General features: G+C 38.6%; 7 protein-coding genes across 8 annotated transcripts in view; 4 read left to right on the forward strand and 3 right to left on the reverse strand.

The window, feature by feature from the left end:
- Positions 1 to 3,360: 3,360 nt before the first annotated feature.
- On the reverse strand, positions 3,361 to 43,344 carry rph3aa (rabphilin 3A homolog (mouse), a). Of its 2 annotated transcripts, none has more exons than XM_046862065.1 (16): positions 43,221 to 43,344; positions 26,946 to 27,080; positions 23,572 to 23,701; positions 22,416 to 22,499; positions 16,262 to 16,436; positions 15,660 to 15,830; positions 15,360 to 15,473; positions 15,118 to 15,197; positions 9,846 to 9,920; positions 9,166 to 9,275; positions 7,549 to 7,675; positions 7,392 to 7,448; positions 6,371 to 6,522; positions 5,954 to 6,035; positions 5,666 to 5,762; positions 3,361 to 3,903 (listed from the first exon to the last, which is right to left on the reverse strand). In XM_046862065.1, exons 2-16 carry the CDS (start codon positions 27,050 to 27,052, stop codon positions 3,770 to 3,772), a joined length of 1,695 nt encoding a protein of 564 aa, XP_046718021.1. In that variant the 5' UTR covers positions 27,053 to 27,080; positions 43,221 to 43,344; the 3' UTR covers positions 3,361 to 3,769. The 2 variants fall into 2 exon arrangements, with proteins under 2 accessions (XP_046718021.1, XP_046718019.1); XM_046862063.1 differs by having other exon boundaries at positions 15,660 to 15,833.
- Positions 43,345 to 52,059: 8,715 nt separating this feature from the next.
- ptpn11a (protein tyrosine phosphatase non-receptor type 11a) lies at positions 52,060 to 68,032 on the reverse strand. The gene is made up of 16 exons (XM_046861606.1): positions 67,742 to 68,032; positions 66,806 to 66,928; positions 63,031 to 63,225; positions 62,709 to 62,901; positions 62,498 to 62,617; positions 61,570 to 61,683; positions 61,351 to 61,447; positions 61,152 to 61,231; positions 60,769 to 60,927; positions 59,317 to 59,448; positions 58,853 to 59,007; positions 58,552 to 58,619; positions 58,278 to 58,429; positions 58,010 to 58,122; positions 55,936 to 56,033; positions 52,060 to 54,216 (listed from the first exon to the last, which is right to left on the reverse strand). The coding sequence occupies exons 1-15, from the start codon at positions 67,753 to 67,755 to the stop codon at positions 55,964 to 55,966; spliced, it is 1,785 nt and encodes a 594-aa protein (XP_046717562.1). The 5' UTR covers positions 67,756 to 68,032; the 3' UTR covers positions 52,060 to 54,216; positions 55,936 to 55,963.
- Positions 68,033 to 69,362: 1,330 nt separating this feature from the next.
- tmed2 (transmembrane p24 trafficking protein 2) lies at positions 69,363 to 73,899 on the forward strand. Its single transcript, XM_046862000.1, has 4 exons — positions 69,363 to 69,736; positions 70,067 to 70,259; positions 72,217 to 72,324; positions 72,936 to 73,899. The coding sequence occupies exons 1-4, from the start codon at positions 69,557 to 69,559 to the stop codon at positions 73,058 to 73,060; spliced, it is 606 nt and encodes a 201-aa protein (XP_046717956.1). The 5' UTR covers positions 69,363 to 69,556; the 3' UTR covers positions 73,061 to 73,899.
- A 736-nt stretch (positions 73,900 to 74,635) lies between these two features.
- ddx55 (DEAD (Asp-Glu-Ala-Asp) box polypeptide 55) lies at positions 74,636 to 85,982 on the forward strand. Its single transcript, XM_046860352.1, has 14 exons — positions 74,636 to 74,788; positions 74,878 to 74,928; positions 75,016 to 75,102; positions 76,787 to 76,878; positions 76,961 to 77,023; positions 77,170 to 77,319; positions 77,415 to 77,604; positions 78,147 to 78,229; positions 78,335 to 78,466; positions 78,675 to 78,767; positions 82,428 to 82,542; positions 82,952 to 83,120; positions 83,775 to 84,067; positions 85,074 to 85,982. The coding sequence occupies exons 1-14, from the start codon at positions 74,681 to 74,683 to the stop codon at positions 85,254 to 85,256; spliced, it is 1,809 nt and encodes a 602-aa protein (XP_046716308.1). The 5' UTR covers positions 74,636 to 74,680; the 3' UTR covers positions 85,257 to 85,982.
- Positions 85,983 to 88,836: 2,854 nt separating this feature from the next.
- naa25 (N-alpha-acetyltransferase 25, NatB auxiliary subunit) lies at positions 88,837 to 109,894 on the forward strand. The gene is made up of 24 exons (XM_046861556.1): positions 88,837 to 88,988; positions 92,733 to 92,818; positions 93,988 to 94,126; positions 96,585 to 96,703; positions 96,887 to 96,961; positions 97,037 to 97,144; positions 97,235 to 97,313; positions 97,413 to 97,524; positions 99,333 to 99,422; positions 99,740 to 99,912; positions 100,641 to 100,753; positions 100,944 to 101,151; positions 101,756 to 101,845; positions 104,318 to 104,498; positions 104,591 to 104,690; positions 104,778 to 104,929; positions 105,374 to 105,499; positions 105,669 to 105,912; positions 108,359 to 108,488; positions 108,623 to 108,688; positions 108,769 to 108,866; positions 108,967 to 109,077; positions 109,173 to 109,319; positions 109,442 to 109,894. Exons 1-24 carry the CDS (start codon positions 88,931 to 88,933, stop codon positions 109,562 to 109,564), a joined length of 2,928 nt encoding a protein of 975 aa, XP_046717512.1. The 5' UTR covers positions 88,837 to 88,930; the 3' UTR covers positions 109,565 to 109,894.
- Positions 109,895 to 126,007: 16,113 nt separating this feature from the next.
- LOC124393539 (E3 ubiquitin/ISG15 ligase TRIM25-like) lies at positions 126,008 to 129,735 on the forward strand. The gene is made up of 6 exons (XM_046861440.1): positions 126,008 to 126,376; positions 127,689 to 127,784; positions 127,970 to 128,050; positions 128,350 to 128,509; positions 128,817 to 128,867; positions 129,018 to 129,735. The coding sequence occupies exons 1-6, from the start codon at positions 126,008 to 126,010 to the stop codon at positions 129,599 to 129,601; spliced, it is 1,341 nt and encodes a 446-aa protein (XP_046717396.1). The 3' UTR covers positions 129,602 to 129,735.
- An 8,496-nt stretch (positions 129,736 to 138,231) lies between these two features.
- Positions 138,232 to 144,179, reverse strand: part of LOC124393910 (BRCA1 associated protein) — an 11,434-nt gene continuing 5,486 nt past the window's right edge. The window contains exons 6-12 of the mRNA XM_046861963.1: positions 142,647 to 142,795; positions 141,731 to 141,806; positions 141,322 to 141,460; positions 141,111 to 141,220; positions 140,927 to 141,016; positions 140,722 to 140,825; positions 138,232 to 139,469 (exon numbers count right to left, since the gene is read on the reverse strand). Of these exons, the coding sequence (XP_046717919.1) occupies positions 139,106 to 139,469; positions 140,722 to 140,825; positions 140,927 to 141,016; positions 141,111 to 141,220; positions 141,322 to 141,460; positions 141,731 to 141,806; positions 142,647 to 142,795 (1,032 nt within the window). The 3' untranslated portion in view covers positions 138,232 to 139,105. The remainder of the gene's footprint in view (positions 139,470 to 140,721; positions 140,826 to 140,926; positions 141,017 to 141,110; positions 141,221 to 141,321; positions 141,461 to 141,730; positions 141,807 to 142,646; positions 142,796 to 144,179) is intronic.

Genomic DNA, 144,179 nt, shown 5'->3' on the forward strand with positions numbered 1-144,179 from the left:
CTGGATATGGACTATAAAGATAAGATGAAAGAAGCCAGGTGCATTTAGAGAATGCTGCAGAGTTTACATAGCAATGCAAAGTTCATGTTGGTTCCACTTGCGTGTCTGGCTGCACTGACTGGTCAAAACCTCACCTGATTTCACATGAACATTTCTGTCCTATCACCACCAAAGGCATGTTAATGATTAGCTGTGCATCCTTGCAAACACCCGTTGAGCAAATCAGAATCTAATGACTATGAAAGGGTTAAATCCATCTCTGTAAAAAAAAGGTCATTTGATTATTCTGTTGGGAAAACAGAGGGTTATTAGCAGAGCCACTATTTCACTGAGGCATTTTCAAAAAGCTAAGAACCCTCAAACCTCCAGGGTTACATTGTGTATGCATTTATGATGACAGCAGGTTAGTTTGTGCCAATTCTACTTTTTTATTTTTTTATAGTTTTTTGTTTTAAAGTGACACGTAAATGTGTTTTTTTGTGTAGTTTAACCATACAAAGCCTGGGAAAACACAAAGTTTTCCTAGTTTTTTTTTTTTTTTATACAATTTTTTTACATTTAATTTTGTGGGGTTTTTTTGCTTTTAGGACTTATTATGTTGAAAGTATGAAGCTTCTCCCCGACTGCTCCTTTCAGTGTTTTTAAGGTGTAGGGTCTGGACAGCTTCATATTTGAAACCCCTGCCAAGCTAAATAATGAGGCAATAACACATTCTGCTTTGTCAACAATGCTTTATGCCACTCAAGTTGATCATAATGACATGTCAAGGTCCTGTAGTGCTTAATAATAAATCAGACATCCTGAGCTGGGCTGCAGACAATAAACCTCAGATCACAAAGAGAAAAAATTACAAGACCACAATTGCATGCTCTGCATTCTTTTTACATAATATGGAAGTACTGTGTGGATGTGCATGCTGTGGTGTTATCAATGTTCATTGTTGTCCCTAAGGTCAGGCTTTCTGAACACTTTCCTGATAAAATATTCACTGGACTCACTAGCATGATTTCCCATGTCAATAAACGTGTATATACGTAACTTTTTTTTTTCTTTATAGTACATGTAATTGTATGCCATATGTTTACATGTTACATTATAATGTATAGCTAATTTGAGTTTCCACTTGGCTTCATTTAAATGCACACATTGATTTTTGTGTGAATATATACAGTGGTGTGAAAAAGTGTTTTCATTAGTGAAAAGAAAATACAAATTAGCACAACATGCAGTTTTTAAATGAAGGCTTTTATTATTGACGGAAAACAAAATCCAAAACTACATGGTCCTGTGTGAAAAAGTGTTTGCCCCCTTGTTAAAACTGTGGTTTGTCACACCTTAGTTTAATTTCTCTAGCCACACCCAGGCCTGATTACTGCCACATCTGTTCGCATTTAAGAAATCTCTTAAATAGGACCTGCCTGACAAAGTAAAGTAGACCAAAAGATCCTCAAAAGCTAGACATCATGCCGAGATCCAAAGAAATTCAGAAACAAATGAGAAAGAAGGTAATTGAGATCCATCAATGTGTGTCCCCCATTATGTCTGCCGTAAAAGTAACACCGCATTTCAGAAAAAGAACATCATACCAACAGTAAAATATGGTGGTGGTAGTGTGATTTGGTCTACTATACTTTGTCATTCAGGTCCTTGATTGCGGTCTTGATTGCGAACAGGTGTGGCAGGAATCAGGCCTGGGTGTGGCGAGAGAAAGTGAACTCAGGTGTGATAAACCACAGTTTTAACAGGGGGGCAAACACTTTTTCACAAAGGGACATGTAGTTTTGGATTTTGTTTTCACTCAATGATAAAAACCTTCATTTAAAAACTGCATGTTGTGTTCAAATGTGTTATCTTTTACTAATAATTAAATTAGCTGATCTGAAACATTAAAGTGTGACAAACATGCAAAAGAATAAAAAAATCAGGAAGGGGGCAAACACTTTTTCAAACCACTGTATGTGTAAAAAAAAAAATCATAATATAATAAATCATCCTACTGACAGTGGGCATCTCAGAGACGTCTTTCTCCTCCACAATGGAAAATGAGATTATGTCACACGCTGTCAAACTCGTCACTTGACCTTTGTGCCAGATCTTCTGAGACGGCTGAAGGTGAAGTCAGAATCACCACAGTGCAAACACAACACCTTGCTATTGCAAAAGGCTTGTCTCTACCAATTTACAACATTTCATCACTCTTTATTAGTCCATGTATTATTAATGACTTTATTGGCTACAGTAGGATAATACAAGTGTATACACTGGGGAAAAATAACACTGAATATATACCAAATATTTTTTAGTATCAGTTGCAACATAACATGGGCAAACATATATAAGAAACTGTCCATGCACAAATAACATTTTCTCAATAAACAAGCATTTAGTCTGTATATATAAACACACCGTCCACTTTATTTGGAACTCCTGTATACCTGCACATTCATGCAGTTATGTGTGACTATTCCAGAAACTGATTCCCTGTGAAGCACAGTCTCTAGAGTATATGAATAATGCATGGAAATAGAGAAACAAGAAATGAGCAACGGTTATATGTGTGGAAACATCTTTTTGTTAATGGAGGTCAGTGGACAATGGTCAGATTGGGTGGAACTTCCAGAGAATCTAAGATAATTTACATAAGCAATCTTTACGACTGTGGTGAGAAGAATAGCTTCTCAGAACACAGAACACATCAAACCTTGAGGTGAATCGGCTACAGTCACATAAGGTTCCACTCGTGTAAGCCAAGAAGAGGAATATAGTACTATACTAATCATGGGCACATATTAACACATAATGGACTGTTTGAGTCTGGAAAAAGACCACGCTATTGACTAGTTTGCCTCAAATCCTGTTCTTGGCTGACAGGAGTGGAACATGATCTGCTATTTTAGTTCATCCAATTTAAGGTTTCATTTTTTTGTGCTGTTGAGATGCTTTTCTGCTCAGCCCAGTTGTAAACAGTACCTATTTGAGTTACATCCTTTATGACAGGTCAAAGGAGGTCTGCAGAAATATTTACATTAATCCATCTGGTGCAAACACTGATGCCACGGTAAAAGTCACAAACATCAGACTTTTTTCTTCATTCTGATGTTTGATGTTAACATTACCTGAAGCTCTTGGCCTTTCCTTGCATTGCACTACTGCCACATGATTGACTAATTAGAAAACTGCATAAACATGCAGATGTTCCAAATATAATAAACGATGAGTATATATTCTTCAATGTATTTTTTTATGCATCTGAACAATTTAAAAAAAAAAAAAAGTTTTATATATATATATATATATATATATATATATATATATATATATATATATATATATATATATATATATGTGTGTGTGTGTGTGTGTGTGTGTATCACTTACTGTGCAGGATGTTTTAATAATTTTATTAGAGCCGTCATTAAGTAATATTAAAGACAAAATTGTTTAGGGGAAGATGCTCAAAATTCAAAAATACTGTAATCACATCACATTTAAAGTCACATTAACTTCCTCGGTATCTAACAGAACACGATTTTTTTCTCACTATCTGTTGCAATAGTCGATTAGATTCAATGCAGTTAGACGTTTAAAGATTATCTAAACCACTAATTACATAATAGCTCATTGTAAGAGCATGAAGCAAGAAGTGCACTATTAGACATGAAGTCAGGCTAATTAGCACAGTAGGAGCAGTTTTAAGAGAGTGAAGAAAGGAACAGTGGAAGACAGAATCACAAAGTGAGATCTAATAGGGTATGGAGATCGCTATATTTCAGTCATCAGCCTCAATGTTGTTTTGATTGAACAGCACATGCCAGCGTTCGATCTTCTTATCTTTGTTCTTTAGGCACTCGTACCAATGCTTCAGGCATTCTCCTTTGGCAGTGATACCAAGCTGGCAGCCTCCTGTGTTTCAGACAACATACATTTTATAAAGAGGAATCCATGATAAACTGAAAAGCAATCATTCATGCAGATAAAACATGTAAGATATATTTATTGAACTGAAAAAACGTTTCTTATGTTGATTTGATGCTGCCGGTTCTCATACGGAAAAAAAAAGTGTGGATTTGCATTCAAAGTATGTGAGAGAATTAAAGGCATTTATCTCTTAGGCAACTCATCGCAGTTCACTGTGATTTATACACGTCAACATGATTCACTAAGCTTGATGTTATAGTCTGCATTGTATTTTGAACAAATACAAAACAAGAAAGATTTATGCATTCTAATCTTGTTAGACCACAGGACTTTGCTTTCAATCACACTGTTTAATAATTAAAGGATGATATACTTTTTAACCATTTACAGATACATTTGATGTTGTGGAATGTCATTGAAACCATTTATTTCATGTTGTCATTTGTTTTCTCACAACTGTTCTATTTATTTCTCTCTTTGGCTTCTAAAGTAAATAATAAAAGACTCTCCTGTGTCAGAAAATGTTTATAACTATTTTATCTTATTAACTATTATCTTTTAACTATTTACTGTAACAATCCCATATCAACATGCAGACATTTTAATTTTTATTTGTCTTGGGTGTCTGCAATGCATAAACTGCTATTATTAAAATTATTGTATTGAAAAGAGCTGGAACTTCTGTCAGAGCTGCCATTACATAAAATTAATATTAATATAAACATTCTGATTAAACACAATTAAACATTGACACACAGTGGTACTTAATGTAAAAAAAAACTGTCCAACCAGATATTTTCTGACAAATCTGGGAAGTTATGAAAGATTAGTTTGAACTGATGTAACAAGATGAAGATGAGAAATCTTTTATTTTATTCTTTTTTATTAGTGGTATTTTTTCAATTGAAAATGAGCTGGGAAATTCTGGGTAGATGGTTTTAATAATTCATTACCAAGCAAAAAGTATTATTGAGCATTGTTATATTATATAGTTGTATTGTTTGCCATTCATTTATATTGAAATATTGGATCATTTTTCTAATTACATAAATTACCAAGTAGAATTGTTTTGTCTGATTTGTTTGATTGGGTTCACTTTTAGATTGAAAGTATGTAAAAACCTGCTTTAAGTATAAAAAATTTGAAAGGTTTCACAAGAACCACTGTAGCTGTGCCATGTTTTAAATACTGGACAGTGGAAGGAAAATAGGAAAAAAGCTTGAAAACATGTAATTTCATGAAAATACTCTTAATATACTTTCAAAATCTTTTAAGATCTCAAAATACTCTTAAAATCGAATCCTCACAATTTAGTAAAAAAGTGTACTATAAGCACTTTAAAAGGAAACTGTAATGAAGAGGTTTAATTGTACTGCATTGTCCAGTAAGGTGAAGCGTGCACAACGGCTCCCATATTTTTCTGAGCTAATGATTACATTTTTAATAGGGACATGAATTTCTTTCCATATTCATCAAGGTCACGGCCTTCATTATCATGACTTTGGCCTGTGGATTATTTCATGCATATTCCAATACATGCTTTTTTTCCCCAGCAATTTAAGTGTACGACATAAAAATAATAGGAAACTGTAGTGTATTACAAGAAGAAAAAGAAGAAGACAAATGATTATTATAACTATTATTATTATCCACCTTAGTAATAATAATATTAATTATATTATTATAAATATTTTTATTATTATTATTATTATTATTGCTATTATTATTTGTAATAATGTCACCATACCTATGAAATCATTGGCTTTTCCCATGTCATAATCCCAGACGGTAATATCCAAAGTCTTCTTTGCTAGTTCACTGTGTTTGATCTCATATCTGAATTCCTGCAATAATAAACAAAAGAAAAAGCCGGGTGTGAAACGTATTAGTGGCAGAACCCATTTTGTATGTTGTGAAAGCACCTTCTTTGTTTTAAACTGGCAGAGCTTGTAAATGTGCTCTCAAGGTGTTATGTCAATGGTGCTTATTAATAAAACAGAAGGGTTTTAGTGAGACAGACAGCACAAAAGCAAACCTCATTAAATTCAGGGTTGAGGGTCTTCTTCTTGATCTGTGTTTTATTCTTGGCCTTCTTCCCCATGTCGGGTTTCAGGGAACTGCAAAGCAGCATGAAGACAATAGACACGACAATGTGCAGTTATGAGCTACACTGGAGCCTAATTATCTCTAAAGAAAGTATACTCTATTAAATAAACAGGAGCGTGTGTAGCAATGAATGTCACTTAGCATGACCTCATTTGCATAAGGATAGATAATTGTAAGGGTTTATCCTGTTTGGAAAAGGTCAAAATTGCATGATGTGTATGTTTATATCTATTGTACCTCATGAAAGTCTCCATGATGAGATGATGAGAACAAGATAGGAGTTTGATATTGAGGCTTTAAAGGTTGAAGGTGTTTACAGTGCTATCATTTTTTTTTTAATACCCACATCTTGACATAAGGGTCAGAGTAGCCGTTGGCATCCATGGGAGCCAGATGAGCACAGCGGACAATTCCCACAATGAGATGACTTTGCTGGGTGTTGTAGGTAAGAGACACCAAAATTCGTCCTCTCTCCTCTGCATCGTCACCCTCATTTATCTGCACGATATAGCAAAGAACACCAAGCACAGGTTTTGACTGCAACCATTTATATTAATTTCACATAACCCATCAACATTAATTGTATCGCTAGCTGATTCTGAAAATGCAAACGTTAAACTCACAGTCCCTGAACACAATGTTTTTCTCCAAATCCATGCCCCCTTCACTTAAACTGATGATCTGTTCTGATATTTGATCTGATGAGCCAAAGTTTTACTTTAATTAATGTTAATTTGAATTCATGGATGTTCCTTTATCTTCAGAAAAAAATATATAATGGCCAAACAGTGTATAGTTACATATGAATAGTCAAAAAAAAAATTTTTTTAAGTATGATTTTCAAAAAACTGTTATTTCTGATCCACAAATTTGATTGGTCAAGCGGTGTTCCTATCTCATCTGGGTCAACCACATTCAATTCCACTTCCCAGTTTGAAATGGTTACTATAGTAGTGTTAGTGACATCATCTGTGACATGGCAAACGATTACATTTCAGGAATATAACATATATATATATATATATAATATAAATATATAATATGCTTATCGGTGCCAATAATAAAAAAAAAAAACTTTACTAAGAATGTAAAAATCAGTTAACTATCCAGTAAGCCGATGAACTATAAAGTGAGTGTGCTGTTGACCATAAATGCTGGCCATATTTTGTCCGAAATGAAATATTAATTTGTTGTTTAACAGTTGTACTTAAAGCGACATCTCACTCATCGCACACAACCGCACAGTTACGGTGAACATCAGCGTATATTCAGTTTAATTGCACTCTTGTTCATGTGATATTGTTCAAATTACTCATATTCCTGTGCATAAATATTCCTTTTATATCTGTTATGTACAGTTTATTTACCTCCTCTTCATACAATGCCATACCACGTACTGCCCCTCCAGCAGCTGTTCGCTTCACCTACATGTGGGAGGGCCAAAAGCAGACTGTGAAATCCAAGATCACGCATCACGAGCGTATCTGTAATCTAATAACATCAGTCGGTGATATTGCATCTTACCGGAATAACTCTCTCCAAGCACACATTGAAGTTCTTCTTCTGGTTCGCCTTGAGCTTCTTCAGCACAACACGCGTTTCCCCAATGAACTCGTTATGTCCAAACTTGTCTTCATCGCTCACAGAGAATCTGACAATGAACAACGTGGATGCCGACCCTTAGCATTCTTACAAATGTCATGCCTTTAATTAAGCAGTTAATTAAACTCTCTAAACAGTACACATCGATTAGTATCTTTGTTCCTTGTATTTGCAAATGAAATTTACTCAAATAACAAATAAATACGCAATCAGATTCCCTCAACCACACAGCATTTAATAAAGAATCTGATATCTCTAAAACATCAGCTTTATTGTCATAACTGTATAGAGAATGATATTGAGTCTTGCCTTACACTTTATTACTAACTAAAACATAGCAGGGTTGTTACCAGCTTCTTTCCCGTGGCTGTTTCTGCACTGAACAGCTGATATGGTGTTAACAATCACCACTGCACTGTCACTTTTTTCTGTGTTTTGCACTATTTTTCACCACTTTAAAATCATGCATCCTTGCACCACCCAAAAACTTATTAATCATTACACTTCTGTATATCCATCCATATTTATTCTGTTTATTCTGTTCTGTTATATATATATAACATATGTACATATATGTATATACATATGTATATATGTACAGCTATATTTACATTTACATTTACATTTGCGGCATTTAGCAGACGCCCTTATCCAGAGCGACGTACAAACGTGCTTTAAATCTCTAGTAATGAAAGTAGCTATATCTGTCATACCACTTCATACTGTATCATACTTATATAAAAACCACACTATATATACCCTTATTCAGTTATATGTACATATTACTACACCTTCTGTATAACCTCATACCCTTATTTATTACACTGCCACTTGTAAATAAGCTATCTATTGCGTTCTGGTTAGATGCTAACTGCATTTCATTGGCTCTGTACATGTACCCTGCACAATGACAATAAAGTTGAATCGAATCGAATCTAATCTAATCTAATCTAATCTAATCTAATCTATAAAAAAAATTTTGTTTAACAATCTAACAATGGAAAGAGATATTTGAAAAATAATTATCACAGATGAAATATTTAAACCTCTTAGAGCAGAGACCTCCTCTGATCAACTGGCATTATCTGACCACTCTTGAGAAATTGTACAAACATGACACTTCAAACCAGCTTTATGTATTAAATGCGATGGAAAAGCGCTTGCTGATAATTAACATACAAAGCTAATATTCCTATCAACTGTTCAATCTTCTTTTTTAATCTTTGGTGCATTTAAAGACAAGATTACTTTCAATGAAGCCCTTTGGCTGCCCAGCTGAAACTTTCAAACTTTGAAAACTGACCTATTTGAAGCAATAATGAGAACAAAGCATTTCAAGTCCTTGACATATTTCTGGATTAAACAAGTTTTTTTTTTTTTTTTACCCCGATTTGCTTATTATATCTGCACAGGGCCTTTGCAATTTGATTAAACAGCATTAATGATTATATCATCCTGCTCTCTTTCTTTAACAATTAACCTTGTCTTTTACATTTGGTATAGAACAAAGTCCTAAATATAACACAATTATAACATTACCTGAGGGTTTTTCTCTGCATGTCCTCATTGGTGATGCCGTGGTAGACCAGCGTCTCATTCCAAGCTGGATTCAACGTGTTGCGTAGAGTCTTTGTGCGTAGCTTGCTAGACTAAGAAAAATAAACACTTTTTCAATTTTATACAAATTAACACGACAGGCACGATATTTATAATTCAGTCACTTTTTTATTCAGATTCATGAAAACGGAGTCCTGAATGTGCCATGCATAACAAGTGTTCCTAGATGCACACTGCTTTAAAACTAGAGGTTTTCATATATGTGGAAATTCAGGATGAAACCACGATGAGTAAAGAAAGTAGGGCTGTGTTAATAAAATCATATATTATTTAAGTCTGTGAGGGTCTTCAGTGTTCTGACACCATTTTTGCTCAATTAAACCCTTTCTAGTGCTAATGTCAAATAACATGCTGAAAAAAACATTATCTGAATAGCTAACTACACACACGGCATAAAATAAACTTTTCGTTTGTACAATTTTATTAGATTATAGAAGATACCTAAAGTTTTTGTTATAGATTTAGGAGATAAAAATGTGGAGCAATTTGGAATCAATAATATTTATGATATAATATAATGATATAATAACAATAGGATTATACAAAAATAATGTAATATTTGCTGATCAGTCCTGTATAGTCCTGCATGCCAAAATGTTTACCTTGCTGGCACCTGGAAGCAAATGCAGTTTGACATATGGGTCAGCAAGGCCATTGGAGTCCATTGACTTGAGACCCTGAACCAAAGAGACAGGAATAAAATAATAATAAACAAATTTCACAAAATATTTCAAAGTATTTCTAAAATTTACATGGATTTTGAAATTTCTTAATATTTGTATGTCCCTTTTTTCGCGGTAATGACAGTACTCATGCACAAGTTTGTGCAAATCCATATAATCCATTTTAGATAAAAACTGCCAGAGTTTTGTATGAACACTTACTCCAAGAGGTGGTATTGGGCATAGAAAAAAATCTGAACTTTAGTACAAAGCAGATAAAAAAAAAAAAAACAGTATCATAAATTTGATCACATTTAAATATGAACCTAGAAATAGTGGAAAATCTTCAATATTAAATTTAATTCCTAAACCTATTCTTTAGTAAATTTCCAATTTTATATGAAATAAAATACAGATCGATAGATATTATATCTATACTGTGCAAAGGTCATAGGCCACCATTAGATTTGTTGCTTCAGCAATTGTATAATAACTATATGTAACTATAATTACTTCTCAGTCTCTTTAGTAGATTACAAACAGAAAATACAGGAAATTTGTATGCAGTGTTAAAAAAAACAGATACAAATCAAATCATTCTATTAGCTAAAGTGACAAGAAATAATAGCAATAAGGGCAGGAACCTGGCACTTGTAAACCTAACTGAAATGGAACCCTAATCAATGTCATTGCGAACACCTGTCATGTGAAATAAATAAAAAATCAGCTGTAAAAAAGGTCTATTATATCAGGTTATGAGACCAACGTTTAATCATATCATTCCATTCAAAATGCTCTTTCAACAGCAAGGCAAGTCTTACAGAGAAATCAACAAACAAACCAAAAGATGTCGTTTCCAAGCAGTTTGACCGAATCAGGAGAGATCAAGGATTGAAAAAAGACTTGAAGGCCAAGAAAGCGCTTAAATTCCAATGAGAAGTTTCTCAGAGTTTCTCCTTTGAGAAACCGAAATAAGACCAGCAGGGACTTGGCTTAGCATATAGCAGCTCATCTGGCTGCCAAGCTGACCCTTCTGCAGTCTGAAGAAGCTTGATCAGGATTAGTCTTTGTGGAAGTGTAGCCACCTTCACTATTTTAGAAGGGGAGCAGGGTGAAAATGCTCAAATATGCTAAAGCTCACAAAGATTGGAATGAAGATCAGTGAAAAGGAGGATTATGGAGTAATGAAACAAAGTTTGAGTTTTTTGATCCAATCATCTATATATTTTATCAACATGTAAGAAGAAGAGACGGAAGTTTGAGTGCTTGCAGCATTCAACCAACATGGTGGTCTGAATTGGTTTGGTGCTGAATTTATGATTGATGTGTTATTAACATTGTCCAAGTTGATGAGTTGGAAAGTACAGACATGTTGTAATAGATCATTTCATTTCTTCTGGAAAGCACCCAATTGAGAATGGTTATATTATTTTTTCAGGACGATAAAAAACCCTAGCACACAGCTAATAAAGTGAAATAATTTGGAGTAAAAAAGTAATATTATACAAGCAGTATGGATCTCACCTGAAGATCTAGAGAAAGAAATAACAAAACTGAAATCTAATGAAGAACTCTGGTAGGTGCTATAAGAAGCCTTCGGGACAGTCTCCCCAAAAGAGGTCAAGATGTGGTCTAAGTGGTCGGGTTACGCTAAATATTTGGAAATTGTGGTTTTTTTTTAAATTTTGTGCACACATTTGCCGTATTTTTGTTTGTAATATAATAAAGAGAATAAAAAATAAATATGGATGACTTTTAAAAATTTGGTCAGACAACAAAGACAGTGATGGCCTTTTGAATAGTACTATACACACACACACACACACACACACACACACACACACACACACACACACACACACACATATAAATATATACACAGTATCTAACAAAAGTAAATACACCCCTCACATTTCACCATTTTAGTAAATCTTCTCAATGGGCAAGACTATAGAAATGAAACTTGGATATATTTTAGAGTAGTCAATGTGCAGCTTGTATAACAGTTTAGATTTACTGTCCTCTAAAAATGACTCAACATGCAGCTATTATTGTCAAAATAGCCGACAACAAAAGTGAGTACACCTTAAGCGGTACGTTGTGTAACCATGCAAAGCCACAAGTCCTATTCATTATGTTCTTGTTTTTGTCTGTTTGACAGAACCATACAAATTTGTGTATCTTGTATTAGAGCAGTTAAAATTTAATGCTTTAAGTAAAATTCTCTAATACTGACCACTGAATGTTCAACAAGAATCTCTGAGGAGAATTAGAATTGTTGCTTTCCACAAAGATGATCAGGGCTATAAGAAGATCAGTAACACCCTAAAACTGAGTTACAGTACAGTGGCCAGGGTCATACAAAGGTTTTCCAAGACAGGTTCCACTCGGAACAGACCTCTGAAGGGTCGATCAAAGAAATTGTGTTGTCGTGCTGTGTGTCAGGTGCAGGATCTGGCTTCAAAAAACAGACAAATGAGTGCTCAGACCAGATAACAATGATGCTCTTACAAAATATTGACACAGTTTTGACATGTTCACATGATGTACTCACTTTTGTTGCCAGCTTTTTTGACAATAATGGCTGTATGTTAAGTTATTTTTGCAGCACTACTTTTAAATATATCCAAGATTTAGTTCTATAGTATTGCCTCTTGATAGGATTTACTAAAATGGTTGTGGAAATGTGAGGGGTGTACGCATATATTTACGGGGGAATTATTTAGTCATTTAGTTAATTTTCATCATAGGTACACTTCAACTATGAGAGACAAATTCAGAAAAAAAAATCCCAAAAATCACATTGTCTGATTTTTAAAGAATTTATTTGCAAATTATGGTGGAAAATAAGTATTTGGTCACCTACAAAAATAGCAAGTTTTCTGGCTCCCACAGACCTGTAAATTCTTCTTTAAGAGGCTCCTCTGTCCTCCACTTGTTACCTGTATTAATGGCACCTGTTTAAATTTGTTATCAGTATAGAAGACACTTGTCCACAACCTCAAACAGTCAGACTCCAAACTCCACTATGGCCAAGACCAAAGAGCTGTCAAAGGACACCAGAAACAAAATTGTAGACCTGCACCAGGCTGGGAAGACTGAATCTGCAATAAGTAAACAGCTTGGTGTGAAGAAATCAACTGTGGGAGCAATTATTAGAAAATGGAAGACATACAAGACCACTGATAATCTCCCTCGATCTGGGGCTCTATGCAAGATCTCACCCCGTGAGGTCAAATTGAGCAAAAATCCCAGGAACCACACGGGGGGACCTAGTGAATGACCTGCAGAGAGCTTGGACCAAAGTAACAAAGGCTATCATCAGTAACATACTACGCCGCCAGGGACTCAAATCCTGCAGTGCCAGACGTGTCCCCCTGCTTAAGCCAGTACATGTCCGGGCCCGTCTGAAGTGTGCTAGAGAGCATTTGGATGATCCAGAAGAGGATTGGGAGAATGTCACATGGTCAGATGATATCTAAATACAGTGAGAAAAATAAGTATTTGAACACCCTGCTATTTTGCAAGTTCTCCCACTTAGAAATCATGAAGGGGTCTGAAATTGTCATCGCATGTCCACTGTGAGAGACATAATCTAAAAAGAAAATCCAGAAATCACAATGTATGATTTTTTAACTATTTATTTGTAAGATACACCTGCAAATAAGTATTTGAACACCTGAGAAAGTCAATGTTAATATTTGGTACAGTAGCCTTTGTTTGCAATTACAGAGGTCAAACATTTCCTGTAGTTTTTCACCAGGTTTGCACACACTGCAGGAGGGATTTTGGCCCACTCTTCCACACAGATCTTCTCTAGATCAGTCAGGTTTCTGGCGTGTCACTGAGAAACACAGAGTTTGAGCTCCCTCCAAAGATTCCCTATTGGGTTTAGGTCTGGAGACTGGCTAGGCCATGCCAGAACCTTGATATGCTTCTTACAGAGCCACTCCTTGGTTATCCTGGCTGTGTGCTTCGGGTCATTGTCATGTTGGAAGACCCAGCCTCGACCCATCTTCAATGCTCTAACTGAGGGAAGGAGGTTGTTCCCCAAAATCTCGCAATACATGGCCCCGGTCATCCTCTCCTTAATACAGTGCAGTTGCCCTGTCCCATGTGCAGAAAAACACCCCAAAGTATGACGCTACCACCCCCATGCTTCACAGTAGGGATGGTGTTCTTGGGATGGTACTCATCATTCTTCTTCCTCCAAACACGTTTAGTGGAATTATGACCAAAAATTCTATTTTGGGCTCATCTGACCACATGACTTTCTCCCATGACTCCTCTGGATCATCCAAATGGTCATTGGCAAACTTAAGACGTTCCTGGACATGTGCTGGTTTAAGCAGGGGAACCTTCCGTGCCATGCATGATTTCAAACCATGACATCTTAGTGTATTACCAACAGTAACCTTGGAAACGGTGGTCCCAGCTCTTTTCAGGTCATTGACCAGCTCCTCCCGTGTAGTTCTGGGCTGATTTCTCACCTTCCTTAGGATCATTGAGACCCCACGAGGTGAGATCTTGCATGGAGCCCCAATCCGAGGGAGATTGACAGTCATGTTTAGCTTTTTCCATTTTCTAATGATTCCTCCAACAGTGGACCTTTTTTCACCAAGCTGCTTGGCAATTTCCCCGTAGCCCTTTCCAGCCTTGTGGAGATGTACAATTTTGTCTCTAGTGTCTTTGGACAGCTCTTTGGTCTTGGCCATGTTAGTAGTTGGACTCTTACTGATTGTATGGGGTGGACAGGTGTCTTTATGCAGCTAACGACCTCAAACAGGTGCATCTAATTCAGGATAATAAATGTAGTAGAGGTGGACATTTTGAAGGCAGACTAACAGGTCTTTGAGGGTCAGAATTCTAGCTGATAGACAGGTGTTCAAATACTTATTTGCAGCTGTATCATACAAATAAATAGTTTAAAAATCATTTGATCATATGATTTCTGGATAATTTATATTTTTTTTAGATTATGTCTCTCACAGTGGACATGCACCTACGATGACAATTTCAGACCCCTCCATGATTTCTAAGTGGGAGAACTTGCAAAATAGCAGGGTGTTCCTCACTTTATATATATATATATATATATATATATATATATATATATATATATATATATATATATATATATAAATGAAATGGACCTCGGAAGAGCTTCTTACTGAACGCAATTTTGGCCTACTCACAGATGGAAATACGATACCTTAGCTCTGATGATATTGCAGTGTAGAGTGTTGTTTTCTTCCTCGTAGAGCAGACTAAACTCTAACATCCCCAGTGTGGCTGAGAGAGGGCAAAAAATAGCAGTGAATAGCAGAGGAAATTGAACCTGAAAACAAATTCCAACTACAAACTAAAGCTATTGGCCTGCAAATCTAGATGAAGGCAAATCACTATATAGTTACAGAGTTTCACAGTTGTGAAGGAGGTGTATTGGAGACTTACTGGCATCATCAGAGTCATAATCGTCTACCTCCTCGACTGTAGCTGGAGTGTTAATGCTATTTGCAACTAGAGGCTGCATAGAAGGTATTGTCCTACTGTCCATCTGAGTGACTCCTTTCTCAAAGACAGTTGAAAAAAACATGTTGTTTGAGCTGTGATTTAGCCATCATGTGTAATATAGTTTAGTCCAAGCAGAACTCAAACCTACAGTTCTGACTCAATAAAGCATAGAGAAGATGAGGAATTATCAAAACTGCTCTAAAATGCGAATTACAGTCACCATTCAGCTCTTTTTTTTACCTCTCTGAATAAGTGAGCTCGGGTAAGATGGCTGCAAAGGACTGGCACTCTTGACAGATTCTTCTTTTTTCCATGCTGTCAGATTAGACTGTCTCACCACACCCGATTGAGTTTGAATTTGACTGATCTGAGCACTGACAGGCAGCTTGTCTTGCTCAGGAGGCTTCATTTCTGCTGAGTTGAAACAATCAGGAGAGTGATATTACAATTCTTAGCTTCTTATATTCTTTAACACATTTCAGACTCAATTAAAATCTCATGGCAAATAACTGACTTGAAATCTGCTGCTTTTTTGACAATAAGCAGAATGTACATATGTCGGATGTCGGATTAATGTACTTACATGGCTTCTTGCTATAGAAAATACATATTCAGATATCTGTGAAATGTATTAGTAGTATTTTATTGTTTGACCTATATTTAGACATTACAGTAGCCTGTAAGTTAACCTATTATACACAAATAACCTGTTGATCCAGAATTATGTTCCTTGAGCCTGTAACTTTTTTAATTTCCTATTATTTTCACTGGAGTTTGTTAAGAGTTTATAGTCTGCACTGTTACACAATGAAAAAAATTCCATTAGCGTTTGAACGTCTAACCTCCATTCTGTGTCTGGACATATGAAGGCGCAGTTGTGCACTGTTGGAATGATGGTACAGTTGGAGCAGGTGTGTCAACAGTGCTGAACTGTTTGGGCTTTGCAATAGGTAAAGGTGCAGGCAAGGTCTGCTGTGGCATCCCTTTGAAGAACCAGGCACCAGACTGCTTTAACATCTTGAAAGAAATATAGAGTAAAATTACATATGCATAAGCTTGCAATCCCCCAAACTTGCACACGGATGACTAGCAGACAGCAGTTGTCAAGAAAAGATAGTTATCACTGCAATAGAGCTTGTTTACAAGAAAGAAGATGTAGAGTGAGATTTTATCAATTATTTCTATGTGTAATTTTTTAACTATTCAACTGAACATCCTTAATGAGAATATAACATTTATATTACTATAACCCATGATTTTTCCATAGAAACTTCTGTCTTTAAGATGCTTGACATACTTTGTGGAGATAAAAAAGGTTTAATACTACTAATTAATTATTAGTGCCATATGTTTGTATTTAATACCAGTCCCAGAAAGCACTGCATTATATTTTAAGAGGATTTAATATAAGGGGAGAATGGCAAAAGCAGTCAGCCGGTGACACTGGATTAAAATTGTGCACCTCACTTGGGTAGATGTTTCACAAGAAATCTGATGTTATGCCTGAAGTCTGAATAACATTGTGCACAATACAACCCTCAGTATGGATTTTCAAATAAAATTGGTTAAATGCTGCTAAAATCAGGACCCATTTGGCCAGGGATTTACCTGTTTTACCTGCATCCACATCAAACCTTTAATGATAAGCCTGGACACCTATGGCATAGGTGGAGTAGGATTTTGAAAAAGCCTGGATTCAAAAGAGATTCCCAGTGCCTGGTGCCTAAACCAGCATAGAGAATATCAAATGCGCTCTTGAAATGCACAATGCACCACTCTGGGAACAAATTCACCCTCAAAGACTCATAATGCAGTGCATTGTTTGTTTTGAAATATGCATTGAGAAAGATCACGAACCTTGTTTTCAAATACACTGTCAGTTAAATCTGTTTGTTTTTAGATAAATACATATGAAAAATTTCAAAATGTAACCTAGAAATGATGTTGTTTTAATGAAAGAAACTTTAGGCAGTTTAGATATGATCTAAATTATATCAGTTTAATAAGTCCCACAAAGATTTTCACTCCCATATTAAATTCTTGTTAGATGTTAGATTTATATTCAAATAAGGTTCAAGAGCATGCTATCTGTAAGTATATTTACCTGATGTAATGTGATGCAAAATTGTTTGCAAAAATAATAGTGGTGGCTGTTTATCCTCGTGGTCTCCATGTACACAATTTAGGGAAGAGTAGAGTGTAAGAAACCATATCAAACATAAGTATGAATTTGGGCAGATTGCAATTTGCCACAGCATTAAAAAAAAACCCAGAAGTAAACAGGAATATAAACATAAGTTTAAATTACTGAATATTCCAGGCAACTGCCATGCCTTTGATTTATTTGCAAATGAGAGTGCACTAGATTAGAGGCAAATGAAATACCGGTGGGTCTGCGTGATGATATTGTATTATGGGATGAGGTCTGCGTGCTGCTCTGTGACAGCAGTGATTCATCAAAGGCATGAATCATCTCATTATGGTAAAAAAAAAACTCCTAAAGTCAGAGGTGCTGAACCTGTCAGCCAGAAAAAGACATCCGTATACATGCACCACTTTCTTTTTTGACATGTTAAACAAATAAAACAAGTGAATCCCCTTGAAAAAGCCAGTGATGCTTAAACTGAAGGTTACTTAAATCTTTGGATAATGTATTTAAAATAAATAAGATCTATATTCTAAATACATATGTAAATAGTACACACTTTATTTGTATTTGTTTGTTTGATTGTTTGTTTAGAAAGCTTTTTAGAATTGTTTTCAGGCCACTTGGCTGAGTCTTTCATCCTGACTGGACATGAGTGAACGGTCGCATCCGAACATCACGTGATTTATAGCAAATAACACGAGATGCCTCATGATATGTTTAAAGTGTTTGTGTATACACTGGTTAACTGCAATAGTAAAAACATCCTGTAGACAATAGTACTTGAGGCCACTTCAGAAACATTGTTGTGTTTAACCCAAACAGATACAGTGGCATTGCCTTATACTTTAATACGTAGAGTCTTGCTGACATACCCATACACATTTTTGTTGTATATTTGTATTAAATAATGCTGGAGAATGTATAAAATTCAATTGTAAATCTCATGAGTTGACATTAGAAGGTTTATGAGCCTTTTATGAGCCAGAAGCAGCCTTAGTTATAATTAAACTATCAAGATTTGTTCCTCTTTACCTTGCAAGTGTGTTTTTAGTAAGAGCACATATATGACACGAAGAAAATATACACTATATGGACAACCATATTGGGACACCTGATTTGTGCAGCCATATGTGGTTCTTCCTCAGATTGTTAGCACAAAGTCGGAGGCATACACTTGTACAGGATGTCTTTGGAGACAGCAGCATTATATTTTCTCTGCACTTATTAGAGGACCCAAACCTTTACCAGCATTACTATGCTCCTATGCACAAAGCCAGCTCCAGGTAGATATGGTTTACATATATATATGCATGTGTGTGTGTGTGTGTGTGTGTGTGTGTGTGTGTGTGTGTGTGTGTGTGTGTGTGTGTGTGTATGTGTGTGTGTGTGTGTGTGTGTGTGTGTATAAGTGCTCCTTTTAAACTTTTATTTGAGTAAAAGTACAAAAGTATTTGCTTTTAAATGTATAAACCCGATTCCAAAAAAGTTGGGACACTACAAATTGTGAATAAAAAAGGAATGCAATAATTTACAAATCTTATAAACTTATATTTTATTCACAATAGAATATAGATAACATATCAAATGTTGAAAGTGAGACATTTTGAGATGTTATGCCAAATATTGGCTCATATTGGATTTCATGAGAGCTACACATTCCTAAAAAGTTGGGACAGGTAGCAATAAGAGGCCGGAAAAGTTCAATGTACATATAAGTAATAGCTGGAAGACCAATTTGCAACTTATTAGGTCAATTGGCAACATGACTGGGTAAAAAAAGAGCCTCTGAGCGTGGCAGTGTCTCTCAGAAGTCAAGATGGGCAGAGGATCACCAATTCCACCAATGCTGCGGCGAAAAATAGCAATAACAGAAAGTAGTTTCTCAGAGAAAAATTGCAAAGAGTTTGAAGTTATTATCATCATCAGTGCATAATATCATCCAAAGATTCCGAGAATCTGGAACAAATTTTAAGTTCTTTTTGGAAAACTGGGACGCCATGTCATCCGGACTAAAGAGGATAAGGACAATCGAAGTTGTTATCAGCGCTCAGTTCATAAGCCTGCATCTCTGATGGTATGGGGTTGCATGAGTGCGTGTCGCATGGGCAGCTTACACACCTGGAAAGGCACCATCAATGCTGAAAGGTATATCCAAGTTCTAGAACAACATATGCTCTCATCCAGACGTCGTCTCTTTCAAAGAAGACCTTGCATTTTCCAACATGACAATGCCAGACCACATACTGCATCAATTACAACATCATGGCTGCGTAGAAGAAGGATCCGGGTACTGAAATGGCCAGCCTGCAGTCCAGATCTTTCACCCATAGAAAACATTTGGCGCATCATAAAGAGGAAGATGCGACAAAGAAGACCTAAGACATTTGAGCAACTAGAAACCTGTATTAGACATGAAGGGGGCAGCATTCCTATTCCTAAACTTAAGCAACTTGTCTCCTCAGTCCCCAGACGTTTGCAGACTGTTATAAAAAAAAAGAAGAGGGGAGGCCACACAGTGGTAAACATGGCCTTTTCCCAACTTTTTTGAGATGTGTTGATGCCATGACATTTAAAATCAACTTATTTCCCTTAAAATAATATATTTTCTCAGTTTAAACATTTGATATGTCATCTATGTTGTATTCTGAATTAAATATTGAAATTTGTAACTTCCACATCATTGCATTCCTTTTTTATTCACAATTTGTACAGTGTCCCAACTTTTTTGGAATCGCGTTTGTACTTAAGTATTCAAAGTACTATGATTTATTATGGCTATAATGTTCCAATTATGATTTTTATCACAGGACTATTTGCTTAACCCAGCCATTAGGGAGGCACAAGCCAATCCACTTTTAGTGCCGATCCCAAGCCCGGGTAAATGGGGAGGGTTGTTAGGGAGGGCGTTAGGAAGGGCATCCAGCGTAAAACATGTGCCAAATCAAATATGCGGATCACAAATGAGAATTTCATACCGGATCGGTCGAGGCCCGGGTTAACAACGACTGCCACAGGTATCGTTAGCCAACAGGGTACCGGTGGAAATTGGGCTACTGTTGGCCGAAGGAGGAGAAGGAGAGGAGGAAGACGTCTACAGAGACAGCAGGGAAAGGAGCAGTGCAGGAGAGTGGAGGTTCGGGTTGGTACTTTAAATGTTGGTACTATGACTGGTAAAGGGAGAGAGATAGCTGATATGATGGAGAGGAGAAAGGTAAATATGTTGTGTGTTCAGGACACCAAGTGGAAAGGGAGTAAGGCCAGGAACATTGGAGGTGGGTTTAAACTGTTCTATCATGGTGTGGATGGAAAGAGAAATGGTGTAAGGGTGATACTGAAGGAAGAGAGAGTGTCCGATAGGATGATTCGTTGGGATTGACGAGGATGGACAAGATTAGAAATTAGTTTATTAAAGGGACAGCACATGTAGGATGTTTTGGTGGCAAGGTGAGGGAGGAGAGATTAAGATGGTTTGGACATGTGCAGAGGAGGGACATGAATTATATTGGTAGAAGAATGCTGAGGATGGAGCCACCAGGTAGGAGAAAAAGGCCAAGGAGGAGGTTCATGGATGTGGTGAGGGAAGACATGCAGGTAGTTGGTGTGAAAGAGGCAGATGTAGAGGACAGGGTGGTATGGAGACAGACGAAGAAGGCCACAGGTGTTTTGGCAAGTTAAGAGTCAGCAGCTTCTTCCATCATTTATTCCTCTTAAAATGTTCTGTTTGCTGTTAGGCTGATGCTGAACTGTATGTTCCTGCTAGTTAGATACCACCAAGCATCAATCAATACAAGTTCAAAACAGAGCATGTGCTCTACCCTGATTGGTGGCTTGATGTGTGTTTGACCAGTTTTTTCCACTCATAAATAAAAAGGAACGACATTTCGCAAAATGTAGTTAAGAAAAAAAAAATATATATTTGACTTTTAAAATTAGTGAAGTTAAAGTAAATGTGTCCTCAAATGAAAATACTTCAGTAAAGTACATATATGTGAGAAAGCTATTTAAGTAAAGTAACAAATTACTGTGTTACTGTCCATCACTGTACAAAGCATTTAATTCAATTCAAGGTAATAACAGACAGACATTCATGTGAAATTCCAGAAATTCCAAAATAAATTCAGAGATTCTGCATGCCAGCTCATAATCACAATTCATTTTCCTTCTGTCTCTCAAAATAAAGTAAAATATTATACCAACAAAATTTTGACAGAACTTTTACAAATATCTTCGTTATCGTTGCTCTATTGCCACTTGAAGCTGTTTGTGTTCTGTTGTGGATGATCTTACACAGCTACCATAAAAATGTACATTTAAAAAATATTTAAAAAATCTCTAGTCTTACCATCTTCTCAGTGAATAATCTTACCTGGACACTGTAGACTTGCTGCTGTAATCAATAAGACATAAAGCCTTGTGCACACTCACACTAACAGTGCTGATGGCCTGTTTTTACAGATGGAAGAAGAAGAATGATTTAAAATCCCACTATCTGTTATCAACCAGAAGGACTGGTTCCCTTTTTATTCCAGTGCCTTTCAAGGTATTCATGTTGTCTCTGGGAGTTGTTCCTTGACAGTGTTGCCTCTGGCTTGCTCATTAGGAAACTAAATCTACATTCGGATTGCTGTAAAGCTCCTTTGTGTCAACTATTAAAAGCACCACACACACATAAATGTATTTAATAGCTGTGTATGCAACACTTGAATGTAAAATTGTTATAAAAGCCCAAAACGGGTCAAAGGCATCTGCACTAAAATTTCTTTATACACATTGTATGAAGTGTTGAAAACAGAGGGCATACTGTATTGAAAACAGGACTTTATGAAATGTATATTATTATTTCTGACCTCCTTGTGTTCACTGCATATCTTGCACAGCCATACAGAGCAGGAGCGACTGTTACTGCGAATACCACACTTGGTGCACATGTGCTGTGGAGAGCGAGAAAAAAAAAACACACTTAAAAGTACACACATATTTGGTCTCAAGAGACTGTGCAGGTGCAAATGCATTCACAGAGGGCAAATAGCTTCAGCTTTTCCACATTTCCACAACATGAGACATCACTTAGATGGGATTTAGAGCTGATAAAGGATAATGCCTAGACTTTTAATGTGATGTGTACAGCAGCTACATCATAATGTTTGTTTAGTAGCATGCTATTATAGAGTACTGCAAGTACTGCTTTTTTAATACAATCACAGTTAAAAAGAAAATACTTATTGGATATTATTATTTTTATTTTTTTATATTGTTTGCTATTACAGTGCATAATAAACTATCCACCTTGTATATTAAACCATTGCACTGCAAAGCAATCATTTCAGAGCTTAACAAAGTAATGATGTACCATTTACCTGTAATACTTGGCGTAATACAAATATGCAGTTGATGAGGATGATTAGAATTGCCTCATATACAGTATTTGAGCATTTTATTCTTGGAAATAAGTACATGAATATTGAAATACCATATGTAGGTAGGTATATGTAACAAATATATAAGGTTACAACCTGGAACTGAAATGAAATTCATTGGAATTGTGTGTATTGTGATTGCATATGTATTCACCCTCTTTACCCCTATTAGTTCTAGCACAAACAATTGATTTTATTATGAATAAAGATGGAAGTAAATAGTGTCTTTAGACTAACAGGTACAAATACACATTCTTCTTTTTCTTCTTCTACATCTTATTATTATTATCAGTAATGTTCTTGGTGATTTTGTCTTATTTTATTTTATTTCCACTACTATTACATACAAGCATTACATATTTACTTATTTATGTCTGAGTAAATATTTTACTATAGCGCTGTGAAATGTTTTCTCATATGTTATTATACCAGAGAGCACATGTAAAAGTACATATTAACCTGTGAATAGTAGGTAGCTACCACACATTTGTAAAATCTTGCACCTATTATTAGAAATAGTGTATTTGAGACGAACCAATAATATACCAAAAAGATTTTACTGTAGCTATATGCTCTTCTTCTATACCTTCTTGCAGTCATCACACATGACTGTGCTGACCCCCATCACGCCAAACTGCTGGCCACAGAGCAGGCATTGCGAATAGCCATCACCACAAGCCATGTTCTTTATCGTGTCCAGCCGATTGACCAAACGCCTGCAGTACAGAACAGGGTTAAGCTCATTAATCAGCCCTTTAACTCCTCCTTAAACTCTTAACCACTCCTGCTTTAATTCTGCTGATCGGAAGGAATCGAAAAAGTCGCTTTTGCAAATTAAGTGTTGAGGTCAGGAGATTGGGAGAAATGCATCAGCAGATCAAACAGAGCCAGAAGGCTAAGCAAAAAGATTGATACAAAGCTGTAGTATAAACATTCACTATTAATGGCTTGCAGTGCAGTCCACCTCTTCCTGACTCACAGCGATTGTAATGGAGACAAAATGCAGTAACATCCTGAAACGCTGAGATAGATCTGCTTTTGCTGAATCATTCTCAATCACTTAAGAAAAAAACATTTTAATAAATCCATATTTCTCTCTAGATATTTCCCACTATCCATTTAGATCTGGTAGAACTGGAAATTTTGCTTTATTTATCTGCAATGGAATAAACATCATTTTGCATTATCCATCCAGAGGTTCATGTTTGTGCAAAGAGATTTAAAATAGAGGTGTGCACATCCCAGTGCTATTTACTTCATCCACTTTAATCTACTCCTGAAGAATTCTGACCAATCCAGCCCATTCCTGAAGGAATTCTGACCACCTCATCCACTCCAACAGAAAGTTTTAGCAATCCCACCTGAAATTGACTGAAAGATGAAAAATTTGTGTCTTCTTCTTCTTTCGGCAACAGCGGATCATCCGTCTCTATACCACCCTGTCCACTACATCTGCCTTTTTCAAATTAACTACCTGCATGTTTTCCCTCAACACATCCATAAACCTCCTCCTCGACCTTCCTCTTTTCCTTATTCCTGGCGGCTCCATCTTCAGCATTATTCTACCATGTCTCTCCTCTGCACATGTCCAAACCATCTAAATCGGGCCCCCTCAACTTGTCTACAAAACGTCCTACATACGCTGTCCCTCCTATAAACTCGTTTCTAATCCTGTCCTTCCTCGTCACTCACAACAAAAACCTCAACATCTTCAGCTCTGCCACCTGCAGCTCCACCTCCTGTCTTTTACTCAATTTCACTGTCTCTAAACCATACAACATCGCAGGTCTCACCACAGTCCTAAAAATTTTCCTTTCACTCTTGATGAATCCCTTCTATCACAAATCACTCCTGTCACTATTCTCCATCCACTCCTGCCTGCACTTTTTTCTTCACTTCTTTAACACAATCTCCATTATTTGCATTGTTTACCACAGGTACTTAAACTTCTCCACCTTCACCACCTCTTCTCCCTGCAACCGCACCACTCCACCGCCATTTCTCTCCTACTGCCTTTCATTCCCCTTCTCTTCAGCGTGAACCTCCACCTTACCAAACTCTTCTCAACATACTCCCTACTCTTACCACAAATTACAATATCATCCGCAAACATCATATTGCATGGAGACTCCTGTCTGACCTTGTTCGTCAACCTGTAAATCATCACTGCAAACAAGAAAGGGGTCAGAGCCGATCCTTGATATAGTCCTACCTACACCTTGAAGCAATCTGTCGGTCCTACTGCACACTTCACTGTTGTCACACTGTCTTCATACATGTCCTGCACAACCCTCACATACTTCTCTGACACATCTGACTTCCTCAAACAATACCACAACTCCTCTCTCGACACCCTGTCGTGCGTTTTTTCTAGATCCACAAATACACAATGCAACTTCTTCTAACCTTCCCTATCAACAGTCTCTTGTGTCCGTAGTGCTCTTCATCCGCATGAAAACATAGTGTTGCTCACAGATGGTCACCTCTTCTCTCAGCCTGGATTCCACTACTCTTTCCCATAACTTAATGGCATGACTGATCAACTTCAGTCTGCACATCTCCCTTATTCTTAAAGATCGGTACCAGCACACTCCTTCCAGAATCTTGTTAAACAATCTTGTTAAAAACTATACTGCCATCTCTCCAAAACATCTCCACACTTCTCTTGTTATGTCATCTAGGCCAACCGATTTTCCACTCTTCATCCTATTAATCGCTGCTCTCACTTCCTCCTTACTAATCCTATCCACTTCCTACTTCACCATCTCCACACCAACCAACCTTCTCTCTCTATCATTTTCCTCATTCATCAGCTGCTCAAAATACTCTCTCCATCTTCTCAACACACTTTCCTCACTGGTCAACACATTTTCATCTGCATCCTTTATTTCTCTAACTTGCAGCACATCCTTCCCAGCTTAGTCCCTCTGCCTGGCCAATCGGTGCAAATCCTTTTCTCCTTTCTTTGTGTTTAACTTCACATCAGCCCCTCATATGCCTTTTCCTTTGCTTCCACCACATACTCCCGCCTACTTTTCTTATCACTCTGCCAATTCCAATTCTGTTTCACCAACATCTTTTTCCTTATGCTTTCCTGCAATTCCTCTTTCCACCACCACATCTCTTTGTCTTCCTTTCTATTTCCAGATGTCACAAGTACGTTTATAGCTGTCTCCCTTATTACTTCTGCAGTAGTTGCCCAATCATCCAGCACCTCTTCACCACCACCGAGCCCCTGTCTGACCTCTTCCCTGAATCTCATACTACAGTCTTCCTCCTTTAGTTTCCACCATATTGTTATTTTTTCATTCTTCATCCTCTTTTTCTTCACCTCCGAAGCCATCCTACAGACCACCATCTGATGCTGTCTAGCTACCAACACCTTACGGTCTCCAATCTCTTTCAAATTGCATCTCCTGCATAGACTATAGTCCACCTGTGTGCACCTTCATCCACTATTATGTCACATTATGCTCCTCCTTCTTCTTAACATAAGTATTCACCACTGCCATTTCCATCCTTTTAGCAAAATCTACCACCATCTGCCCTTCCACATTCCTCTACTTAAAGCTATATCTACCCATCACCTCCTTATCACCTCTGATCCCTTCACCAACATGCCCAATAAAGTCTGCCCAATTACCAACCTTTCATTCCTAGGTACACTCTCCACCACTTCATCTAACTCACTTCGGAATTTTTCCATCTACTCCATCTCACAACTCACTTGTGGAGCATAAACCCTGGTGACCGTTATGATCACCCCTATAACTACCAGCTTTACGTTCATCAGAAACTCTCTTTACCTCCATTACACTCTTACTGTAATGATGAACAGTGAGTACACATTTTTAATGAGCCTGGACTGTGGTTGTCCCAGCAACAATACATACCCATAATTTGAATCCTCAAACTGCTGGACAGATGGTACAAGGACATAGCTGAAGAAATTCTACTCACCCAATCCGTTCTTGCTCCATGGCTTCAATTAGCTCGGCCCGGGCCAGAACGCTGTTGATTATTTCCTTCTCCCCATCAGTCAGCTCCTCAGTTCCAGTGAACTCCATCTGTCCAGTGTATAGCTGTCAGTCTCTCCTACAGCCATGAAGAGACAGCAGAAGGCTCACAAAAACACACACTTATTTGTAATCACGCATTTTACAGCAGCAAAAACATTCATTAAGAGCCAACAGTCTTGTTAAAGGAATGTTATTCACTAGCTATGGATATATTTTACCTGCAGATGATGAAATAATGCTGCAGTTTTTAAAAAAGCCAAATAAACACTTTTGTCAGTCTCTATTATTTTAGTAGCTAACCGATATTATTTAGGTTTTGTTTGCATTGATTCTCTTTCCAAATCATCTCTTACTGTACTGTAACACTGACAGTGGGTCATAACCAGAAATGTTTTTCATATATACTAGTGCTGTGGCATCTTTCAGCTTAACTCTATAATGTCAAGCAAATAGGACCATTAAAACAGATTACTATCTCGTAAACGAGCTGAAGTTCCTGGACTTGGTTTTATTTTTTTATTGCTATGACTGATTTTTTCTGCATGTGCAAGTTGCACTCATTAATGTATCCCTATGAGCTTGAATTAGATACAGCTAGTAAAGTCTAGTATATTTATATGATTATCCTCTCATACAGTAGAACAAAATATTGTTTTGTTCTAGGACCAAGGACAGGAGCACAGCACAAATGGACCACAGAAGGGGGAAATAAGCAAAATGGTTCATGGCTAGAAGGCACCCCTGTTGTGTAGAATGTCACTAGAATTATTGATCAGAGTTCTTTGTTACCATAGAAACAAACTCATTGCCATGATCAGGTATTACTCAGTTCAGAAACCTACTTTTCCAACTGCATCATAAAGTTTAATCTCATCTTTAATGAGAGTGTTAGTATTCAATGTGATGCTCGCTCTACCATTTAATAAATAACTATGTGCCAGATTAGTTCTGTTGGGTGTTTGTGGGTCAGCAGGGTGACAGCCTCAGGTCATTCTGCCAGATGGTAGGATGATTAAGAGTCCATTAGATGGGTGGGAGAGATAATCAACAATTTTACAATAGCCTTGCCTTATTGAAAATGAGAAAGAGCAAAGAAAGAGAGAGAGAGAGAGAGAGAGAGAGAGAGAGAGAGAGAGAGAGAGAGAGAGACCCTTATAACACTTTAAAAGCCAGACTGTCCCTATAGCATTATATTCACTGTAAATATGACTCAGAGTGTTAAGGCCTGCAAAGTCTGGTATAATTTAAAGGACACTCGGCCCTGAAGCACAGTAAACAGGCTTAGACTGATATATTTGTGATGTGCTTAGTGATTCTCATGCTAATTTGTTGCACTGTGCTGTATTTTCATTCTTTTCATTAGAAGTTAGTGGCTGTGTGCCCCTCTGGTGTCACAAAAGGACATTGCTAGTGCATTCGCAATAGGAGGTATGTTTAATAGGAGGAACAAACTGAAACACGAATGAAAAAAATATCTCCAGCAGCACAGTATCCCAGAAAGAGTCACAAGTACATGAAGCATACCAATGTATCAAAAGTTCTGCACCAATAAAATAATAACCACATACACCTTTTTACTATTGGAATTAATTCTTCATAACAGCAAATCTGCACAGTTTATCAGCAGTGTATTTTAGATGAACACTGTCGTTGTTGTTTTCAGTTAGCTCACTTCTCTGGAAGAGGAACAGCTGCTTTGTGGTTGTCTATAGCAGAAGCATGTCCCACACACACTGCTGGGGTTTTATAGATTTGTACCACACACAATGTAGGATTTTATTTTTTTGTCAAAAACATTCCAGACAACAGATGTTTAATCTGTTAAGATAAAAGCTCAAGTATGAATGTTTGTGTGCATAGGTAAAATCACACTGTAGAAAGAGCATATATATATATATATATATATATATATATATATATATATATATATATATATATATATATATATATATATATATATATATATATATATATATACTGTATACTCCATTGTGAATTCTCATCTGCAGTTAAGTACAGGTGCTTTGTAATGTAGGTAAGGAACAGAATGTATCTTTAGTATACACAGTGTACTCTATTAATACAATAACAATAAGACTAATCATAATCATGTTTTAGATTATGGATCCTGTAAACCCACAGCACAATATGATCTAATGCTTATTGGAGAAAATGTGAAATTAGGTTTACTCCCTCAGTCTAATCATTTATTGTGAAACACTATGCTCAATGTACTATTTCTGAAAGTGTGTTGTGTGCTGAGCTACACACATAGTAATGTTTACACATAGTGTTGATTATGGTGTTAGCAGTATAAAGCTGAATGTTAAAGTTTTACTTTTGACTTTGATCTGTTTGAGTATACAGACGAGGCAAAACAACTCAAACACTGCTGCAATGTTAAAAACCATTAAAAAAAGATCACAGAACTCAAATTTAGACCTCCTGTGACGTCATAATGGCTACATTGTTTTTACTATGTGCAGAAAGTCTAATAGCATTGTGGGTAATGTAGGAAATATTTTACCAAAATAAAAATAGTTCATGCTCTCAGTGAAATAAAAAAAAAACTATACTTACAAAATAAATATTAAACATCACTTGGTCATGGTCGAATGTTAATTCTGATGATCACTATACAATATTTGTGATTAAAACCAATCAATTCTCACTACTTTTTTTATCATTGTCGATGGGAGGGTGATGTTCCCAGTAGCTATAAGTGCAGTAGTCACTGATGAGGTAGTAAAAGAATTGACTGACACTTCACTTTTATACAATCCACCAGCACAAAGCAGTAACGGGTCACACTGAGGTCAGAATTGATGTGGTGGAGTCCTGTCCAAGTCGATGTCCTCCTGTGTCATTACTCTAATACACTAAACTGCCTAAGTGCCTAACATAATGCTTGCCATTTGCAAGACCTTTTATCTTATTTGGTAATTAAGGTCTATTGAACTGTGGGTGTGGCGAGGACCACATGTGTGTCATTATGCGAGGAGTATATTGAGCTCCTAAGGCTGTTAAGTAAATAGTTTGCTGGATATTTTCAGCCCAGCCCTCTTCAGCACTGCACTGTTACTAAAAGAGTTCACTTTATCATTATTAACTGGTTACAATGGATTCTGAGACTATCAATTTGGATAGAAAATCTAAAGAAAATTTGATACGATAATACAAATATTTAACGTGCATATTGTATTATTACAATAATAAAATTTTTATACATGCACACAGAATGTTGTCTGGTTGTTTGATGTACAGAAATGAAAATTACTATGCATTAGGTCTTTTTTGTTTTGGATACCCACCAGAGTTTCACTGGCCTTAGTGTAACTCAATTATATTACACTTGGCCTATGTGTGTAAGTCAGTATATTAGTGTAACTGTATCCAAGCTATAAGAATGAAATATGAAATAGACCCTTCATTATATTTGTAACTTGAGAACAGTTTTTTCATTCTTTTTAAATGAGGGTCACAGTGGGTCCAGAGCAACCAGGCATGACAGGATTACACAATTAATTGGATGCCAGTCCATCAAAGGGGCACCACATACTGTACATTTATACACTCATTCACATATTTTAACTTAACTACTTAATCTACTTAAACTACTTAATCAACTGGTAAGTTTCTAAAGATAGAAGAAAACTGGAGAACTGATTTTTGAAAAGAGAACATGCAAAAAACAGAACTCAAGATCAAGCTATGAGGTGGCGACTTGATCATTTTCACAAAAAGGCAATAAATAAATCAATTCTTGTACAACTATTACAATCCATCTGAAATGCTTGTGCCTGGAGCTAAGAAAATAAAGAAAATCTGTTTTGTTGCTTGAAACTCATGACACGTATTGACACCTCTGCAGTATTTTCTCCTACACAGCTGCAGTGAGATAAAATTAACATGTCTGTGGTATGCCTTTTGACATTACAGTATGCCATATTATCAATGAGTCAGTGTGCTGATCTTTCTAGCTCAACCACTTTTAGTCACATTCAGCTTTTGCCCCAAGGAGGCATGCTAACCACTGATTGAACTGTCGAGGAGAGAGTGCTGACAGTGAGGGCGACCTAGCAGAAGACGTGACTGATTGCTGTCTGGGGGTAGAGGGCAGGCAGAAGCAGGGAGGGAATAAGGGAAGGAAGGAAGAGAGAAAAGAAAGTGAAAAGGAGGGAAGCAGTGAGAGTGTAAAGAAGCAAGCAACACAAATGAACGGAAACTGTGCCACACTCAACATCGTTGTCTCTATTCATCTCATCAGCGCTTTTCAGAGTCCGCAAATCAAAAGAGCCCCTCGCTAATGGAACTTCATGCAAAAAAGAGGCACTTTCTGTAAGACACTACAGTTTTTTTTTGCATGTAGATCATCTGCATATAAACACAATTAGTTTTGGGTCTAAGAAAAAAAACGTTCTAACTCACAGTAATACATGAGATCTATATATGGCGTGTCTGGATGTTATATAATAACACAAATCTGAAGAGTGCGGTGCAAAAATACTGGCAAAAACGTTTGAGATGATTACCTACAGAAATGGCAAAATGCTGTTTTTTTCTTTAAGGATTCCTTAAATCATACATGTGCATGCCTGTCTAATTAAAAAGCCTGGTCACACATGAAATTGAATCTGGATCCATGCACTTGCTATGGATCATCTGTACCAGCCAAAGGGATAGTAATTTACAGTCAACCTCTAAATGCCATTCACTTCTGAAGGAATTTTGAGACACTGATTGGGTTGGAAACATATTATTCACATCTAATGTCATTACTTCCTTAGGTGCAAAGAAAGGTGATGTACTAATTATTCATATGTAATGAGCTTCAGGACAGGCTAAAAATTACAGTAAGGCCAAGCATATCAATCCAAATTAGCACATTAGTATGCAGCTTTAGGGACTACACTTAGATAGATGCTGAATTTCAAGCAATTGATCGACTGACAGCAGTTAAATTGACAGATTTCCAATTAAATCTGGTAACATATAACAAGGGAACCGGGGTAAATCATAATAAGCTATAAAAGATTGTAAGGTCATGCATATTTTAAGCTTGTAATAATAATATTGCATTTCATTAAAAGATTTATAAAGTGCAACCCACAACATGACAGTAGAGTAATGACAAATACTATTTTGGGGTCTGTTCCAGTTTTTGGTGGTTTTTGGTACACCACTTAGGCCTATACTAGAGGTCTTTTGTTTACATTCAGTGAGCCCTTGCACAAGCCTGTGTCCATTTCAAGACAATTTCACACAGCAGGAATTCAGACAGGAATTTTACAACAGGAATATGCTGTGAGTGCTGGCAAAACAAGTTGCTTTGAAGAATGATTGCATGGTACTCCAGGACTATACTGTATATAACGACAGTATATACCTCTATAGTTATATTTGGCAATTTTATGTGTTTATTTCTCACCTGAATGACCCTAGTGCCAATCTTTCCACCCAACCACCTGTTCTAGCAAGCCTTGTGTTATTTGACTTGATTGAGGACCCTAATGGTGCGATGTATTGGAAAAACCCCCGGGCCATCCAGACAGTGTCTGGTCCCCTTTAACTCCAACACCTGCTCTTCTCATCCTTCCTTCCAATCACAAACCTTCTGTTGGTATTTCTCAGCCACCAGTGCAGCCAGAAATCAGAAACAAAAACCCTACTTTACTAAGTTTTAGAAAAATGTGTGGATTGGATGGGAAATGGGTTAATGAAATTCATAGATCAAAAGCGAAACATGGAGATTTAATTTAGAATGTTATTCAATGAATATGAGGGGGAAAGTGGCAAGATGAAGACTATTCTAAATCCAATAACTGTTACACAAACACATTCGAGCAAAGCAAAGTCTCAGAGAAAAGATCAGAAAAGGACAATAGTGCAGGACTGAAAGAATCATGCGCTGTATTGTTAAAACTGACAAATGAATATGTTGAATTGAGTATTGCACATTGTGGTTCCCATAGCAATATCTGACATTTGCTTGTATTTGTATGACTTCAGTTTCAGATCTGCCTCTGTCCCTGTCTTTTCATTAGTTTGTTTCCCAAATGTGTGCATCTTTTCAATGTTTACTATAATGAGTGTGCATGTATATTGTGTAAATTCACTACACTTTTGTCCTCCCTCATTGAACTGCATGCTGCAGTAATCACATTTATTTTGCTTATTATTAAAATACCAATTATTTACTAAAATCTTTCACATTTAAAAAATATTTTGTTAAATCGGCATGTTTTAAAAAATGGTTTGTTTGCCAATTCATAATTTAATCCTTCTAAATAAATGGAATATAGACTTTTCTTTCATGCTGCATATTTAAAGCCTGTTCCTTCAAACATAGAAACCTTAGTCTTCCTAATTACATGCTAATCCTTTAAATGCTAAATATAAACTCAATTAGACTCAGAATAAATAATTAAACAAATATTCTACCATATTCGTTGCCAATTGCCACCCACTTGCTAATTTGCCCCTATCAAACAGTGCCGATCATCAGTGGAGGTCGTAAGAGAGCAAGTTTCCACTGTAACACATTAACCCACCACATATTTTCAAACTGCCAGTTATGCAATGGCTTTTACTGATTAGCTTTTCTCATTATTACAATTTTTATGTTCATAGAAATAAACATTTGTCTGAGTTGAGCCACTTTTTAAGAAGTGGTGTTATTTGGGTTTTTTTTACAGAATGTACAAGATCATCAATCTGTCGTTGCAAACATCTTGAAAACTGAGTATTGGAGAAAAATCTGTTTATTTGTGTCAACAAAGAATAATGGCTGTTTGCTGCAATTTTCTTGGAAACTTTCCACAAGAGGGATTTGCCCATTCAGTTTCCGTTCAGCCACAAGGACATTAGTGAACTCAGGCACTAATGTTGGGCTTTTCGATTTGGCTTGCAAATGACCCATCAAGCTGATCCTAAAGTTGTTGATGGGGTTGAGGTCATGGCTTGGTGCAGGCAAAGCACATTCTTCCAATCCATTTTCAATGCATGATTTCTGATAGGACCTTGCTTTTGTTCTGAGAAAGGAAATACCACAAAATGGGAAGCAGAGTATTTGTCTAGACAGTATGCTGTGGTAGTGCTCGAGGGCCTAGTCAGAACCATGAAAACTTGCCCAGGACCATTACTCTTCTGCCACCACACTATACACTTGGCATTATGCATTGAAACAGGTAATGTTCTCCATGCATTTACTGCCAGGCAGTGAGGTGTGACTCATAGCTCCAGAATAAGTATCTACTGCTTCAGAGTCCAATGATGAGAATTTTACATCACTCATGCAATGGAACTCTCCCATTGCATCCAGAGTTTCGAGACTTATATGCAATTATTTAGCCATGCAAATTTATGTTATTTAGTTCATTCTTCTGATAAAGTTTGCTGTGGTAACACTATCATTGTATGTGCATGGCCTTTATTTATGGCTGTTCTTAAGCCTTTTTGCTAGGCGTTTTCAGTTCGCATTAACTTCACTTAAGCAGGGAAGGTGTAGGGCAGGAATTTGATAACATGCCAGTCATTGATGGTTTTCCGTTGACGGTCTGTGAGTGCTGCAGTTCTTCTTTTAATACATCCGCCTATGTGGAACAGCAAAAGGATAAACAGTCAGCAGGGAAGGAGAGCAAATTCAGCAGGACAGGAAGAGATGAACTCTCTATAAGCAATACATGAGACAGTATCTGTGAAGAGATGCATGGCCTTTGTGCAAAGATACCATGAGAATAAAGACTGAAGGTGGAGATGTTGGGGCATAGAAAAGACACTCCTGATACTATAATCCAGGTATGGCATTTAAGAAAAAACTGCATCAAGAAGACTGAGGGAATTTAACAATACATAATTCATTGTACTTTTTTGCCATCTCTTTCCTATTTTGTGCAGATCCAGGGGTCAGTATGGAGATTTGAAAAAAATGAATGATTGAATAGCAGCCAGACATTAGGAAAAAGTGAAGGCTTGAAAAGTCATGCACACACCCTGCCAGTATGAAGCATGGAAATGGTACAATCAGTGTTGACATAGCAACCGATAATAAGTCATAACCATGTAAGCAAGAAGAAGAGAGGAGTAGTGAGAATAATATAATGTCCTAATTCGAACTGTAGCATCGCTTCTGTCACCTGTCTCAGAACTTTAATTCTGCCAATCCATGTTTTATTCACACTCGAGACACTGCAGTATCGATGTCTTACCACAGATCCTCAGCTGTTTCAGGTCGACTTGTATTATTGTCTGGCGTTATTGAGGACAGCGATGCCAAGATGTGTGGAATAAAAACACCTGGGGGCATCCAGACAGTGTCTGATCTCCTCCAACACCTGCCCCTCTTTCATTTTGTAAAACCACAAAAGCAACACAAATCCATAACACTATGTAGGGAAACCAGTAATAAAGTGCTATATCTGATATTTATGTTTATAAAAATTAGCAACATGATAACTGAAAGAAAATATCTAAAGTTTAAGGTATTATTTTAAAAAAACCCTCCTGCACAGAGGAGACATCTGGATTGCAGTATAAGAGGGAAAAGGAGAACCATGGGCAAAAGCCTGTGGCATCATTACTCTTTATATGGGTCACAACAAGCAGGAAGCAGGAATAGGATGATATGATGAAGTAAGGAGTTGGAAGGAATAAGGGTTTGAATGAAAAGAGGAATAAGAAATAAAAAAAGAATAGTATACATATGAGAGATCAGCAAAAAGGGAAACTCTGGAAAAGCCGATCAGACATTGCTGGAAAGATTGTGGTTAATTAAATGTGGTAGCTGTGTCAGACAGAAATAGAGTTTATAGGAATGAGCAATGGCTGAGCCATTCAGTAAAGAGGACATAATATAAAAACTGATTTCTTCCCAGACTCCCAATTATTAAATATATATTTTTGCTCTAGTCAGAAATTGTAAATTACCATCATTCTTATATGAGATGCTATAGAGAAAGAAACAACCATGGGGAGCAGAAAAGCTTCTGAAACACACATCAAAGTGTGCTTTTCTGCTTACCATGTTTGTAAAGAGTTACCATAGACTTATTATTTTTCAATTATTTTACTGCTGCTTACTGGATGTTTTTTTCTCTGTAAACTCTAGAGACCTGTGTCTGAAAATCCCAGGAGATCAGCCGCTTCAAACCAGCCCATCTGGCACAAACAACCATGTCCCTGTCACTGAAATCCCATTCTTTTTCCTTCATTCTGACATTTACTTGAAGCTCTTGTGAAAACCTGCATTTAGGTGGCTGGTGAATGTATATCTGCATGGAAGGACATTTCAGGATTCAGAATTATCAATATTTGTACAGTAACAAGGAAAATGCAAATTGTCACACCAAACCATACTCTATATTGACAAAGTTTGTGGATGCGTGACTAAAAGATTTGTATGTGCTTTTTAAACATCTCGTTTCACGTTTAGTTCCTATTTGCTGTTATAATAACCTCCAATCTTCTGGGAAGATGTTTATTCAGGATTTCCCAGGAAGGTAATTAACAGGGTTGAGGTCAGAGCTCTGAAGCAGGCTACTCTAGATCTTCCACTCCAAGCCATGTAAACCATATCCTCATGAAACTGGCTTTTTGCTTGGGTTCAGTGACATGCTGAAACTCCTTGCTCAAGTGAAGGGATGTTTCTTCAACTTTGTTCTAACAGTTTAAGTAAGGACCATATATTGCAGAAAAGTCAGGTGTACCTCAAAGTTTCTTATGTATGTCTGGAGAACCTTGGCTTGGCAATCCTACTGAATTGTTTTTTTTTACTATTACAGAAGATTCCAAGAAGCTACAAACATGTGCTTTATAAAAGATATGTTTGTTCATTCAGTATAACCAAAGTGTGGCTATAATACCTATACTGATAATAAAGCTATTATTATATTATTAAGTTCTGATAAGACAACGATTTTGCTCATCGGCTCAAAAACCAGTACACAGAAGCTCCAGCATTTCTACCTGCATTAGGAAGCATGGGCTGTAAATACTAGTTCAACAGTAATAGACCTGGGAGTTATTTTAGACAGCAACTTGTATTTTAAAAATCATATCACCTTTATTACAACAACAATTGTAAGCAAGACAAGGAGACGTGGTGGTGGAATGAGGAAGTGCAGGAGAGCATAAGGAGAAAGAAGTTGGCAAAACAAAAGTGGGATAGACAGAGTGATGAGAAAAGTAGGCAGAGTACAAGGAGATGCGGCAGCAGGTTAAGAGGGATGTGGCAAAAGCCAAGGAAAAGGCATATGAGGAGCTGTATGAGAGGTTGGACACTAAGGAGGGAGAAAAGGATTTATACCGATTGGCCAGGCAGAGGGACCGAGCTGGGAAGGATGTGCTGCAAGTTAGAGCAGTAAAGGATGGAGAGGGAAATGTGTTGACTAGTGAGGAGAGTGTGTTGAGAAGATGGAGGGAGTATTTTGAGCAGCTGATGAATGAGGAAAATCAGAGAGAGAGAAGGTTGGATGATGTGGAGTTGGTGAAGCAGGATTTAGATAGAATTAGTAAGGAGGAAGTGAGAGCAGCGATTAAGAGGATGAAGAGTGGAAAGTTGGTTGGACCAGATGACATACCGGTAGAAGCATGGAGATGTTTAGGAGAGATGGTAGTGGAGTTTTTGACCAGATTGTTTAACAGGATTTTGAAAGGTGAGAAGATGCCTGAGGAATGGAGAAGAAGTGTGCTGGTACCGATCTTTAAGCATAAAGGAGATGTGCAGACCTGCAGTAACTACAGGGGAATTAAGTTGATCAGTCACACCATGAAGTTATGGGAAAGAGTAGTGGAAGCCAGGCTGAGAGAAGAGGTGACCATCTGTGGGCAACAGTATGGTTTCATGCCGAGGAAGAGCACCACAGATGCCTTATTTGCTTTGAGAATTTTGATGGAGAAGTATAGAGAAGGACAGAAGAAATTGCATTGTGTATTTGTGGATTTAGAGAAGGTGTACGACAGGGTGCCAAGAGAGGAGTTGTGGTATTGTATGAGGAAGTCAGGTGTGTCAGAGAAGTATGTGAGGGTGGTGCAGGACATGTATGAGGACAGTGTGATGGCAGTGAAGTGTGCAGTAGGTACGACAGACTGGTTCAGGGTGAAGGTTGGACTGCATCAAGGACTGGCCCTGAGCCCTTTCCTGTTTGCAGTGGTGATGGACAGGTTGACAGACGAGGTCAGACAGGAGTCTCCCTGGACTATGATGTTTGCGGATGATATTGTGATTTGTTGTGAGAGTAGGGAGCAGGTTGAGAAGAGCCTGGAGAGGTGGAGATATGCGCTGGAGAGAAGGGGAATGAAACTCAGTAGAAGTAAGACAGAGTACATGTGTGTGAATGAGAGGGAGGGCAGTGGAGTGGTGCGGTTGCAGGAGAAGAGCTGGAGAAGGTGGAGGAATTCAGGTACCTAGGGTCAACAGTGCAAAGTAATGGAGAGTGTGTTAGAGAAGTGAAGAAAAGAGTGCAGGCAGGGTGGAGTGGGTGTGGGAGTGATTTGTGATAGAAGAGTATCTGCAAAAAATAAAGGGAAAGTTTATAGGACTGTGGTGAGACCTGCGATGTTGTATGGATTAGAGACAGTGGCATTGAGTAAAAGACAGGAGGTGGAGCTGGAGGTAGCAGAGCTGAAGATGTTGAGGTTTTCGTTGGGAGTGACGAGGATGGATAAGATTAGAAAGGAGTTTATTAGAGGGACAGCGCATGTAGGATGTTTTGGTGACAAGGTGAGGGAGGCGAGATTGAGATGGTTTGGACATGTGCAGAGGAGGGACATGAATTATATTGGTAGGAGAATGCTGAGGATGGAGCCACCAGGTAGGAGGAAAAGAGGAAGGCCAAGGAGGAGGTTCATGGATGTGGTGAGGGAAGACATGCAGGTAGTTGTTGTAAAAGAGGCAGATGTAGAGGACAGGGTGGTATGGAGACGGATGAGCCGCTGTGGCGACCCCTAATGGGAGCAGCCGAAAGAAGGAGAAGAAGAAGAAGATTACAACAACAAGCTTCTTCCACCTTAGAAATATTGCTAAGCTAAAAAACATGTTGTCTATATCTGATGCAGAGAAGCTCGTCCACGCATTCATGACCTCCAGACTGGACTATTGTAATGCATTAGTAAGTGATTGTCCTGCATCATTAATAAACAAGCGACAGTAGTCCAGAATGCTGCAGCCATAGAATGCTGCAGAGTTATAAAAAATATATGATAATATAACCCCAATCTTATCATCTCTACACTGGCTACCTGTTAAGTTTCGACTACAAACTACTGTTACTTACCCACAAAACCCTAAATGGTTTAGCTCTCATGTATCTTTACAGTCTTCTAAGACGCTACAATCCGTCACGCTCCTTGAGATCTTAAAACTCCGGACTTCTATTAGTTCCTAGAATAGCAAAATCCACTAAAGGTGGTAGAGCATTCTCACATTTAGTCTTCCTGACAGTGTTCGGGCTCAGACACACTCTCCCAGTATAAATGCAGATTAAAAACTTACCTTACACATAACACTCATCACATATCCTAACCTTGTTCTCCAATACATCTGATCAAATGCACATTATCAATTTGTGCTTGTTAATACATTTTAACAGCAGCTATGCTAATTCCTCTCCACTGCTTCTCTTTCTCTACCCATCCCGAGGATACTTCAGCACTTCACCTCGTGAAGATTATGAACCTTTAAAGAAGTAGATGCCGAGCCCTGGGTTAGAAAGGACTGTAGAAAGGACATTACTCACAATCTTACATTCCAGTGCTTATGTTAGTCCTCACACTCCGGTGTTTTGTATTGTTTTTAAGATTTATATCACCCAAATGAGGATTGGTTCCCCTTTTGAGTCTGGTTCCCCACAAGGTTTCTTCTTTATAACATCTAGGGGAGTTTTTCCTTGCCACAGTCGCCACAAGCTGCTCATCAGGGATAATTATACATCATTCACGTTTATTTAAATTCTGTAAAGCTGCTTTGAGACAATGTCCATTGTGAAAAGCACTAAAGTAATAAACTTGACTTGACTTGACTTATTAGAATCTTCTTTGTTGTGATGAATCCAGAGACAATTCCCAGAAATAGTTAGTGTGTGGTGGGACTACACCCTGGGATGCCAGTCCATCACAGCATACCATGCACACACTCATTCATATCCCAAAGGATTTTCTTTTTTGGCAGAGAACAGTGGACTTATTTCTTTGCACATACTTTACGCTTGTAGTTATGCATGGTCTAATCCATAAAGCAGGATAACCAGTACAGTGCTAAACATTAACTCAAGGGACTTTGTTATAGATGAAATAAAATCCTTCTTGTGTATGAGGTTGTCAATACAGCGATGCATGGTCTGCTACAGTACAGTAAGTTGCTGGGAGAAACCCCTTGTCACTTAGCATCTACTGCTTGCTGTGTTACAGACGAACTGTCACGAGCCCAGGGAAGGGAATGGCAAATTGACATGAGGCGGTGGGGGAACAACCAGCGTTTTAGCTGCACACGACTGTGTGGGATGACTCTGGGCTGAAGTGTTCAGTGTGTACGCACGTCTGTTTACATAATTCATGTCCACTACAAAGCTCTGGAGAAATGATTCAAAATATTTTTTTTAAAGTCTGTGATTACTGAATGAAGGAAATACAGAAAATGATTCTCCTAAATGTCAGCATTGAATCTTATTATATAAGATTTCAGTGATGCTTAATATATATTGTAATGCTACCACACACACACACACACACACACACACACACACACACACACAAACACACATCTGTATTAACACATCAGATCAACCTCCCACCCAGTTTCACTCAGAGGAAGAAGCTTACCATCTTATTAAGACCCAGTTCATCCCTTCATCACCATTCTGAAGACTTTTTTTTTTGCTCTCATGAGATTAAACTGTGCTTCAAACCTAATGCTATTTTACAACTGTAGTGCAGGATGTAAAATAAAACACTGTGAGGCATTTGCTTGACCCTCTGTTTAAGCTTCAGGAACACACACCCCTGGCTGTAGAGTGTTTATTAACGCCACAGCTACCATTCCTCTGTGCCAGAAATTCCCGCAGGGAATTTTGTAGGAGGCGTTTTTCCAGCACCAACAGGCAACAACACATTTGTCCAGACCAAAAAAACGCCTTGTCTCTTAATTTCATTCTGTTATATCGATCCATTACAGCTCCCTCTGTGTCAGGAAAGCCCTTCTACAAGACATCAACACAATGTGCCCGTGCTTGCGATGTGACACGAGATGCAGAGCGAGCATTTAAGCAGCTGTTCAGTCTCAGGTCCCCGTTAGCAGACTAGTGCCTTGTTTTCTCTCTGTTACATTTACTGATAGACCATATCACATCTCCTATTGCTCTGACTATAATACAATGATCTGAAATACAAAACATCAAATAAAAAAAATCTAAACAATTCCTGACGTCCTGACTGTAAGTTGTTCAGCATGGCTATAATGCTTGCATCGTTATTGATGTCCACTTGAGTCCAGTGCATCACACAACTAACCTCAGGCAGACATAAGATCCACTATATGGACAAAAGTATTGGGACACCTGATTTTTCCAGCTAAAAGTGGTTCTTCTTTAAACGGCTACTACAAAGTTACAGGCACACAATTATATATGATGTCTTTGGATATGGTAGCATTACATTTTCTCTTCACATCTCAACCTCTCTGAGCATTACAATGATATCTTCATCTTCATGAAGATTTGGCTTACATGTATTTGGAGTGGAAGATCTTGAGTAGCCTGCTTTAGAGATCTGACCTCAACCCGACTGAACACTTTTGGAATGAACTGGAATGCTGACTGCACCTAAGGTCTCCTCACCCTACTACAGTACTTGACTTTACTAATTCCCTTTCGGTTGAATGAGCACAAAACTCTACAACCACACATGTAGTGGAAGATCTTTCTAGAAAAGTGTAGGTTATTTTAACAGTAAATATGGACTAAATGTGGAATGGGATGTTCAGCGGCATCTATGAATCTAATGGTTAGGTGTCTACAAACTTTTGTAAATATTTATTCATTGATGTAAGTGTTGAGGCAGAGTTTAAAAGTGGGAAAAAATTACCTATTGTTAAGACACTTTCTTCCCAAATTCTACATTTTTACAATTCACTTTATGTCAACTATCAGCGCATTAGCTCACTCCAGCATTGCACACCGGTTCCGTCATTAATATGCATGAAGCCTAATGCACCTTTTCGATCTGCAAGCCACACCTACAACATAATAAAAACAAACAAATAATTAAAAAAAAGTTTTAGTTAGAGCTGATAACTTCACCTTCAGTAAGAGGTTTAATAGAAGTTTGATAAATTAATCTCTGTCCTCACATCCAAAATGTACCATGGATTCTTTACAGTGACTACCAAAGAATCCAAAAGCAAAATAGGACACAAACGAATTCTAATCAATAATACAGTTGGCTTGAGGTTTGGTCCGTAAGAGAGCAATCATTTTTCAAGGCTTTTTAATGCTATCAGGCTCACTACCGGTCTAAAAGCTCAGAGCCTCTGAAGAGTCATCTCTCCTTATTTAATACACCGATCATGAGTCTCCTGAAGGTGTGTGCAAATCCCACTACTACTGCTCCAAATTACTATTGTCGGGATGCTCTGCACGCCATAAAAAGTCCTCCCTGGTCATGCTCCGAAAATGAACAATGAGACCCAAAGGTACGCTTCAACAGTTAATTTCAAAACCATTCAACATACATTATTTCCAATAGCATTATATCATATATAATAATTATGTGCAGCTCTCTATACATTTAAATAGTTATGTGAAACAAATGAGATTTTTATGCATAAATTCTTTAGATACTTCTAAATTAATTGATTAATTAATAAATAAAATTTATTAAATATTAATGTTAGATCAATAGTCATCACAAATGAACTTGCAGAACAGTGATTATGGGCTTATTCAAAGATTTTGTGGTTCAATTCTAATCGTTTGCATGCCTCGGCACTGTTGGAGAAAGTAGTACTGTTTATTGCTACATCATTTCAGTCTCTTTAGTCATCCAACATCCATACATATCCCTATAGTGTTGTATGGTTTAAATAGTGTTATGTCAATGCAATCAGCAACTTGCATGACCAAAATTCAGAAAATCATACTTTGCCTGTTCCTGATCAGAAACTCCAACTCCACTAAAGGAAGAAGATATTATTGAAACTTGGTGGACATTGTCAGAAAAAACTTACCTTGTGACTGATGATCTGTGCTGCGTTCCGACACAGGAGAAGAAAGGAGAGGAGTGGAATGAGCTCACGCCTGTTTCAGCTGGAGCTAAACGCCTATCAGTGTCTCCTGCTCACACTGTCTCTTCAATGTACTGCTGCTCACAGAGAAAGAGAGAGAGAGAGAGAGAGAGAGAGAGAGAAAGAGAAAGAGAAAAACCTCCACCCCCTCCTCAGCCGCCTGCATTAAATCACAGAATTGCTGAGCAAAAAGCTCCTACCTACCATGCACTAAGGCTTTTCCTCCCTGATATATGATTCACAATGAATAGTAGTGCTCTTAATTTCTACTATAAGAACATTCCCAAGATAATTGCCCCACCCCCTCCCCCCACCTTATTGCTATGCCATTAGGACTAATATACGTAAAAGAAATCTCTGACAGATCAAATATGGCTTTATTTAGCAATAATGTACATGTATACCATTCACACTGCACTGCCACCACAGCTTAGTTGCATCTTACTCATTAGGCTGCCTTCCATTAAAGACAGAATACAAGAAAGCACTTGAAGGTGTTACAGGTCTTGCTCGAGGACCCAAGCGTGGCAACTTGACAATGCTAGGATTTAACCTATTAGCCTTTTAATCAGTCGACCAAAGCTTTAAGCACTCAGCCAGCATTCTTTTATAAAATCACATTTTTTAATCAAATGCCTCCTAGTTTTAAAGTTAAAAAGAAAAAAAGATCTATATTAATTTGTAATTATTATCTAGAGCTATATACATTGGGACAGTTCATTAGGAACCCAATTGTGGCAGCATTGATTTCACACAGGGTTTGAAACTCCCACCTCTTCTATCAGTATCCCAAAGTCCTAACCAAACTAAAGGAATACTGTACACAATGTAGACCTTGCATGACCACAGGTTTATAGACACCTGACAATCATGCCCACATGTGAGCCTTCGACAAACTATTGCCACAAAGTTGGGGAAAGGACAGGATAGCTGAAAGCTGAATGTAGCAGTTTATGTTCCTTTTACTAAAACTAAGAGACCCAAACATGTTCCAACATGACAATGCTTCTGTGTGCAAATTGAGAGATATCAGTTGACCTGCATACAGTACTGACCTCAATCCAGTTGAATTTTATTGGGATAATTTGAATGACATTGCAATGCCAAGCCTTGTGAATAAATAGGTATAATTTACCACAGCCACACTACAAAATCAAGTGAAAAATCTTTCCAGAAATTGGAGGTTATTATAATAGTAAATCTGGAGTGGGATGTTCTAAGAGCACATATGGGTGTAATAAGCAGGTGTCCACAATATTTTGGCCATAGTAAACTCAACATTATTATAATTTTTTTTTTTTAAAAAGAACCTTGTGTTCAAATAATTGTGATAAGGCTGCAAACCCATTCCAACATGTCCTCCATTAAATAGAAGTCACCTGTGTTCTTTTTAGCAAGCTCAAACATTCATATCCCTACTGAAGTGACTTTAGAGAGTCAACAAAAAACTTACGTCAACTTTCTTGAAGCATAAAAAAAAGTTCAGTCCAAAACAGTTTTGCTCAGAGTCGATACTCAGCAATATCAGGAAAGCATAAAGCAGAGACAAAGAGAAGGATATAAATACAAATAAGATAAAGTGTTTACGGATACAGTTACGAGCAACAGCCATCATTCAGCAGGGGAAGGAACAGAGATACAAAGACATTAGAACAGACTGGAGAAGAAGAAGAAGAAGAAGAAGAAGAAGAAGAAGAGGAAGAAGAAGAAGAAGAAGAAGAAGAAGAAGAAGAAGAAGAAAATCATTAAAAGCAAAGGGAAATAAACCTTTATTTCTATTCAAAAGGATCATTACACTCTAGACACCTACATTTATTGCTTCAATGGCCAGTATTCATTCTTTGGATGTAAAAGTATGCTTTCTTTCTTTCTGGAATATTAATATGTATATATTAGACTCACTCTAATTGGTTAAAAACAAATTGGGGAAAGAAAACATAGCTGTTTTACATACTGTATGTTTCAGTGTAGAGAGAAATACATACAGTAGCTTCATACAAAAGCAATGTTCTAGACAGCTTGCCAAAAAGTGACCCCATTTTACCTTAGCCTTTAGACCACCCTTCTTATCTCTATACACCTGTATCAAACTGACATTTTAGCTCCAGTCCTGTGGATATACTGCCCAAAAATTTTCCCTGCATCTTCACCTGGGTATGAAGATGTCAGCAGAATTACGCTAATTATCCCAGCAGATACGATTCAGGGCTTGCAAATGAGCTCATGTGCTGGGTCAGGTGTATTTGTAGGGAATTACAAGACAGGGCTATAAATACTCTGGAACTTTTTCCCACACTGTCCAGCAGCTTTTAAAAGAAAAAAACAAAAAACAAAAAAAACCTGGAGTCAGAAGCCCTGCTAATGCATCACGGCTTTATTGCCACCTTGTGGCAATTGTTCATTGGGAAAGTAAAACAGGCCATAATTAAGCCTGGAGAAGTCCAAAAAACTCTGTATATTCAGTAAATTTCTGTGTGGAGCTAAGTGTGTTAGATTAAATAATATTTGTTTATGGTTGTATTCTCAGAACAAATAGGAAGTTACATAATATAAATAAAATGAAGTAAAATGTAGTTAAACCCTTATGCTTTGTGTAGGGTTCAGGAGCTGGAACTCTGAGTTCAGGGGCAGTGTTTAGGTCACATCAACTAAAAAACGCTGCAGGTGTGTGACTAGAATGAAAAAGAGCACTACATAACCTGAGGCATCACCCAAATGCACACTGTCACCGACACCCTGTGGCTAATTTTAATTTATTTTAGAGCACGAATCTTCAATCTCTCTGCTGGGGCCTCTGCATTGCAGGGTTGTTGTGGTTTTCTTACATCTACATCTGCTGACTGGCTATGCAAAAAAAACACCAGAAGTGATGCGACCTGCTGTAACCTGGCTTAGATACATGTTTTAATTATAATTTTTTGGCTTTTGGTTGATAAAATTCTAATCCTTTCCTAATTTTAATTTTCAGATTTGGTCATGGTGCAGGTAAAAGAATACAAATAAACAAACAAATAAATAAATAAAAACCCTGCTACTGCCTCAGAAGCACTGCGTATCTGATGAAGGATCTATGTCCAAAGCATCCTGTTTCTTCGGATTCTTTGTGCTCTTTGTAAACCAATTTCGTCCCCCAACAGAAGCCAGGTTGAACACAAACCGGCATGGGGCAATAAACAGAAACGTCAGGCCTGCTCATTAATTAGATCCGACCGTCAAACACCTCAGGGACGCTGTATCCCATTAGCTGGGTGGTCCTGGTGGTGGCATGGAGGATACCCAGCAGGGTGATGTTAGCCAGACAGTGGTGTTTGAGAATAGTATCTTGAATAAAGGGCAAGGGAAAATAATAACAGTGGTGTGTAGACTGTTAATATTAATGACAGACTCATAATGCTCAGTAATTTCATGGATATTTAGGCTGTTGATCTCCAGCTGCACAAAGCGGTCTCCAATTGAAGAAAACTCCATCAAGAGGGAGGGCATCGGGATAAATTATACAGACCTGAAAAGAACATTTCATTTCCTCATTTCTTATGTACACAGAACATTATCCCCCATTTTCCGCCTTTCCCAAACTTTGTAATATTATATATATATTAGGGATGCACCGAAATAAAAATTCTTGGCCGAAACCGAAAACCGAAAAAGGAGGAAAGCAAGGCCGAAAACCGAAAAAACCGAAACACCGAAAGAAATTATGGCAATTATTATTACCATTGCATTAATGGCTATGACTGTGTACTACACTTACTAAAATCAAGGCATTTCAATTGCATAAATTATTAAATATTAAAGTTTCAAAGAATTAATCAATTACAAATTATGAAAATATTTATTTATAGCACATTGCAACAATGCACAGGATAAAATAAATTAAAATGTAGTCTTAAATGTTTAACTTAAATGCACTCATGTGTACATTAAATAATAATGTACAGGCCCTCTGGCCTGCTGAAAGGTTGTACAATTAAATATGTTCTTTCATAAAAACAAAGTGCATTCAAAACAAGTGCAACTGCTTAAAGATACAACAATACAACACTATCACTGGGAAACTTCCTGCCTTTTCAAAAACGTCCGCCACAGACGGAATGCGCATGCTCGGAGGGGTTTTGCTTTTCTGTGCGTTTGCGTTGCTCTGATATTCAACATAGCGATCGGATGTTTGGATTTCAAAATAAACCCGACGTGGAGAAAGTCTTTGCAGACGAAATTTCGGCATTACATGTTTTGCAAATCGCTATCCGTGGGTCTTTCTCAGATATACTGAAACACGTCCACACCGCAGACATGTTGTAGTAGACATGCACGTGCAGGCAGCGGTTTCTGTTTGCGTCATCACAACAAACTGTTTCGGCCGTGTTTTTTCGGTGATCAAAGTCTTTCGGCCGAAAACCGAAAATGCACTTTTGGTCCATTTTCGGCCGAAAATTTGCGGTGGCCGAATATTCGGTGCATCCCTAATATATATCTATAATACAAGTGGTTCCAGTCATTATAGACACACTGCCTGTGCCAATACTGTGCCTTTGTTTTGTGAAAATGTTTTAGATATCATTTAGTTGCTATGAAACAAGAAAGATCTTAATGGCAAAGGTTGGTTTTCTAGACAAACAGTTGCTTTGTTGATTCTAATGTAAATTGCAGAACTAAACTAGAGCATACATTTGTCAAATTTAGCAGTCCTGGTGTTAAGTGTCCTGCCAGGTGTTTCCCCCCTTTAGTAATCATTGGTGTATATCTGTGGTCTTTGTACAATATTAACCCTATGGGCTTTACCCTGGGATTGCACAACATCTACAATGGTATGCAAACAGCATTACGGCAGGTCACCCCAAATGTCTTTATGAAGATAATCATTTGTTGAATGCCTGCTATATGGCAGCAGCTGCCTCAGATGAACCACCACTGATCATACACTTCATGTGAGCTTTTTCATCCTGAACCTGCGAAAGTGACAAATAGAATAGTGAAAATGGCATTTAAGGTGATGCCAACCTTTTTTTATCCACCGTAGAGCTCTTATCTTCCCTCTCGAGAAAGAGGTTTTGAACTGAGCTCTTGAAAACACACAGATAACAGCCATTCATGTTACCAGGAACTGTCAAATCAACTTTATCAGTACACTGACTTTCATTCTGAGCCCTAAGATTTGTGGAAGAAGCCCAGCACTAAAAATGGACTGTGAACTAGTGCAGTTATCATAATAAGATTGTTTTCATGGGGGCAGGAGATTAAAGTGCCACTTTCTATTATTAGGAGCTTTGTGTTTATGTGAGAATTAGTCTTTTTCTGGCTTTGTGAAGACAGCACTGCCATGATGCTCACTGGTCCACTGGTTCTCCTGGAACTCTTCTATTTCTCAGCCACAATAATTAAATCTGAGATCCCAGACATTCTGAAAGATCAGAAACATTTATCTCAAGAACACTGGCGCTTGTTAGCTAAATGCACATTTCTAACCGTTCCTATAGTTTGTATGTTCCTAAGTTCTTCAGAAAGTTTACCCTATATATAGCATTTCTGTTTAAGTAAGTTGGCAGTAAAAGAGGCAACATCAATTCACACCCATGTAAAGTATTACAGAACCTCTCTGATGCTAGAACTGTGTCAGTCAGAGGAAGACCACTGATGTTTAATGCTTTCAGAAGCATATTCAGTTACAGCTACATGTGCCTTAATCGATGCCATACCTATGCTTTTCAGAAGTGGTCTGCTGTAGAAAAGCCTGTCCGCTCTATGTCTGGATTCCAGGAATTGCAATGCAGTCATGTCAGCGCTTTCTAAACATAATCACCCATCATAAATATACCTGGATAATGTCAATTTGATTCAAAAGATCTCAATTCCACTGTTGACTATAGTGGGTTATATCACAGCCTTCCTATAGTAACAATAGCAAATGCTTTACAATGTGTTTAGCTTCATTTAACTACATAGTCAAGTTGGCTAATCTGAAGCATTGACATTTTTTTAATCTTTTTTTTTTCTTTTTCTTTTTTACAGCAGCTGCATCTAGTGCTTGTAGTAAAATTAGCATATCCCACTTATAAAATATTCAGAACCATACAAATAATATCCACTTCAGCCTCGCACTTAACTTTATGCCCAGCAGATTTAAGAACCAACACCACCAGGTTTTTCCTCTCCAACATATTTTAAGCAACTCAGAAAGAACCTAGTCCATTACATCAAGTGTCAAAAGATTTGTGATGTGCTCAAACAGCTGTCTTGGTTTACTGCTATTACTGTATTACATCCCATAGGCAGTGCAGTGCGCACAGCTGGCTTTTCTTCTAACATACACACTAAACTCTTTCCCACAGTGCTCATTCAGCTGAAAAGGACAAAATTATCACCCAACACAACACATTTACCCCCCACCGACCAGTCCCTGCCCTCCCACCACCGCCCACCCCCTACTATTTACTGTTCTTTTTTTTTTCCCCCATAAGAGATGTTTTATTTATTTGGCAGATGCTATTCAAAGCAAACTTCATGTCTAAAAGTTCAGAACAAGCTAAGCAGTTTAGTCTCTCAAACAATTACAGATTACTAATCTCAGAGCCTCCATGGCTCATGATATTAAAGTATTCAAGTATCTTCAAAAAGCCCATACATTGTATTGTAATGTATAAACAAATAGCATCAGGGCCAGCTGTCACGTAAGGTTTTTTGTGATGCTGCACCAGTCGGAAAGTTTTTGGTATCTGAAAAAGAAAGAGAGAAAGAACAAACACAGCAGCACACAGCCCACCGCTCTGATAAGCAGTTTGCTCTTAATGCTTTCCTCCTCCGCTCCCTTCCAGTGGTAAACCCCTCATTTAATGCTGGAGCATGTGCTTGCAGCCCAGTAAGACTTGCTGGCTGCTTTTCCTGCAATTCCACTTGCAGGGATTACCCTCGCTGAAGAGAACACTACACAATGATAAATCGAAACGCTGTGGGTTCCTCCCCCGAAAACACATTTCAGACATTTTTTCCTCAGTGACAGGCAAGTGAAGGTTGTTTGGGAAATGAAAGTCCAGGACATTTCTTTCAAGTGCAGCCAACTCATGAGTTCTGCCACAACAGCCAGAAAAGCAAAGTTTAAATGCAAACTACTTAATATAAAGAATGCACAAGTCAGTCTATTTTTTTTTTTAACATAAACTCCAAAATTAGCACGTATATAAAGTAATGCCAGTGTATACACAATACACAGGACGGCTTTTTTATGGGGCAGCGTTCAGTTTTCGCTTCGCTTGAATTAGGAGACCCAAATTTGTTCCAGTGTGACAATGCTCCAGTGCACAAAGCCAGCTCCATGAAGATCCGGTCTACATGGCTTGGAGTGGAAGATCTTGCATGGCCTGTTATAGAGCTCCTACTTTTGATTAAATAAATTAGAACACTGACTGCACCCCAGGCCTCCTCACCCAACTTCGGTAGCTGACTTTACTAACGCTCTTGTAGCTGAATGAGCGCAAATGTCCACAAGTACACCGAAATCTAGTGGAGCATCTTCCCAGAAGAGTGGAGGTTACTGTAACAGCAAATAGGGACTAAATGTGTAATTAGATTTTACGAAAAGCACATACAAATCCGTATACAACTCTGAAATTAAAGCATTGAAAAAATAAACAGTTGAATATTGAACATTAAATAATGGAATTATTTTGTTTAGCAAAATGTAATCTAATAAAATACATTTATTTATTCAAGTAGCCACCTTTGCAGATATGACAGCAGAACACACTTGTATTATTTCTACAATGGAAATTAAATATTGTTTGGAAAGTTTTTCCCAACATTGCTGCAGAAGTTCACACAAATGTGTTGCACTTGTATGTTTTGGTATCATGAACCCCTGACCAGCTAAATGTATATCAGACGGTATTGCCTTATGCTGCAAAATGTTTTGGTTGACACACATAGCAAAAGAGCCCCAGACCATCACGATTCACTTCCATGTTTGACAGTTGGTGTCACACACCATGGAACCATCCTTTCACCTACTCAACAATGTATAAAAACCCTGTATGATGGACCGAATATTTAAACATTTTGATTCATCAGACCTTATTCCAGTCTCCACTGGTGGTGCATTATGGATGACTTTATTCTTATTTTGCCAGTTAGCAATGGCTTCCTAACAGCCATTAGACCTGTCAAACCTGCAACACAGTCCTGTCCAAATATTGTTTAAGAGGGTGTTGTCTCAGTCTGTTCCAACAATCTTTTATACAGACAGAGGGTTTGTAAGTAATCAACAAATGTTGGGACACCTGGAATTATTAGCATTAACTTTCAAGGCTTCATTTACTGCAGAACAGCTGTAGTTTTTTTTTTTTTTTACACCCCACTACCTCTTGCCTCGAAAGGCTTTTTGTATAACTAAACATTATCTTTTAGTTTTTGATCATCTAAACTTTTTCCCCCACCTCTGGCAGTTAATCACTTACCTTTGTACCATTTCAGGTTGTTCACTGAATCGGAATAGGAAAAAAAGGAAGAAACGTAGTGTTCTAAAACTTGAGTAGTAGTGTGTAATTTATATATCTATATCTCTCTATCTATCTCTCTATATACATCTATCTCTCTATAGTATAAAAGAGAAGATATGTTTATAATACGATGCACTCCAATTCTTACTCTCATTCAAGATGCAATCTAGAGAAGACAATCCAACCGACAGCTTTGGGGGGGAAAAAACACAAACACAAATTCAGAGGATCTGCTGCACCATATTTGCTGCCATGTTGACATTAGAATAAAAACACAAAATAAGACTAAACCAAAATGTGAGCTAGTTGTTTATTGTTATAGACAAATTGATAAATGGTTAATTGCATTTATAGCCAGACAACACAACAACCTCTATTAGCTTCAGCAGAGCTCACATTCTGCTGTGAGAAAAGTTGCTGGGTTAAACATACAGTATATTTTTTTAATTGATATTTAGATGCTTAGTAAGTACATTCTCCTCTACAAGATTCATGTACAATATACAAGTTCAAAAATATAGTTTGTTTGTATTGAATTAAATTTCCCATTTTCTCTCTTCAGGACAACAGAAATTCACAATTGTGTGTTTGGGGGCTTTTCATTCAATCTAAAAAAGGACTGGAACTAGACATGGAGCTTCTCAAACACTTTAGTGTGTGTGTGTGTGTATGTGTTTGTCCAAAGAGTTAAAGTAAGTGCACAGATGATATCAAATGAAAGACCACAGAAAATGTGCATGGGCTCAAAAAAGAATTTGTCATTTAAATTCAAGGAGCTGAAAGCTTATGAGCAGTTTCTCAGGAAACACGTGGCCCTATCACACGTACACACAACACCATAGGCAACATACACACGCATGTTTGTGCATGCACACACACGCTACAGTATAGTCTTATCGATTATAAACCCTGAACATTTGGCTGATCCTCACCTGCGAGAAAACAATCAAATACTGAGCTACCTAAGGCCATGTAAAGGTATTAATAGAAAAAATAAGTATTATAGTCATGAATATAATTCAAATGGCAGAATTACATTCATAAGTGTCTTGAGAGAACTCGTCTATAATATACACGATGAATGCTGTTTGGGTGTGGTAGGGGTTAGAGTCACACATCACAGTTTTGAAATGATGAGGCGGAGGAACATGAGAAACGCTTTCGTGGTACAATACATTAAATAACAAACACAACGGGAATTTCGATCATTTCAAAACAAGAAATACTAATTGGAGAAGAGTTTTGGTTTAGTCAAAGAAGTGGAGAAAAAGAAAAAAAAAATTTATCAGACGGAACGGAAAAATAAAAATAGAAACCCGGCAGACAGAACTGCAATAGCACATACTGTAAGCTGATTGGCACGTACATATAAATATACGTTCTCATCATCCAAAAAAAAGAAAAATAAAGATATTGAGGAATATTTTTTCATATCAGAGATGACCTCTGAACATGCAGTCATGTCTTTAACAAAGAATTGGAAAATAATGATGGTGCTCATACATACGTGTACATAAGTCACAGATAAACAAACAAAGCTTTAAAAAAAAATTTAACAAAAGAAAACAAATAATAAAAAGTCAGACCAACAATGATTCAGTAACTTTGACACAACAAGGATGGGGTTCTTTAAAAATACCCAATCAAACAAATCCATGAGCCAAGGAACAAATGAGGTGGGCTGGATTTTAGATTGAGGCTCCCAAAAGAGTTATACCTTCTTTTTTCTCCCTTAAAAATAAGCGCGATGCTGTAAGTAGGGCGATTTGAAGTGGGACACAGCTATACTTTTCATGTGTGTGTGTGTGTGTGTGTGTGTGTGTGTGTGTGTGGGGGGTCAGGTAGAGCTCTGAGGAAGAATTTCCCTTTAAATCTTTTACCCCCAGGAGGAATCCAGAATATGGGGGACTGGTTAAGGTTGCGTGTTGAGCACATGCCTTTTCGCATCCTAAAAGAATGCCATAATTCTCTGAAGAATTCTAATATCTTCTTGCTTTGGTAAAAGGAAACAAAAACATGAAATTTAAACAAAAACAAAACAAAACCAACAAAAAATAAAAAGGACAAAACGGCAAAAGCTCTTTTTTCTAGGTTTTGCTAGTTGTAGCCTGAATGGATTGCGGAGAATTCCACGGCGAATCAGTTCCTTTACACAGGGTCTCTGTCTCTCGCTCTCTCTCTCTTCTCCATAGTCACGAGTAAGGCTTCATGATGTTCACAGTGGTTTCTTAGCATGGGGGGAGGGGTGAAAAAAAGGCTGCTTTGCAGGGAGGAGAAAGGAATTTACTCCATCCACATTTCTCCCTCGCAAACTGGTCTCAGTCTTCTTTTCTCTTCTTTTTTTTTTTTTTTTTTTAATTCATTTTCATATGTTTTATTTTCGTCTTTCCATGTAGCTGTGATCACATTTCAGGCGTTCAGGTGCAGCTGGCGAGAAGGAAATAAAAAGGTTGCTGTGGAAATAGAAAGTGGATTTAGGATTAGAAGCGAGTAGATTAACTATCTATCTATAACATTATAGACAGAAAGAATATGAAACCCACACATACATACATATATATGTGTGTTTATAATATATATATATATATATATATATATATATATATATATATATATATATATATATATATATATATATATATATACACACACACACACATACACACATATATATATATACATACACACACACACACACACAATATATATATATATAAAAACAAAAGAAACTAACCAACTACGTTACAATCATCTGTCTTGTTTGTGTGCAAGTTTTTTTTTTGCAGTACCATTTTCAAAATTCCAAATTATATATTTTTTTAAGGTGAACATACTTCATGTATCTTCTGTTTCGTAATGCGATTTCCATTGCCGTTTAAATAACATTTTCAATTTAACATAAAACTAACACAAAATGTTCTTCTCTATACTAGGATTTGGTTGCCTGGATACCTAAATGACTAAGCTAAAAATGGTAGCTAACATAATGAAGTAGCGTAGAGTGAGCTAGCCAGCTAGTTAAGTGCAGCGACACAAACAGAAACAGATACAGAAATTCCTGCATATGCGAAGACTCCTCCATAGCAATTACACTTTTCTAAGAAAGTGTTTGATGAAGCACATTGTGGATGTGCCCTTCAAAAAAAATATGGCAGGCAGGTTTCCAATAATAAGTCTTTTCTCTTCACACTGCACATTAATGGTACTATTCAGGGTTAAATTATTTTGACGTGTAGTTCAGCAGGAGAATAATAACTTTTTAATAATTACTGTACCCGAATGTCCACCAGCAACCAAAACGAAAAACCTAATATTAAGGACATCCAGTAATGTGCAAATGTCTTAGGCCACCATTAGATTTGTTGTGCAATGGTATAATGACCATACCTAATTATTTTTCGGTCTCTTTAGTAGAATACAACCAGAAAATACATGAAATCTGTATGCAATGTTAGGGAAAAAAACAATAAAAATAAACATCTTCTATAGGCTAAAAGTGGCAGGAAGAAAAAGTTCTATTACACCAGGTCTGTGCAGGATGTGATTAAACATTACATAAACATGTACAAGTTTAATTAAGTAGAAGCTTGCTAAAAAAGACCCACTTCAATGACATCATTCCATTCAAGATGCCAAAGATCACAGAATTTGACAGACAAGAGTCTCCACAGAGTCTAAACATGAATATCAGGTAGTACGTGATCACTTGGACAGAGAAAGAAATTAAACACAGCCTAAATCTAAAGAAGAAGTGCTGAAAGAAGCCTGGTATAATAATCAATACATTGATTATAGTGTACATATTGCCTGCATTTTGTGTTTTAATGAACATGTTAAAAATAAATATGTATGTCATTAAAAATGTGCTAAAACAACAAAGCTGGTGAAGACTTGCACAGTACACTATATTCTTCTTGTCTCATGTTCCTGGGCTGCTGATTTGTCCAGTTCTGCTTTGGCCAGATTACACATCAAGTTAGCTGCAGATTAAAGCATTTATGAGGATTAACTTTCATTATATTGTACAAAGTATCCTGGAAACAAACACTATTTATTTTGTCTCAGCCTATACCCTTGATTGCATTTGATGACTTTATTCTAATTAGTTTGGTTCAGATTAAACATTCCCATACGCATGAAGGAGCCGTGTGGTGCACACTAAAGGGAGTTACCTGTGAGTTGGACAGTGTAGTCGGAGCCTCATCTGTGACTCTTCTGCTGCTGCATCAGACCCACATTCTCATACACTCTGGAGCTGTCCTCCCGCATACTACACACACACACGCGCACACACACACACAAGGAAACAAAGCATCGTAATGTAAGGACATTTTATACCCATTACATACGCTTATTATTTTGCTAGGGCTCCTGGTGCAAACACTTTATAGACTATATTAGGGCTGCAACAACTAATCGATAAAATCGATATTGAAATTCGTTGTCAATGAAAATGGAGGACAGTACAGGGTCAAATGGCGGCAGGAAAAAGTGTGCGTCCCCCAGGCATGGGAGCTTTTTATATTAAACACAAGGCATGGAAACATTTTATATTAAATGCAACAAAGAAAACTGTCCCTGGAAGTTAGGCAAAGCAGAGCTCGTGTGGGATGGCAGTACCAGTGATTCATCAGCACGTGAAAAGAAAACACACTGGTGTCACGGATGAAGGCGAAATGTCAGCACGATAAACAAAAACTGTATAATCCTCATTATGTGAAAATGGTGTAGTTTAATGAAGTACTATTGTGTAAACTGTTTGCTAACTTCAGGACAGTCGCACTGGATCTGTTCTGTCGTGACTCGCGAGCATTAGGTTGCACAATCTCCTCGCTCGTGACATGGTGATGATTCAATTAAAACGATGCAAACAAACACTAAATCTAAAAGCAGCAAATAACAGCAGCAGTAAACGATCACTGTTGTCGTTTTTAGCTAATGATCATGCATTTGTACACCAATGCATATTTTCATTTTTTTGATCAGGTCTGTTAACTTGCTGCATTTCTCAGTTCAATTCTCTTTTTATTTGTCTGCTACAACAGTAACTTATGTTTCCAAGTCAAAACTATTTTTTAACCATTGTTGTCAACTTGCGATCTGCATAATACAATACAAATGTTGATTTACACAAATTGCTTCACATTGCAAACTCAAATGATGGACAACTATTAGAATACAATTGCTTTTCTTTACTGTGAATTAAAGTGTTTTATGGGGTTGGGAATGTTCATATCTTTGCATTTGCAGAATATCCTGTACTTAACTTATCTTGTACTTGACTGTCTTATAAATGTAGATGTTAATATCCCCTCAGTCAAAGAAAAGTGGTGTGAAATGTAAAAAATGTAATTGTACTGTATGTATAAAATGAAGTGTTCCAACCAGCATATTCTGAATGGGAAAAATATAGAAATGTCACAGTGTTGCTCAACTGCTTGCTGAATGTGCTGACTGGACAGATCTAAAAAGATGTGTGGGTGCGGTTCAATATCCTATAGAAACCTTTTGATTGACAGTGCTCTGTCCAAGACTCCTGTCCTGCTACTATACACACAAAAGTATACACAACGGCGAGAGGCTTGTTCGACCTGTGTACTAAATATTTAGTAAAAGTATAACTGAAGGCACAGGCAAAATTTGCCATTCGATTGGTGCGCGTGAACCTATTGCAAGGTTAAAAAAAAAAAAAAAAAAAAAAGGATTAACACAGATGACTACATGCCAGACGAAAAAACACCTGCACACAACAAATATATACGATATAGAAACAGAATTGCTTTTCATTAGCGACACTGAACCCCCCCCCCCCACTTTTCTTTCTTTTTTTTTTTTTTTTTTTTTTTTTAACACAAACAGCATCAGCAGTGATTTGCTTTTCAAGAAGAAAAAATGCTGACTTCATGTCACAAGCGAAGTAATTTCCTGCTGCATCTATTTCACTTTCATCACACTGTTGCACTTGTGCCACACTAAATTGTAATCACAGTCCTAAGCTTTACTCAGAGGGCATGAATGTAATCAGAGGAGAGAAGAAAGGCTTCCAGTAGGATCAAGAAAGTAATTTCTTTTTTTCAGCATGAAGTAATTTCTCAATGAAACTCATGCTCTGTTTTAGAACAGCATCATAAGTGAGGGTTTTGAGTTTCGGTGTGGAACGTGTGAACACTGTTTGTGCATTTTAGTTTTGTTTCTACTCAAACTCTCACTTTTCTAACTGACAAAAACGAAAGGATGATTACTCACTCAGCACAGGCTGGCGTAGGGGTGCAGGGGGGAAGCGGGCTCTGGTCCCCTCCGCTCAGATCAGTCAGTGAGTACTTAATGTTGGTGTACTCGCGTCCCTTGATTTTGCTTTTCTGAAATGACGAGAAAAGATTCAAAAGATGAAGCATGACAAACACAGCGATAAAAATAAAAGGCCAGAGAATTTGTTGCTGATTTCACATGTGATAATGCAACGTTTCACACTATAAGGCTAATAGGTACCTTGAAAACAGATGAGTTTACACACCTGTTCCTCCTCTATGCGACGCTGCAGTGTCTCTATGTAATGCTGAACTGCCATGTAAATGAAGCGGTACTGAGCCTCGGTCTGGACCATTCCTGAGCGCTGTGAACGCACCATCTGGATCGTCTTGGGCACATCAATATCACAGTCCACTCCTGAACAAAAATTAATAAATCAGCAATTTAACCAAAACCTAAATTTAAACCTTTTTAAAATAGTCAATTACAGATCTCAATATTCCTTACAAAAAATTTCCACCATAGGATTGTGGCTCTACCTTTTTCTCTGATGATATCTATTAGTATGTCGATCACAATAAAGGTCCCAGTTCGTCCAATCCCGGCACTGATGAGAAAACAATAAATATAAACATTGCACATCAGTGCATCCAATAACCACTGACATGTCACTTACCTACCTTGTTCAGGTAAGAAAACTATTCTTGTGCTGCTTAATACACATTAGTAAAATACACCGTTAGGTGTTACATAAAGCATGGCGAGAGGACACGGATGTAGAGAGAGCATGTAGAGTGCTGTAGATATGAGGAAAAACACAGCACATTAATTCTGCTTTACCTGCAGTGCACCACAATGGGTCCGGCCTCCACCATGCCCTCTTGCCTCATTTTGACCTCCTCTAGGAAGTCCAACACACCACCAGGATCGCTGGGCACGCCATGATCGGGCCAGGCGCGGAAATGGTACTGCCATACTGTACGCTCTGTGTTTCCCTGTAGAACAAAAGCACATATTGCTCAATGAAAGAAAAAAAAAAACCTGACTGAAATGACATGGTTTGGAAACGCCAGTTCACACACAAGAGAATGAGAGTGAGAGCGAGAGAGAGAGTTAATGCAATACAAACTAATAACATAATATTAATCAAACAACTGTATCATACTACATGGTATAGCATTTGCCTTTTTGGCCAAATAAAAAAAACTGTGCAAATCACCTATTCGATATGTCTCAAAAGGCAGAACAGCTCTGAAACAAGGCAGTGCTTTGAGGTTTATAGATTTATTGATTTTTTTTATTACCTGTCCAACTTTTGAAAGCTTCAGCTCTCGCAGAATGTAATCATGAGCTGAGGTCTCCTTGACGTTTCGCACGCGCATGGCACCGTATTCCTTTAGCGCCGACACGTCCGGCCAGTACTTTACACATTTACTCTGTAATGACATACATTTAGATCAGTTCCTCCAGTTACACACTGCAATCTTTACATTACTGTTCATTTTTCTGAAGTTGCAGTTACATTCGACTTTCAGCAGGAAAAATTCCCTCAGATACCTGCTACATAAATGGGCGGTAATAGAACAGGACATAAAATCTGTTCAGCGACACTTTAAAACGAGCAATTTCTTTAAATGTTTTTATATTTTCGGCTTATAGTGAGGCCATGTGTAGTTAAAAGGACTAAACAAAGCAAATTATTTGCCTAAATGTTTTTATTCGAGTTACTTGAGGAATTGTTTCAGGCCTATTCATATTATTTTACATTTTTTGGCACCTCTATAGTCATGTGTTCTTTGTATAAGTTTTCATCAAGAGGTCAGGCCATGACGCATTCATCTCCTATTGATCAATCATATTCACGTGATATAAATTCGCAGGTCACCAAAGTTGAAATTAGCTTAGGTAGTATTAATTAGCAAGCGTACATCATCAATCTCTAACATTCATGTGCTGAATCAATCGAACAGAAAGTGTGTGAAAACGATGGGATGGTGAAGATTTAATTTTGTACGTTGATACTACAAATCGGGGTCTTCTATTGATGAAATGATTTGTTCAAAATATTATATAATTTCACATAATAGCACTGTAAGGTAGAAATGAGAGAGAGGAAAAAAAACTTTTACACTGACCAGGCAGAACATTATCACATTATAACCAGTGAGTGAATTACACTGATTATTTCTTCATCATGGCACCTGTTAGTGTGTACATTAGGCAGCAAGTGAACATTTTGTCTTTAAAGTTGATGTGTTTAGAAGCAGGAGAAATGAGCAAGTTTATGGATTTGAGCGAGAGAAGGGCCAAATTGTGACGGTAACTGAGACTGGCATCTCCAAAACTGCAGCTCTTGTGGGGTGTTTCCCAGTCTGAAGTGATCAGTGTCTATTAAAAGTGCTCCAAGGAAGGAACAGTGGTGAACTCGGCGGTGGCCGAGGCTCTCTGATGCACATGGGAAGCGAAGGCTGGCCCGTGTGGTTCCGATCCAACAGACGAGCTCCTGTAGCTCAAATTGCTGAAGGAGTTAATGGTGTTAATGCTCGATGGGTCAGGACTGTTTTGGCAGCAAAAGGGGGACCAACTCAATATTAGGCTGGTAGTCATAATGTTATACCTGAGCCGTGTATGTTTAATAAAAATCTTGATAATGGCAAGTGTTCCAGGTTTAAAAAATGTTTTATGATTATTTTTTATGATGCCACAAAAATCATTCAATCATCTTCACACGGCTGTAGAATATAAACTCTCCATACCTTGCTCCTTTCAACCTCCTTAGTCGTCATGACGATGACACGGGAGTTTTCCTGAAACACCATCCTCCAGAAGTCGCTTATGGTGCTCTGCAGGCAGCCTTGTGTGGCGATGTAGCTTTTCTTTAATCTGGCGTTGTTGCACTTTAACTCTAAATCTGGCTGCATGAGGAGAACAGGGGTAAATAAAAAGATCTAAAAAATACACCATGCTCTAGAGATACACAGTATTAACTTTGTGCTGAAACTGGCATGACATTCTGCCTTATTCTCATATATTCAATGTTAATTCTATAAAATATTATATATATGTTTTTAATAAACAGAACATCTTAAAAGCTAGGGATTTCAATATTCATATGTTGATCGGTGCAGGAGTTTATTACCGTGATGATGTTAGCGTTGATGTAATCAGAGCCTGGCTCGTTTGTGTCGCAGTCTTTGAGGACTACTCGCGTGTGGTCAACTTAGAAGAGGATTACAGAGGAAGTCATGTCAGCCATTTTTAATCACACATTGAACGCAAAGCTCTCGGTCTCTGCTCAAAACAGGCATGAATTAGAACAAGAAACCAAATATACGCACAGGGAAGAATGTTTTTGTATCTGTTCTTGTTTTTGTTCTCAGCACGCTGACCCTCTTTGCGACTGTACAGCAGCTTGCACTCCTGCTGTTGAAGGGTCTATGCACGATGGGAGAAAGTGCAAAAATGGAAATCATAAATCTCTGCATTGCTAAGAGAGTGCAGAGTAATGTAATAACATAGTTAACCACGTTAACTGAAGCGTGGATGACGGCTCTCACCTCGAACTCTTCCCAGAAGCCCTGTTTGACCTTATCGGTGGCCTCAGCCGGCTTGCTGAGCTCCCGCACTCGGCTCTCGATCTCGGCTGCATTAATGCGTGTCGTGTTGAGGGGCTTTAAACACAACAGGCAGGAAGTCTACAATAAGGCAACGTCTGACCAACACGTATAAAACAGTTCTAGATAGAGAATCAGCAGCTCTGTGTAGAGAATACACAACTTTCATTCTGCTGCTCTGAGACTAATCATAATAGTAATATTGACAATTTTTTTTACCCTAAGGGAAGATTATTAAGATAAAACTCAATCTATTTTTACCTCCACTGTAAAATGAGGTGTTTTTTTTATGTATATAGTTTAGAAGGTAATTGCGGAATGTTATCTCATGGTGAGACATGCGATGTTGTATGGTTTAGAGACAGTGGCATTGAGTAAAAGACAGGAGGTGGAGCTGGAGGTAGCAGAGCTGAAGATCTTGAGGTTTTCGTTGGGAATGACGAGGATGGACAGGATTAGAAATGTGTTTATTAGAGGGACTGCGCATGTAGGACGTTTTGGAGATAAGGTGAGGGAGGTGCGATTGAGATGGTTTGGACATGTGCAGAGGAGGGATAATGGTTCTTTGTAATGGTGAATTACCTTTGATTCTAATTAATTACAAGAATATGCTATATAAATATAGGAAAATATATAGTTTAATTCTATTCATTTTCATATCGCTTTTAACAAATGAACATTGTCTCAAAGCAGCTTTACACAGATAATGTGGTGATAAAGAACGAAAGAGATGTTCTTCATAAGTGTACGTTTATCCCCTATATAGTAACATATATATTTATTTCCAGCATTTTAATTAACCAATACAACACCTAACTAAGCTTAATTAAGTAACAGGTCACACATTACTCGGTGGTAACTAATATCCCACCTGTTTGAGCTGAAGCACGGTGCCCAGTGTTTCCACCATGGGGTTTTTCTTGTAGTGTTCCACCAGATCGGTCAGGGAGTCAAACTTCTCCCCTCCACCAACATCATACTTCATATCATGCTGTAAAACACAAACAGAAATAAACAGGGTAAATCTTTTGGTCTAATAAGCCAGACTCAGTAAACTCGTTCATGTCCCCAAAAAGAAATACCTGGCAACGAATCATGACGTGAGTGACTTTTGGTTTGCTGTCAGTGCTGTCTGTTTTGTCATCACCGGTTCGTACAGAGAGCACAAAATCCCCGGGTTGACTCTGACTCTCTCTGACCAGGAAGCTGCCGTTCTTGCCCTTCTCCGTCAGCAGCTTCTCGGCTTCCCGGCCCGAGAGGTGACCATGAAACCACCTTGAAGAATGAAATGCCAATACTCATTTCAGCAGATGCTTTTAAGGAAAGTGACTTATTGTCACTGTATAAAACACTTGGCATCCAAAAAAGACATAATAGCTGAGAGGGATTTGGTTGAAGGGTCACCTCTCTGACGTCGGATCAGCACAGTTGAGCGGGTACTTCAGCTCGATCACATCGCCGTTCTTCTCCTTTAGCTGGCCGTGGTGCTCCATGTAAAACTGCACCAACTCAGCCAACGTGGCGAACTTCTCTCCTCCGTACAGGTCGTAGTAATCCCCCGTGTTCTGAATCTTGATGTGGGTGACTGCTCCATTTCGCCTAAATATATACACGTTAAAAAATAAGCTTCCTGCAACATTATTTCCACTGAGACTTTGCAAGCTCACGAAATTGTGTGGGCCTCTACTCATTTTTTTCAACAACATGAATTTTTAGGGTTAGGAACCATACGCATGACTAAGACTGAAGCTAAATTTAGAGGCGATGTAAAAACATTTCCAACATTAACCAACAACAATTTTTTTTACACAACTTCCTCTCCACTTACTTTGATCAAACATAATATCAGTCCAATTGTTAAACTGAAGACATTTCACAAGCTGTTCACAAATGAATCCAGATATAAACCAACACATTCCTTATTATTGCAATAATTAAACCTGAAATAAGGGTCAACTAAAATACGCTAAGGCTGCTATCATTCTTCTGATCTGAACATCAGCAAAACAATATACATTATGTGTTTAAAAAAAAAACAAAAAAAACTTTGTGGACACCAGACCATAAAATCTGTATGTGTTTTTATTAAAAGAATCCCATTCCGCATTTACACCCATTTTGCTGTTATAATAACCTCCACTCTTCTTCTGCTACTGCATCCAAAGGCATCCTGTACAATTGTGTGCCAACAAATTTGGAGATGGATCACAAATGGATGGAAAAGTAAGGTGTCCCAAGTCTTGTAAAAAATAATGTAGACTGTATGGACACATAACGTAGTTCTGGTACTCACTTTTATGAGTGTTTTAAAGAAGTGCTTTTGAGTGGTTTATCTGATGTTTGGGTTGGTATGACACTGTATCCACAACCGACTAAACAAGCTAGAGTTGTGTCTCAATTATATTCAATAGAGTTTTTAAATACGAACACTAACTGCTTTTAATATTAGTTATTGTAAATTTTAAAAGGCCTCTCATGTAGCCGTCAAACTCACTGAAGGGTCTATTCTGAGTACCAGACTCCTGCATTTTCTATATGAGTAACAACTTGTGAACGGAAGGTCAGAATTCAACATACAGCTCATAACAACAAATCAAGATGACAGCTGGAAAGAGAAACAGAGCTTCTTAACGTGTTTTAAACAGTGCTGGAGAAAACAGATGGAAAAAATGATTCGCTTTGATGTGCCACCTAGTGGACGCTTTTAATCCGTCTGAATGAGTTAAAGTACATAGTATTTAAAAAAATATTGCACTCTTTGTTGCTGCTTTTGCTCACTCACTCACACACACACACTCACACACACAGGAAAGCACTGCCTGCCTTCTTCTGCATGCATGATCCTATAGGTACACATGAAATATATTTTTCACATGCTTCTTCAAAACCTTTTTTTTTTTTTTTTTTTTAATTTCCAAACACATACTGAGCGTACTTCATCAGAATCGTCAGGAATAAAAGTCCTGAAAATAACCGCAGACGCATGTGACCATCATTACAAACGGGAGATTTACAATAAAAGGAAGTTATTTCTTTGACATAAAGGAACAAAGCACTGCTAGGATGCAATAATCTGCAGAAACAAAGGATAAAAAGAAGGAAGTATAAATTGAAGTGAACGTATAAGAGCTTCAGTGTGTTTAATGTACATGTAGTTTTGCATTAGTTAATTACATGACATACAAGTCTGCCCTTATGAACAAATCATTAACTGATGCTTCATGAGCCATAGTGGTTTACACTGTGTAGCACATCAAGGAGCCCCATGTCACCAGCAGTTATACAGGAATAGGCTTTTATAAGTAACAAAGTTCTTTAAATCGACACTTTCCATTGGCGAATTATATTAGCACAAATTCCTAAATCCATGTGGGTTTCCACTTTCTCATAAAAACAGACCCACAGCTTTGCAATGCGAGCTTCTTGAAGAAGCCGTCTGCCATGGAATGGCTTTGGAGACAAGATTTTATTTGATGACATACTTCTGACCAGTGATTGAAATGACAATGTTTTCAGCTCTACACAGACCTCAGCCAGTGCTGTTTTGCTTTTTGGTTCATTTAATTGCACACAGTGTGAAAGCAAACCAAATATCAAACCGACCAAAAGCATATATTTTGCTCTGATTTAAATAAGTGAATCTTATAATGAAAATTAAATATAATAATTAATCAATCGTAACTAAGCCAAATTTTGTAAAAATTGTCCATGATATTAAAAAAAGTGATATGATTCTAGAGATTTAATTGGAGGATCAGGAGCTTATAAAGCATTTGTCTTCTGAAGTGACTTCATCCTACTAAATGCTCTCTAAAACCAGATGCTCCACCCCCAGAAAGCAGGTTTTGCTTTTGATAAGAATCTAGTCATACATACACATATTGGTATGATTTGGAGTGTTTTCCCACAGGCTACTCAATCGTTTGGTTGAAGGGGGTGGGGGGTGGCGGGCCACTTCTCAGAGAAGTGTTTTACCAACTTGTATTGCTTCCTCAGCCAGACAGACAATGCTGTTTTCTCTTTATGCCCAGTCAGAGCATCTCCATTAGTGGGAGTACATAAAAGGCTCTTTTCGCTGTCGTCAATTAGAGAGCTATTTAAAGGGGATATGAAAGAGAGAATTTTTCACAGATGATTTGCCCAGTGTGTCTTTGCTGTGTTTGTTATTCTCTAGGAAAAGGTTTCTGACCACCGTCTCCCCCTGTGGTAGGCCTGTGGTGAGCTATAAGCATTCCCACAGGAAACAGGAAAAAGTTTTGCCTTTTAGCATGAAACAAAGAAATAAAACTGCAGAGAAAACAAAGAAAACTTGCTTTCTTACAGAGTCACACACTGATCCTGACTCAGGATCAAATTCCTGTTCATGCACACTTTCTACCGAGCACTGGATCAGATGCAGATTCATGACAAGCATTTCATTTTCGAAACTAAAATTAAACCATGCATATTGCAAGTGTGTTTTTTTTTTTGTCAACAATACCAAAAGATTCATACACAAGGCTCTTGAAGACCAGTTTTTCACGGGAAAATGTGTCAAAAAGTCTAAAAACATGACTGGCATTTGTGTAGTGACAAAATATTCCATTAATTCGGCAAAAAGCCTTTTATCATTGAGCACGCGTGCGGTTTCATTTTCACTTTTTGCCCAAGCTGACCGCAAGATCAATGCTAATTTTGCATATTAATCTTTGTTTTTCTGGAAATATCACACACACACACACACACACACACACACACACACACACACAAGTATTACCATACAGGTTGAGAGAAAAAAAGAAAATGAAGAAAATTCACAGAGACTTTTTTTCTTTTTCTTTTATAATTCTGACTGGATGCACAACAAGACTCAATCCAATTCATTCCCTCCAGGAGCATCACAAGTACTTTGCTCACTCAGACTGGGAATGAATAAATAAACACACATACAGACAACCCCCCCCACCACACACACACACACACACACACACACACACACACACACAGTTCTGTCTTGGTGGCCTCTTTTGAAGAGGGAAATGAAAATGCACCCAAGATGTTGTGTTTCTAATTCTGTTTTTGTCTGGTTACTCGCCCCAGCGTTATTCACTACAGCCCCCCTCCCTCTCTCACTCTCTCTCTCTCTCTCACTCACTCTCTTTCTCCCCCTTTTCTTTCCCAGAGTATGGTAGATTGTTACCTGACAGAGAGGGTGAAATCGCCCGGGTTGCTTTTGCTCGGTCGAGCAAGAAAGCTTCCGTCCACGCCGCGCGTCAGCAGAAGGTTCTCAGCCTCCACGCCGGTGATGTTGGGGTGAAACCACCTGTTAATACATTTACACTGATTTAGACTGACAGCAAGATAATACAACTGAACAGGACTGTAATGCAAAGAAGTGATCACGTGATGAGAAACTGGAACGGGGGGGGCACGACCTGATGCACTTCAGTAATGAGTCCAGAGTATGTGTCGGTATTACCCAGATAACAGATTTAAACGACTTCTCAGTTGATATTAGACTAAGATGAGATGTATGAAATCCTGAATAGTGTCTGACTCCTACTTCAGTCACGCACTTGCAGTTTAAACAAAGCAAAACAAAACGATGGCATTAAAAAAGCGTCTTCAACAAAAGCAATAATGTAGTTTATTGGACGTGCACTTATTCCAGAAGGCGGACAAGTTGTCTTTATACCCTATTCGTGCTGCTTCATGGTTTAATAAGACAGCTAGCAAAGCTGCTAATGTTCATGACGTGTCCACTGAGAACATACAGCTGCAGTTATGGAAGCGGAGCGCCTTAATGAACGATCTGACATTATAGAGATCATGTTTCTGTATCTTCTGGTCAGTAAACCTGCTTCTTCTCCTCCTCTTCACTCGGCTGCCTGAACCTGTTAGCTAACTAGCATATAGACTGGTGCACAGACCTGCTAGCGAGCTAACACAAGCAAGTTTGAAGTCCTGGGCGCTTCAGTTTACGACCAATTCAAACTTTCCTTTGCTCCACTTCTAAATAAACCCTGGACGCTGAGTGCAGACGCGTTAGTGTGAGAAAAGCTTCTGCTCCTGCGACTTCAGTCCGGTGACTACCGTGTTGTAGATGGTGTTGTTTTTCATGTGCACAGCTTCTCACCTCCGAGATGTCATCTTCTTCCCCAGACTGGGTTCCTCACTCCGGATACTCGCTTCACGTTTAATTTACTCTCAAAACGAGCGACTGCGCCCAAATCCCCGCTGTTTGCTTCGGGCAAAAAACCGTCATAAGGAAAAGGCCCGCTCAAAACGGGTTGAAATAAATGAACAGGGTAAAAAAAAAACAATAAGAGTCCGAGGAACTAAACTCGATAGCTAGGCCTCGGTATAGGAGACCTTTCTAGTCAGTTGTAAAACGTCACCAAACATGCGACAAAGCAGAACTGCGTCAAACTCGTGCGCCCTCTAGCGCCGGATCTGTGTTTGCACACGAGCCTGGTGTATTACTGTTTCTACTGCACCGTGTTGGGAGTTTGTTTATTTTGTCAACAATCTTAATAATTTAAGACTTTAAATAATCTTGAGTTTCCGTTCATAATATTAAGTTTTGCAGATTATTTTCTGTTAAAAAATAGCTTAAAGATTTTTGTTTTAGTTCAAAGCACAACAGCGCCACCACCAGTCGCCACAATAGTAAAGCACTAAGGCTGGGGCTGATTTTTTTTCAGCCCAGACTGTAGATCCTGCAGCTCTTCAGTGACTGGTTTCTGCTGTTCTCTAGATTTCATGTTCATTTGGGGTTTCTTTTTTTCGATTTATATTGCTGATACAGTGGCATATGCAAACTTTAATCATTTTTCACACAAAATGTTTTTTCTGACTGTCAGCAAACAATCAGCAATAGGGGAAAGAAAATGTTTAATATTTTATCGATACTTTTATGAATTGCCAGCAACAATAACTTAATATTTGATCATTTTCAAGTGACAAATGCTTTTTCAAGAACCATTTATATGTGAGTCTTCCTTCCTGTAAAATTTGCACAAAAACATACAATTTGCCTTAAATTCAAATCTCCATGAAAGTGGTAATGCAAGGATAAAACTCACAAAAATGCATGGAAAACTAGGGGTAATTTTTATGAGGTTAATATTGATGCTTCTGTTAGAGATGATGTATGCAGGCGGTGCAGCTGTGGCTACAGTCAAAGGAGATTTGTTTAATCTTTTCAATTCATTCGGTTTCTTGAGACACTTGTCTATGATGCAGTTCTCCATTATAATGTGATTCTGTATAATATTGATGGTTTCTATAAGCCATGGTGTCATAATGATGATATTTAGACATCAATTTAATGTGAAACTCACAGCATTTTCCCATCCCTGGTGCTGGAGTTGCTCCTGTCTTATACTTCTGAAGTGTTTTCACTGCTCATTTCAACTCAGAAAGAGTTGTTACTTAGCTGAGGATTTTTAACCTCTACATTACTGTATCATTACAAGCACAAGTTCAGTTTTTCACTATTGTACTAGTAATTAATACATTTTTGAAAAACAAAAACTTTGAAAAATAGATAATCTGATTTCTGGTCATGGTTTTATTACTGTTAATTCCATAAATACACTGTTTGTTATTAGTTGTACAATTTTTGGTTTAATTTATATATATATATATATATATATATATATATATATATATATATATATATATATATATATATATATATATATATATACATTTGTTTTTTTGTTTTTTGCTTTCGCGTTTCACTCCGTCTGGTTTGGACCTCAGCGCGACCCGTCATAAGCTTTACGTGGCAGTACCAGCGAAGCTCCGTGTTTAACTTAAAAATAACCTCGACTCCATTCGCTCTGCTGATGGAAACACAGTCTGTGTAAAATTTCACCCACGGGCTCTTAATGGTGCTGCTGCTGGTGGATTCATTAGCGCGTAATAACACAAGTACCAAGCGAGAATGTTCACGTTTCCGGAGCTCGCCGTCCTGCTCGGGCTTTTGTGCGCTACAGCGAGCGGCTACTTCGTTAGCATAGACGCTCACGCGGAAGAGTGCTTCTACGAGCGAGTCAACTCGGGCACCAAGATGAGCCTCATGTTCGAGGTAGCCGAAGGAGGATTTTTGGACATCGACGTTGAGGTGAGAAGTTAGAAGCAAATAAGGCATTAACAAAAATCTTTTTGTGGGAAGTTGTATGATGACGTGCTTCTTGTCAGCGATGGACGCGGAGGCTAACATATGTCGCTGGCTAATCAGGTAGAAATAAAGAGTCTTAAATGGCTTCCTGTGTCAGCTGTAGTCCCCCAGATCTGAGTAAATCAGGACTGTAACGGGTTTATAACGGGAAATACACGTCTAATACGGATGCAGCCAGCACCCCAGTTTCAGTACTAGATATGTGATGTGTGATCCTTCATGCACTTGTCAGTGAGCTGGTGATCAGTGATGACCAATGCGTGTCTCCTGCAGATAACTGGACCAGATGGAAAGCAGATTTATAAAGGAGATCGGGAATCCAGTGGGAAATACTCCGTGGCTGCTCATATGGATGGCACGTATAAGTTTTGCTTCAGCAACAAGATGTCCACCATGACTCCCAAAATTGTCATGTTCACCATTGACATCGGTGAAGCTCCCAAAGGCCAAGACATGGAGACAGAGGGTAATGTTATATGGCACATGTTTTACTTTACTCAACGTTAATGGCTGCAGGAACTTTCTCTTTCAGGTAGACTGATCAGACACCGACCTGCTCCTGATCTGAATTTACAAAGTGCAATTGTATGAGCAAAAATATACGTCAGAAATTAATTCTACAGTCACGTGTTAAATCGTAGGAGTATCCTGAGTTTTGTGGATTTAACAATGTTTTCTGCTGTTCACCGGGTTTTTAAGATAAATACTTTCTCTACCTTATGGCACAGTCCCAAACAAGTCTCTGTCTGTCATCAATCTGCTTGATTCCAGAAGTATTGAATAAAGACCTAAGGGTTACTGTTTCTGTGTATATTTGTATTAGTAGCTACAGTCGTATATTTATAGAAGTCCCGTGGTAGAATTGATGATCAGATGAGCATCATAGCAGCGTACATCATTTCTAATCGAAAATGTTGCAGTGGCATGAGAGTGAGCATGTTAGATTATTTTGGAAGCCCAACCCTCTCAACTCCTGACTAGATCATTGTTTTTGTAATGGCTCTTTTTAGTCAAAATGCTGTGACTCTTCTCTAAAAGCCAGCAGCGGGATGGGGTAAGGAATAGGCTAAAGGACAACAGCGCAGCTACATAAACAGCAGTGCTGATGGTGAATGTAAGTCAGTTTTAATAGACAGGAATTCCTTATGGCCCTCATTATCTCCAGAATACACTTAAAAATGTCCCGTTTGTCGGAGCTTGTTTTCTGCGCCATACTGGATTGTGCGGCTTGATGACATGAGCAGAACAATGTTCAATTACATATGACATGAACAACACCTTATCATACTGTCTGTCAGAATTCAGGCAGGAGACTGAAGACTGTTGAATACACACGGTGTAAAGCCAAGCTTAGTAACCACGCAGACGCTCTGTGAGTTACAGTATGTGAAATGTCACAGGTGTGTAATGGCTGCAGACGTCATCAGTTCATTTACATTGCAGTCTTTTTTTTTTTTCTTCCGAAATTCTGAACGCTTTCATTAACCGTTTCTACAAAGACCATATGTGTAATGACCCATGAATACTTTTTATAACACTTTATTATATCTTAATGTGGCATTATGCACACAGCTTGTAATCGTTTAAACATTAAGGCCCTGGGCTGAAGGTTAAGTTTATAGCAATTATAATCATCAAATTTCAGTTTGTACTAAGATTTCTTATTAAGCCCTCTGTTAGAATGTATTTGCTGAAGGGAAAAACTATCCAGACCGGTCTCCAAACACACTATACACAGTGGCTTTCTTCAGAATTGCTGTTGTAACATTTTGTGAATTTGAATGCATCATTGCTGGCACAAATTGGCCTATAAATGCATTATAACGTAATAAGAATGCACTCATATTTCTATTATAAATGTCTTTGTCTTCATATGTCCACTGTATAAAATGTATGTATGTTTTTCTTTGGCCTTTGCTGTTGACTTGCTCCTCTTCTCAGGCGGTGGTGACAGCTGGGATGGTAGGCACAGGCAGCATAAACAATAATCACTATAACATGGATATCTTATTCTATTCAACGTGCTGCTTTAACTCTAACCTGTGCCCTGGTTTGGTTTTTATCTGCTGATTGAAGCACCCGTTGCTTGTTGCATTGTGCTTTTAATTAGATTAGGAAAAGTGTAGAATGTTACTACTGGTTATTTAGTGCTTATATTGATTGGTTTCAAAAATTCATTTCAATCCAACGTAATATTTTGAGCATGTTGTGTGTTTTTTTTTTTTTTTTTGTATATTCTGACTGCAGAATGAACAAAAGCATTTTTGCTTGGAACTTCTGCCCTTTGCATGTCTTGTCACATGGAGTTGGGCTGAGGATTTAGAAAAGCAGGCAGTAGTGAAATACAACCATTCAATTCTTCAATGCTTTTTTTTTTATTTTTTTTTTTTTATATAAATTATCTCTTTCTCCACCGCCTGCAGCTCACCAGAACAAACTGGAAGAGATGATCAACGAATTGGCCGTCGCCATGACAGCTGTCAAGCATGAGCAGGAGTACATGGAGGTCCGGGAAAGAATACACAGAGCAGGTACGTACGCATGAGCGTATTAACGTACACATGAGCGGGTTCATACATTCAATCCTAGTTTTTACATAATGATGTAATTTGGGGGGAAAAACCTACAAGCATCCGAGTTGTGTAAACGCTTTACTCACTTCTGGCAGCTATATGGCAAAGCACACGGCGTTCATTCAGACAACAGGTAGAAAAATGTATGTCATTAGGAGCCAAGAGCACAAAATGGTCCTCGCTCTCTCTCTCGCTCTCGCTCTCGCTCTCGCTCTCTCTCTCTCTCTCTCTCTCTCTCTCTCTCTCTCTCTCTCTCTCTCTCTGTGTGCATCTGAAAGCTCTTGTATGTGGAAGCAGGCATAAAGCACTTTGTTCAGATTATGTGACGCATCATGAGCAGCAGGTTAAAAAGAAGCGTTTGGCTGGTTTCGTGCATTTCAGAGGAAGTATGTGTTTGCCTTTACTCTGCCTGATTGTTTTATGATGGTGGGAGGGAATTGACATGTGATCAAACTGGGGAGAGAATACAAGAATCCATTGTACTGTATAGGTAAACATTTGTTACTTGTTTTATAAAAAGTCAATATTAATACCACCAACTCTTGTTTTTTTTTTTTCCCCCCCCACAGTTAATGACAACACCAACAGCCGAGTGGTGCTGTGGTCATTCTTCGAAGCCCTGGTGCTGGTTGCCATGACTCTGGGACAGATTTATTACCTGAAGAGATTTTTCGAAGTACGGCGAGTCGTGTAAAAAAAAAAAAAAAAAAAAAAAATGAAAATAATAATTGAAAAACACAAACACGTTTTCTCTGTACTCTCGAGACAGTCATTCGCTCCTCCAAGGATTGGCTCTCCTGCCTCAGCAACTTTCAGAAGAGTACTTCTTGTCAGTCATTCAGTTTCCAGTCTTTTCATTCTTTACTTCTGTGTTTCTTTAGATTTTGTTTTGGGGAGCTGTGGTCTTTCAGGCAAATCTTTTGGTGTTCACTTTTAATTTAGTTTTAAACCCTAGTTTTTTTTTTTAATTTTGCTGTTTTATTTTGTGGAACTTTCTGACTTTTTGCTGCTTTTCTAGTTTAATCTGCATCATAGACAAACAGTGACATAAAGAGGGTATAATTGGCTGTTGCTTAGAGAATGCTACATGCGTCGCATGGTGTAAATTTCACGGTATTGTATAATGTTTGCAATGATTTGATTGTTAACTTGAAATGAAATCGAGTGGTCTGACTTTTGACGCACACCCTTTGTAGGCTTCTTTAACTTGTACGGCACATAACGAACGTGTATTTGCTAAACTATAGAATAAGACTGTTTACGTATTAAATTGGCTTTACTGTATCTTCAAATGTTTAAATATAATTTCCAAGGTTTTTTTTTTTTTGGTTTTCTGGGGAAGGGAGTAATTTATGTACTTTTTTACTGTTACATGTCTGTATGGACATTTAATTCTTGAACATTTGCTACACAGAAAGGATATTGGCCATGACTACTGCAGAATTGATGGTAAAATTGTACAATATTGTAAAGTAGAATGTTCCAGTGAATCAAAGATGAATTTGATTCAATAAAACATGTTCTTTGAAAAAACTGGTGGACTTGCGATTCTTATGCTGTGACCTTGGAGACTTGACCGTGTGGTCTTTCTAGGTCCTTCAGGGTAATACCTCCAGCAACACCATGACAATCACAACTCATTACATTTAAACAAGTGCTACAGCATGAACATTTCCATTAAAACAAAATACTTAAAAAACAAATTGTCCATTTTTTTGGATTTTGTTTATAAACATGATTGTGGTCCACATTTTTGTTTATATTATAAATCAAACCTGAATTCATGGAAATATGCACGCTCATATCACTTCTCGAACTAGACAGATGTCCCAGAAGTAGTTTTCAAGATGATTAATTATTGTTGGTTTACATTATATTTATATGCTGACAAAAATAGTATAAAAATGCATTTTCAAATATACAGCACGTTATTTTCTTAGTTGAGCAGTATATTTAAAAAACATCTGCATAAATCTGAAGTACACACATTTATAACACCATCAAAACGCAGATTTTATTCAATGATTAATAATGACACTTGTGCATCTAATAATTTACATAAACTAATGCTTTTGCACTTGTAAGAAACCTCGCAGTTTGATTGTAAAATCTATTTTTTGTAATACTCACTACACCTATAGATATTTGCCATTACAAGATAATAAAAAATTATTGTATATACTGTTCTGTACTGTTTTAATGATCCCAAGTGGAACGCAGTAAGTATATTTTTGTTCCAACCCGGATCTTTTATTCTGTTGCACCGATAGCAAAGCATGGTATTGTGTTTAGTGTAAAACCGAAAAGGAGAATAATGGAGAGTATATGTGATGGAACATGGGAGAACCTACCAGTGAAACTTCACGACAGCATATTGCTGACTCTGAAGAAGCTGGGATTCATTTATATGACTCCGGTCCAGGTACTTTCAACATAGTTTTAACTTACATCTAACTAGTTAGCTTCTTATTCAGACGTTCTAACATGCTGGTTTAATGTTTTTTTCTTTAGTCAGCATGCATCCCTCTTTTCATGAGTAATAAAGATGTCGCAGCCGAAGCGGTGAGTGTTTTCAAGTCTGTTATTAAATGTTTATAATAACTGGATTAACAATATTAAGTGTCGACATGCCTAAAATGTCTGCTGCAGGTTACAGGCAGTGGGAAGACTCTCGCTTTTGTCATTCCTCTGCTGGAAATCCTCATTAAGCGCGAGGAGAAGCTGAAGAAAATGCAGGTAAGTGAGAAAATCTGAAAAATACACACATACAAAAGTTTTAGTCAGCTGTAAAAAAAAATACTATCAAATTATTTTGATCAATTAACGAAAAGGGAATCAAGTGACGTGAGGAGAAGAGAAATCCGTTTTAAATCAATATTTTTTGTGACCACACTTCAATTCTTTCTTTTGTACAATTGCACAAAGTCGGGGAATTTGTAGGATCGTAATCAGGTGTATGATTAACCGTTTAAACCAGGCAGGTGCTAATGATCAATAATAATCAATTTCATATGTGGGCTAAAACATCAGTCATTTAGTGAAATAGAAGGAGGAGGCTTGAAACTGGGTGAAGACCAGCCAAACGCAGCTATTAAGGTCACTGTGTGAAAGACACTTTCATGTCACAGGTTATAGACCATGACAAGACTGAGCACAGCAACAGGACACAAGGCAGTTATAGGAAAAGTTTTTAAATTAGACCGTTCTTTCAACATGTGCTGTTCAAGCTTTTTCAAAGAAGCAGAAACAGGCGCTGTTGTGGACCAAAATGTCCAGGAGAGCAGTGCCATCAGCAAAGAACTGGTGGAAATCAGTGGGACCCATGTACTCCCATTTACCTTATGGAGTCTGGGCAAAACTGGTGGTCTTAGAAGAATTGCAGTTAAAAGAAAAACAAGGAGTCCTGGAAGTAGTTTTGGCCCTACAAAGCACTAAATTCCACATCATTGAGTCTGTCTGGGATTACATGAAAAAACACAGAAGAATTTGAGGTAGCCTACATCCACAGAAGATCAGTGGTTAGTTCTCCATTACGTTTGGAACAACCAACCCGCTGATTTCTCCTTAAAAACTGTGCAACTGTACCTAGAAATGTAATGCTGTTTTAGAGGCAGGGGGTGGCCACATCAAATATTTCAGTTAATTTACTTTCCTTTTTTGTTTTTCATTTATAAAAAATAAACAGTTAGCTCTTCTATTTTTTAAAGAGTTCTTACTGTACAGAAAACCTTTGCACAGTACTGTACACACACGAAATACTCCAAGTCTTGTACATTTTCTGCTTTCCCAGCTCAAAAACTCGAATACAAATAATCAGAGTTGAAGTGATGTTGACGCACGGGGACAGGGGAAGTGAAACACAGATACCATTTGTGGCTAGAATGAGATTTTTATCTTTTGTCATGTTAACCAATAAAAATAGTGTGTTTAAAAATACATTGATTACGAGTACATTTACATCAGTCTCCAGCAATAAATGCATTCTAACGCTGGTCCATTAGAATGACTAAGAATACCATCAGTCTAAAACTCTGTTTGAGAGAGAATACTTTCGAAAGCAAAGTATTTGATTATCATTTAAATAATTGCACTCTTTGCATAGGTGCACAATGATGGGTGATTTATTTTTATTTTAAATATCCAGGTTTTCTTGTGCACGGGGTTACAGATGGTCATGTCTTTAGTCAGTAAAAATCTTTTGTACTTCTGTAACAAAAGGTCTTAGGGGAAATAAATTATTAGCTATATATAACACTGATATCGCAAGTATACCAGCTGGCAAATTGTTTGTTATACTGCCTCTAGGATTGAGTGCATGTGCATGGGAGCCAGTTTGCTTTTTTTCTGCAATGTTCCTGATTCAAGCTCAGATTTTTTTTTCTTCACACTCCTCTAAATAAAGTCATTAACTGTTTTGCAGGTTGGCGCATTGATCATCACACCGACCCGAGAGTTGGCAATTCAGATCAGTGAAGTTGTGGGCCAATTTCTTGAGGAATGTCCTCAGTTCAGGTCTGTTTCATAGAAATAAAGGGATATATTAACATTTCGAATAAAAACCAAAAAAAATAATGTTCCTTGCCAACTATTTCAGGCAGATACTTTTAATTGGTGGAAGCAACCCCATTGAAGATGTTGAAAAGTTTAAGGCTAATGGGTGAGTGCTCAGACCAGTAACTTTTTGTGTGTGTGTGTGTGTGTGTGTGTGTGTGTGTGTGTGTGTGTGTGTGTGTGTGTGTGTGTGTGTGTGTGTGGTTAGATTGAAAATGAGTTTAAGTCTAAACTGAGATATTATAACCGCAGTGCGAACATTGTAATCGGAACCCCCGGGCGGCTGGAGGACATGTTCAGGAGGAAAGCTGATGGCCTCGACTTGGCCAGCAGTGTAAAGTCTTTGGATGTGCTTGTTCTTGATGAAGCTGACAGACTGCTGGATATGGGCTTTGAAGCAAGGTGCAGTTTAAAACTAAAATGTATTGTCTAGGTGTGGAAAAAAAGCAGCACAGTTTAGTCCATCTTGGTTAACAAAACATCTTACTCTGTTTCAGCCTGAACACTATATTGGGTTATTTGCCCAAGCAGAGGCGCACAGGCCTTTTCTCCGCGACGCAGACTCAGGAGCTGGAGAAGCTGGTGAGGGCCGGCCTCCGTAACCCGGTCCGCATCACTGTGAAGGAGAAAGGAGCAGCAGATACTATTGTGCAGAAGACACCAGCAAGACTTAGTAATTACTACACAGTAAGCAGAATATACCAGGAGAATGTCTACTCTGTATATAAGAAAACAAATAAAGATTACAGATGTGTGCAAAAGTCTGTTTAGATTTTAGAAGTAGATTAAATTTAACTTCCATTGTGCAAAGTACATAAACAGAGTCAATAAAATGCATCTAGCATCTTAACAGAAGTGGATGTGGCCTATTTACAATAAATAGCAATATCTTAAATGAGGGCATGGGTCTATATGTACAGTGGTGGGAGTGATGAATGTACAGAAGGTGCAGTGGGTAATAAGTTATAGTATATATTGGATGTTCAGTATAACTGCGAAGATTGCAGAGGATAAGACGTTAAAAGATAACGTTAAATAACATGATGTGCAGCCCTTATTAACTTCTTGATAGCAAAACCAACACATTTAATTGAGTAATTTTTTTTTTTTTACACACACATTTCCAGCTGCTAGTTTTTGAAGGATTTCATCTTGGTTATTTGTCGTATAATTTCAAAGTAGTTTTGTCTTTTTGATTTGTCATTACATTTAGTTTTTTATTCGGACAGATCTGTAGAACCGGAGACAAGTTCAACACCCTGGTGGCTTTCCTGAGACAACACAAACATGGGAAGCAGCTTGTTTTCTTCAGGTGTTTGTCGAAAGCGTTTATGTGCACACCCGCACACCCAAGTCCTTTCTCTCACGTTTTGACTGCAAAGCTCCCTTGATGTCTTTCTTCTTATTTATCCCACAGTACCTGTGCTTGCGTGGAGTATTTCGGCAGAGCACTGGAGGTCTTTATTAAGAACGTGACCATCCTTTGTATCCATGGCAAGATGAAGGACAAGCGGAACAAGATCTTCTCTGAGTTTCGGGAATTAAAAAGGTAGCAGGCCTTGTTTTACTGTAGCTCAGTTAATATGAGCCAAGTACGCTGTAGAAATGTATCTTTATTGAATGTGCATTATGAATCTTATCTTTGGCCAATATAAATATTGTTTTCACAATTTATAAGAGGACTTTTTGACTTCTTATTATAATCTATCGGATAAATTATTCTTTACCAGCTTCACTAAGATGTTTCTAATTTGCAGTGGGATACTCGTGTGTACTGACGTGATGGCAAGAGGCATCGACATCCCTGATGTGAACTGGGTGCTACAGTATGATCCTCCGAGCAGTGCAAGGTAAGAACACAAATAGTCGTGTTGCAGATTTAATAGACTGCACCCATGCAGTGCCTTCTACTAATTTTTGGCACCATTGGTAAATATGATTTCCATTACATTTACATTCATAGCATTTGGCAGACGCTCTTATCCAGAGTGACTTACCACTAAGCAGGGGAGGGTTTTAGGGCCTTGCTCAGCAGTTGCAGCTTGGTGGTGGTGGGATTTGAATCTGTGACTTTACAATCTAAAGTTCAATGACTTATCCACTGAGCTACCACCAAGTATGAGCCAAGTAGGCTGTAAAAATTTGTCTTGATTGTTTTGATTCTTGATTCAAAATTACTCTGCTCAAACAAATGCAATACAGTTTTATCAAAATAAAAGATTGTTGTTAAATAAATGTGGCTTATATTTGTGTGCCAATATTAGTAAAGGGTACTGTATGTCTTGATAAGGATGTTCAACCTATCCAGCGACCAAAGACTAATTTTTATTATTTTATTTAAAAAGAATTTATAGTGATTTTAATAGTTTGAGTTTTTACACTTTCAAGTCAAGAGTCAAGTCACGGTGCTTTTGTCATTTTTACTATACACAGTGGTACACAATAAACAGTAAAAATGAGACAACATTCCTCCAGAACCCTGGTGCTACAGTAAACAACATAGAGCTACAACAAACAACATAATGCTACATGAAGTGCATCTAGTGCAGACACACAAGACAGTGTGGGACAATACACATAACAAGATAGTGCCAACCAGTAAACCTACTGTATACTCTAAATATACAGTACTGTGCAAAAAACAGCGGTAGCAGCAGTCGAGAGGTGCAAAAAACAGCATGTAAACGATATAATATGGTTAAGTATAAATAATAAATAAATGGTGGTGGAATGGATTGAGATGAGTAATGAGTGTGTGTTGAGTTCAGGTTGTACAGTTCAGTAACACTCCGTTGAGTAAGTGTGTGTGTGTGTGTGTGTGTGTGTGTGTGTGTGTGTTTCAGTTTTGTTTTGTGTGTTGAGGAGCCTGATGGCTTGTGGGAAAACGCTGTTGCACAGTCTGGATGTGACGGCCCGAATACTTCGGAAGTGCTTTCCTGATGGCAGGAGGGTGAAGAGTATGTGTGTGTGAGGGGTGTGTGGGATCGTCCACAATGCTGTTGGTTTTGCGGATGCAGCGTGTTGTGTAAATGTCCGTTATAGAGGGGAGAAAGACTCCGAGGATCTTCTCAGCTATCCTCACAATCCTCTGTAGTGTCTTGCAATCCGAGACGGTGCAGTTCCCAAACCAGGCAGCGATGCAGCTGCTCAGGATGCTCTTAATGGTCCCTCTGTAGAACATGATCAGGATGGGGGGAGGCAGATGAGCTTTCCTCAGCCTTCTCAGGAAGTAGAGATGCTGCTGGGCTTTCTTGGTGATGGAGCTGGTGTTGAGTGACCAGGTGAGGTTATCTGCCAGATGAACACCAAGGAATTTGGTGCTCTTGACGATCTCCACTGAGGATCCTATGATGATCAGTGAAGAATGGCCGCTCTGTGCTCTCCTGAAGTCCACAACCATCTCTTTGGTTTTGTCAACGTTCAGAGAGGTTCAGAGGTTGTTCACTCCACAACAGGCGGTTAACTGTTCCACCTCCTCTCTGTATGCTGATGAGACCCACCGCGGTCGTGTCATTGGCGAACTTAATGATGTTGTTTGAGCTGTGCATTGCTACACAGTCGTGAGTCAGCAGAATGAACAGCAGTGGGCTGAGCACACAGCCCTGAGAAGCCCCAGTGCTCAGTGTGGTGGTGCTGGAGATGCTGTTCCCGATCCGGACTGACTGAGGTCTCCCAGTCAGAAAGTCCAGGATCCATTTGCAGAGGGAGGTGTTCAGGCCCAGTAGGCTGAACTTATTGATCAGATGCTGAGGGATGATTGTGTTGAATGCTAAGCTGAAGTCTGTGAACAGCATTCGTACATACATGTCATTGTTATCCAAGTGGGTGAGGGCCAGATGGAGGGTTGCGGGGGTTTGCATCATCCGTGGAACAGTTGGACGAAACACAAACTGCATGGGGTCCAGTGAGGGTGGAAGCTGGGTCTTGATGTCCCTCATGACGAGCCTCTCGAAGCACTTCATCATGATGGGTGTGAGCGCGACGGGACGATAGTCATTGAGGCAGGAGACAGTAGACGTCTTCCGCATAGGGACAAAGGTCGTTGTCTTGAGGCACGTAGGAACAAAGTTGTTGCTCAGGGAGATATTGAAGATGTCCACGTTGTTCTGTACCTTAAACCAGGCAGAAGTCATGAAGCGAATCTGGGAGGGAGGCGTCACGGTCACAAGCAGGCCCTGTCTTGTAGTTCGTGATCGTGTGGATGCCCTGCCACATGTGCCGAGTGTCTCCGCTGTTCTGGAAGTGGTCGTGGATTCTCTTGGAGTGTGCGCGCTTCGCCTCTCTGATGGCACATTTGCAGTCACCCACGGCTTCTGGTTGGAGCGTGTAGTGATGGTCTTGGAGATGGTCACGTCATCAACGCACTTGCTCATGTAGCTGGTCACTGATGATGTGGACTCCTCCAAGTTAATGGAATCGCCGTTGGTTGCAGCCTCTCTAAACATGTCCCAGTCAGTGCGCTCAAAACAGTCTTGAAGAGCAGAGGTGGCTCCTGCTGGCCAGGTTTTCACCTGTTTCAGAACTGTTTTAGAGCGTCTGACGAGCGGTCTGTATGCTGGAATTAGCATAACAGAGATGTGGTCTGAGTAGCCGAGATGGGGGCGGGGCTCCGCACGATACACGCTGGAAATGTTTGTGATCCAGCATGTTTGCCCCTCTCGTTGCAAAGTCCACATGCTAATGGAGTTTAGGGAGCACAGCCCTGAGATTCGCATGGTTGAAGTATCTGGTGATAATAAACAATTCGTCGGGGTGAGCATTCTGCAGGTCGCTAAGGCACCATAGAGTTCACACAGTGCTGGTAAATAAATTGGCCTCCATCTTACAGTCACGAACTCCACTAGCGATGAGTAATAGCGTAAGACAAGCACAGAGTTCTTGCACCATTCCGTGTTGATATAAACACACACTCCACCACCGGGAGTCTGTCGACATGAAACGCGGTTAGCCCGTCTAGCCGGATGGCGGCTTCACAGTTAGGTATAGTGTATTTTTTTAGATAGTGGCTCTCAGCTTTCCCCAATGTAAGTGTCTAAAAAAAAAAAAGGCATTTAAACAAATTTCCACGCTAGTTCGATACAGTGTATTAAGTATTGGGACACCTAACTTTTCCAGCCATATGTGGTTCCTCCCTGATTGTTAAGACAAAGATGGAGGTGCACTTCTTGAATTAGGAGACCCAAATGTGTTCCATGATGATGCCCCTGTGCACAAAGCCAGCTCCATTAACATGTGATTTACATGGTTGAAGTGCAAAATCTTGAGTGATCTGCTTTACTACGCCCTTGTGGCTGAATGAGTACAAATCTGCACACGCACACACCAAAATTTTGTGGAAATATCTTCCGAAAAGAGTGGCGGTTATTATAACAGTAAATGGCGACTAAATGTGAAATGGGATGTTCAAAAAGCACATATGAATCTTATGGTCAGGTGTGCACAAAACTTTGAAACTAGTTTATATCATTAAAAAGTCCCCTAAATGTCTGCTTTTTTTCTCTCTCTCTTAGTTCTTTTGTGCATCGATGTGGCCGAACTGCTCGTATTGGGAACCGAGGCAATGCACTTGTCTTTCTCCTGCCAATGGAGGAGTCTTATGTAAATTTTCTGTCTATCAATCAAAAAGTAAGTATCAATGGAACCTTATTTACATCATGTAATCATCTTGTCTGATTGAAGTGTGTGCTTGGTTTCTCAGAAAATCCCCTGCTCTAAGTTGGACTAGGTGTGTCATCAGTAGCTCTGTAGAGTACAAGGATTCCCCCAGAATATCTGAAATATCATGCTTTAACATTTCAAATAATACATAGATATACAAGCATTTCTTTTTTACATAAACTCCAGAAGCAGCTTTCATTAATCTTACTAGTTTAATAATACTCAAACATCAGAAATGAATTAAGTTTTTCTTTCTTGCTTCAACTGGCCTGGAACAATAAGAAACATTTATGCTATAATGCCTTTTTGACCAATTATTAATAATTGTATAGAATTCAGGGCTGAATTGAAAGTATAAATAGCTTGTGTCCTACAGTGTCCTCTCCAGCTATACCCCCCTGTGAAGGACGTAGTGGATGTGTTGCCCAAAATGAAGTCTCTGGCTCTAAGAGACAGGGCTGTATTTGAGAGAGGAATGAAGGCGTTCGTCTCATTCGTCCAGGCTTACGCAAAGCACGAGTGCAGCCTGATATTCCGGGTCAAAGGTTGGTGCAAATTAATGGCTTTTAGTGCAATTAGTGGCTTTTATTTTTTTATTTAACCGCATACTCTACAAGGTGAGGAAAACCCCCTAAGAAAAATATATACATTACAGTAATCCCCTGCTTTACCGCAGTTTGAATTCTTTTGCTGATTTTCCCGGCCTCTCATGGATAGCACAATTGAAATAATAAACAACATAATAAAATTAATTATTTTAACATAAAACTCCATAAAAACAATTCCCTATAAGTTTTTTGGTCCATTGTGCTATCTTTCGTAAATCAGGATTGGAAACAGTGTAGACAACTGTTGTGTAGACAAATGCTTAAAAAAGAGAATGAAAGGGAAAAACGCAGCAAGTTAATAGGTTTGATTAGAAAATATACATATATGCATTGGTGTACAAAGTGATAATAATCACATTTATATATATATATATATATATATATATATATATATATATATGTGTGTGTGTGTGTGTGTGTGTGTGTGTGTGTGTGTGTGTGTGTGTGTGTGTGTGTATATATATATATATATATATATATATATATATATATATATATATATATATATATATATATATGTATGTATCTATGTATGTCTGTGTGTGTATTCTGAAGTAATGCTTCTATTTCCTTCTGTTTTGCATCTATCAGATCTGGATTTTGCCGCTTTAGCTCGAGGCTTTGCTCTACTTCGCCTTCCTAAGATGCCCGAGTTGAGAGGCAAGACGTTCCCCGACTTTGAAGAGATCACAGACACAGATTCAATCCGCTTCAAAGACAAGAACCGAGAGAAACAGAGGCAGAAATCCTTACGGGAGCAAAATGAAAAGCAAAAGCAGGCACCATGCCATAAAAAGAACTTCATTAAGAACAAATCCTGGTCCAAGCAGAAATCCAAGAAGGATAAGAAGAGGAAGGTGGCTGCCAAAAGAAAGATGAATGAGGTAGTGTTAGACAAAACTTTGTACTCGTATTATTTCAATAGTAACAGCTAATGCTTGAATGGTGTGTACTGTGTGTACTGTTTAAGACTAATAATAGTGATTACTAGTTTTTAACAAACAAAAGTACACAATCATATGTTTAAATTGAGATTTTTTTTTACAAGATACTAATCTATACTATACAGCAGAGGTGCCCAAACTTTTGCATTATATCAAAGTGTTTTGTATTAAAATGAAAGCTGCCCTGATTTTAGAATACTGAGAAAGAAAGAAAAGATTACTCTGTGTAACTAATGCAAGTTTATTTTCAAAATGTTCTAGTTCAATGAGTCAAAAAAAAGTTTTTTAGTTATAGTACAATGAAAACATAGGAACAATCCCATTTATAGCACAATAGATTTCAATGCTTAATACAGCTATTCAAGCTCTAAGGAGTACAACCATATGCTTGTAATATCAGTGACCTCTAATGAGAGACTTTAAACTGGTTTTTCCAAATCAGGCTGTCCATTTCACTTATATTCTGTACATTTCATATCAATTAACTTTTTTTGCAGCCTAAAATTAAACGAAAACTTGTTATAATCTGTGAAGGTATGTGTCAAAGGCATTTTTCCGTATACGACTTGACAGGCCATATCAAAGTTTGGGCTTCTCTGCTTTATAATTTAAGGTTAACACTATACTGATTTGTAACTGCTACGATGGAAGAAAAACCATATAGTAGCTTGTTTTGTATTTATATTAAATGCAACTTTGAGCAGGTAAAAAAGTATGAGTTTATTTGGAATAATGAGAGGTCCTGTTATAAACCAACTTTAGCTTTGCTGCACATTCCATGACTGTCATTTATTATTTTCATGTGTGTCACATCCCTTGTTGTTTCTTTTAGTAAATCATTTAGCAGCATTAGAAAGTTTAGCATTGATTGATGCAGAACTGATTGATTAACATAGAATACATACCTTTTCCGATGTGTTTTGATGCCTTTTTTCTGTCATCTCAGGGATCAGACGTGGATGACGAGGACATTGATGAGCTTTTGACTGACACACGTCTACTGAAAAAGCTGAAAAAGGGGAAAATTAGCGAAGACGACTTTGATAATCAAATTAAAGCAGAAAGAAATTTAAAGCCTAACCGAGCAGGTCCCTCTCATGAGGACAGCGCAGATGAAGACAGCGAATGAAACACACAGCCCTGGACTGTTTATTAACATTTCTATTCTGCTGAGATCTCACTGTGCTGTATCAGCACAGGCAAAATGTTGTGGCTACACATTTATTATTGTTATTGTTATTGTTATGTCAGTTTCTATGATATGGGTGTTAGGAAGTCAGTTAGTGATGTAAAGTAAGGAGGCCTGTGGTGCAGTTAGCATTCACTTCATCCTGAAGGTAGCTCGTACCGAAAGGTAGGGTTGTGGTCAGAGTTCTATAGCAGATCACTCAAGATCTTTTACTTCAACCTATTTGAATGGGTTGGAGTGAAAGACCTTATTTTCATCGAGCTCACTTTGTGCAAAGGGCCATTGTCATGATAAAATAGGTTTTCTAGTTCAAGTAAAGGGAAAATGTAATGCTACCACATTCATAGACATCACATATGTCTGCCTCCTACTTTGTGGTAGCAGTATGTGGAGAAGAAGCACATATGGCTGGAAAAGTCAGGTTAAAGCCTGTAGAATTCCAATAGTGAGATAATTGTATGTATCACAGAAATCATATTTTGAAAAAATATTTTAAGTATTTTATTTCTTATTGTTTGATACAAAAGTAATAGTTGTATTGAAACATTATTATCTGAATCAGAGGCTTTTCTGTAATGTGTGAACTGAAATGTGTTTTTGAGGGAGGAATGCATTTTGCAGAATGTCTTGTGAAAAAATAAATGCAAAATAATAATTTCTTATTAATAGATACAATAGATACAGTGATGGCGATCATTTTTAAATCATCTAGAAATGTTATTAGACATAAATAGTATAACCATAATTTTTTTTATATATATATATATATATTATATACATACACACACAGTACAGACCAAAGGTTTGGACACACCTTCTCATTCAAGGAGTTTTCTTTATTTTCATGACTAAGAAAATTGTAGATTCACACTGAAGGCATCAAACTATGAGTTAACACGTGGAATTATATATGGAATTATATACATAACAAAAAAGTGTGAAACAACTGAAAAATGTCATATTCTAGGTTCTTCAAAGTAGCCACCTTTTGCTTTGATTACTGCTTTGCACACTCTTGGAATTCTCTTGATGAGCTTCAAGAGGTAGTCACCTGAAATGGTCTTCCAACAGTCTTGAAGGAGTTCCCCGAGAGATGCTTGGCACTTGTTGGCCCTTTTGCCTTCACTCTGCGGTCCAGCTCACCCCTAAACCATCTCGATTGGGTTTAGGTCCGGTGACTGTGGAGGCCAGGTCATCTGGCGCAGCACCCCATCACTCTCCTTCTTGGTCAAATAGCCCTTGATGTCTTCAGTGTGACTCTACAATTTTCATAGTCATGAAAATAAAGAAAACTCTTTGAATGAGAAGGTGTGTCCAAACTTTTGGTCTGTACTGTGTATATATATATATATATATATATATATATATATATACACACACACACACACACACACACACAGTATCTCAAACGTGAGCACTGCCTTAATTCTCCTGGGCATGAAATTCACTAGAGCTGCACAGGTTGTTGCTGGGATCCTCTTCCACTCCTCCATAATGACATAACGAGCTGCTGGATGTTATACACATGGCGCTTCTCCACCTTCTGCTTGAGGATGCCCATCATGCTGAATAGGGTTCAGATCTGGAGACATACTTGGCTACTCCATCACATTCACCTTCCTCAGCAAGGCAGTTGTCATCTTAGCGGTGTGTTATTGGAGTTGTTATTATGTTGGAAAACTGATGTTTGGCCCAGTTTCTGAAGGGAGGGCATCATGTTCTAATTTAGTATGTCAGAGTACATGTTGGAATCCATGTTTCCCACAAAGAACTGCAGCTCCCCAGTACCAGCAGCACTCATGCAGCCGCAGACCATGGTGCTTCTCACCAGGGTGTCACCACACATGCTGGACATCATCTGAATCATCTTAGTCTCATCAGACCACAGGACATGGTTTCAGTAATTCATGCTCATGGACAGGTTTTTTTCAGCAAACTGCTGGCTTTCTTGTGGGACGAAGGCCATGCAAACCGACTTGTTGCAGTGTGCGGCGTATAATCTGGGCACTGAAAAGCGGACCTTCCACTTCTGCAATCTCTAAAGCAATGCTGGCAGCACTCATGCATCTGTTTTTTTAAGCAGCTTGAGCAGACCCTGGCCACTGTACTGTAACTCAGTTTCAGGGTGTTACTTATGATCTTATAGCTCTGGTCATCTTTGTGGAGAGCAACAATTCTAATTCTCAAATCTTCAAAGATTCTTTATTATGTGGTGCATGTTGAACATTCAGTGGTCAGTATAAAAGAGTTTTACTCAAAACGCCACATTTTAACTGCTCTAATACAAGATAAACAAATGTGTGTGGTTCTGTCAAGCAGACAGAAACATGAATATGATGAATAGGACAAAGTTTACTTAGGGTGTACTCACTTTTGTTGACAGTTATTTAGACAATATTGGCTGTATGTTAAGTTATATTCAGAGGACAGTAAATCTGTACTGCTATACAAGCTGCACATTGACTAAAATATATCCAAGTTTCAGTTCTATAGTCCACTGAGAAGATTTACTAAAATAGTTGCTGAAATGTGAGGGATGTACACATTTTTGTTAAATTTTCTAGGCTTCTTCACTGTCCCAACTTTTTTATGCCACATTGCCTGCTGTCAAATTAAAAATTGTCTCTGTTTTGTTCTTAAAATGGTACATTTACTCAGATTAAACATTTGATATGTTTTCTCTGTTCTGTAGTATATAGTGCATATATGCTGTTATTTTTTAAAGGACAGTAAATCTATACTGTTATACAAGCTGCACATTGACTACTCTAAAATATATCCAAGTTTAATTTGTATAGTCTTGTCCTTTTAGAAGAAATAGTAAAATAGTTGCTGAAATGTGAGGGATGTACGCATTTTGTGAGATTCTGTATATACTTTATATACTATTTATATTTTTGTGTACTTTTAGTGCAAATCTAGGGCAAATACATTTCATACAAATAAGACGTGTTTACAGTTATATTCTACACTGTTTCCAGTGTTACCTTCTCTTTGAAACTATTTTTGTTTAAATTTTCTTCTTTGGTGCAAGACAAGTGCAGATTACACTTTTTAGTTTCAGGGAATAACAACAGAAATAATAACAACCATCAATATCATTAGAAATATATATATATATATATATGGTTTTTTGTTGTGGGTAATTGTAGAATGATTATACATTGTACAATGATTTTAATAAATGGATGTTTCCTGTCAGTTTTATGTATCTGAATAAAATCATAATGCGCTATTAGGTGGTATTTGTCAAAGAAAACAACATATGCATGAAAAATTAGGAGTATTACTAATTACTATTGAGAATTACACAGTGCGGCCAAAAGTATGTGGACACCTGCTTAGTCACAGTTATACGACCTTGTTGAATATCCTGTTCCAGATTTAATGCTCTCTTTGTTGTTACGATAACTTACACTCATCTATGAAGTCTTGCCAGCTGGTTTTTTTTTTTTTTTTTGGAGATTTGAACTGATTTGGCTACAAATGGAAGTGAAATATTATGAAATGTTGCAGTAATGAGATTTCTTGGCCAGAGAGCATGGGCTCTCCTCTTTCCTTTCCGGAGCGTAACTTAGTGCGCATGCGCCGTATTAATCCTGCTAACCTCCAACATGGCGGCGAGGGGCCATGTGCAAGACCCTAACGACAGGAGATTGAGACCCATTTACGGTACGAATTCGTTACTGTACGAGTAACCGGGCGCCGTTAGTGAGTGTTGTTTTTTGTGTGTGGACGCAGAGCGGCGGAGAATTGGGTGTATTTAAGGTTGGTTTGTGAGGTGTGGAAGCCGGTAAGGCCCCTCACAACTCCGGCCGCGGACTCGCTTATAGCCTCCGCTTCCCAATGACAGCGCGCTCCGGCGCACATTTCTACCGGTTTCCTAACAGCTAACGTGTTTCCTTTTGAATGATTTATTGATGGTGAAGAATGATGCCTGCTTGTTATATCGACTTTGAGAGTATTAGAGCTGCAATGCAGTTTGTTCATTTAAGCTAAGTAACGTTAGCTTCGCTAGCTAGTTATGGGATGTCAGGTGAACTAGCCGTGTTAGCGAGCTAGCTGTGACTTCACTGCTTTATTAGCGCTGTAGTTTTGAATCGGATTGTGCAAGTCCGACTCGGTTGGTTACAGAGCGTTTGGTGAGTTTTTATTAGGAACATTAAATAAAATTGTCCTTTCCACTGGTTTAGTGCATCATGACAATTCTAACGACGAGCTCCCATGACGCTTTCTATACCTCACACAAGCTGAGTTTCTCGCGTGTTTCATTCAAATGTGGTGAAAACTGGAGAGGTCATGAGCTGCTGACTGAATGAAACCATAGGGGTGTGTGTGTGTGTGTGTGTGTGTGTTTGTGTGTGTGTGTCTATAATAAATAAAATATGGGTTCTCATTTCAAGTTGCATCATTTCCAGTACTGAAATTCATTTGCAAACTCATTTGACAGTAAAAGACAGGCTGCATTGCTGTATGTCTGCTCCCATGTCCATTTTTTCCTCACTTTTATTTTTTCATGTTGACTAATTATAGACTGTACTTCTTTTAGACGTACCCCCCTCTCTCTCTCTCTCTCTCTCATATCAGCATGTCAATGAAGCAGTCTGCCCCAGCTGATAGAAATAGTTTATATCCAGTAATAGTTACATTTCATGCTATGGAAGATCTGGGAGACGTGTTCGTTCCTGCTATCGCTTGCCTTATAGCAGCTGCAAACATCTTTTTTTTTTCTCCTCAGGTTTGCAATTATTGAAGTTCGAAGATTAGTGTTAATTAGTGTTAGCATTAATGTTAACATTTCCTGATGGGGAAATTTCATGTCTGTGATCCTTTATTTGTCATTAAATAATGTCAATAGTTTTGCAAATTAGGTTTTGTTATAGAAATAATATATAATTGCCAATAATTAACATGAGGCAGATAGTTACCTTATAAAATGAGTGAGTCTATGGGTTTGAGCAATGGGCTTCATTGACACCAGAGTGCTCCTATAATTTCCAGATGCTGCTTACTATTTTTCATGAGCATAAAGGATAGTAGAGCATCCTCAGGAGAAGAAATCTAGTATATTGTGGTTCAAGATATTTCTTGAGGAGAGGGAGGATTGTTTAAAATATTTTCAGTGCTTATTATACAATTTATAATGCAGCTTTGACTGTATTGTTCAATACTCAGAAATAAGAGTTGTATTGAACATTGTGTTATGATGAGTGGTGTAGTTACACCCCTCCTGGGTTAGAAAAAGTGCTTTACTTGTAGGCAGTTCTATTAGAGATGTGTTAGGATGTGATGGCATTAGGGCTGACTGAAGCTGGAATATGAGGTTACCTTTAGATTTGGACAAATGTAGATGTATAGACAGCTGTCCTTGTATTGCAAGGAATGTATTGGAGGAATGCAAAGCAGAAAACCTTCCAGATGAGGTATGGGGAAAAAATGCTGATGGCATTTTAAATTGTATAAAATATCATTACAATTACTCTACACTTTTTTCTAATAAATAAAAAAAAAAAAAAAAGGGACTAGTTGTCACCTGGATTTTACTGCTGTTTGTATATTAGACATGTAAATAACTAGGTAAGCAATATCTTATTGAAAACAGCTAAAGTATTATTGTAATGACCATTAATATATGTAGTATAGAACCAAAGTACTGTGTCTAAAGTGTATTAAGTAAAGGAGTCTGTAGATATTAAGAACAATGACTGTTCAATGCAGCATTTTGTTAAATGATTTCTGACCGTGCTTGCTGTAATAATTATTTTAACCAGAACTAAGGGTGACTCAGTGAGTAGCATTGCTGCCTCACATCTCCCAGGCTTCCGGTTCTATCCTGAGCTCAGGTTACTGCACGTGACTTTCTGTGCCCCCATGTGTTTTTAGATCCATTAGTATGTTTTTTTGTATGTTTGTTCATACAAGTACATATAATTTAATACTCTTTAATACTGAAACTGAAATGAGTAACCTGATTAGTATTAATTGAAATCATAGCACATTTCCAGTAGCTATGTTTAATTATGCTTCTAACTGTTTTCTTTTTCGTGTTTGTAGATGTATTTTTTATTTATTTAAGTTTCTCAGGATGAGACTCGCTTCTATGCAGGTGTAAGTGTATTTCATTGTTTTCATTAAACTGAAATGCCTCAATTTCTGCGAACAGTAGAGGCTGATGGCCAAGAACTATATACTGAGTAAGAATTATTTTACTCACCCGAGTTGGCTGGCATTTTTCTGTATGTGTGTATTCACATTCAGCTTGATGCCACTGGTGAAAGCTTGTCTAGACAAGTAATTTGCTACGTTTGTAAACCTATTAAACCATTTTGTCGTAGAGACTGCTTTTGACATAAGTGGTTACCTAGAAGCAAAGGAAAAGGCCCACTTGGTGATATGTCTTTGTCCTCTGTGTCATGCAGTTACTTTTGGAAGCCAGCTGTCATGATAAGCGGCCTTGTACATTCTTTTTGTGTAACCATGCACTGATCTCTCATGCAAAACTTTACAGCACATACTCTCGGGCAGGAGTGGTTTGTGTCACTGTCCAGTCAGGTTTATAGGATCAGAAATATGTGAAATATGAAATATGTGTAAAAATAGTTTTTGTTCAAAATGTAAAGTATTTAAAATACAATTCCAGTTTCTTTCCATCTTATTTTTTTCACTTTGAATGAATTAGTTTTGTGGTAGGTTTCTCTTGAACAACCTGAATGTAAAATAACTGATCAACCATCAGCACATAATCACTGAAATCTTTCTTCTTTTTCTGATTGCAAAACAGCCATAGTCCACCCCACCCTGCCCTGCACCATGTTCTACTAGATTGTCTGTAATCTCTAAACATGTTGCTTTAGTTTGTTTTCTATTATCATGGGCACAAATAACTCCAGTAATTTTGTGGGGGGTTTTTTTAAGAGAAGCGCACCGAATGTAATTCTCTTTTACTTCCAGGTTAGGATTGTTGGATTGGAAATGTGCGCTTTAGGGCAATGTTCATATTTGGTATTGTTGAGACTTTTAGAGAGATTTATTAGCTTGTTTTTTCTTTTCTTAGTTGAACCTTGTGGTAGATCACCTATAAAAAGCACTTGATCAATTGTAGCTTAGCAACTGTGACTGGGCATGTCTGATTCTGCCAAGCTTTGTTTAAAGTAGGACCACATCTTTGTTAATGTGGTACTAGCAAATCAAATATCCCGAAGGTTTACTAAACTAGTTAAACCCATTAGATGTGTGTAGGCTGAGGAGGAACAGTGTTGCAGTGGATCTGTATAACATATTCTCTGGTACAAGTTTTTAGAATTGCCCACTTCATTCTAAAGTTTGCAGGACTTCAAAGTTGTGATTCAAGTTAAGCATTTTTTTCTCTTTCTCATGCTCTATTTTTCACTTTCCTCACTTTCTTTTTCTCTCTAGATTATCTTGATAATGGTAATAACAAGATGGCGATACAGCAGGCTGACAAGCTGCTAAAGAAGCACAGGGATCTTCACTGTGCCAAAGTGAGTAACATCTATTAAAGATAAGTATCACAGACATCCAGTGTGCATAAAAAAGCTCTTTACTTCCTCTGTGCATAAGGCAATGCAGATACAGGTCAAGGTTGGGTGGTTGATGGATTTTCACACACAACAGTCTGTAGTGTTGTATATGGAATGGTACAAAATCTGAAGCTGGAACTCCTTGTCAGTGGGAGTGGCTGATCAGAGGAAAATCACCAGACTAGTTTGAGCTTATAGGAAATCTATACATCTGTGGTCATGATAATACTTATTAGATAATACTTGTTAACTAATTTTAACTCCCAACTTTTCAGCTTTGATGAGTCTGTGTTAACAAGGTGTTTCCAACCCACAGAACTTTCTTTCAAAAGATCACACATGGCCTGTATCTGAACTGTGTTGCACTAATGCCACATGTTTGGCTGATTTTAGATAACTGCATGAATGTACTGGTGTTCCTAATCAATTCAGGAATAGTTTTATTTGTAATTTAGTTTTATTTGTATAGCGCTTTTAACAATGGACATGGTCCCAAAACAGCGGAAAGAAACTGCCTCAGAGATTGAGTTGAGTTAAAACAGTGATCTGTGAAAGGCTAAATAGCAATTTTATTTTAATTTTTTTTTTGCAAATTTCCAAGTGTCTTGCACTGAGGAAAGGCTTTGGTCTAGCCACTCTGCCATAAAGCCCAGATTATTGTTACATTGATTGTTGATCATCTGCAAGTTTATTTTTTTTTTCTTTCTTCAAAATTGACACTGAATATCTGGGGCTTGATCAGACAATCAAGTTCTTGGTTACTTCTCTTTCCCTGACTCTGCTCCCCTGACTGCTCAGTTAAACCAGACAGCTAGCTCTAGCAATAGTCCTGGTTTTTGCAAACTTCTATTGTTGTTAAACTTATGAAAGCCACTTTGCCAAGAGGAACTTTCAATGCAGAGCAGTTTGAAAGTATGCTGATAAGCGAGCTAACTCTTAGCTTCAACCCTCTATGGGTGATAGCTGTTGAATGATTGGAAGAACTTGGAGATTGTTAATTGTGTGTAAGTGAATTTCTTGACAGTAATGTGACTACTGTGACTGTAATAAATGTAGTGTCTGGGTGTATTTCGAATAATGTTAAAAGCAAAATGTATTTCTTTATTAATGTTTTTCTATTGATGCTGTAGGTTCTAAAGGCTATTGGTCTGCAGCGAACAGGGAAGCAGGATGAAGCCTTCACTTTGGCTCAAGAGGTTGCCAGTCTGGAGCCCACTGATGACAACTCACTTCAGGCCCTCACTATTCTCTACAGAGAGATGCATCGGCGTGAGTAACCTACAGCAAAGTTCAGGATTAGTCAATGCTAGTGCTCTGTAATGGGAACAAAATCATGTCTTGTTCTGGTGTTACTACAGTATTTATAGTGGATATGTTTAAAAAGCAAATAACAGCTCTCTTTCTAACATTCAGTATCTCAATCACTATTTTTTACAAATCTAGATAGGCATGAAAAAGTCAATCAATCATCAATGTGGAAAGGTATATACAGGTGTTACAGCAACATATGTTTCCATCCAGAAAGCTTATTTTAAAATGTTTTTTAATTTTAGGCCTTGCATATTTCAGGGTAACAATGCTGAACTACATACTGCATCTTCTAGATCATAGCTTTATAGAAGAAGAATGTGGGTGCTGAACTCTCCTTTAGCAGTCCAGACACGTCGCCATTTAAAAACATTTGGCACGTCATGAAACCAGACAAAAAAGACCCAGCTAGAATCCTATATCAGTCCCACATGGGACAACATTCCTCACCCAAAACTCTAGCAACTTGTCTCCTCAGTTCTCAGATGTATACAGACAGTTGTTAAAAGAGGTGGGGATGCTGTACAGTGATAAACATGACCCTCTCCAAACCTTTTTGAGATGTGCTGCAGTAGTCAAAATTACTGTTTTTTCAGTTGTATATTTCCTAAGTTAAACATTTAATTTTTGTTCTATTGTGAATCAAAAATGGGTTGGAAATTCATATAGCATTGCATTCTGTTTTTTGTACACCTGGCACCTGTTAGTGGGTTGGATATAGTAGGCAGCAAGTGAACATTTTGTCCTCAAAGTTGATGTTAGAAGAAAAAAAAAACGGCTAATGTAAGAATTTGACACGGGCCAAATTGTGATGGCTAGACGACTGGGTCAAAGCATCTCCCAAGCTCTTGCGTTGTTTCTATCAAAAATAGTCCACTAAAGGTACAGTGGTGAACTGGCGACATGGCCATGGGAGGCAAAGGCTCATTGATGCACGTGGGGAGCGAAGGCTGGCCCGTGTGTTTCCGATCCAACAGACAAGCTCTTGTAGCTCAAATTGCTGGAAAAATTAATGCTGTTAATGCTTGACGTGTCTGTCCGCTTTTTGCTGCCAAAATAGTACTCACAATATTAGGCAGGTGGTCATAATATTATGCCTAATCAGTGTAGCCTTAGAAATCAGCAGGTTTTGGTTAGAATAGACAATAAGATAGCATTAGCATTCATAAATCGGCAAGGAGGTGTGTGATCAAGCCTGCTGCACAGGTTAGCAAAGAGCTTAACGCTATGAAACAGCATTAACTTGCTGTCAATGCATGCAATCCACAGTCCAGGTCTTATGGCCAGCAGGGAAGACTTGCTGTCTAGGGGGACCTCTTAAAGGGGGAATTGAGTATACACCATGGATGGAACTCCTGGTGTGGCAGATATACGGGCAGGCAGCCATAGATCTAGTGGCATTATGGGAAATGCTCATTGTCCTTTGTTCTTTTGCATAGTTGAGTATGGATTTTGCACAGTTGAGTCACTAGAGTGACTCAATTTGCTACTGTATCCTTTCTACCCCCCTGGGCCTATTCAGGCCAATGCTACAAAGAGTTTGGGAGAAGAGCCACAGGATGTTTTTGATATCCCCATATTGGCTGGATAGACTATGGGTCATGGAGTTGGTCCAACTGTACTCTACTACCACCCTTGACAGCTACGAGTGCACAGAGATCTCTTCTCGCAAGCTTGGGGGCAATATTTCACATCTATCAGAATCAAGTTCTTGGAACTGGCTTGTGAGAGGCTGAATGTGCCCTCAAAGCCCTGTTTGCCCTATAGGGAACATTTTAAAGTTAAATCTCTTGAGAGTTTTGTTGCCTGCTCTAACTACTAGTCATTTATAAGCTATATCAGCTGGATGCCTTTTGCCCTGGGAGGTGACAGGGTATCACTTAAAACAAACCTGGCTTTTTGCGATTCTTCTGGTTCAAGCTGAACGGTGACTCTATAGGCTAAGGACAAGCGGCTGCACTGCTTATGCCCAGATTGCTCTTTGCAAACAACAGCTTTTTATTTCCTGGGCAAACGATTGTATCCTGTTACACCAGTGTAAATCTGCAGCCTCAGGAGGTTTACAAGCCCACTCCTGCAAGAACATGGCTGCATCGTGGGCACTTTTTTTTTTTTTTTTGGGGGGTATATCTATCTGGAAAATGTGCTGCAGTGAGATTTTATAGACTCAAGACTAAGCCCATGGTATAACTGATGCTTCCACAATCAGTCAAGCCTGAGGCCAACTCATAGTTAGATAGCTCACTTTATGTTCTTAGAGAACCAAGGGTATAATAGTAACCGCTCATCTAAATCTTTTGCTGTCTGCATAAAATCGTACCTATTTTTTTTTTCTATTTTCTTTTTTTTTTTTTTTTTTTTTAAACAAAAAGCACTGTTTTAGTGTCACTATAAAATGCCTACTTTCTCTGTCTTACAGCGGAGTTAGTGACCAAGTTGTATGAAGCAGCAGTCCGGAAGGTTCCTACAAGTGAAGAGTACCACTCGCATCTCTTCATGGCATATGCACGTGTTGGGGAGTACAAGAAAATGCAACAGGTGCTGCTATGTTATTTTATGTTCATTTATTTTTATAGTATTTTATAATATAGTATTTTTAGTTTTTTGCTATCTTTGGGTTATGCTGTGTTTTTTTTCTTTTTTAATCCCTGTATTTGAGTTGATCTCATCTCTATAATCTTTCTCTCACCTGGTTTTGCTTCTTTGTGTCTTTTAAAACAGGCTGGAATGGCTCTTTATAAGATTGTTCCCAAAAACCCATATTACTTCTGGTCGGTTATGAGTCTAGTGATGCAGGTATGTGCATTAATAGCACAGAAATCTCATTATGTATGCAGGTGGAGAATTTCATTTGCTCTAACGTTGTTTTAGGCTATTTCAGCCCAGGACAAGAAGCTCTCCCACACAATGTTTCTGCCGCTCGCTGAGCGCATGGTAGAGAAGATGGTGAAAGAGGAGAAGATTGAAGCTGAGGCAGAGGTAAGATCAAGCTTCCTTTTCTATCTGGGCTTGTGCTTGTCTTTATTTTTATGTTGAGGTTTAATGCGAGTTGGGTAACATCTCTTTTAGGTGCAGTTGTACTTTATGATCTTGGAGCGCCTCGGGAAGTACGATGAGGCGCTCAATGTGGTGCGAGGGCAGCTTGGAGGTGAGGATGGATTCATAAAATATGGGTAACTGCTGTTATAATTTCATCATCAGATTAAGACTGAACTGATTGAGTTATATGTTTGTGTCTTTCACTCAGAGAAGCTCACCAGTGAGCTGCAGAGCCGGGAAAACAAGTGCATGCTGCTGTACCTCCAGCTTAAGCATTGGCCTGAGTGCAATGCCCTGTCACGCAAACTGCTCCTCAAAAAGTAAGACAAATTCTCTGAACGAGTCTTTTATACAGTTGCTTTCATTTAAATGAATGAATAGATCACTGTAAAAATGACATCAAAGTTTATTTTCCTCACAGTCATCTATTATATGTATAGCAACTCTTTTACCTAGCCATCTTAAGGGATAAAACAGCTTATATTTTGAAAAGTTACAATTGCAGTAGCTTCCCTAACACTGTATTACAGATCAGTGGTTGGCTCTGGCCCATGAATTAAGAAGCAGCCAGGTGGTGCTATTCAAATGCTCATTAGCGAATGTGACCACCTTTATAAATGTGCAGGTTTTGCTTATTTGTCTTATTCACAAGTAAGAAACATTCGAGAAAGGTATCAGTCTTCCCAGGAGTGGACATCGCAGTATATTCACCCAGACTATACAGGCCCTAGTTTGATGGGAAAGTTCATGACAGTGCAATAAGAATAAGACTGAACAAGTATGGTTTGTTTGGAAGGGTGTGCAAGGAAATTTTTTCTCTAAAAAAAACACTGCAGCATGGTTTAGGTTTGCATCCAACAAACCACAAAGCTTGGCTGCTTTTTTGTCATGCAGCAGGACAATGATTCCAAGCACACCAACAAAATAATTTTTTTTTTAATGGTTGAAAAAGAACAGGTTTAAAGTGTGGCAGCAGCTCAGCCTGACTGAAAATCGTTGAGAGATCAGTGACTGTACGACTGTACAGCAGCATGCACCTGTAATCCTCAATGAGATTAAGCAATGTTATAAAGGAGTGAACCAAAATTCCTCCAAAATGAATGAACAAACATTGTCATACAGAAAATTATTACTTCAGTTTATTGCCGATAAGTTGGCTTTAAAAACAACTAAATAATAAGGTGTATTTATGGTTTTATTTGCCTTTGTTTTGTGAAATAAAGAATGACATGGTGTAATATGTCATGCTGTTCATCTTAGGTCATATTTTCTCGATTTTAAGACTCTCTTAGGACCACATATGTCCTGATATATTAAACAATAGAATTCATAGATGGTTTACTTTCTTTTTACATGACTGTAGGCTAGACTGAACTTTGCTAAGTGAACTAGGTGTACATAGAAATTGGCTTTTCAGACTTTATATCGTGTGTCATTACTAGAGTTTAGATTGAAATATAATTGGAAGTAAGCTGATAAATCATGGTGGAAGTACATGTTTGTGTAACTCTAGGATATTATAACCTAGGTAGTGCATCTAAGTAGAGGAGGGGAAGTCATTTGGGACTGGGCTTAACAGCATGCTGCCAGGGCTCAATTAAGAAAATATCTTTTGATATAGAAACTAATGTAATGAATTTTGTACTTTCATAAAGATTGTTCTTTGTTGTGCAATAGTAATTTTGTAATTTGCTTTAAGAAGAAAAATGGGTGTATTAATGAAAAAAAAAAAAAGTAATCCAACATCTTTTACATCCAGTTAAAGAGAAAATGGTCTTAATTGATAGGATTGCATTTCATAATGTTGATCGACAAACAACTTTAGGTTTTCAGATGTCCCGTTTCATGTAAGCCGTTTTTTGTCAACAATCTGTCCTTTTCTCATCAGTTACTCTACATTTGTTGCACTGTGTCCTGCTGACTGACTGACACACACACACACGCACACGCACACCCTTAAGTGCATTGAAATCACCAGAAAGGGTGTGGCCTATACTTTCGATCCACTGCACCAGGGGAAATTGGTTACTGAGGTTGAATAAATTAATTGAAGCAGATTGGAATCATGCCAGAGGATGACATGTTATTGACTAATCTTTTTTTAAATTTTTTAATTTAAACTATTTAGCCCTGATGACTGGCAGTTCTACTTGTCGTACTTTGACTCTTTATTCTACCTTATTGACCAGAACTGGACACCTCCAGAGGAAGGGGAGCAGTAAGTACCTTATATATTGCACTTGAGTATGTAGCGTTGTAATATGTAGGCTGGTTCACTAGATTTGTATCTGATTGTACTTATAGTAGAGTATTTGGTTATGGGGGCAATGCATGTGTTGCCTATACAGCCTATAAAGCAGGCATATACATTTGAGTAATATATATATATATATATATATATATATATATATATGTGTTAATATTTACTGACCTATTTAGGACCAACCACGCTGTCATTAGCACAGAATCTGCTCAATGATGCCTTAATGCTTTAGTGTGTCCTCTTTGATATTCTTTATGGTTCTTTTTCGGTAGTTGTATAGAGGGTGAAGTGCACTCTTCCGTGGTCCAAGCCATCAGTTTCGTGGAGGAACGGCTAGCAGCAGAGGACGTAAAGGATTCCCGGCCACTCAGGGGCCCTTACCTTGCTCGTCTGGAGCTCATACAACGTCTCCGTCGGAGAAGCTGCTTAGAGGAAAAGCAGCTTGGTAAATTAACATTGTGGCACAGTATATTTGTTTTATAACTCGGGTATTGCTAATAAGCCAGCAATAATCTTGAAAAACATGTTGTTTGCACTCTTGCAGCATATTTGTAGGTCTTTGGCTGTTATTTGCATAACTTTTCTGTCTGTCATGTAGCTGTAACCTATTTTTTTAAGCAAAATATTATGAAATGTTTAGCACAGATTTATTATGATCTGGTGAGAATCAAAAATCTAGACTGCATAATATAGTTCATTCTTTGGAGGAGGAATTCCTATTAAATGTGTTAAATTAAGTTTTTCTCACTTTTGACGCACGTATCTTCAGTGTGCGCAATTCAGAGCAAATAGTCAACCTAAATAGTGTAAATGTTAAGCAGAAAATAAAGAGGCACAGTCTCAAATGTTTTACCCTCAAACTTACCCTTGTGCTGCTGTTAATAAGTGAGACATTTGAATTGGGTGCTGACATGCTGATAAGATGCTTAAACAGAAAACCTTTATTTTTATATATATATATATATATATATAAAATCTGAGCTTATAATACTTTATGGTCTATTATAAACACATATATAATTAAAAAGTTGTACATGTTTTGTTTGATGTGACTTATGATTAAATGTGTGAAGCATGCTGAGATGTTTTAGTGAATGTTTAATCTTGCTAGAGTAATTTAATTATTTGTAGAAATAGGCTTTTCATTTTTTTTCCATGCGATACTTTTAACAGGTGAGCCGTTAGAGCTGATGTTTCAGTACTTTGTAAAGTTTGGAGACAAGCCATGTTGCATCACGGATCTAAAGGTTTTTCTGGACCTTATCATACAGGACCAACGTGTCCAGGTAATTCCAGGTTATGAGGTGCAATACGACCCTTTAAGTTGCCTTGTTTATCATACATGATGCCCTTTTGCTTTGCTATCAGAGATGACATACTGGTGTAAAATGCAGTTAAAGGCTCACAAAGCTGGCTCAGAGCAGTTAATGAGCCCCCCCAGTGGGTTGTATTGTAATTGTTCTATGTATGGCTCAGTTCATTAACAGGCTGACTGAGGCGGTGCCTCTTGTGGCTGCCGGTGAGGCTGACACGGCCCTACCGGGAGACACCCGCTCACTGCAGAGGCACCTGTGTGTAACACAACTCAGCCGCTCTCTAGGCCTGCAGCACGCGCTCAGTCCCGATGGCAAATTGGCCCTCATCCATGAGCTCAAGCATCACTACCGACATGGCTTACAGTTTGGTAAGCTCTTGCTTAAAAGTGAATTGTTCGTCCCAAACATGGTTTAGGTTCAGACAAAGTTCATGAGCTTTCTTGATTTTCATATCTTGTTTAAGTTGTAATCTCTTAATGCTATGGATGATTATTGTTCCTTTAGTTTATTAAACTCTCAAGATCCATCATTGGCAGACCTGCATTCCTCACTATTACGGTTCTATACGTTTCCATTTAGTTCCATGAGTAACACACAAAACATTGATTTAATTATAAAACTAACTATACTGAAATGATATAGAATTTAATCGTCATATACTTTCTGTAGTGATGTTTATAATTTTTAGTGCTGATCTTCATAAGTCGAGTGATTGTTCAAAAAGATCTCAGGGACTGAACATCACCAGAATGTCTGGCATTTTTCCTCTTTTTACAAAGTGTGAGTAAGAATAAAGCAAAAAGCCAGTCTGTCTGGGGGGGTTTCTGAGGACTGGTTTGAGAACAATAGTGTCATAGCTACAAATAAGTGTCCTATACTGTTTGTCTTATTGGATGCAAACTTCATTCTAAAATTAACCTGTAAATCACCATGTTTAAGTGGCTTGCTCTATTTCTCTCTCCCCATTCACAGGGAAGTCCTGTTTAAAAACAGAGCTGCAGTTCTCAGACATGTACTGCCTCATGACTGCTCACATCTATTTAGACCTGTGGATAGAGACTGGTAAGCTTAATTTTTCAACTCCCCTTTAACAGTTTCCAATGAGTCATAGATCATACGCAGGATCCACCAAACACTGTATAATCCCAAGAATATATAATTTAAGAAGTTTAATTTTAAAATCCTTCGCCACTGCTTTGGGACTCTGAAAATGACCTACCTAAACTTAAATGCTAACAGTTCTTGTCAAAAGTGGGCTACATACACAATTTAAATATCTTTGGAAAGAAGACACTTTGGGATTTACTGTGCATCATTCAGTTTATAATGCTAAAAACAATAGGTTATAGATAATGAATTGCCTTGAATATACATTCCCTGCATTGAACATTTTATTTCATATATAAATACATGAAATCAGTTTTGGAACAATCCAGAAAAGTACTGGGTTGAAAGCCACATGTCTCATGAGTTATTAGTTAAAATCTTATGAACATGTCATGAAAAATTAGATGCCTTCAAACATTTATCTGAGACTATGCCTGGTCTTTTTCTCCCTCCCCCTGTTTGAGACCCACCTGCTAGACTTAGGTGGCCATTTATACTCTATTCAAACAGTCTGCATTCAAATTAATGGCTGGCCGTTTAGGTTATTGTTATAGATGTCTGGCAATTGATATTGATTTGGCATTCATATTGATGGCCTGGTATCCAGTCGGACAAGCTATTGTTTTACAGTTATGGCCACTCTTACAGTCTGCATTCATATTAAAATCCAGCCATATAAATGGACAGGAGTATGCTCAACAATATACACACACACTTTTCAAACATTTATCTTATAAAAACAAATGGACAATAAAACGTATAACATTGTATAAAACTGTAAAAGGAGAAATATTTTAACTCAGAGAGGCAAAATAGACTATTTTCCATCCTCGTGCAGATCAACTGGTCCGTGTCATCATTCCGCTCAAGAACATTTTCCTCATTGCTGCTTTGTGCATCTACATCTCAAATAAAACAACTTTTTTTGACTGTCCGTTTATTTATTTTTTTGCTTTTTGCAAACAAAGCCCAGTTAGCACTAGCTGGAAAACAGTTGTTTGTGCAGAACCGAGAGCTGCTTTCCACTTCCTGCCAGGTCTGTGACAGTGCGCATAATCTTTGACCACTAAGAGCTTCTAAATAGAACTCGCCCACATGTGAAATAAAACCTCCCATATATTGTTAGAATCCTGCACACATTGGCTACATTGTCCATCAATGTTCCATAATGCTACTGGCTGTAAAAGGGTTTTTTTTCCTTCTTCTTTTGGGTGGTTTTCATTGTTTTGTAACACTATATTCACCACCAAGATGTTTTTTATACGAAAGTTATTCAGAAAAATATACAAACAATACACCCCAGAAGTACTACAATGTTAACTAAAGAATAACCATCTAAATTACAACACTATTGTTTCGTTAGACCAAAAATGCTTGTTGTTCAGTGGATCCTTATCTTTGAAATAGCCTGGCATTTGCAGAAGTGGATGCATTTGTGACTCGTTATTACAGTCATGGTGTAAGTACTGCATTTTTTTATGCATGTTGGTGTGTACTGCTTACACAAATTCAGCAAATACATTCGTTATACGGTTTCCATTGAAACAGTAATCTAAAATTTAGACCTTCAGAATGATATCTATTTTGTCATGGTTACTCTTGTCCCTTTTGATTTAATCTATTGTTAAAGCTTAACACCTGCAAACGATGGGCTATCGTACGCAATAGCGCGACGCTGAGGGCTAAGGGAAGGTTAATTCCAACTCTCTTGTACGAGTTTCCCATGAGTCATAGATACATACACAATTTAAATATCTTTGGAAAGAAGACTTACTGGGGTTTACTGTGCATCATTCGGAGTTTATAATGGTCATAAAAGCATGGTTAAAAGCCACATGTCTTATGAGTTTATAATTCTTATTTTATGAAGATATCTTGAAATATTTGATGCCCCCCATTGTAAGGAAATTAAAACATTGTTTCCCTGTCTAGTGTCATTAATGAAGAAGATGGGTTTTGGAAAACGCTTATGTATGGTCAATTTGTTTGAAACACTTTCAGGGTTGTGGAAATTTGTGAGACACTTTGCATGGTTAATATCTATATGATGAGTTGTAGCTTGCAAGAAAGTGTGTTATATGTTCATGTGGTCAAAAAGAAATGTGAAAAAAATAGCCCTCGTTTTTTAGTTTGCATTTAACTGTGGGTGAAGAACCTTTGGGACTAAAGGTGGACCTGAGCAATAAAAAATGTCTTGTGTTAACTGGATTAATGTGGACTAGGCATTAGAAAAGGGAGATGACAATTCGATATAACTGGACCTCCTAGACAGCTCTTCAGAATGCTTGTTGCTTTGTGAATTAAAATATCAAATTACATTTGAAGGATTTTATTCTGAATTATTATTATTATTATTATTATTTATTAATTTTTTTTAAGTATTGCAATTTGTTTCTGCTGTCTTATGTGATTTCCTGTGTGTTACAGGTGATGAGAACATGCTGTGGCAAAGTTTAGGTCTGCTGGAAGAAGGTCTGTCACACAGCCCCTCTAACGCACAGTTCAAGCTGTTGCTCCTGCTCCTCTACTGCCGTCTTGGAGCATTTGAGCCCGTAGTGGACCTTTACTCCAGTCTGGATGCCAAACACATTCAGCATGACACCATAGGGTGAGATACCACCTTATACAGTGTGGAATTCTGGTGAAATCAATTTAGCATCTCATGTTTTTCACTCAATTTTTACCTTTTTACTTTTACAGATACTTACTGACTCGCTATGCAGAGTCATTGGGCCAATTTGCTGCTGCTTCTCAGTCCTGTAACTTTTCCCTCAGGTTTTTCCATTCAAACCAGAAAGATGTAAGTTGTTTGTTCTGATAAGAAGATTATGAACATTACATGCTGTTGTCATTTTTCTGGTTTTAAACAAACTTTGTCTTATTGCAGACCTCAGAATACATTATTCAGGCATATAAGTATGGTGCATTTGAGAAGATCCCAGAGTTCATTGCATTTAGGAATAGACTGAACAACTCGTTGCACTTTGCCCAGGTGCGCACAGAGAGGATGTTGTTGGACCTCTTTCTAGAAGCAGACATGTGAGTCTAGTTTGTCAATAGAAAAAAATCCTCAGGTGTTTGCTCCACATGCTGTTTCACTTATCTTTTGAGAAAAATGTCAATGAAATAGCCAGCAGGTACTTCGAAATGTTTGTGGTACTATGTAAAGGCAATTAACATTTCTTGTAAAAGACCCATTGATCTCAAATCTGTACCTCCATATACAGCAACCTGGTTACTTATATAAATAAGTAACTAATATGGAAGCAAATATGATTTTACTGTTGTCTGGCATTAAAATCTACAAAGCAGTATTTTCAATACTCTTAATAATATTGACCCTTCACTTTAAGATTACATAAATGATGTAGGGTTATTAAAAGAGCATTATAAATACAGGAAATGTCTATTTGATCTGTGTATAGACAGATCAGTGATATATGTATATATATTAATCTGTGCCTTTTTGTATTTTCTATTCAGATCGTCCACTTTAGAGGAAAGCTTGAAGTCCATGTCTCTGTGTCCTGAAGAAGACGACATTCCATGGGACAACATAAGGGACAATCGAGATCTTACTGTCTTTGTGTGCTGGAACCCCAAAGACCGGTACAGTATAGCGATCTGCTGATGCTCACACGCACCGAATACTCATGCCCACAGATCACCTTCCTGTAATTCTTTCTTGATTTAATGCTTATAGAATGGTTTCTAGTCCCACATGTTATGATTCACATGAATGCAAGAGTTAGTAACTGTGACTGTATCTGACTTTAAGAGAGCTGAAAGAGGAGGACAAGCAGCGCTCCCTAGAAGAGGAACTGCTGTGGTTGAAGATCCGCTCTTTGACTCTGAGGCTAGTAGGCTGCATCTCTTCAATGTGCCATCCTCATTCACTGCACAACTCTGAGAAAACAGCCGAGAATGGTGTGTGTGCCAAACCTTCAACCCTGCAGCCATTGCTTTCACTGCTCGAGAATGCTCTTAGTCAGGCGGCTCAGTTTACTGACAAACACTCGGAGGTAAGCAGCACTGTGGCAGATATGCACATACACACACGCACCCAAGGCATGTATATAGTTTTGTTAGTGTTTTACAATATGTTAATTTTCCAGTCAAGTAACTAGCAAAAAGTTACCAGTGTTATATTTTTATGAAACTTTTTTTGCAGATTGGTGAACATCTGCTCATCATTACTCTGCCTCTCTAACATGCACTTCATACCAGATCAATTAATTTCAATTCATTTTTATTTGTATAGTGCATTTAACAAGGAACATTATCTCAGTGCAGCTTTAGATATGAGAGAGGTTATAATGTTCCTTCAGCTGCTTCTTTTTAGTAATGCTTACAGTATCTCACAAAAGTGAGTACACCCCTCAAAATTCAGCAACTATTTTATGACTCCGGACTACAGTTTGCAGTTGATCACCATCACTGCACATCTGAACATTGTTTAGCTGTAATAAATGGACATTCGGTGCCACCCAGATGAGGATGGGTTCCTTCTTGAGTCTGCTTTCTCTGAAGGTTTCTTCCTTAATGCCATCTCAGGGAGTTTTTCCTTGTCACAGTCGCCATCGACTAGCTCATTAGGGATAAACTTACACATAAAGAACAAACCTATTCGTTTTATTACCACATTATCTGTGTAAAGCTTCTTCTAGACAATCTCCATTGTTAAAAGTGCAATACAAATAAAAATGAATGTGCCAATGTGCAGCTTGTATAACAGTACAGATTTACTAACTCAACATATAGCCATTATTGTTGAAATAACTGTCAACAAAAGTGAACACATCAAAACTGTGTCAAAAGTGTCAATATTTTGTGTGAGCATCATTATCTACCAGTGCCTTAATCCCCTGGGCATGAAATTCATCAAAGCTGCACAGGTTGTTGCTGGGATCCTCTTCCACTACTCTGTAATGACATCACAGAGCTGTTGGATGTTAGATGCATGGTGCTTCTCGCCTTCCGTTTGATGATGCCCCACAGGTGCTCAATAGGGATCAAGTCTGCAGACATAATTGGCCACTCAATTACCATCACCTTCAGCTTCCTCAGCAAAGCAGTTGTCAGTTCCGGTGGTGTGTTTGTGGTCGTTATGTTGGAAAACTGCTGTTTGGCCCAGTTTTTGAAGGGAGGTGTCATGTTCTGCTTCAGGTTGTCAGTATATATTGGAATCCATGTTTCCCTAAATAAACTGCAGCTTCCCAGGGTGCCCACCATGCTTGATTGCACTGAGAAGCAGACCTTTCACTTCTGCAACTTCTAAGATGGCAGCACTCAATAATCTGCACAACACAAGAAATCAACTTCTTTAATTGACCCTTGCGAGGTCTGTTCTGAGTGGGACCCGTCTTAGAGCCCATCTCTGTATGACTCTGGCCACTGTACTGTAACTCAGTTTCACTGTGTTACTGATATTCTTATAGCCCTGGTCTTCTTTTTGGAGAGCAATAATTCTAATTCCTAAATCCTCAAAGATTCTTTAATATGAGGTGCATGTTGAACATTCAGTGGTCAGTATAAGAGAATTTTACTCAAAACCCCAAATTTTAACTGCTCTACTACAAGATGCACAAATTTGTTTGGTTCTGTCACACAGACAAAAACATGAATATGATGAATCGGACATGAGGCTCTGCATGGTTACATGATGTACAGCCGTTGTCACTTATGTTGTACTCACTTGTGTTGCCAGTTATTTTGACACTATTGGCTTTATTGAGTGTATTATTCAGAGGACAGTAAATCCATACAGCTATACAAGCTGCACATTGACTACTCTAAAATATATCCAAGTTGCAGTTCTATAGTCTATAGTCCATTGAGAAGAAATACTAATGGTTGCTGAAATGTGAGGGATGTACGCATTTTTGTAAAATTTTCTAGCCTTTCTCACTGTCCCAACTTTTTTATGCCACATTGCCTGCTGTCAAATAAATAATTGTCCCACACTAAAATGCATTGTTTAAAGATTTCTTTTCAATCCTTTCACTAAAACAAATGGGATATATCTGTTTCTGCACAGTGTATTGGCATGCTTTATTGCTCGCTTTAGCATGTATGACAAACTAGAACGGTGTTGTGTTGCAGCCTTGTCTTACTTTTGATGCTTTCTTTTAAGATCTGGCACAAGCAACATGTACAAAATTTACCAAAATTTCACACAACTTGTATAGAATCAAAAGTAGATTATTTTCTATTACAAGTGCTATCCTTGTCTCTGTCACTGCCAGAAATCCAATACAGTCGATCACAACACATGCTCAGTTCTGACGAGACAAACAAGAGCTTGTGTAGCTTTTACTAATAATAAAATTGTTCTTCTGGAATCTTTATTTCTTTAGATAAATGACTAGACTTACAAAAATGTTATGTTTATGATTGTGTAATTATGTACGTGTGAAACTTTTTGGCTTTTTTGACAACTTTTGGAATGTGTTTTTATTGCATTTACAGACGCAGTACCCTTTGATCGGTCCTCCTGCCACTCGGATGGCACAGGCTCTGGCCAGTGGGAGTTGCCAGTGCCAGTTCTCTGTCCTGCAGCTTCCCCTTCATCTACAGGAGCTTGAGGCCTCCGGTTTGGGTATGATCACATGATGCTAACACTCTGAACAACATAAAAGTGGTTGGTTGGGGCAAAACCTGGCTCGTGTGAAACACGCACAGAGGAGTGGCGTTAACTCTTGTCGTGTGTCTTTATTTTTCTCTTTGTTTCAGATCATTCAGCAGAGCTTCAGGCTCAAATATCAAACCTCTTCAAATCATTAACTGTACAGCTCCAAGGTTCTTTAGATTTTTTATATATTATGTCTATGATTTTCACAAAACTTGTTCCATAAAAGCTTGCTTTCCTTCTCTACTAGATATGCTAAATAAATGCAAAGGCAATTTGCTAGAAGTGAAAGATAATCGATGTAAGACGCAGCCTTCTCTGTTAGAAACCCTAGTCTTCTTTTTCGAGGTGAGACCTTTGATTAATAAGGACTTTACATTTTGCAATATGTGTATTATTACATTATACCTTGACCTTTTTTGTGTGTGTGTGTATTTTTCGGCACCAGACGATCTGCATTGTCCTTTGGGTGTCCAGTTACTGTGCTAACACACTGCGGCCGCTTAAGTCTAGCTTACAGAAGAAGAAGAAGAAGAAAAAAGATGCTAGTGCAGTAATGGTAATTGTGTTTTATAGTTTGGATAAGAAATGAATAAATGAATAAAAAATCAAGCTTTTATTTATTTTTTGTATTTCTTTCTATCGCTTTTTTAGCCTGTGGTGGTGTCTGGATTTCAGGAATTCACTAGCAGCCTGCAGGACATCCTTAGCCAGGCTTTAGATCATATCAAAGATCAGGAGAGCAGGTTCATAGCTCTGAAGCTGGAGAGTCTTTCTTTGGAGGGTCTCACACAGACCGAGGTCAGCAGCTTGGGGGATTTTAAGTTAGTTTTAGGATAAAATGGCTTGGTATTTGTGCTCAAGTTTTAATTCATTCAATTTCATTTTAATTTTGTAAATAAAGTATTTTTGTACTTGTGCAGGAGGAGCATGCCTTCACCAAGACTGTGATGGATAAAGTGCAGAGCAGCTACCAGCGCTCGCTGCAGGAAGTTGGGGAGCTGCTAAAGAAACGAAGCGACACCCTAAAATCCCTGAAGATTTGATCACCCCGCTGTCTCACACCTCTGTGTCTCTCATCCTCCAGGACGTTTTATTCGTTTTCCCTTGTCTTTGCTCTTTCTGACACCACCTCCCCATCCATAGGCACGCACAAACCCCCTTACCGCTTCAGCGACATCATCTGCATCACTCGGAGCCACCGATCAAGTGGAATTCCCCACCACATCACCCCTCACCCCTGTGTCCACCGAATGCTAGAGAGCTACGTAGGAAAACCAATAAGCAATCTTAGAGAAGAGCTGCTCTATAAATTATTGTACATAGTGTGAAAACTCACTCGAACTCAGAATTAAAGTGAACAGCTTTGTCCTTTTTTCCGTCGCTGTCTCATTTCTCTTTGTTGGTATCTAGCAGTCGATGCCCCTCTACCCACCGTCCCTATCAGCTGCTTTTCCTCTTCTGGAGACCATGCCAGAGCTCGACTCCAGTTTTCAGCAGATGAGTGGCTAAGCTGCTGTTGGTGCTTCAGTTTAAGTCCTGCTTATTGACGTAATGTATAGTGAATGTGTGTGTGTGTGTGTGTGAGAGAGAGAAAACATTGCATATTTGCTTCAGTCTGACCTTATGAGCAGCACAGAATGAATTTTGCTTTAAAGATTCGGTTCATTTGCAGTTTCAGGTTTATGAAACTGCATGGGGGGCTCGTGTAGGAAACCGTTGTGTGTGTGCGTGCACAAAACACTGCAAGATGTAGCTTTCCTGCGCGCAGTGGCGCTGACTTTGGGGTTTGTCTGTTAATTCACAAAAGCAGTGATCATTCAGAAATGTAAAAGGTCATAAGATCTGAATAGTAAAAAAAAAAAAAAAAGCTTGCTCTTCACACAGGCCATCTGTTGTGATGCGTACTAATGTCACTCATTATACAGGGGACAAACACTTTTTTAAGATGCATTATGTTTACTGTTTATACTGTTTTAGAAAAAAAATGTAAATTGCACTGAAGTTCCCTGAAATTGTGAGGAATTTTTTTTAAATCGATGCATACCAAAAAAAGGAAAAGAAAAAGTCACTATAAACATGCAAGCAGCTGATGTTGGTTGTTCATGTGTTGATCTGTTATAAGGGGAGTGAAACAACTGTTTACATACTGGTTAGAATGAAAAGACAAACTTCTTATTTATAGCTGGGGGTAGTGTGTGCTGCAGCTTTGATCTGCTTTTGAGTTGTTTGGGTAGAGGGAGATTAAACCTTTTTTTTTTTTCCTTCCCCCCCCTATCGTTCTTTCTTTTAATAAAATGAAAGGTGATTGGAGCAATGTGCCGTGTGAATGGACAGTGGGGTGTTGTTTTTTTTTTTCTTTTTTTTGGGGTCTCTTAACTCTCACACTAGTGGACAACATTTCTGGACTGAAGACTTTGCTTTGAGATGCCCAGAAGTGGTTGACAATCCTTTGTCCTTTTTTTTGTTTGTTTGTTTTTTTTTTTTGTTAGAAAATATTAAAAAAAAAAGGAAAATAAAACACTGGAATGTGAAAGTATGTATTTTTATTTTTTTTTTTTTGGGAGGGGGCGCAGAAAATGTGCCAAACTGAAATGTGAACAGTTGACTTGCCATTTAAAACACGCAATGCAAATGCTTAGAATGTGATCCTTAATTACAATAAATACATCAGTGTAAGTGCAAAAGTATAATTTATATTTTATGGACATTTGGCATCAGGGTATCAGCTTAAAAATGTTGTGTGTAAAGAACATTAGACAGTGGCTGCTTGATAACTTTGGAAGTACTTTTATTAGGACCACGTGCAGCTACAAGTAAACTTTCCGATTCTGTAGCATTTCTGGATGTTTTTTCTGTCTGTGTTTACTGCAACCAAAGACCCTGGTGTAATTATTGACCTGACTTTTCTTTGAGGCTCATGTGAATATTACCAGGATCGCCTTATTTCACCTTAGAAATATTGCTAAAATGAAAATGTCATTACAGGATGCAGAAAAACTAGTTCATGCTTTTGTTACATCTAGATTAGGCTACTGTAACACTTTACTGTCTGGGTGTGCGAGTAAGTACATAAATAAGCTTCACCCCTGTTTTAATCGGTCTACACTGGCTCCCAATCAAATCTCGCATTGATTATAAAATACTACTACTGATGTATAAAGCGCTTAACAGTCTCATGCTGCAGTATCTGAGTGAACTTCTGTACAAATATGATCCCCCATGCCTACTTGAATCCCCCATGCCTACTTGAATCAAAAGGTGCAGGCTATTTGTTCGTACCTCCAAATAAAAAAGACTACAGCAGGGGGCAGAACTTTCTCTTATTTAGCCCCACAGTTATGGAACAACAATCCAGTGTCAGGACTCAGACACTCTCAGTCTCAGTGTTCAAGTCAAGTGTTTTATCAGTAGATTTTTCTTGGGTGAATGAAGCAAGATCTGGAGGAAATATGGATAAGGAGTGTTTGGTGAACTGGGATATTTGTATGCTGTCGTCCCCTCACTTTCTCACATTCACTCAGGTTTGTTGACCGTGGTGTGGTGGGTCGTCTCTTATCCCAGAGATCCCTCATGTCTGTGTTACGGTCTGGCTCTCCCTTTTAACTATGCTGCCATAGCGAGTCTTGCCGGAGGCCTACTGCACAGTGACATTAACTTTAATACAACAATAAGGACACATAATCCATATCCTTCTCTTTTCCAGTCACCCCTCTTTCTCTCTCTCCCTCTCTCTCTCTCTGTCGAGATAAACATGCTCCTGTGGTTCCAGCGACCACTGTTGCTGCCCCTCTTCCCTCCTCGGATCTGCCCACTTCGTCCTGGCCTGCCTCTGGATGGTGTTCTCTTTGATTGGAGGCCACTCTGTGCAGATGGGATGCGCTGTAGATCCATGAAATTCCGGAGTAAGAACAGGAGCTTTGAGGGTTTGGATTTGGACTGTGGTTGGTGTAGTCATCTGCGGTCTGCTGCACTAACGTGGGACTATGGTTTGCTTCTGATCATCACTGCACACCTCAACATCGTTTATCTGTAATAAATGGACATTTGGTGCCACCCAGATGAGGATGGGTTCCCTCTTGAGTCTGGTTCAGCTCAAGGTTTCTTCCTTATGCCATCTCAGGGAGTTTTTTCTTACCACAGTCGCCACCAGCTCGCTTATCAGGGACAAACTTAAACTTCAACATCTTATTCATTTTTATATCACCACATTATCTGTGTAAAGCTGCTTTGAGACAATATTAATTGTTAAAAGCGATATACAAATAAAAATGAATTGAATTGAAATAGGGTTTAGGTTTCAAGATACACTGTCACATTGTACTGCTATTATTTTGAACAATACTGTACATGTAGAGATGGTCCTTAAATGTGTTTAGCAAATTCCATTTATGTTACGCAGTCTGTAGTGAGATACATGAATTATTTGTGTTTGGAATTGAATGGCAAGTAACAGAAATTGAAAATCTACACAGGTTTCAACTAACTTGTGCTTCTTGAAGGCCCCAGACTGATGAGGTGAGGTTTAAGATGATCTTCACAAAAGACCAGACACACCAAACAGGATTGAATGGCTTTGCATTTTCTCCTGGTGCAGGAATCACAGTCTACATCTCCGGATCCTGTGTAATGGTGAGCAGCAGAAGCAGCTGGGAGTTCAGTCTTCTTTTGTTTCTCTAACTCTTCAGCCAGCATGTTGTTCCTGTATAGAACAGGCCTTGGATTAAAGATGTGTGTACGCTGAGGGCAGTGTTCTATATCAAGATCTTTCACTCCGAATCATGGAAAGCCGATCTTCATGGAGCTCGTTTTTGTGCACAGGCATGGAACAGGTTTGGGTTTCCTACTGCAAGTGAACACAAAATTTTATTTGACCACTTCTAAAGAAGTCACAACAGTTTGGAGAAGAACCCAATATCGCAGGAAAGATCAAGTGTCACAATACGTTTGTCCTTATAGTGAACTTTTTGGGTTTCAATTCTGACCCAAAGGTAGCAACACAAACAAGGGGACAACCAACTGCCTCAGTACAGCGTGTGTATATATATATATATATATATATATATATATATATATATATATATATATATATATATATACAGGGAGTGCAGAATTATTAGGCAAATGAGTATTTTGACCACATCATCCTCGTTATGCATGTTGTCTTACTCCAAGCTGTATAGGCTGGAAAGCCTACTACCAATTAAGCATATTAGGTGATGTGCATCTCTGTAATGAGAAGGGGTGTGGTCTAATGACATCAACACCCTATATCAGGTGTGCATAATTATTAGGCAACTTCCTTTCCTTTGGCAAAATGGGTCAAAAGAAGGACTTGACAGGCTCAGAAAAGTCAAAAATAGTGAGATATATTGCAGAGGGATGCAGCAGTTTTAAAATAGCCAAGCTTCTGAAGCGTGATCATCGAACAATCAAGCGTTTCATTCAAAATAGTCGACAGGGTCGCAAGAAGCGTGGAAAAACCAAGGCGCAAAATAACTGCCCGTGAACTGAGAAAAGTCAAGCGTGCAGCTGCCAAGATGCCACTTGCCACCAGTTTGGCCATATTTCAGAGCTGCAACATCACTGAGTGCCCAAAAGCACAAGGTGTGCAATACTCAGAGACATGGCCAAGGTAAGAAAGGCAGAAAGTCGACCACCACTGAACAAGACACACAAGCTGAAACGTCAAGACTGGGCCAAGAAATATCTCAAGACTGATTTTTCTAAGGTTTTATGGACTGATGAAATGAGAGTGAGTCTTGATGGGCCAGATGGATGGGCCCGTGGCTGGATTGGTAAAGGGCAGAGAGCTCCAGTCCGACTCAGACGCCAGCAAGGTGGAGGTGGAGTACTGGTTTGGGCTGGTATCATCAAAGATGAGCTTGTGGGGCCTTTTCGGGTTGAGGATGGAGTCAAGCTGAACTCCCAGTCCTACTGCCAGTTTCTGGAAGACACCTTCTTCAAGCAGTGGTACAGGAAGAAGTCTGCATCCTTCAAGAAAAACATGATTTTCATGCAGGACAATGCTCCATCACACACGCCCAAGTACTCCACAGCGTGGCTGGCAAGAAAGGGTATAAAAGAAGAAAATCTAATGATATGGCCTCCTTGTTCACCTGATCTGAACCCCATTGAGAACCTGTGGTCCATCATCAAATGTGCGATTTACAAGGAGGGAAAACAGTACACCTCTCTGAACAGTGTCTGGGAGGCTGTGGTTGCTGCTGCACGCAATGTTGATGGTGAACAGATCAAAACACTGACAGAATCCATGGATGGCAGGCTTTTGAGTGTCCTTGCAAAGAAAGGTGGCTATATTGGTCACTGATTTGTTTTTGTTTGGTTTTTGAATGTCAGACATGTATATTTGTGAATGTTGAGATGTTATATTGGTTTCACTGGTAAAAATAAATAATTGAAATGGGTATGAATTTGTTTTTTGTTAAGTTGCCTAATAATTATGCACAGTAATAGTCACCTGCACACACAGATATCCCCCTAAAATAGCTAAAACTAAAAACTACTTCCAAAAATATTCAGCTTTGATATTAATGAGTTTTTTGTGTTCATTGAGAACATGGTTGTTGTTCAAATTAAATCCTCAAATAAAATTAATCCTCAAAAATACAACTTGCCTAATAATTCTGCACTCCCTGTGTGTATATATATATATAAAAAAATATACACACGTTATTATATATAAAAACACAGAATCCTAGCATTACTGAATAAAATGCACACAGAGACAAAGTCAATGTATTAGAGAATTTTTAATGGAGCAAATAATATGGTAATGTATTTATAAATGTATTTAACATAACACAAAGGATCTTTTGTATCAGGTGTAGGAGAGGATAAATGAAAAGGGGTTCAAATATAACATTCCACACTTTACTGTCTCAACAGTGGGATGTTTTCCATTTTTTTCCTCCACGTTTTACACCACTCTGGCTTGAGGCTGTGTGGTCGTGGGTCAATCGGCTCAGCAGTTTGGTTCCTGCGGGTTTCAGCACCACCATCCCCTTTAGCAGACTTCATATGCTTTTTAGTTTTGCTTTTTTCTCAGGCTCTCAGTTGTGTGCCAGAACGATCTTGGGAAGAGCAGAACTTTTTGGCATGTTTAGAGGAATCTTTTTTTCTTGTCCTCGTCCTCACCCCGGGGTCGTTTACGCTTTACCAAATCATGATGACGACCACTCGGACCGTACAGGGCGTTATTGCCGTCATTAGGGGACTTTATGTGTCGTTTACACGAGCCGTCTGTAACGCTGGACTTTGCTTGGCTGTTAAAAAGCTTCGACTCGCATGTATCACCACTGTGCTCCGACACCGCAGGAGCTCCAACATCCTTAAGGTCGTCCCGGGGAAGCTTAGTAACGGCCTCACCATCACGAGATGACTTGCGTTGTCGTTTACATGAGCCTTTTGTAACGCTGAATTTTGTCGTTTTAGTAACAGCCTCAGACGTACCACCACTGTGCTCTGACATCAATGCAGGATGTTCAACATACAATGAACCGATCATTATTGTTTTTGCAGGAGGCTGAACGACAGGAGTTTTATCCTCAAGGTCGTCCCGGGGTGGTTTACAATTTGCAGAGTTATAATAAGGACCTCCCGGGCCGTACATTTGCTGGCGAATCATCGCTATGGTTTCATAATTGTTGTCATCATTGTCACCATCATAAGAAAACTTGCACTTATGTTTACGGTGCTCTGTTCTAACGCTGGACTTTGGCTGGTTAGTAACAGTCGCAGACGTACCACCACTGCGCTCTGACATCAATGCAGGATGTTCAATATTCGATGAATCGGTCCTTGTTGTTTTTGCTGGAGGCTGATCGACAGGAGTTACATCCTGGTTCTCAAGGTCGTCCAGGTGATTACGATTTGGCATTTTACAATAAGGATTTCACAGCGGAGCCACATGGAGAACGGAGGAAAACCCCGATCTGAATTAATCCGAATCCAAACTCGTTTTTCAGATCAGAATTTGCTCAGTTTGGATGAAGTCGGAAGATTTATTTTACCTTATAATAATAATAACATCGATAATACTAATAATAATGATAATAACGATAATAATGAGTATTATTTGATAAATAATTATTAATAAAAGCACTTTTTACCGCTGTATTTTCCCCTTTAATAACTTTTAATAGACTCACATTTCACTCATCATTAAATCACCCAAAAAAAAAAACAGAAAGAAAAAGCCCCAGTTAAAAAAAACACTATTGAACACTTTCACCTGCTTTATGAACCATTTTAAACAGCAGCATTTCTTCCAGATTTAATACCATCTCATGGCATGTTGTGTTTCAGTACTTTTCAGTGAGAAATAGAACGAAATCGCACAAAAAATAAGAAACTAAAAGCAAGCCGACAGGAGGAGAAAACTGCTGAGCGCAGAGTCACAGAGTGAAGCGCAATGAACCATTTTACATGATCAACTCACTGACGGGATCAAACCTAAAGCTCCTCAAGCCCATGTAACAGAAAGAAAAGATATTCATTTTAAATGGTGCCAAAATACTTTTTTTTTAACTGTGAAATAATTATTTTTATTAAAAACATATTGTTTGTGTAAATTCATATTTATATCTATTACACCTGATAATAGGGGAACCCAGCCATTATGGATGCACAAGCCAGTGCACTCTTAGTGCCGATCCCAAGCCCGGGTAAATGGGGAGGGTTGTTAGGGAGAGCGTTAGGAAGGGCATCCAGAGTAAAACGTGCCCAAATCAAATATGCGGATCACAAATGAGAATTTCATACCGGATCGGTCGAGGCCCGGGTTAACAATGACCGCCACAGGTATCGTTAGCCAACAGGGTACTGTTGGCCGAAGGAGGAGAAGGAGAGGAGGAAGACGTCTACAGAGACGGCAGGAAAAGGAGCAGTGTAGGAGAGTGGAGGTTTGGGTTGGTACTTTAAATGTTGGTACTATGATAAAGGGAGAGAGATAGCTGATATGATGGAGAGGAGAAAGGTAAATACGTGTGTGTTCACCAAGTGGAAAGGGAGTAAGGCCAGGAACATTGGAGGTGGGTTTAAACTGTTCTATTATGGTGTGCATGGAAAGATAATGTCATCAAAAAAAAAAAAAAAAAAATCAAATTTTATTTGTCACATACACATACATACAGGGTACGACATGCAGTGAAATGCTTTTAACGACGGTCCGGCATGGGGGAATAAAATAGGGTAAAAAGGGGAATAAAAATATAAATATAATAACAAAATTTAAAGAAAAATATAGTAAGAAAAAGAAGGCAGATAAATAAAGATATAAGGATATCTAAATATATATGTATATATACATACATATACATATATTCATATATATACACATACACAGAAAATGTTTATGGCAGTGTGCAGTTAACCAGTAAACAACAGTAAACAGTAAACAAGTTAGGCATGTTTTTGATTGTCCATAAGTGTCCGTGTGCAGTAAGGTGTGGTGTAAAGTGTCCTTGTGCGGAATGGTGTGGTATAAAAAGAATATAAGAAATATGAAATAAATATGAAAAAGAAAATGAAAATATGAAAAGTAAAGTGCACTGTGCTGTGCAAGTCCAGTGCATAATGTGCCGTAGCACGAAAAGTGTGATTGTGCAGGGGAAAAAGGGTGATGATGGAGAGTGGGCCAGTTTTTAGATCCTGGGTGTTTCCTGGTTTAAACACCGAATGGCCTGTGGGAAGAAGCTCCTCCTCATTCTCTCTGTGTTCGCCTTCAGGGAGCGGAAGCGTTTCCCCGAACGCAACAGAGAAAAGAGTCCATTGTTGGGATGGCTGAGGTCCTTCACAATTTTCCTGGCTCTGGTCCTGCACCGCGTGCTGTAGATGTCCTGCAGGTCAGGGAAGCTCGGTGTGGATGGTACGTTCAGCTGAACGCACCACCCTCTGGAGGGCTCGTCTGTCCTGCATGGTGCTGTTCCCGAACCAGGAAGTGATGCTACCCGTCAGAACACTCTCAATGGTGCAAGTGTAAAAAGTCTTAAGCACCTGAGAGGGTAGTTTAAAGTCCCTTAAGCGTCTCAGATGGTACAGACGCTGCCGGGCCTTCTTCACCAGGGTGTTGATGTGACAGGACCAAGACAGGTCCTGTGTGATGTGAACACCCAGGTACCGGAAACTGTCCACTCTTTCCACTGGAGTCCCGCAGATGTTTAGCGGTTGGTATGACCGCTCCTGCTTCATGCTGAAGTCCACGATCAACTCCTTAGTCTTGCTGACGTTCAGGAGAAGGTTGTTCTCCTGGCACCATCTCTCCAGGTTTTTAACCTCCTGTAGGTAGGCCGTCTTGTTGTTGTTGGAGATCAGGCCCACCACAACGGCGTCGTCAGCAAACTTGATGATGGTTGTGGAGTTGGAAGTGGCCACACAGTCATATGTGTACAGTGAGTACAGCAGGGGGCTCAGAACACAACCCTGGGGAGCTCCAGTGCTGAGGGTGAGGGTGGATGAGGTGTGTTTTCCCACCCGTACAGCTTGTGGTCTGTCCGTCAGGAAGTTTGAGATCCATTGACACAGCGGCAGGCTGAGTCCCAGGACCTCCAACTTAGAGGTGAGTGTGGAGGGAATTATGGTGTTGAACACTGTGCCTATGCTCCACAAGTTGGCTGTGAGATGGAGAAGAAGGAAAGGTTCTGGAGTGAATTAGATGAAGTGGTAGATGGTGTACCTAGGAAAGAACCATTGGTGATTGGGGCAGACTTTAATGGGCATGTTGGTGAAGAGAACAGAGGTGATGAGGAGGTGATGGGTAGGTATGGCCTTAAGGAGAGGAATGTTGAAGGGCAGATGGTGGTGGATTTTGCTAAAAGGATGGAAATGGCAGTGGTGAACACTTATTTTAAGAAGAAGGAGGATCGTAGGGTGACGTATAAGAGTGGAGGAAGGTGCACACAGGTGGACTATGTTCTATGCAGGAGATGCAACCTGAAGGAGATTGGAGACTGTAAGGTGTTGGCAGGGGACAGTGTAGCTAGACAGCATCGGATGGTGGTCTGTAGGATGGTTTTGGAGGCAAAGAAGAAGAGAAGGAGAGTGAAGACTAAAAGAAGAATAAGATGGTGGAAACTAAAGGAGGAAGAGTGTAGCGTGAGGTTCAGGGAAGAGGTGTTGGGTGATTGGGAAACTACTGCAGAAGTGATGAGGGAGGCAGCTAAAAAAGTACTTGGTGTGACATCTGGAAATAGAAAGGAAGACAAGGAGACATGGTGGTGGAATGAGGAAGTGCAGGAGAGCATAAGGAGAAAGAGGTTGTCAAAACAGAAGTGGGATATACAGAGTGATGAGAAAAGTAGGCAGGAGTACAAGGAGATGCAGCAGCAGGTAAAGAGGGATGTGGCAAAAGCCAAGGAAAAGGCATATGAGGAGCTTTGTAAGAGGTTGGACACTAAGGATGGAGAAAAGGATTTATACAGATTGGCCAGGCAGAGGGACCGAGCTGGGAAGGATGTGCTGCAAGTTAGAGCAATAAAGGATGGAGAGGGAAATGTGTTGACTAGTGAGGAGAGTGTGTTGAGAAGGTGGAGGGAGTATTTTGAGCAGCTGATGAATGAGGAAAATCAAAGAGAGAGAAGATTGGATGATGTGGAGTTGGTGAAGCAGGATGGGGATAGGATTAGTAAGGAGGAAGTGAGAGCAGCGATTAAGAGGATGAAGAGTGGAAAGTCGGTTGGACCAGATGACATACCTGTAGAAGCATGGAGATGTTTAGGAGAGATGGCAGTGGAGTATTTAACCAGATTGTTCAACAAGATTTTAGAAGGTGGGAGGAAGCCTAAGGAATGGAGAAGGAGTGTGCTGGTACCGATCTTTAAGCATAAGGGAGATGTGCAGACCTGCAGTAACTACAGGGGGATTAAGTTGATCAGTCACACCATGAAGATATGGGAAAGAGTAATGGAAGCCAGGCTGAGAGAAGAGGTCACCATCTGTGAGCAACAGTATGGTTTCATGCCGAGGAAGAGCACCACAGATCCCTTGTTTGCTTTGAGGATGTTGATGGAGAAGTATAGAGAAGGACAGAAGGAATTGCATTGTGTATTTGTGGATTTAGAGAAAGGGTATGACAGGGTGCCGAGAGAGGAGCTGTGATACTGTATGAGGAAGTCAGGTGTGTCAGAGAAGTATGTGGTGCAGGGTGGTGCAGGACATGTATGAGGACAGTGTGACAGCAGTGAAGTGTGCAGTAGGAACGACAGACTGGTTCAGGGTGAGGGTTGGACTACATCAAGAATCGGCCCTGAGCCCTTTCCTGTTTGCAGTGGTGATGGACAGGTTGACGGACGAGGTCAGACAGGAGTCTCCCTGGACTCTGGTGTTTGCGGATGATATTGTGATTTGTGGTGAGAGTAGTGAGCAGGTTGAGAAGAGCCTGGAGAGGTGAAGATATGTGCTGGAGAGAAGGGGAATGAAAGTCAGTAGGAGTAAGACAGAGTACATGTGCGTTAATGAGAGGGAGGGCAGTGGAGTGGTGCAGTTGCAGGGAGAAGAGGTGGAGAAGGTGGAGAAGTTCAGGTACCTGGGGTCAACAGTGCAGAGTAATAGAGAATGTGTTAGAGAAGTAAAGAAAAGAGTGCAGGCAGGGTGGAGAAGAGTGACAGGAGTGATTTGTGATAGTAGGGTATCTGCAAGAATGAAAGAGAAAGTTTATAGGACTGTGGTGAGACCTGCGGTGTTGTATGGATTAGAGACAGTGGCATTGAGTAGAAGACAGGAGGTGGAGCTAGAGGTAGCAGAACTGAAGATGTTAAGGTTTTCATTGGGAGTGACGAGGATGGACAAGATTAGAAATGAATTTATTAGAGGGACAGCGCATGTAGGATGTTTTGGTGACAAGGTGAGGGAGGCAAGATTGAGATGGTTTGGACATGTGCAGAGGAGGGACATGAATTATATTGGTAGAAGAATGCTGAGGATGGAGCCACCAGGTAGGAGGAAAAGAGGAAGGCCAAGGAGGAGGTTCATGGATGTGGTGAGGGAAGACCTGCAGGTAGTTTGTGTGAAAGAGGCAGATGTAGAGGACAGGGTGGTATGGAGACGGATGATCCGCTGTGGCGACCCCTAATGGGAGCAGCCGAAAGAAGAAGACACCTGATAATAGGGGAATTAGTGACACCTATAGGTGATGCGAGAAAAAAGCATGAGTTGCATCAGTCATTCTATCTATCTATCTATCTATCTATCTATCTATCTATCTATCTATCTATCTATCTATCTATCTATCTATCTATCTATCCGTACATTTGTTACCTGGGCCTTCAGTGGTGACTTACCCGACTTAATCCATCACTATCAAGTCACAATTATAACAATTACAAAAACCTCCTATGAAGCCAGTGTTATTTATGACGCAGAAGATCGAGAGTTCAAGGGTGAAGTTTAGACAAGTCATGATAGTTGGGTTTCTAGAAAATCTGATGTTACAGACAGAAGTTTAGGTATGTGATACTACACACACACACACACACACACACACACACACACACACACACACACATCATATATATTATGTGCCACCTAGATGAAGGTGGGTTCCTTTCAAGGTTTCTTCCTCATCCCATGTCAGGGAGCTTTTCCTTCTCCACTAGTTTGTGTCCTTCTTTCACCCTTGAACACTCTAATTATAAATGTTAGTAAGATATTCATGACGTGGCCTTATGCATAATGTACATTTGAGCTGTTCACAAAATCACTACATTTTCAATCAAAGAGTCTAAAATATTAGCTGGAGCTGCTTCAGTTTGTGGCTTTTATTTATACAACTTTATATAATTAGAATTATTGACCTGTATTAGATAAGCTCTTGTTATTGTTTTTGATGTGCAGCATTTTCTTTCTTTTAACGTAGAAAACAGCGTGTGATACGGCGTTTTCCAAATCATGGAAGTGTTGGAGAAGGTTCACATAAAGGGAAATGTAAGTCTCCTCGTCATAGTAACAACGAAAACAAAAACTATGAAACCATAGCGATGATTCGCCAGCCAGCGTACGGCTCTGGGACGCCCTTATAATACGCCAAATGCTAGGATTATAAGTGTATATACATATATATTAAAATGAATATAAAAATAATAAATGTGCATTTTGTTGGCCACAACAATAAAAAACTGTAAAAGTAAAAAAAGACTAGGTGTTTCTACACACATATGTGTGTGTTTGTGTGTGTTTACAATATATGAGGTATATGAGGTATATGTGCATTGTTTGTACAGCAGTACCCGAGATCATACACATACAGATATATACAAATAAGCTAGGATATGCTTTCCTCAGCTTTCCTAGTGGTAAGCAGGGCTGAGGAGAGGTCAATACTGACATTTTCTGGGGTTAATTGTTAGTGGGAGTGAGAGCAGTCCAGTTTCTGCAGGGGAAAGCCTGGACGCCTTAGAGGGGGTGAGGGGTAAACATTTTTCAGCATACTCACAAAGCCAAAGCTAACACTAAGGCACGCCTACAGGAGCACCATTTCTTTTCTCTTCATGTGCTCAACAGGTTTGCTCTCCTCAGTGAAGCACCAGCAGCACAGGTTAGGTGTATACTGGGAGCCAGGGCACAAGACATAACAGGTCAACTTAGGCTTCTAGGCAAACATAACCCTATTGTTCCACACAGGAGCTAATGATATACACCTTTGATGGTCAGAGGTTACTAAAAGTAACATTACAGAGGTGTGTAAATTAGTGAAGACAATGTCCAATTCTGAAATATGCTCTGGCCCCATCCCAATGCAGTGTGGCGATGTAGCTTACAGCAGGTTATGGTTGCTAGATGATTGGTGCTCCAAAAACTACATGGGCTTTATAGATTATAGAAGAGTTATTTTCAGAATCAGAATTAGGTTTATTGGCCAAACGTGAGTTGACCCACACAAGGAATTTGGTTCCAGCTGTTGGCTCTTAAAAGTACGGACATAAATAACACTATACATTTAGCTTAGATTACACGAGGCAATACAGACAATACAGATTCAATAACACAATATACAGAGTATATGACAGATCTGCAATGTAAAAAAAGTGTTCTATCACATATGATAAAGAGGTTACTTTAAGACTTTTGAACCACTATTATCTCCACAGTTTTCAGCATGTTTAGCTCTAGGTTGTTCTGACTGCACCATAGCACCAGGCGCTCCACGTCATGCTGATATGCAGACTTGTCGCTATCTTAGATGAGTCCAATTAGCATAGTATAATCTGCAAATTTCAGGAGATTAACAGTTGGGTCACTGGATGTACAGTCGTTAGTATAGTGGATATAGAGAATAGAAGTGGGGAGAGAACACATCCCTGAGGAGCACCAGTGCTGACTGTTTGAATACTGGAGGTAACCCCACCCAGCCTCACCTCTTGTTTCCTAACTGTCAGGAAGGCGGTGATCCGCTGACAGATGGCAGGGGGTATAGTGAGCTTTAGGAGTTTGAAGTGGAGAATTTTCAGGATTGTTGTATTAAAAGCCAAACCGAAGTCGACAAACAGAATCCTGACAAATATCCCTGAGCAGTCAAGGTGTCACAAAATGTAGTGCAGCCCCATGTTGACTGTGTCATCCACCGATCTGTTTGCATGGTAGACAAACTCTAGGGGATCCAACTGCTGCACTGTTACATTCTTTTGGTGGGCCACTACCAGCTGTTCAAAGGTCTTCATGACCAGTGTTGTGCTATTTACTAAAAAATAGTAACTAGTTACAGTTACTCGTTACTTCATTAAAAAACTTAGTTACTTTGTTGATTACTTACACCAAAAAGTAATGCGTTACTGTTAAAAGTAACTTTTTTAGTTACTTTTTAAATAACCGTCTTTAATGTTTCCATTAATGCCCTTTTATGCGTTATGGTCTACACAAACACAAAACTGACTTAAACACAAAGTAATTTTTAAACACTATTTTCTAAGTCAGACCAGCACAAACTGAATATATCACAAGGATTTCTGAAATAAATAATAAAACAAACTGAATAATATATTCACAAGTAAAAACTAAAGTGACTTCTGCTGTTGTGTTGAGCTCTTAAAAATGTTCCTTTCACAGCTGAAGTATGAAAACTATCAACAATGTAGAACAGAACACTGGGTTAGCTTCCAGCTTCTAGCTCCTCAGGCATGGAGGTCCTGGAGGAGTTTAGACAGATTGGAGTTGCTGTTTATCGCAGTAGATACGACCTTCAAACCAGAAAGACACAGCTTACATTTGCCTTAAAAGTTTTTGTCTTTATACTCAACTAAAGTGAAATAATGAGCATATTTCCACTTTGAGAAACTCGTCTTGCTCTCGCCTTGACTTGCCATTACTGCCGCACAGACCTGAATAAACGGAGACATGCCCACAGTGTGTCTTCTTCCTGTTTACAGTGGTTCAATCACCAATCCTACACTGCGTCACTGCTGTAAACAGGTTGGGCAGGACTGTATCATCCCACTCTGGAAGATGCTGCTCTTATTTCTTGTAGTATAGGTCATACTCTCAGAACAGCACTAGTTAACCAGTGACTATCCAGAGCCAAGGCCAGTGAGCAGACAAGCAGGCTAAATCGAACGTCTGATAGCTGCATGGAGTTGTCACTCAGGGTCCACTATATTGAGACTGTCTGTTTCCTGAGCGAAAAAACAAAATGTAAAAATTCCTAGAAAATGTGTTTAATTAGATTAATGTTGAAATAGATATTGACTGTGACAGCCCAACGATCCATTAAGTTACTGGGTAACTCAAGGACTATAAGGATGTAATCTACAGTCTATAGCAATGGCTTAGGGCTGCAGTTTATATAAGATTAGTTTCAACTTTGTCATTTCACATGTCATGGTACATATACGGTCATTTACATGAATTTATACAAAGAGTTCTGCATTTAAGCGACTGTCATTGAACAGTACACCTTAACAATCATGAAACTGTAATGAATGGACATTGGGTGCCTTCCAGGGATAAGCTGATAAGGTTTAAACTTATAGGTTAAACTTATAGGTTAAACTTAAAGCATTTCACTGCATGTCGTCCCTGTATGTATGTGTATGTGACAATTAAAATTTGATTTGATTGATTCGAGGTGGTAAACTTATAGGCACTTACATATGAATTCATATTTTATAATCTATATATCTTAGTGAAGCTGCTTTGTGAAGGTGTTTTTAACAACGATGTTCGTTGTTAAAAACAATATGCACAGAAAAATGAATTGAATTGTACTGCTCATGACCACACCTGTTTTTTCTGTCACCTAATTACACCTGCCCAAAGGCACTAAGGTCTTTTTTGAGAAACCGAAACTTGCTGCAAATGCAAATACACCTCCCTCTCTCTCCCTCTTTCTCTCCCTATATCTCTCGGTGTTTTCCTCAGTGTGTGCAGGCAGGAATATAGCAAAGGCCAGCACTTCAACCCATCAGGATCATTTTAATTGTCCATTGTAGAGACTCTTCGACTCCAAGGCCCATCATATACAGGAAAACTTACTGGCTAAAATGATGAAGACTGAACCCCAAGCTGCTTCATCTGCTCAATATGGAGCTGGACCTGGAGATGCTGGACCTGGAGCTGTGGAGTGTGATTCCTGTATTGGGAGAAAACACAAAGCCACCAATTCCTGTCTGGTGTGTCTGGCCTCCTACTGTGAAGATCATCTTAAACCTCACTATCAGTCTCAGGCTTTTAAGAAACACAAGTTAGTTAAAGCCTGTGCAGATCTCCAAGAGAAGATCTGCTCTCAGCATGGCAAACTGATCGAGGTCTACTGCCGTACTGACCGAAGCTTCATCTGTTACTTGTGCACAATGAAAGAACATAAAGGCCATGAAACTGTTCTAGCTGAAGATGAAAGGAATATAAAACAGGTGAGAACTGCTTTTCGTTACATTTTTCTTATATAAATTTATACAAAATCTAGTTCAAAACCCAAAACCAAAAATTATAAACCCAAACCTTTTGCCTGAGACTTGACTGAGAATCTGTTGCAATAAAACCTTCCTGTAATTATAACCACCTCTGCCAGCTAACACCTGTAGAGCATGTGTGAAGCACATCTTTTTATTTGCAGATAACAGCGACACACTGAGCTGCTTATACTGACAGGGTTGGGCAAAGATACATCAAAATGTATTTTATAATAAAATACCAAATACCTAAAATAGTGTATCAAAATAAACTACAAAATACAGCAGCCACACCATGTAACAACATAAACTACTGTATTTTTGTATTTTAAATATACTAAAAGATTCTTTTACAAGGAAACATGAAATGTCTTTGCAAACCTTCTGTCAATTGGACTATTTGATCTGTTCCTCACTATTACACACTGACTCAGTTGATTAAGTGAACAATGTCTGATAGTAACAGCTTTTCTCATGCAGAGTCACGCAATAAATTTGTCAAATGCAACCAGATAACAGATCGAATATTCACAAACAATTTCCCTGTGATCTCAGAGATGAAGATTAGTGTTAAGGTAACCAACAGTTTAATGTTTAACAGTTTGCAAATAACTCATAATTGTATCCTAATTTAGTTACTTGGTGTTTGGTAACGAAGGGCTGCTTTACACCAGTAACATCGACTCAATAACAAACAAGTCATTCATAAGAAGACGACTGATAGCACCTGCACTTTCTAACTAATTCATCATCTAATTGTTGATCATAAATATAATATAATCTGTCAGGAAGTCATTCATGCAGTGGTCTGCAAAATCATAATCCTACTAAACAGGTACTTTAATTATATACAATACTCGGCAATCAAATATTTATTTATTAATCACTGGACGCCTGTTTGAAAGCTGTCAGCTGCAGGTTATTTAACATTTACCACCTTCTTCAATATGGATCAATTTTCTGTTCTGATCTCAACAAGTCTGAGCAAATTACTGCGTAGGCACCAATCAGAGGCTCCATTTTTATGATGTCATTATGTAGAACTTCTTACAAAGTATTTTACAGTATTTTAAAACTACAAAAAAGTATTTTGATACACAATATGAAGCCATTTTCATCAACCCTCTCAAATACAAATGACAAAATCCTATATATAAAAAAATATAAATAAAAATAAAAAATATATATAAAATACGTATTTGAACTACATCTATTATGAATACTGCTCATCTCTGGATACAGAAATGCATACATGTGTTTTATTTGGTCTCAGAATGAGCTAAATGACAAGCAGATGAAATTCCAGCAGAGGATCCAGGTGAAGCAGAAGAAGGTGCAGGAGCTCAAACAAACTAGGGAAAGTATCCAGGTATGAACGGGATTCCCATGAAACCCCTGTAAACAGTCACAAGATTACAAAACAACCAGAACCAGAAAGGTTCAACACAAACAACTCCTCCCTCTCTCCCTTTCTCCCTCTAGCTCTTTCTCTTTCTTTCTCTGGTATCACAATAACATGAAGAGTTGTGACATTTGTGTGTTTTGATCTAACAGACACTTTACCAAGCAGCAGTAGATGACAATGAGGAGATCTTTACTGAGCTGATCAGGTCCATGGAGAAAAGGTGCTCAGAGGTGACGGAGCTGATCAGAGATCAGGAGAAAGCTAATTTGAATCAAAATCAACAATTTCGTAATTGTTGAAGCAGGAAATCGCTGATCTTAAGAGGAGAGTCAGTGAGCTGGAGCAGCTTTCACACACACCTGATCATATCCACTTCCTCCAGGTAACACTCACTGTCTGATCTACAGAGTTCTCAAAGTTTCCTCCTCAACAATAAATGTTCCTGTCTGAGATCAGAAGTGTGTCTTTGGTCTGATTCAGTCTGAGATCCATTTGTTCTTCTCCTCTATGGTGTGTTTCCTCTCTGTAGAGTTTGCCGTCTCTCTGTGTTTCTCCTGGATGTGACGACTCACCCATCTTCACTGTCAATCAACATTTCTCATTTGATCAAGTGAAGAAATCTGTCTCAGATCTGAAAAAGCGAGTCAAGAAAATCTGTCAGGAGGAATTCAAGAAAATCCCTCCACATGGTAAGAGAAATTTACCTGCTGGAAATATTTTTTCTGCACCAAAAAGTGACTGCATTGATAAGTTTCTACAAGAATATGAAGTAACTAGGACCTTGTAAATGTTCTCAGAGCTTCACCTGGGAAAAGTCATTGTTTGTTGTCATATGATAAAGTTGTGCTTATTTTTATATTAAAATGCTGCACAATGTCCAGTATCTTCTTTGAAGCTCCAAATCCAATCCTACTCCAAATGTCTGTCTGAGGGCAAAGAGGAATTAAAATCTCACTGTTACCACGTTATTGTTCAATCTCCGTTTTGTTTCCACAGTTACGACAGTTTTACTCTCAAAACCAGAAGACAGAGATGATTTTCTGAAAGGTGTGTGTAATACACACACACTCTTTTTTTGCAATAAAATACAATTACTCCCTGAGTATGTGCCATCTTTGGAATCCAGATTAATCTTATGATTTGTACTGGAATTGAATACGTTGAAATCTAATCACCTGTGGACATGTTGTTTCTTAGATTTCATTCATCTAACTCTGGATCCCAACACGGCACATCATGAACTTCTTCTGTCTGAGGAGAACAGAATCGAGACACGTGGAAGTAAAGCACAACGATACTCTGATCATCCAGAGAGATTTGACTCCAGGCCTCAGGTGTTGTGTAAAGAGAGTGTGTGTGGACGTGGTTACTGGGAGGTGGAGTGGAGCAGGATGGGTGTGGCCATATCAGTTTCATATAAAGAGATCAGCAGGAAAGGAGACGTTGATGAGAGTGTGTTTGAGCACAACAGTCAGTCATGGAGTCTGGTGTGTTTTCCTTCCTCAGTCTCATTTTGGCACAACAACATAAAGACTAAGCTCCAAGGCTCAGCGTCCTATATAATAGGAGTCTATGTGGATCACAGTGCAGGAATTCTGTCCTTCTACAACGTCTCTGACACGATGAGACTCCTCCACAGAGTTCACACCACATTCACTCAGCCGCTATACCCGGGGTTTAGTGTGTATAAGTATTATTCAGATGTGAGATTATGTGATGAAATGTTAGTTAAAGCACAAAAGATAAACTCTAATGGTGTATGTACTATACATTTTTGCTGAACTTGCTGTTCATGGAGACAGATCTTACTGTGTGTAAAAACAGAAGAAAATCTGTTGATAGTAAGTGTCCAGCAATTTACTCCTGTGTGATTTGAATGATGGTTTAAATCAATATTCTGAATAAAAAAACTGAGTTGAAAACCTTTTGAATGCATTTTGATAATGAATGATTATATAAATAAGCCAGCAATTACGCAGCATTGCAGATGTCCTGGAGTGGGACTCCAGCGGACCAGGCCGTAGAGGCCACCACACTCACTGGAGTGAGCCTTGACCCCGAAAAGAGTGGGGAGATCAGAGGACTCATAAAAAGAGGATATAGCATCCACAATCCACCTACTGAGAGTCTTCTTGTTGGCAGGTAGCACTTTTTCTTGGGGCAATAGCAGACAAAAAGTTGCTTCAGATTTCTCCACAGACTCGTCCTGTGAATATACATACACAGTCGTAGAGGGAGCTCTCGATCTCCCAAGGAGGTTCCTCAAGGAGGGACACCAGGTCCACAAACCATGGTCTGCCCGTCTATCGAGGGGCCACAATGAGAAGACAGAATCCATCCCGGCAAACTCTCTCCAGAACTCCCGAGAGCAGCGCGATAGGGGAAAGGCATACAGGCATAGCCTCGGCCACGTCTGCACCATGGCGTCTAACCCCAAGGAGGCTGGGTGAGCAAGGGAGAGCCAGAGGGGACAGTGCGATGTCTACTGAGTCACAAACAGATCCACCTGTGCTCTGTAAAACCTCCGCCATATCTGCCCCACCACCTCTAACCCTAACCCCAGCCCTAACCCCAACCCTAACCTTTGGCCGTTGCCTCGAGAGGGCGTCTGAATTTAATTAATTCAATTTAATTTATATAGCACTTTTAACATTGACCCAAAGCAGATTTATAGAAATAAACAGATTACAAATATACATTTCAGCCTCATAAATGAGAATTTATTAAATTAACATTTAAAGAGTGAGTCGGAGGTGACAACAGCAATGAAAAACTCTCTGAAATGGTATGAGTGAAAAACCTTGAGGGGAACCAGACTCAAAAAGGGAACCATCCTCATCCTCATCCTCAGCACTAAATGACCATTCATTACAGTTCCATCACTGTTGAAGTTATTAACTGTTAACTGATGGACACTTGTTCATAGTCACTGCAACCATAAGCCATTGTAGCAGTTTATATACGTTTATACTGTATGCATTTATTACAGTCCAGATCAATCTCCTAGATCAGCTTTAACCCCTCTGTTGTGGCTCCCTGCAGCCCAGAGGTGGGAAGTAAATACTTCATTCCTGTACTTCAGTAGATGTTTCTGATATCAGTATTTTACTTTATTATTTATTCTTCTGATACCTTTTTACTTTCACTCATTAAATTTTTACACAAACATCTGTACTTTCTACTTCTTACATTTTAAATACAGACTCGTTACTATAGTTTTAATCTATTTGTTGAAATGCCAATATTATTCTTCTCACTGCTCCGTTTTTTAGCACATCAACCTGTTTCTTGTCATTGAGCGGATTTTTCAATCCACTGGTGTATCATTTCCTGTCTCTCACACACCACAGACGTAAACTAGTTTCTGAAGCTCACAATGAGCAGGCAGAAGGCAATAAGAAGTCTGGGGTTAACGTAGATGAGACAGAGGGAGTCAGTGATGTAAACATGACTGAGAACAGACACATTCCTGATCACCTGATCATCATCATCTTTTCTCTGTTTGTGTTCTATATGGTGGATCTTCAGTCTGGATACATTCATAAGAGAACAACATTAGATATTATTTTATATTAATATATTAATGTGATGTGATGTGATGTTCAGTTACCAGCGTGACACTAAAACAGGTAATAATAATCAATACTTTTTACTGAAGAACATGGCGGAGCCCAAACTTATTTACCTTAGCTTGAGTGAAAAAGTGCAGTTGGAACTTCAGCTTTTACCAGAGTTTTTTATATTATGAGTATCTGCTCTTCTACTGAGTAAAGGATGTGTGTACTTTTCCATCACTGCCCATACCCACATTTCCTCTGTCGCATGATTCCACACATCTTGAAGGTTTACTCAGAAAAACTGGGTAAACGAAACTGCAAATGCAACGAGCTCCTCCGTTTCTCCTTCCATCTCTCTCTCTCTTTCAGTGTGTGCAGGCAGAAACATATTGTACCAAACAGCAGTATTTCAACACATCAGAATCAGTTTAATTGTCCAGTCTTGAGAGATTTTCTCTCCAAGAAAAACTTTGATGGCTGAAATGATTAATACTGAACCCCAAAATGCTTCTTCTGCTGACTGTGGACCTGGACCTGGATCTGGAGATGCTGGACCTGAAGATGTCGAGTGTGATTTCTGCATTGAGAGAAAACGCAAGGCCACCAATTCCTGTCTGGTGTGTCTGGCCTCCTACTGTGAAGATAATCTTAAACCTCACTATCATTCTGAGAAGTTCTGCTGTCAGCACGGCAAACTGATCGAGCGCATACTGATCAAAGCTTCATCTGCTACTTGTGTATGATGAAGGAACATAAAGGCCACAAAGCTGTTCTGACTGAAGATGAAAGGAATAAAAAAAAACAGGTGAGAAAATCATCTTTTTTTCTGCCAAGTTTCTATTTGAATATCATTCACTGTGAAATTATTTTTGTGTTAGAAATTGAAGGGTTGTTGGTACAGAAGGGTGAATATTGTGTTCCTATTTATAATACACTTTCAGACTGGGAAAATGAATAGTATGAGCGCTAGTCTTTGTAAAGCCCAGTTGTGGAAACTTTGTGTGGCTGGGGGCTCCACCTGCACCTAATGATTTGACATGATGTCAAATAATTACTACTTTACCTCTGTATTAGCAAGCGTCCAACTAAAGTGACAATCAAAGACAATTACCACCGGCGTCAATTCTATTATATATAGATTTTTAGAACATTGAGAACAACATCAGAAATAAAACCATTTCTCAGTAAAACCCAAAAACAAAAGATCAGTGGCGGCTGGTGAAAATTTTCTTAAGTGGGGCTGTGGCACACTGGCACAGCAAACAATTTCAGCAAGCGCTGCAATATGATTTATTGAAATGCAGACAGTTTCTTATCGCAATCCTGTGGCTGTCGTCTAACTGAATAGCGATGTTCACTCTTCCCAAAATGGCTAGTTTGACAGAATTATCCATGTGTGCCCTGGTGTTCTCATGTTTTCTTATTTTTTCAGAAAGGTGCTTCATATCTCTCACTTCCATAACTGTCCATGCTGTATCTTCCCCAGTTGTTTTAAACAGCAAGCACGAAAAGCAAAATAAGGCATTAGCAGAAACGCACCCACATAGCCAGGCCTTTTTAGTGTACCAACGTGAAGAGTAGCTTCGTGTGTACGTCTTCCCCTTTTCGCTTGTCTGCTGTCTGAAGAGGTCAGGCTGATCTGGACCCAGATCTTTTACCTTCAGTTTTTCTGCCAAAGTTCTCTTCTCAAATGGGCATTGGAGTAGAGATTTTAGAGTTTTCGTGTCCGGAACTAATTACACCCGAGTCCGCCATTGTCACATAACATTAATTGAAAATCGCGCCTCTACTGGCCAAGCCCTCATTTGAGCAGTTTGGGGGGCGACAAAAAAATCGCCCATTGCAAATAAGAATTGAGGACGCTGATTGGCTAAATTTTATGTCACATCTTGAATATATTTATATATTGAATAGGCTTTTGACTAAATTCTACAAAGACCCGCCTCCTTTGGGCGATTTTTCGATTGCCCCTCAGCTGAAATTGAGTGGTGCACACAGAGAGGACATATGGTGATTGTTTTCCACAGATGATTTTCTAATAATCATACAAATATACATTTAAATAATTTTTATGATTATAATTTTGCGTGTGTGGTTCAGGGAGGGCGGCGCCCTAGCGCCCTCTATTGGCCAGCCGCCACTGCAAAAGATAACTTACAATATACACAATTAACGACACCAAAATACAAAGGAAATTTGTTCGTTATTAATTTGTTGTTTTGTTTCTTCTTGGGCAACAATTGTTTAGCTCAACACTGGATAAGGCACAATTCAAGAAACCCAAAACCCATTTCAAATTATAATAATCCAAACCTCCCACAAAATACACAACCAACCAAAACCATTCAATAAATCAAAAACAATAAGTTCTTGATTTATTCTTGACATATCCGTCTCGTATAAATACATCCGCCGAAATGGAGACTGTGATGAGAGTGTGTTTGAGCAGTCAGTCCTGGAGTCTGGTGTGTTTTCCTTTCTCAGTCTCGTTTTGGCACAACAACAAAAAGACTAAGCTCCAAGGTTCAGCGTCCTATATAATAGGAGTGTATGTGGATCACAGTGCAGGAATTCTGTCCTTCTACGACATCTCTGACACGATGAAGCTTCTCCACAGAGTTCACACCACACTCACTCAGCCGCTATACCTGGGGTTTAGTGTGTGTTATTATTATTCAGCTGTGTGATTAATTGTTAGTTGAAGTATCAAAAGTTCAACTGTATTGGTGTATGCACTATTAGGAGATTTTATTTGAATATAACAAAATAAAATATGTACATTTTCTCAAAAATCTAATTCTTGCAGAACTTGCTGTTGATGGAAACGGCCTGTGTGAAACACTTTTTTAAAAATATTTGTTGTATTTTTATTTTTTTTGCATGATATTGTTTTTGATAAATGTTGCTAACTTTATTATTACTTCTAAATATCTTTTCAAGAGAAATGTGTTGATAGTGTCAGGCAATTTACTCCTGTATGATTTAAATAAAGGTTTAAATTCTAAATAAAAATGTAAAAGTTAAAAACCATGTGCATTTTGATGCTTAATGATTTCCTATTCACTCATACTTTCCACGCTTTTCACAAGTGTCTAAAACAGTGATTTATTCCTAATGGATTCCTAATTAATTCCAGTGGCACAAATGGTGGAGAGCTTGCAAAGCAGGAAAAATATTTTTCACACTAAACTTCAGAACTTCTATATGAGTAACTGCTTAATATACAGTTGAACCCAGATATTTACATACACGTCAGAAAAAAACACAAAAACTTTTATTTCTTTACTGTCATACATTAAATCAGTAAAAAAAAATTTTATATCAATAAATATTAACATATTCTTTGCATTTGTTAAATGTCAGAATCGAGCAAGGGAGAATTTTTATGTATTTTTATTATCACTTTCATCAAAGTCAGACGTATACATACACCGCTATCATGTTGACCTCCACGTCATGGCTCATCCTTAGGTGCAATTTCCAGATGCCTGAAGGTCCCACGTCCATCCGTTCAGACAATAATACGCAAGTATAAAAAACATGGGAATGTACAACCATCATACCGCTCAGGAAGGAAACGGATTTTGTGTCCCAGAGAGGAACGTTTTTTGTTGCGAAATGTGCAAATCAACCCCAGGACAACAGCAAAAGGTCTTGTGAAGATGCTGGCTGAAACTGGTAAGATAGTGTCATTATCCACAGTAAAACGAATACTGTACCGCCATGAGCTGAAAGGTTACTCTGGGAGGAGAAAGCCATTACTTCAAAACCACCATAAAAAAGCCAGACTACAGTTTGCAACTGCACATGAGGGAAAAAATCTTCATTTCTGGAGACATGTCCTGTGGTCTGACGAAACAAAAATTAAACTGTTCGGCCATAATGATAAGGTCTGACCACATGACTTTCTCCCATAACTCCTCTGGATCATCCAAATGGTCATTGGCAAACTTAAGACGTGCCTGGACATGTGCTGGTTTAAGCAGGGGAACCTTCCGTGCCATGCATGATTTTAAACCATGACGTCTTAGTGTATTACCAACAGTAACCTTGGAAACGGTGGTCCCAGCTCTTTTCAGGTCATTGACCAGCTCCTCCTGTGTAGTTCTGGGCTGATTTCTCACCTTCCTTAGGATAATTGAGACCCCACAAGGTAAGATCTTGCATGGAGCCCCAGTCCGAGGGAGATTGACAGTCATGTGTAGCTTCTTCCATTTTCTAATGATTGCTCCAACAGTGGACCTTTTTTCACCAAGCTGCTTGGCATTTCCCCGTAGCCCTTTCCAGCCTTGTGGAGGTGTACAATTTTGTCTCTAGTGTCTTTGGACAGCTCTTTGGTCTTGGCCATGTTAGTAGTTGGATTCTTACTGATTGTATGGGGTGGACAGGTGTCTTTATGCAGCTAACGACCTCAAACAGGTGCATCTAATTTAGGATAATAAATGTAGTGGAGGTGGACATTTTAAAGGCAGACTAACAGGTCTTTGAGGGTCAGAATTCTAGCTGATAGACAGGTGTTCAAATACTTATTTGCAGCTGTATCATACAAATAAATAGTTTAAAAATCATATATTGTGTTTCTGGATTTTTTTTTTTTTTGATTTTGTCTCTCACAGTGGACATGCACCTACGATGACAATTTCAGACCCCTCCATGATTTCTAAGTGGGAGAACTTGCAAAATAGCAGGGTGTTCAAATACTTATTTTCCTAATATTTTTTATATATATATATATATATATATATATATATATATATATATATATATATATATATAATTATTTATTTATTATCGGTGTAACGGTTCACATATTCGTACTGACATTTTTTGCTACAGGGCTTTTGGTTCAGTACAAATGTGTACTGAATGCAATCCTTTTTACTTGTGGAACATATTTAAAAACAGAGCTCCCTTAGGAACGTATTAAGACCTTTTTTATTATAATTATTATATTTGTTTTTAAAGCAAAACAAATATTTGAACTTTGAGAGGTGTAGAAAAGCAGTGATATGATCGTGAATTAAATATTTACTGTTTAATATGCAAAGTGTAATTATCAGGTTTGGGCTTTGAAATAAAAATACAACAAAGAGGATTAACGACAAACCTTTTATATATACAGTATCTCACAAAAATGCGTACATCCTTCACATTTCAGCTACTATTTTAGTAAATCTTCTCAATGGACAAGACTATAGAACTGAAACTTGGATATATTTTAGAGTATTTAATGTGCAGCTTGTATAGCAGTACAGATTTACTGTCCTCTAAAAATAACTCAACATACAGCCATTATTGTCAAAATAACTGGCAACAGCTGTACGTCGTGTAACCATGCAAAGCCACAAGTCCTATTCATCATATTCATATGTTTTTGTCTGTGTAACAGAACCAGACAAATTTGTGCATCTTGTAGTAGAACTGTTAAAATTTGGGGTTTTAAATAAAATTCTCTCATACTGACCACTGAATGTTCTACATGTACCTCATAGTTAAGAATCTCTGAGGATTTGAGAATTAGAATCGTTGCTTTCCACAAAGAAGACCAGGGCTATAAGAATATCAGTAACACAGTGAAACTGAGTTACAGTACAGTGGCCAGAGTCATGCAGAGGTTTTCCAAATTGGGTTCCACTCAGAACAGACCTCACAAGAGTCAATTAAAGAAGTTGATTCCTTGTGTTGTGTGTCAGGTGCAGAAGCTGCTTCAAAAAACAGACTCATGCATGCTGCTAGCTTTGCTTTAGAGGTTTTAGAGGTGGAAGGTCTGCTTGTCAGTGCTCAGACTATACACCGCACACTGCAACACCTTATTTAACAACGAAGCGGCTAATATATGGATTTTTCCTGGTTTTTTCCCGGGTTCACAAGCTTCATGCCAAAAACTGAGCCCCATAACATTAGACCAATGAAATTGCGGACGGGTTCAGGTGAACCAATGAAATTCTTTATATTAAATCAGATGCGCTCCCACTGAATTGGGCCGCACCACGTCATAACTATGGATGAGGTTCCTCTGACATTTGACCTGCTGCTCACTCGGACTGTCTACAGGAAATGCTAATCATTCGTCACGCTGAAAACAACCGGGCATGAAAAAACGCACTTCTGTGTTCTGAGCTGCACAGCATCGGGAGAAAAGCTTCACCGATGGTGATTTTTAAACGCAGGACGATGCCAAAAGATAAACTCTCGAGAGAAATTGTTGTGAAAGGAAGGAGGAAGACAGTAAACAATGACTTTCTTGGTAGGCTACTGTTTAGATACAAGCCGTGTAACAGACACTGTCTTTCGTTAAAGCCTATGTAAAGTTCATTAGTTTCAGTGTAGTGTGCGGCTTATAGACAGGTGCGGCTTATTTATGTTCAAAATAAAAATCTTTGTCAAATTTAGTGGGTGCCCTTAATAGTCCGGAAATTACGGTAATAACAAAAAATAACAACACACCACCAAGATGACAGCTGCCTTGCTGAGGAAGCTGAAGGTGATTGAGTGGCCTAATATGTCTCCAGACCTGATCCCTATTGAGCACCTGTGGGGCATTTTTAAAAGGGAAGGCGAGAAGCACCATGCATCTAACATCCAACAAAATATTGAAACTTTCCCTTTTGTTGGCAGCTATTTTGAAAATAATGGCTGTATGTTGTTATTTTTAGAGGACAGTAAATCTGTACTGCTCTACAAGCTGCACATTAACTCCTCTCCAAGTTATATATCCAAGTTTCATTTCTATAGTATTTTCCCTTAAAGATTAACTCAAATGGTTGTTGAAATATGATTTGTGAGATACTGTTATTAACATGTAACCAATTATGAACATCATAAGGACAGAGTCATAAAGCAGCAACACCTGCTTCTGTTATGTACCTGGGCTGAAGTGGGTTGCTTCACCTGATACATGAAATATTTATTGACAAATTCAATAAACAAGGGAACTAATATACAAAACATTAACAGCAACTAATAAGATAAGAAATAGTCCTGAAATCCCAGTTGTAGACGTGTTGAAGAGGGGGAAAAAAAAAATGAAACAACTGATTGCAGTACTACTTTCAACTTCTCTAAATAAAATCTATTCGTGTTCTTATAAATAATGAAGGTGTGGGAGGAAAAAAAAAAGGTTGTAGACCCTAGAAAACGGTACAGTTTAGTCGGGTATGTGCTCTTTCTAGGGCGAGGCTACATTTTCAGGAATTATTTCAGTAATGTTTACATTACGTGGGTCTCTGTGTAGAGCTGTACTGCAGTTGGGTGGCATAATGTCTGGGGTTTTTTTTTTTGTGTGTGTCACTTTTATGAACTAACAGTCCTAATGTTGTGTGTAATATCTTTTCCAGCTTATAGTAGACTAAATAATTAAATAGAGCTTCTCACTTTTGGGTTTTTAAGAAATAAAAAAACTGGTTGTTTCCAGGCACAAAAATTTTGAAGTGCGCACTTAAACAAGATCGAATAATACTCACGTCATTAGGCAGCCTGCACTGATGTGCACAGTTCTAATACTTGGAAATTTGCCATCTCAGGGTGTTGATAATCCACAGGTAAGACATAAGCTTAACAAATAACGATGTTCTAAAGTTGCTCTATAGTGTGATACGTACGTTACTGTAATAGTGCACATTTGTCCTGCCTCCCATCTTGTATTGAGAGGTGCTAAATACAGAATTAGTTCTTCTAAGCCTCGCATTACAGACCACCTCATTTACCCTAGCCCACTGCACCGACTGGCTACTTCCCTCTCTTGCCACGCCCTCTCCTTGAACTAGTCCTGCCTGAACCTTGTGTGGAAGGTCCTGGCCTGGATGCTGCAGGGGGTGCGGAGAGCTGGCCCTCCTGGAGCTCCTGCCGTTTATCAGCAGGCAGACAGCGGATCTGCTGCTGCGTCTCAAGGTGCATCCTGAAGTCATGTAGTTGATCCTGAAGCTCTGCGATCTCGGCTTCCTTGATAGCAGCCGCCTCCTTACTCCGACTCTGTTCTTCCTGTAGGTTTGCCTGGAGCTGCTGCTGATTGGATCGCAGGCATCGGTTCATCTCCTGCTCTTCCCGCAGCTCCTGGCCCAGCTTGGCCACCTTGTTGTTCAGCTGAGAACATCTAATAAAGGGAGAGGACACATGAAATCAACAACTAATTAGTTGGGCTGCCCAAATTACAGGTTAGAGTAACTGTAAGAGAACACAGACGCATGCAAAATGGTGGAAAGTACAAAGTCAACCGACAGCAGGAGAGAGTGCGCCCAAGTCACGGGGGCATTTTATATAAACGCAACAAAGAAGACTATAACCTGTAAGTTATGCAAAGTAGAGCCTTTGTGGGATGGAAGTACCACAGTGATGCATGAGCACGTGAAAAGTAAACACACTGGTGTCACGGATGAAGATGAAACATCAGCACGTTAAACAAAAACTGTAAAATCCTCAACATGTGAAAATGGTGTAGTTTAATGAAGTGCTTTTGTGCTATTCTTTTTTTTAATTAAACCTGTTAACTTGCTGCATTTCTCAGTTTCATTCTCTTTTTATAGCATTTGTCTACAACAACAGTAGCTTGTAATTTACTGTGGCTTTACCAAGTTCAAATGCTTGTTTTCAATCTCTGCATATTAAATTTACGCATACATCATTTATTATACAAAATTAAATCAATTATATATTCTAGATGCTTATATCGCCACAACTAAACAAAATGTCTTTAACAAAAATTGTCAAAGCAATGTATTACATTTAAAATTAATAATGGTTGTCAAATTGCCATCTGCACTTATTATTAAAAAACAATACAAATGTTGATTTACACAAATTGCTTCACCTTGCATACTTAAATGCTACTTTGTTTTTTTTAAACAGAAAGAAAGCAAGATTATTGATAGCAAGAGTCGTGTGTATCTAAAAGAGAGACATTTAGTAACAGACATTTTCACACCCATTCATAATGAATTATAATTATAGTTTATAACCCATTTTCACACTGCACATTTTCTGAAACACTGCTTCTATGCTTGCATGTAATTTCATGTTTACCTTGTGCTCCATTTACCTGCTACCACTTGCACGTTACACAGCACGCTTTTGGCGCATACTTTAAACTAATCTTTTTCTTCCTCTGACTGTGTGTGTAGGTGTGCTAGTGTATTTATTTTAGCAGCCTTCACCACTTGCTCTGATCGAGTCTCTGTCCGTCTGTCTCCTGTCTGTCTGGCACTCATTTTAAAAACTGAAATTTCCCCTCACAGACAGCAGAGGGCTCCAAATTACCCCCGGCTCCTAAAACCACTGTTCTACTTCATTCAATCACTTCAGATATTCAAACGGCATAAGTAAATCTATTGAATAAAGCAGAAACTTACTTTTTCTCCATGGTCTGTTTCTCTTTGGTTAATTCGTTCATTCTGCGCTCCAAGTTATCACACTTCTCAATCGTCTCCTTGAATTTGGCTTTCATATTGTTGATCTAAAAAAAAATATAATAAAAAGAAAATCTCATTACCCTTTTTTTATTTTATCATTAATGTAACAATATATTTTTGTTTTACATCACCGTTGCTGATTTACCTCTTCAGCCGTTTCTTTTTCTAGATGAACAATTTTATTTTCCCAGTAGATGCGTTGTGATTCCAGTTGGCTGGTTAGCAAATAGGAATACTGAGAAGGGAAAAAGGGCAATTATAAAACGTGTAATCGTTTACAATGAATTGTGTTCATCTTTAAAAACAACAACCAAAAAGGAAACACATACCTCAAGCTGTAGTGCATCGATCTTTTCTTCCTGACAGGAGACACCCTCGCTCTCGTACTGCACAATTTTGCCATCCGTCTTGCTGGCCACCAGCCGATGCACATAGTTGTCTTAGTTTTTTGTAAAAACAAAAAAGTGCGCTCACGTTACATGGGAAATCAATCTATTTGTGTACAGGCGTGCAGAACCAGGCAGCATAATGTTTCTATACCTCCTGCATAATCCCACACTCTGTGGTTTGTTAGCTGCATGGCGTAGGTGTGCTGCGTTTCCTCAAAGTGCTTGTAGGCATGGCGACTAACATAACGGCCGCACCCGATGTGGCCGCAAATCAGGCAGATCCACAAGTTCTGTGGGCAAAGTGTAACTTTTGCTGCATTTCAAATAGGTCGGTTCTCATTCACAACATGCTCACAGTCATCATGCTTTCAGCACCAGCTTAGTACTGTTAGCTTTTATCCTGCTCCATGAGTACACTGCCCCGATTTATAGTCCCAACAGAATTTGCCTTTGGAGTCTGGTTCGTGCCTGACTGTCTACATCAGGATTTCTGTAAAACTGCTTCGTGACATTTTCTATGGATAAACACATTATACATATAAAACAGAACATTTGGTTACCTCTTGCACACCACACTCAAAGCATTTATTCTCCTCCACAGGCTCGGGGGTCTGACAGAACCTGCACACAGGGCATCTAGAAAGAGATACACATTCAGAACATCATAAATTCTAGCAGCAGAAACTTGACTGTCCTCACCTGAATACCTCGTTTTACTCACCTGAATTCAAATTTAAGTCAAAGGTTACATGCTATAATAGCCTGAAGACACATCATGATAATGTTCGGCTAGAGCAGACATGGGCAAACTACGGCACGCGGGCCACACACGACTCGTTGGGTTTATTAATCCGGCCCGCCGAACGTGACCAAATTCTATTAAAATAGGTACGGGTAAACCTTGTTCAATTTACCTTTCCCCTGTAATGCCCACTTCAGCTCCATTGACGTTGTTCGCGTGCAATACTCTCTTCTTCTCTTAAGAGAGTTTACCGGTAATCTTATACTCTTTAAAAACTGCGACAGTTTTTAACATACACTTCGGATCTATCCTGAGAATTGCCACAACAAAACTTACCCCAGACTTTGATGAACTGGCAAAATAAGGAGTTTAAACAACACTATTCCTACTGAAACTAAACTTGAGGTTTTCTGCTGTGTTTATTGATGCACTGGCAAATTGAACAACAAATTGATCTTTTGCCACTTGATGAATCTGAATTTGCCAAATCTCTAATGTAACACACACACACACACACACATATATATATGTGTGTATATTGTTTTGTTTGTTTAACAAAAATAAAAAAACATATAGCAATAGTAATCTGTGTTTATCAATGCATTATTATCAATGTTGATTGCAGAACTTTGTAGAGCTTCAGGAATACTGTGGATAACTGGACAACCTGTTTGGTGTAGCAGAGCTCTGGGACAGCTGGAAAGTTAGTGTGTAGTAGTGCATGTGCTACTTACGAGGCATCCTCCCAGCGCTGCAGACATTGGCTGTGGAAGCTGTGGTTACACAAGGTGGTGAGTACACCGTTTACTGACTCGTCCATGCGCTCCAGACAGACCGTGCATTTAGGCAGCTCGGTCAGGTCCATCACGGGTAAACTGGCCCCCTGATGGGATAAGAACAGGTGTAATAGTCAACATGTGCCAGGATTTTTATCAAAATTAGATGTTTCGAAATAAATAAATCTTGAAATGTATAATATGTTTTTTACTTTGTAAACAAGCAGACAATTTGAAACAATGACAAGATGTACACATAATCTCATAAAATAAGATAAATCATGTAAAATCCTTCCTCCCCTCACTCTCAATGGTTACATCCAACTGAACTTTAAAAACCATCTTCATCATCAACAGAAAATAGATTATTAAGATGATAATAAAAAAATGATAAGAGCAGCAGCATCAGTGCCAGTGGTCAATCCCTGAACGTAACAACCATCTCTCATATTCGGCTCAGAAGCCCTTACTCATCAAAATTATTCAAGCTGCCTAAATCACCACCAACCATGAGACAAAATGTGTTTTGTCTGGTGGGACCAAAGGATCATGGAAATTTCCGAATACCAAGCTGATGAACTCTGTGCTTGTCTCATGCTACTGCTCATCGTTAGTGGAGTTTGTGACTGTTAGATGTAGACCATTTTATCTGCCACGGGAATTCACAACTGTTTACATTGTCGGAGTGTACATTCCACCCAGCGGTAATGCTAATGAGGCACTGAGTGAACTCTACGGCGCTATTAGCAACCTGCAGAATGCTCACCCCGACGGATTGTTTATTATCGCCGGATATATCAACCATGTGAATCTCAGGACTGTACTTCCTAAACTCCATCAGCATGTGGACTTTGCAACCAGTGGAGCGAACACGCTGGATCTTGTTTACACAAACATCCCCGGCGCGTATCGTGCGGAGCCCTGCCCCCATCTCGGATACTCAGACCACTGCTCTGTTATGTTGATTCCAGCATACAGACCGTTAGTCAGACGCTCTAAACCGGTTCTGAAGCAGGTGAAAACCTGGCCAGAAGGAGCTACTTCTGCTCTTCAGGACTGTTTTGAGTGCACTGACTGGGACATGTTTAGACAGGCTGCAACCAACGGCGATTCCATCAACTTGGAGGAGTACACATCAACAGTGACCAGCTACATCAGCAAGTGCGTTGATGATGTGACCATCTCCAAGACCATCACTACACGCTCCAACCAGAAGCTGTGGATGACTGCAAATGTGTGTGTGCTGTTAAAACAAAGAGACTCTGCCTTCAGATCAGGGGACAAGGCGGCCTTAAAAAACAGCAAGGGCCAAACTGTCTCGTGCCATCAGAGAGACGAAGCACGCACACGCCAAGAGAATTCACGGCCACTTCCAGGACAGGGGAGACACCCGGCGCATGTGGCAGGGCATCCAGGCGATCACGAACTACAAGACAACATCACCTGCTTGTGACCGTGACGCCTCCCTACCAGATGCGCTAAACGACTTCT

Source organism: Silurus meridionalis, chromosome 11 (assembly GCF_014805685.1).
Source record: "Silurus meridionalis isolate SWU-2019-XX chromosome 11, ASM1480568v1, whole genome shotgun sequence".
Lineage (NCBI taxonomy): Eukaryota > Metazoa > Chordata > Actinopteri > Siluriformes > Siluridae > Silurus > Silurus meridionalis.

What these genes read in the sequence shown, in the direction of transcription:
- ptpn11a (XM_046861606.1), bottom strand. An exon ending in ACGTCATGATTCGTTGCCAG is followed by an intron (nt 62,618 to 62,708) that starts GTATTTCTTTTT and finishes TGTGTTTTACAG; the next exon opens with CATGATATGAAGTATGATGT. An exon ending in TCAACGCTAACATCATCACG is followed by an intron (nt 60,928 to 61,151) that starts GTAATAAACTCC and finishes CTCCTCATGCAG; the next exon opens with CCAGATTTAGAGTTAAAGTG.
- ddx55 (XM_046860352.1), top strand. Translation starts at nt 74,681, where the DNA reads ATGGAGAGTATATGTGATGGAACATGGGAGAACCTACCAGTGAAACTT. An exon ending in AAGATGTCGCAGCCGAAGCG is followed by an intron (nt 74,929 to 75,015) that starts GTGAGTGTTTTC and finishes TGTCTGCTGCAG; the next exon opens with GTTACAGGCAGTGGGAAGAC. An exon ending in AAGCAGCTTGTTTTCTTCAG is followed by an intron (nt 78,230 to 78,334) that starts GTGTTTGTCGAA and finishes TTTATCCCACAG; the next exon opens with TACCTGTGCTTGCGTGGAGT.
- tmed2 (XM_046862000.1), top strand. Translation starts at nt 69,557, where the DNA reads ATGTTCACGTTTCCGGAGCTCGCCGTCCTGCTCGGGCTTTTGTGCGCT. An exon ending in TTTTGGACATCGACGTTGAG is followed by an intron (nt 69,737 to 70,066) that starts GTGAGAAGTTAG and finishes TGTCTCCTGCAG; the next exon opens with ATAACTGGACCAGATGGAAA. An exon ending in CCAAGACATGGAGACAGAGG is followed by an intron (nt 70,260 to 72,216) that starts GTAATGTTATAT and finishes CACCGCCTGCAG; the next exon opens with CTCACCAGAACAAACTGGAA.
- rph3aa (XM_046862063.1), bottom strand. Translation starts at nt 27,052, where the DNA reads ATGGAGTTCACTGGAACTGAGGAGCTGACTGATGGGGAGAAGGAAATA. An exon ending in TTATGACTCTGATGATGCCA is followed by an intron (nt 15,198 to 15,359) that starts GTAAGTCTCCAA and finishes GCCCTCTCTCAG; the next exon opens with CCACACTGGGGATGTTAGAG. An exon ending in GCAATATCATCAGAGCTAAG is followed by an intron (nt 9,921 to 15,117) that starts GTATCGTATTTC and finishes TCTTTGGTTCAG; the next exon opens with GGTCTCAAGTCAATGGACTC.
- naa25 (XM_046861556.1), top strand. Translation starts at nt 88,931, where the DNA reads ATGGCGGCGAGGGGCCATGTGCAAGACCCTAACGACAGGAGATTGAGA. An exon ending in AGTACAAGAAAATGCAACAG is followed by an intron (nt 96,704 to 96,886) that starts GTGCTGCTATGT and finishes CTTTTAAAACAG; the next exon opens with GCTGGAATGGCTCTTTATAA. An exon ending in CCTCCAGAGGAAGGGGAGCA is followed by an intron (nt 99,423 to 99,739) that starts GTAAGTACCTTA and finishes CTTTTTCGGTAG; the next exon opens with TTGTATAGAGGGTGAAGTGC.
- LOC124393539 (XM_046861440.1), top strand. Translation starts at nt 126,008, where the DNA reads ATGATGAAGACTGAACCCCAAGCTGCTTCATCTGCTCAATATGGAGCT. An exon ending in ATGAAAGGAATATAAAACAG is followed by an intron (nt 126,377 to 127,688) that starts GTGAGAACTGCT and finishes ATTTGGTCTCAG; the next exon opens with AATGAGCTAAATGACAAGCA. An exon ending in AAACTAGGGAAAGTATCCAG is followed by an intron (nt 127,785 to 127,969) that starts GTATGAACGGGA and finishes TTGATCTAACAG; the next exon opens with ACACTTTACCAAGCAGCAGT.